At 41.1% G+C, this 144179-nt stretch overlaps 1 protein-coding gene and 1 non-coding gene across 2 annotated transcripts; both read left to right on the top strand.

Annotated features, from left to right (window-relative positions):
- Positions 1–30180: 30180 nt before the first annotated feature.
- LOC148036677 (uncharacterized) lies at positions 30181–99463 on the top strand. The gene is made up of 9 exons (XM_087679185.1): positions 30181–30661; positions 30771–30831; positions 30947–31057; positions 31183–31292; positions 31575–31659; positions 98524–98629; positions 98713–98758; positions 98840–98950; positions 99109–99463. Exons 1-9 carry the CDS (start codon positions 30617–30619, stop codon positions 99208–99210), a joined length of 777 nt encoding a protein of 258 aa, XP_087535311.1. The 5' UTR covers positions 30181–30616; the 3' UTR covers positions 99211–99463.
- Positions 92397–92470, top strand: TRNAV-AAC (transfer RNA valine (anticodon AAC)). The gene has a single exon. It is a non-coding gene; the product is annotated as a tRNA-Val (tRNA).
- Positions 99464–144179: the final 44716 nt, after the last annotated feature.

Here is a 144179-nt window from a genome sequence, read left to right as displayed (position 1 = left end):
TTGCTCGAATCCTTGGCTCCTCTCCTTCACTTTAGCCTTCAAAACCAGCCTCAATCAGTGGTGCAGCTCTTATACCATGTCAATAATTGCGTGGTGGGGGGACTTGCTTACAAGATGCTGTGCCGAACACACACAGAATGCACAAGGAGAAGCTCACTCAAGAGACAAGAAGAGAGATGGAGGACAAAACGTTTTCTTGCTGGTCTTTTCTTCTTCTTCCACACACTTTACAATGTACACAAAATATAGATAAGATACAACATAAGGAAAAGTGGCCTACTAAGTCAAACAATGCATAACTGACTACACTAGTCGACTGGCGCTCTAACTATGCCAGCTGTAAATAGGTGTAACAACCTGAATATAATAAGTAATGAGTCAGTGGCCATGTGAGAGTCATAATGACCACCGACGTGCTAAGTGTAGACGTGTGGACCCATCTAACCAGGCAGTCCATCATTAATGTCTGCATGTGTTGAGCTTGTCATCTCAGCATGGTATTTATGGAAGTTTGTGCTTGGTGTGAGGAGCATGAGGAGTGAAGCTTTGCCACAAAGGTCAAGAGGATTTGGGATTATTCTTCAACATTGATGCTTGTTGTCCACACATGGATAGAGGTATTATTCTCATTAATGGGATCTAAGTCTAAGTTAAGAAGGTTCTTGAACTTGAGGCTTGATTTGGAGTGGAAATAGCCCATCTTAGCATAGATTTGGATAGCCACTAGTGTTCGGGATTGAAGCAAAATGACTTGGCTTTGGATGCTTGCAAAGAGATCTCAGTATATGTTTTTGATGTATGCAAGCACATGGCCTACTTAAGTAGAGGATAGATTGTCTCTTGAAACCAAGGGGCCTAGTTGTTGTTGTGTAGCAGAGGGTTGAAGTAGAGGGATCAAGATGAGGCCTTAAGCAAAGGCTCTGCTTCAATCTAAAATGAAGGAGAGAATGATTAGATGATTTATTGAGATCATGACGCCTATGGATGGTGCTACTGATGAGACGCATGAAGATATTGTTTATGAGAAAAATATCCTGTATTAATGCATTTTGATGATTCTAGATTCTCCTGCTATTTTTCCATATTTTTCAATGTTTGGAAGCTACATGACATCTATTTTATCATCACAAAAACCTTTTTGTAAGGTTCAATGATAAATTGACAGTGACTAGTTTGCATTAGAGGCTCTTAGATTACCCTCAACTTTGAATAGCACACAAAATTTAACAAAAATTTCATCTTCAAGATTTTCTCATGTTGGTTTATGCTCATCTTGTAGTAATTATGCATGTTGAAATTGATTGTAAAGGTGGTTTTCATATACTAGGTTTTTGACGACTATCTTATGCTCTAAAGATAAGCAGAATGCTTGGAAAGCTTGCAGAAAATTCATGTGCCTTTGGTAGTGCTAAAATATCATCGTTACATTGCTTTTATGCTAGTTGATATTTGGACATTTGGCTTTGTAGGACACTCTATTTATAGTCCATTGGTCTATTGTGTGGGATACTCTATTGTTTGGCTTTGTCGGACACTCTATTTGTAATCCATTGCTCTATTTTGAGCTTTCAAATAGATATATCTTGTTTTTGGTATATATACATACTTTCGTTAGTATCACTTCTTCATCAAGTTTAGAGAATACATTGTTCAATATTGAAAAGCTTAATGGAGCGAACTTTTCATATTAAAAAGAGCAAATGTACAATGTACCGGTCAAGAAGAAGCAGGTAAGATTGATCAAAGGTAGTGGGATTAAGGTTGAGGCCATGGATGTAGATATATGGGAGGACTTGGATGAGCTAGAATGCTCAACTACTATGTTGACACTCTCAAAGTCCATGTATTTTAATGTGAAAGACAATGTATGTATATATGATGCATGAAAAAATCTTGGTGACATGTATGAAAAAGAAAGTGCAACTTGCAAGTTTATTGACTAAAAAAAACCCTTTGATCTTCCCAAGGAGGAGGGGGCTTCAATGTCTAATCACCTCATTGAATTTAACACTATTTCCAACCAAGTGACATCTTAGAACATTCGATGTGTCTATCTAACGGATGGCATGATTTCAATAGTCCATGCCTAGGCATGCCATCTGAAACTCCCTTAGAATATCTAGACTTTGTTGCCTAGGGTCTCTTGATTTGCCTCAAAGTGGAAGCTTTGCTCCATTCCCATGAGGATCAACGTATAATAAGATTCCTCAATTACCTCTAAGGTTGGATAATAGTTTTTCTAGCATTAGTTATAGGCAGCTACTTGTACAAGTCAACCCCCGAATCGAAGTAAACACTTGTCGCACCACTTGGTTTAAAAAGAGAGTGAGAAATAAAGGGAAGCAAATGCATCAACCCCTTTTCCCATAAGGTAAAGTCTCATAGCAATCCCCTAAAATGACATGAGGTTGGGATCTAACACAATGTTCTATGATGGTTAGCATTCAACTCTTCCTAAATTTTTCTAACTATCACTCTGAGGAAAACCTCTTGGCTAATTGAGAATGCCCTACCATTGGACTATTCCATTAGGGATCCACCCTTCCACTTTCCTTTTGTGATAGGTTTGCTTAGTTATCTAATTACCTATATTATTTTGTTTCATTCATGTAGCTTAGTCACAATACAGAAACAATTTAAGATCATCCTTTCAAAAAGAAATCCTTTATTTCAAGCTAGATAATCTTGTTTTATAGCTCAAATCAATTGTCCATGTGTAGGACTCCAAGTGTCATATATTGCCTACAACGGCACACTGAAGAGATTGTGGGGCTCTACGAAGTTCTGCAAGCTGAAATGGAGAAAATCACTAAAGCCACAGAAGAACTGGAGGAGTTGAGGGAGGAAAGAGCTCGCAGGTACGAAAGAGAGGTGAAAAAATTAACCCAAGAGGTTGCCTCAGCACAGGAAGAGTAGTAGAAGCTAAGGGAAGAAATGGAAGATCAAGAATGAAGGTTGACAGTGCTAGCTCATAGGCACGGGAAAAGCCTCCAAGACATGAAAAGGAGTAGAGGAATGGGCTAACCAGAATGAAAAAAGAGTTAAAGCCTTGGCATGTCGTCTAGCTCAAGTAGAAAAAGAAAAAATACTTGTTGAAAGCAGAGCAAAGGCTGCCCAAGTGAGCTTTCAAACACAGCAATGCACCTTCTTGCATACCCTATTGGACATCACCTAGGCGGAGGAGGGAGAGTCCATAGAGGCCATGAAAAAGAAACTGGGAATGGCTCGTAGAGCCCTGTAAGTAGGATTGCAGATGCCGCCACAACCTAGGGGAGTTAGCCAAGCCTGGTAAAGCAATGCCACTACCTCCTATTGGCAGGCCTAACCCTATAGAAAGTGGACACACTTGGACTCATCGAAGAAGAGCAACAGGATCCAAGGCAAGAAAGGGAGGAGATTATGAACTTTGAAAAGGGACCACATGAGGAAGAGCTTGTCCCACCGCCTCTTCCCTACAACCTGAAGAGCAGCAACATGCAAACACCTCTCTAGAAAGAAAGGCAGCACTAAGGGAAAGAAGAAAACAAATGGTGGATGAGACAAGGAGAAAATGGAAAGCCAAGGGAGTGAGGGCACCCCATGCACCTATCCCACCATGTGAGGATGATGCCCCAACAAGCTTCCACTTTGACCTTGTAATCTGGGAGAGGCAAGAAATGTCCAAGAGCCCCTTTGACTTTAACTTCTAGTTCCTCACCACCTTGAATAGGGTTTTGCCCATCAAGGGGTAAGGGCAAGAAGCGAGCTTTTCGAGCGAGCTTTTTTGGGCAACCTCCATTTCTTGTTCCACATATTCCACTTATTCCTCCTATTCTCTTGTGCACATATCAAGCACCACTACCGCCCCTACTGCCACCACCACCACCACCACTTCCACCACCACCACCACCACTGCCGTTATCATTACCACCTCCCCCGCTTTCACCACTACCATCCCCTCCCATGTTTCTCCCCCCATGTTAATTAAGGTCTCTCTCTCTCTCTCTCTATCCCCCATCTTCCACCAATTATTCTCTCTCTATTTTCTCTCCTCCCCATCTCCCTCTCTCATTCACACACACACACACACACACACACTCTCTCTCTCTCTCTCTCTCCAACTTCTCACTTCTCCCTCTCTTACACTCACCTTCTCTCTCGCTTGCTCTCTCTCTCTCTCTCTCTCTCTCTCTCTCTCTCCAACTTCTCGCTTCTCCCTCTCTTACACTCACCTTCTCTCTCTCTCTCTCTCTCTCTCTCTCTCTCCAACTTCTCGTTTCTCCCTCTCTTACACTCACCTTCTCTCTCACTTGCTCTCTCGCTTGCTCTCTCTCTCTCTCTCTCTCTCTCTCTCTCTCTCTCTCTCTCTCTCTCTCTCTCTCTCTCTCTCTCTCTCATACACACTCTAAATTAGTAAATTCTCTCTATCTCCCCCTCTTAATTTTGCAAGGGTCGTCCATCCTTTTTTCACAACCCTCTTATTATTACAAGGGCCAAGGGTTTGCATGAGGTAAATTATCTTAAACACTTTTAGCTATTAATATTAAGACGAAAATAATATCACATTGTTATCCCACATGCATATATACATTTACGTACCTCTCACTTTTATGTGCATGATTTGATATTATATCCTGATATATCACTTCCATTGTGCACACATAGGCAAAACTACATTGCATATGTTTTCGCTACTTTCAATCGAGCATTATTGTGTGGACTTACTACAAGAAGATAGGGTATCAAATAGTTTGTTACATTCACTGTAGTAACGTGAGATATCTATTATTTTTCACTTTGTTCGAATAGTTAATATCAAGACAACAATATTACCTCGTTGCTTCCCTAGATATTTTGCACATGCTTTGTTTACACATCTCGTAGTATTGCAATTGAGCAAATGCCTATACAGAATCTCCTTCACTTGCACATTCCTCTCTCTTTATTCTCTTCCCTCTCATCCTCATTTTATTGCGCTTATAAATAAAAAGAATCTAATAATTCTGAAAGTACATATTTATCATGCACATCAAATATCAATCGAGTTCCATTGTTGGGGGGTGGAATTGGTGATCCCTAACAAAGTCTAGGACTGAACCACGGAAGCATGCTAGCTTGGTCAAGTAGGGAAGCATGTGCTCCAGAAGGATTGTGTCCATGGGGTTTCCCTCAAATGGGGGTGGGCATATAAAGATGTTGTGTGGGTTCATCTGCATCTTATCCATGCTATCATCCACAAACAATGTTTTTGTTGGGCTGAAGTGTGGCCAATCAATATCGTCAAAACATTTCATGAAAAGGGGCTTTGTGTAACTCTTTCTAGCAAAAGTTGTTGTGGGAGTTGCTCTACACTTTCCTTGTCCATATTGGAATACAAAGGTTGGTGCTTGCTTTGACGACTTCCTACATTCACTTCTAACCAATTGGAGCAGCTTACTTAAGTTGTCTTCCTTCATGGAGCTCCAGATGGGAATGTCAAACAATGTAGATATTTCCTTCAAAAACTTGGTGATCCCTAGCTGCAAAATCACCCAGTACTTGCCCACTTCTAGGGGCTTCACTAGTAACCATCCCTTTTGCTTTGGCCACCTATGTAGAAGCACCCCATTCATATCGAACACGATTAATTTTCAGGTTGTGGGAGGTAGTTGTACATGCGCACGTGGAAGGGTGAGCACCCATGCATTGGTATGACGAAAAAGAACACTGCATTACAATTAGATATTATACAAGTTTACGTAAAAATGTTACCTTTTCTCTTAGATATCTTCCATCTTCAATGAAGTGATACAAACATGCAATTAGTCTATTGGAATTTAGCGCTACCGATGCAAAGTCACCACATCTTGCATTGCAATCTAAAATGGTGTCCCCTTCTTTTGTGTACATTTGCAAGAACGAGCTCCAAAAAGCCCTACGACATTGCATGCCACCTACAGTATTTGGTAGTCATATAACGTATTAGGAATCTACTAAATGTTTACAAAACATATCAACAATAGTTTAACAACATTGGATCTCATATTGACCTCTCATTGGGGATCCTGATGTATCTTACACCCACTCATTCGTAGTAATGTCATCTTTTGTGAACTCCGGAGGGATGATTCCATTGTAAGTGATATCTGAACGCATATACTCTAGAATATATAGCACATGTACTTGCATTTAAAGATTGAAATACTAATTTTAGTAATTATACTCACTAAATGAAGCCAACAAGTGTGATATATAAATAGTATCTAGCATAAGCATATCATGACTTTAAAACTCTCACCTCTCTACCTCTAATGACACATATAGGTGTCTCGCAATGAATAACCTGTGCCATGCATAAGGTCCAACACTTTTTCCCTAACTCCATCTGTCGATGTCCATCCTCCACAACCTGCTCGATAAGCTCTACCATCATGGAGTGTGTTGTGGCAAGGAACAGTAACATCTCTGCGTCCTTAACAACACAATCGGCCAAATACATGGCATCGACTGACTCTGCCTCAGTATGGGAGTTCCATGACGGAATTCCATCCCCCAATCCATGCATGGTACTATCTTCAGGGAGACAAACCACCATGATATTGCATGCTGTGTTTGTGGTTTCTTTGTCAACCTCGACCATCTTGTTTTGGTTGACCTCCTCCAATGCCTCTACCAATCGAGAGAATGCCTCACTTGGCTTATCATTTTGCAATGCATGTCCGATCTCGAATGGGTCACAAAGAACAGTATGCCACTCCACCTTTGCCATCATAGCGGCATGGGAGACAACGAATTGCAAGGGGTCTTCCATAGGGCTTTCAGTGTTGTGGACCTCTACACATTGACTCCTTGATTAGTAACATATTCTTCTTATATTGAATGTTAACGATAGATAATATTATTATTACATGTTTGTTTACCCGCATGTGTGGTTGGAACATCTTGCACCATTGTAGCTTCGTGGGAGACGATGTCTTGCAAGTGGAATTCCATGTGACTTTTAGTATAGCCTTCTGTATGATAAATTCATAATTAGCAACATATTTTTTGTTCAAAATGTTATTGTTGAAAGTATTATTGAGACACATTAGTTCACTAGTGTTTGTGGCTGGCACATCCTCCAACATTATAGGTTGAAAATCAAAAATTGTATCCCCCTCGGCAAAAATACAGACCATTCTTATTGGCATTGTATTGTGGGAAAGAAAACCACGAGTCATGCTTGTTTACTAATAGCTGCCACGTCCCCTAGCACAGCTAGTCCATGTTCTTGCATTCTTTTCTTCCCTACACAAGGACACACATCACTATTAACATCATATAATGATAGAATATTTTAAAGCTATGACATCATCCAATCATGACATGTGGGGAATTGAGGAGCATCGTTTCTTTACCACTACACACACGCCACGTTCGATGTGACCTCAAATCCAAGACACTCAATTCTTCTACCCTCTGCATGTTAAAAAATATTGTTGGTGTTACTTTGGTGATGAACAAGAATTGTGTGCCTTCACATCATGAGTTTTGTACAAAACCAAGCTTTCCATCTTGGTGCTCTATAATACGTGTGCCAGTTCCATGTGATGCCTCACTGCTTCTCGTCATTGTCGTGCATCTCTCTATAGCAGTGTGTAAGGTAACACTTTCCACTGCAAGATATGGAAGAACTTGTTGTATCCTTCTATCCATGCCAATGTCATGGACCTCCTCAATGATGCCTTCCATTGCAATCTGCTCTCCAGTGGTATCAATGAAGGGGCCTACATGGTTTGGTGGTTACGATTCATATTCAAGAAAATATTTTTACTAGAGGGACACAAGAGATGTCTTGGCTATAGTACTTCAAAACATAAAATCTTTTGGGTGTGGAGAAACCGAATTAATTGGTGATGAGGGCCGGTCTTTGCTTGCCTCTCTTCAATGATATTGGATGTGCACTTTCTCTTGTGTTTCCTTTTTATAGTAACCGCACTACTAGTATTAGTTTCCTGTGAACCCATCATAGTCTCTTCATTAGGAGACAACAAAGTGCAATATACCCCTAAGAATGTAACTTTTTTTACTTACCATGCCTCTAGATCCTTGTGTCTCTTGTGTTTATTTTTTCCTTGGGCATTTTTGGTACAAAATTTTTCCATTGGAGGGGTATTCACCTTCTAGATAGTTGAGGAAAATAGGGCTTCTTTGATATACCTCCTCATCCTATTGTTGCTCTATTTGGTAATCCTCATACATGCATTGATCCTCCTGCACGTTTGCCCAGTCCTCAAACTCTCTTGGCAGAGTTTATATAGCCCTCCTCTCCATCTGCCCGTACATGAACTTGACTTGCAAAGTCATCATTACAAATATTGAATGGATTGGCAAGCTAGCACTGCAAACATGCTACTAAAGAAGGATATTATGAACCACCTTTACAGAAGCCTCCATGCTGCCAACTTCGTTGACTTCTGTAACTCTATATCTTCTTCTAGCTTGAAATCATGGAAGACAGTGTGAAACATTTGCTCTCTATGCTTTCTCTTTATCTCTTGGGTGTATCGGAAGAACAAATCGTGTTCCACTCGAATGTTACAGTAGTCCTCCTAACTCAAAAGCAATCTCTTTCTGTTGTCTTGCAACATGGCCCAAAAGGTCTCTTATCTTACCCAACTTCGAAATGGTGCATTTCCACTACTCGAATCAAAGATATGTTGTTTAATACCAATTCATCAAACTTATGATGCACATAATTTAGATGAACAAGAATAATCTACATTCAGGCATGCCCATCAACATTTGAATTTTCCTATCAGCACTCTCCATGGCCTTCAATATCCTTACGTGATCTACCTCGTTTAGCTTTGAGGATACCAATGTGTATACTCTCTCCTCATTCAATACACCCCCTGTGTTGGAGCCCCACTCCAAGCATGAGACAGTTCTGCATTGACAAAAACATCGTTACTTTGGACAAATGTAGTATAAGTACATATAGATGGCAGGTACAAAGAGGTAGCAACTTACCGATACCACTTCTCTTCAAGACTGGGGTCTGTAACTCTTAGCAAACGTCGAGTTTTCTTAATAAGATTTTCATTGACACTATAGTATGCTCACCCCACTTCGTTCCAAACTCAAAGTTGGAGAGTTGTGTCCGTTTCTATTCGATCGATCGCACTACCATATCATACTCGTCCTGCACTTGGTAATTAGGGGCAACATAATTGCATTAGGAAAAAATGCATCATGAAAAACATTGTGAAGATAGCTTGAAGAACTACCTACCTTCCACATAACGTGGGCTAGTGCAATCAATGGTGCCTTGTACCATGCGAGAATGGGTGTTGGCTTTCTGTGCCCTTGCACCCATGCCTTTGCCTCATCAGTTAGCTTGTCAAAAATAGTTTCATGGTCAACCTGCCCTAGCATCCTTGCTCCACAAACAAGGTCTGGATACAAGGTATGGATAACCCCCTTTTGTGCTAGCCTGTGTACATTATATATTACGATCTCATGCATATTAGGATCTCATGAATATGGTCCATTGCATACCTGTTTGTACGAGAAATAGCTGACAAAATCTCCCCCTCTTCCACACTTGTCACTTTCACAAGGCAACATTCAACACGCACATGTTGCCTTGCATTATCTGGAAAGGTTGTTGCAAACAGTCAATTATGTTAAGGATGATGTAAGAAACAAACACATTGTAGAATTTTAAGGTCCTATGGTTTAGGGCCACTCACATGTGCATATCTCATTCATCCATGTTGTGAGACGATGGTTACCATCCCAAACATAAAATATGCAATTTGACAAAAAGGCCCAATCAATGCCGCTAATTTCTGCCTCAAAGTCCTCATGCTTCTTTAGTCAATGGGGATCCCACTCAGTTCTAATCATATCATCAACCTCCTTGCATTGGTGTCTTGGAGTCTCTAATGACACTATAAATATACCCATCTCTCTAACATACCCGTTGCTAAAAAATGTTTCCGAGAGTTGCTTGTATCTCAATGTGACTTGTCTAATTGTAGGCATGGAAACCAAATGACATAATGGAATGGGGGGCAAAGGGGTGGATGTTCGCATCTGAATGAGCTGATAGAGTTATTAATGTCCAATCAACGTAAATAAATAAAAACCATAATCTAAATCATGCTACCATCTCTTACAAGCACTCACCGTCAACGTTTCCAATTGATCTTCTATGCATACCTGTACAATACATTTATCTCAAGTGACTGTGAGAGCGGTCTCGCCAATCGTTTCACTGGCATCTGGCATGCACTTCTTTTCGGTTCTTTGTGTTCGATTCTTCTTGGGTTGCATATGGTCACGCCCTTGTTGTGCACTAAAGGATTCCATGCTTTGATGGTCATTGATTTCCTCGTTAGTATCATTCTTCGATAGTACAAGCTTTCTCTTACCCTTCCTTGCCTGCACCATCAAAGCATACCCACCTTCTCTCCTGATGTCACTCCTTCCCAACATGCAATTGCAACGGTTGCTTGTAGCTCAATAGAAGTCAATGATTGTGTTTTTGTTACTCTTTCTCTCGCTCTTAGAGGGCGACCTCCCCCTTGTGATTGCATGTTGCCGATGGCAATAACCTGTCATTCTATGTTGTAGATCGTGGAGGCAAGTCAGAGTCCTCAGAAGACTCGTCCGATCATCGCTCTCTTTCTTGCAAACAATGATGTGAAATAGGATAAGAGGGGGAGATAGAGCAATCGTAACAAAAATCAAGAGAGGATCTGCTCACTATCTGTTCCATTGGCCATTGTACAATTGCATTTTCCTCAACGTTAATCTCATTATTGCCTTTGCCATGGTCCTTCACACCACTTTGATGCACAATGGTGATAAGAACTCCCACTCATCTAGGAAGCTCGATGAGAGGAACGTTTGTTGGACTAAACCTTCTGCAATCCTTTCATCAGCCTTGTAAAGGGTGACATGATCTTGTCTATTGAAATCAGATTTGGTCATGACAGAGAAGCTTAGGGTTACTTCTTACATATATATTGCTTCCTTAATTTCCTACCAATGAAATACCAATTGAGAGAGAGAGAGAGAGAGAGAGAGAGAGAGAGAGAGAGAGAGAGAGAGAGAGAGAGAGAGAGAGAGAGAGAGAGAGAGAGAGAGAGAGGGAAGGAAGAGATGACATTGGGATAAGAGTGAGAAATAAAGAGAGAGTGAGAGTGAGAGGTAGATACAGGGAGAGAGAGCGAGAGTAGGAGCGAGAGCGAGGGAGAGGGAGAGGGAGAGAGACAGAGAGAGGGGGGAGGAAGGAGAAGATAGAGAGAGGGGGAAGGCGAGGATAGATTGAGATAGAGAGAGAGAGAGAGAGAGAGAGAGAGAGAGAGAGAGAGAGAGAGAGAGAGAGAGAGAGAGAGAGAGAGAGAGAGAGTGTGTGTGTGTGTGAATGAGTGAGTGAGAGAAAGAGAGTGGGAGGGGGAGAGAGAGGGGGGGATAGCCTGGGATAGAATGGTGAGATAGAGTATGTGTGACTATGTTAGAGAGAGAGGTGTGGAGAGAGAGAGAGAGAGAGAGAGAGAGAGAGAGGAAACCGTACTAAGGGTAGGGGATAGAAAACAAGAAGTTGAATTGCAAGGGGGAGGGGGTCCTTTTAAATACAAATGAGAGAGAGTGAGGGAGGGATAGAGAGAGAGAGAGAGAGAGTCACATACTGAGAGTGGAACGATTTGCAATGTGAAAAGGGAGGGGGGATGGGTCCTTTTATAGGTGAAGGAGAGAGAAAATAGGGTGAGAGAGAAAGAGTGATGAAAGAGAGGGGGAAAGAGGAAGAGCATGTGATATGTGTAAATTTTTCTCACCAGAAAGGGGTCACCGGCAACCCCTTGTCGGACGATTTATGTTTTCAATGGCCCATTCTTGAATAGTAAATTTTGGTCCAACAAGATTTGTGGTTTTTTTTTTGCCCATTAAGGGGCTGCTAGTAACCCCTTTTTGGCAAAAAAACAAACCATAGATCCAAGAATATACAGCATGGGGAGAATAGGGACCAATAGGATATGGGTTTTTTCCATTCTTGGGTGAAAAAAAAAAACATGTATCATATTGGTCCCTATTCTCCTCATGCAGTATATTCATATCCTATTGGTCCCTATTCTCCCCATATACTATATTCTCGGATCTGTGGTTTGTTTTTTTGCCAAAAAGGAGTCACCGGCAGCCCCTTATTAGACGAAGAAAACCCACAAATCTAGTTGGGTGAAAAGCTACTCTTGTAAGGAATGGGTCGCCAGAAATTTTTTTTGTTTGATAAGGGGCTGTGTCTGTGACCCCTTTTGGGCAAGAAAAATTTACACACATCACATGTAACTCTCATTATCCTTTCTCTCTCTTCCCCCATTTTCTCAACTAATTAACAAATATTTACTTAATTAACTTTACAAATGAAAGAGAGAGATATAATTTTCTAAATAGTAGATCTTTACACTCCCAGAAGCATAATATGAGATAGTCATACAAAGTAGAAGCTTATACACACTCGTTCAAACAGTGCTTTATTCATGTTGTCTCTCTCTCTCATCCTTCTCCCATCACTTTGTTACTCTCTTTTCCCTTGCCCAATTAGATTTGTGGTTTTTTTTTCGCCCATTAAGAGGCTGTTAGCAATCCCTTTTTGGCGAAAAAACAAACCACAAATCCGAGAATATACAACATGGGAAAAATAGAGACCAATAGGGTATGGGTTTTTTTTCCACTCTTGGGTGAAAAAAAAACATGTACCCTATTGGTCCATATTCTCGGATTTGTGGTTTGTTTTTTTTGCCAAAAAGGAATCGCCAGCAGCCCCTTTTTAGGCGAAGAAAACCCACAAATCCAATTGGGTGAAAAGTTACTCTCACAAGGAATGGATCGCCAAACACTTTTTCATTTAGTAAGGGACTACCGACGACCCCTTTCTGGCAAGAAAAAATTACACACATCACATACCATCTCTCTCATCACCCTTTTCTCTTCCCCAATTATCTCAACTAATTAATAAATATTCACCTAATTAACTTTACGAGTGAAAGAGAGAGATATATGTGAGATGAAAGAAGAGGATATAGGTGCACAAGATCTTTTTTGGACAAAGATGAATGAGGTGATGGAGAAGTGTGGACACCCAAGCACCGATTTTTGAGAATTCATGGCAAATGAGGCAGCTACCAATTGGAGGGCCATCTGCACAGTGTTCAATGGTGTTCTAGACAACGTAATGCAAGGAAGGGCGAGATCTTGCTTATTTCATTGGGAACAAAGTCTCCAAATACACACATCACAGTATCTGCACAAGAGTTTTCAAGATGAGCAAAAGCGCTTGTGCTGCATGTGGAGGTGTGCAATCACAGAAGATGATGCAACAATGCAATATCGATTCATTCAGGCTTGGTGGGCCTTACGAAAAGCTACGGATTGCAATATACCAGCAATGGATTGTTGGCTTAGTTGGTGGCATATCAGATATCCATGTTGGAGGTGGCACTTTGTCGGGGTAAGACTAGCTCGTAATAGTAGGATGTGATGTGCGGTGCATTTATTTTCTCACGCTCCATACCTTCTCGTGCTATATTTTTGTCCAAGGTGGTGGAGGACATTGCTCATATACCAACCACAAACTTGGCAAAGCCAATGCATGCAAGTTGGTTGGCATGGGAGGGATTCAAGGGATCTATCAGCTTGTACAGTGCATGTTGTTGAGATATCGAGCTCCACTCGTGATATGCCAGAGTAACCGTTGTGCATTTATGTCACCGACTTGTCAGTTGCAGATGCGGTTGGTACACCGCCCATGAATAATAGCTAGATGACAGCTATCCTTATCTACTCTAGTTCGTGGCTCAGTTAGTATGCCACCTTAGTTATTTGAGTTTGGTTTGAGACCCATACATAGGGTTCTTCTATTTCTTTGTATTTGAGTTCTTTTGGCTTACATAACTAAGAAGAGGAAAACTGTTTTCAGCCTCCACCTTTGTGTGTATTCCCCCATTGTGCAAGCGAGAAAGCTACAAGTGAGACTCCTTCCTTCTCTCCCACAATCTTGACATGGTATCAGAGCCTTGTTCGTGGTAAGGAGCTCAAGAAAGCAGACCAAGTTCGCGGTGTTCTGGTAAGAGGACTAGTGTTGCTTTCATTTTTCTGGTTTGGGAGCAAGTCTCTGCAGGTAGCAGAGCCGGAAAGTGCAGGAGTGCATTGTCTCAAATTGAGACGCCCTTCGCGGTGTGGCAAGAGGGCAGTATATGCTACGGGCACGGGCTTTAGCCCTCGGTATCCCTATTTTTTTGATTTGAGGCCATTTCGGGGCCTGTTTTGGAGGCGGAAGTTTTCTGCACGCACTCAGGAAAAGGCCCAGTTTTATGCTGTGCGACCACTATTCTACAGGCCGATGAAAAGTTACTATAGAAATTGCATCGTATGCCTGTGCGCAGAGACATTGGGAGTTACAGAATCATCCTTGTTGCTTGTTGATGCAAAATTGTCACTAGAAAGTGACTGTGTGGTCAAATACCACTTTCGTCAGTTTTGCAGATTTGCCCTTGTGAGGCTGAAGCTGTGTTCTTTGCAGTGACAGAATTTCTTGCAGTGTTCTGTAATGGCATCTGATTCTCTTTCACAGATTGTCACTGAAAAGCTTGACAAGAACAACTTCCAAGCATGGAAGTTTAGAATGACGAATTTCCTTATGGGAAAAGGATATTGGGAATTTGTTGCAGGAAATGAAAAAGAACCGGTTCTTCCTGATGTTCCCAATCAACAGCAAATGCAGGCATTTAAAGCATGGCATGAGAGAGCCAGAAAAGTTATGTACTGGCTGTCTATCAGTATTTCAGACTCTATGATTGTGCATATTCAGGATGAAAGTACGCCAAAGGAGGCATGGGATACTCTGTCAAAAATGTATAGTACAAATACGCAAGCCAGGAAAATGCAGCTCAAGCAAGAGTTGCACAATGTGCAAAGAGAAAGTATGAGCATCAATGACTACCACATGAAGGTGAAGAAGATCGCAGATGCACTTGCTTCCATTGGGTCGCTAGTGGAAGATGATGATTTAGTTTCCGTGACCTTGAATGGTCTAGGAAAGGATTATGCACAGTTTCGAACATGATTTTGAGGAGTTGATTGCTCTTCTAATTTCTGAGGAGCAGAGAAATGGTGGTGCATCTTCTTCAAGAGGAACTTCAAAAGAAGGTGTCTTCTACTAAAATGCTGGAAGAGGTAGAGGCAGAGGTAGAGAAGGCCAATCTGGAGGCCGTGGTAGAAATCAGAATATGCAGCAAACTCAAGAAAACCAGTCCTATGGAGGAGGACGTGGTAACTCTAGAGGCAGGGGGAGCCAAAGAGGTCGTGGTGGATGGCAAAGAGGCCAAAATGCAAACAGCAATGTTGAATGCTACTACTGTGGTAAAATGGGTCATATGGCTAAAGACTGCTATAAAAAGCAGAATGACATCATGAATGGAAAATTGCAACAAGGAAATTATGCATCTTCTAGTAGACAGGGTGATGACAGAAATGAGCATTTGTTTATGGTGCAGCATATGAACAATTCTGTAATAAGTGCAGAAGAAAGCAACGAAGTGTGGTATGTTGACTCAGGTGCATCAAACCACATGACAGGTCATGCAAAATGGATGCAGGATGCAAGAAAAATGGAAAAACCAAGATTTGTGGAGACTGGTGATGATACTGCACATCCTTTTGTGCAGATTGGAAAAATTCCTTTGTCTATGCAGGATGGGAAAAAGAAATACCTGTCAGATGTATTTCATGTCCCGAATATCACCAAGAATCTCGTTTCTGTTGGTCAGATGGTTGAGCAGGGCTTGCAGGTCAAATTTAATCCTCATGGATGCTTTGTTGAGGATATGAAAAATAAATGTTGCTTGATAGCAAAAGGAAAGAAGAAGGGCATAATGTTTACATTGGATGCAGACATGCCTGAATTGAGTGTAGCAATGTTTGCACATGGAACCGGTGTAGTTGCAGATATTGATATCTGGCATAAACGCATTGGTCATGTTAATGTACAACGACTTAAATCAATGCAGGCCCAAAATATTGTTGCAGGTTTGCTTAAATTCAAGGTTGCAAAAATGCATAAGGTATGTGAAGCCTATCAATTTGGAAAACAGGCAAGGAAACCATTTCCTAGACATGTTCAAGAGAGTAAGAAGCCATTAGAATTAATCCACTCTGATGTGTAGACTACTAAAGCTGCATCTCTTGGAGACTGTCATTATTTTATCACTTTTATTGATGACTATAGCAGAAAAGTTTGGGTGTATTTTATGAAAAAGAAAAGTGAAGTTTTTGGGCATTTCAAAACTCTTAAAGCTATGGTTGAAAAAGAAACAGGCCTGCAAATAAAATGCCTAAGGTCAGATGGAGGGGGAGAGTACCTCTCGAATGAGTTTGCAAGGTTCCTGCAGGAGCATGGCATAAAGCAGCAATATTCATGCAGTCATACCCCACAACAAAATGGAATTGCAGAAAGAAAAAACAGGTATATTGGAGAGGTATCTCGTGCTATGCTCAACGAAAAAGACTTGCCAGATTTTTACTGGGCTAAAGTAGTTGCTACATCAGTCTACATAATGAATAGGATTCCCACTGCAGCAATACATGGGATGAATCTAGAGGAGAGGTATAGTGGTAGGAAACTGGATATTTCTCATTTGAAAATTTTTGGTTGCATTGCCTATGTTCATGTGCCAGATGAGTTGAGATCCAAGTTGGATCCAAAAGCTGAGAAGTGCATCTTTATTGGTTACTCTCTGGCAGCAAAAAGGGTATAGATGCTGTAACCCTTCTACTCGTAAGTTTACAATGAGCAAAGATGTTGTTTTTGATGAGATGAGTAGCTAGTATAAACTAGTAAATGTGATTGATAATGTAGATGCACAAAATGGTAATGCTGCACAGAATTCACAGCAGCAGTCATCACAAGATATTAGTGGACCTGGAGCGTCCTCTAGCAGTGGTTCACATTCTTCGCCATGGACAGGCAGATTGAGATCAGGAGAATCTTCTCAAAGCAATGCAGATAGTGGTATGTAGGTATCACGAAAAGGAAAAGAGAAGGTAGATCAGCTCATGTTTGATGTGAATGTAGGCCACTCTTATGTGGATGGTGAATCCAGTGGCTCAGAACAGAGCATTGATGATGAGTTGGGTATTCCTTCTATTGTTACACCTAGAGTAAGGAAGACCAGGGATGTTTTGAGAGCACCTGGGAGTGAACCTAATTTGCGTAGGTCTACTAGAGTTAGGTATCCTGTGGATAGGCTGAAATATGATGGATTTACAGCCATTCACTATGCATATATGGTCAAAGTGATACAAGAACCAGAACCCACTTCTTTTGAGCAAGCCATGGGAAAAGAAAAATGGGAGAAAGCCACGGATGAAGAAATGGATGCCTTGGAAGCAAATGCTACATGGGAATTGGTACCTTTGCCTAAAGATAAGAATGCAATTGGTTGTAAGTGGGTTTATAAGATGAAGCACAATGCAGATGGTTCTGTGAACAGATACAAGGCAAGATTAGTAGTCAAGGGGTATGCACAAACATATGGCCTTGATTATGAAGAAACATTCAGTCCGATTGCAAGGATGGCAACCGTAAGAGCAGTCATTGCTATGGCTGCATCAAAGGGATGGTCTTTACATTAGATGGATGTAAAGAATGCCTTCTTGCATGGTGATTTGCAAGAAGAGGTCTATATGGAGCAGCCACCAGGTTATGTGCATACTGTTCATCCTGAGTTTGTTTGCAGGTTGAAGAAAGCCTTGTATGGCTTGAAGCAAGCACCTAAAGCATGGTCTGACAAGATAGGACAGTATCTTGTCACTATTGGCTTTCAGATTTCCAAGGCAGATTTCTCACTTTATGTGAGAAAAACAGAGAAACGTATTATGCTATTTGTAATTTATGTTGATGATTTGATTATGATAAGTGACCGTGATGAAGATATCCTTCATGTGAAAATGCTATTGAAGCATAAGTTTGAGATGAAGGATTTGGGAGAGCTGCGTTATTTCTTGGGCATTGAGGTGATTAGATCACCAAGTGGGATATGGCTCTTGCAGAGGCAGTATGGATTGGACATGCTGTCCAAATATGGGATGACAGGCTGTAAGCCTATTTCAGTTCCTTTGGAGCAGAATGTGAAGCTGAGCGCAGATATAGGTGAGCTTCTGGAAGACCCTACTATGTACGCATGCATAGTAGGAAGTTTGATTTATATGACTATTACCAGATTGGTAAGTCAGTTTATGCAGGCTCCAAGGAAACCACATTTAGATGCGGCTAGACGCATACTCAGGTATGTGAAGTCCACATTGCAGTATGGACTATTTTATGAGACTGGGGTTCAGATACAATTGCATGGATACACTGATGTTGATTGGGCTAGTAGTATTTCTGATAGATGATCTACCAGCGGATATGTGTTCTCTTTTGGGAGTGCTGCAGTCACTTGGAGCAGCAAGAAACAGCCTACAGTTGCCTTGTCGAGTACAGAGGCTGAGTACAGGGGTGCAGCAATGGCTGCATGTGAGGTAGCTTGGTTGCATAAGCTACTTTATGATATGCATCAGCCTACAGATGGGCCAGTTGTCATTTATTGTGACAACATGAGTAGTATGCACTTGGCAAATAACCAAGTCTATCATGCTAGAACAAAGCACATTGAGGTGCATTATCACTATGTGCGGGAGAGGGTTTTACTAGGTTTTATTGATCTAGTTTATGTCAGCACAGAGGATCAGGTAGCTGACATATTTACGAAGGCATTAGGCGCAGAGAAGCTACGCAAGTTCAGAGACCTGCTTGGTGTGCAGGAATTGGGATTGAGCTCGAGGGGAGTGTTGAGATATCGAGCTCCACTCGTGATATGCCAGGGTGACCGTTGTGCATTTATGTCACCGACTTGTCAGTTGCAGATGCGGTTGGTACACCGCCCATGAATAATAGCTAGATGACAGCTATCCTTATCTACTCTAGTTCGTGGCTCAGTTAGTATGCCACCTTAGTTATTTGAGTTTGGTTTGAGACCCATATATATGTTTCTTCTATTTCTTTGTATTTGAGTTCTTTTGGCTTACACAACTAAGAATAGGAAAACTGTTTTCAACTTCCGCCTTTGTGTGTATTCCCCCATTGTGCAAGCGAGAAAGCTACAAGTGAGACTCCTTCCTTCTCTCCCACAATCTTGACACATGTGCCAGTGATTTGGCCAATGCTCTACTACAGAGTACAAAACGACATGCATTTATTAGTGGAAAGTTCCATGGGGCAAGACCCAATGCAAGGAAGCTTTTGAGTCGACTACAACAAGCAATGGTAAGGATGGTTGGGGTGGTGGCAAGAGGAACTAAATTGCATAAACATCCCAATTTTGGAGGGGACAATGTGACTGTAGTAAGAAAATGCAAGGTTGATGGGAAAGTGGGGTCCAAGGAAGCCAATGCCTCTCCCACTCCTGAGTATGTGACCGAAAACATACCTAAAAGAAAGGGTACAAGAAAACTAAACTTTGAGGACCCTTTGCATTCTGACCAATCAAGGGCAGTATCACCAAATTGTTCGGAGGAAATGGTGGTGGAGACAATCCTTCATGACATCGTTTGGGCTATAAGAAGGGTTCCAGCTTGCAACCGTGTACAATGTCAAGGATGGTTGGGAGCTAGAGAGGGAAAATGCAAAAAACCTATAAAAAATAGGTCACATGGGGTGCTTGCACCTTCATTTTGGGGCATCATGGAGTGGTCTAGCTCAAGAGGAGAAGCTAGCAATCAACATGGAATGTGGCGCCAGTTCATGTGGTTTTGTAATGATAGTGTGGACCATACATGGAACATTTGTTCTTCCATTCAACGTGCACCGCCCAAGGTTCCACAATTATGGCCAGTGGCACGAGGCACTAATTTGACCATAGAAGAAATCCACATGTTGGAGAGTGGTGGATTTGTTTTACAAAAGGCAACACAAGAGGTGAGTATTAACGAGGATTCATGTAGATATCGACGAAGAGATGTTTCACAAGATGTAGGGAAAAGGATAGGCTCAACATTGGCTCTAGATGCAACTATGAAGGGACACACAATGGTGAAGGCCTTGAAGCATGAGGTTTTCAAACTAGAGACAGCTAACTCAAGTGTCATGCATGAGTGTTATGATGTGCACATTGCAAAGAATCCAACATGTAATTGCCGGGATTTCATGGATTGTGCCACAGAAGGGAAAGCATATTTGGCATGCAAGCACCTATACTATGCGTACCTCCGAGTGTTTGGGATGGATGCAAATGCCAACATGCTTATACACCAACCCACACTCACTGAAGAAAACTTGCACATTGTATTTGGAAGTAGAAGAACTTTTCCAACACCACCTATATAGTGACCGGCAATGCAATGCCACTACCTCTTAGCACAACCACATTTTATTTTGTTGAGAAGTCACCGTTATAGAATCCATTTGGATGGCAAGCCTTTGGTGAACTTGTCTCTCTTAATTTGACAAGCAAATTCATGTTTCCTAGAGTTAACACAATATAAATGTACATTTGGATTGCTTGTATGAATTGTCTTGTATGAATTGTCTTGTATCATATTTGTTGGGGAGAGCAGGGGAAGGGAGAGAGAGGGGGAGGGGAGGGAGCTATCAATGCATTGAAATTAAAGTTCTAAAAACACCGAGTGGCTACTCAAGCACTCACATTATGTGTGTGTGTGTGTGTGTGTGTGTGTGTGTGTGTGTGTGTGTGTGTGTGAGAGAGAGAGAGAGAGAGAGAGAGAGAGAGAGAGAGAGAGAGAGAGAGAGAGAGAGAGTGTGTGTGTGTGTGTGTGTGTGTGAGGTTTAGGATTTAAGAGAAGCATTTGTTACAACACATGCCATAATATGATGTGAGGCATTATGATACAATGCGGACTAATCGCATGCATGAGAGAGAGAAAGTGAGAGAGAGAGAGGGAGATAAACACGGAGAGTGAGTAAGTGACTAGGATTTATATACATATATATATGTACATGTGTGTGTGTATAGGTGAGAGGGAGAGAGAGAGAGAGAAAATATAGAGTGAGAGGGAGAAATTGCATGTACAACCCTAAACTGAGAGAGAGTAAAGACATGGGGTAATTTGTGAGAGACTAACAGAGGGGGAAGAGAGAGAGAGAGAGGTGTGGGTTGTGGTGTTCCATTCTTTCAAGGTGATTGCATGAATGAATCCACGTTATGTGTTAGAGAGAGAGAAATCATTTACATGAGATGGAGTGCTATTTGATCGAGTGTGCTAGAAGAGAAAAAGAGATTATACACGTAGAAGGAGAAACAAAGAGAGAGAGAGAGAGAGAGAGAGAGAGAGAGAGAGAGAGAGAGAGTGTGTGTGTGTGTGTGTGTGTGTGTGAAGGTAGTGGTGGCAATCGTGGAGGTGGTGGGGATAATGGTAGTGGTGGTAGAGATGGCAACAGTATTGACGGTGGCCACAGAGATGGTGGTAGTGGTGGTGGAGGTAGCATGGTGGCAGCAGTGGCGGCGGTGGCAGTGGTGGTGGAGGAAGTTGTTGTGGTAGTGGTGGTGGAGGTCAAAAAAATCAAGGGGGTGGAATAAGTAGACTATGTGGAACAAGAAATGGAGGTTTCCCAGAGAAGCTCACTCAAAAGCTCACTTCTCGCACACACTCCCCATCAAGGTGGTGGAGGATGTGATTAACATCGGAAGCAAGCTTGAACAAAAATGGCTAGAGGAGAGAGAGCAGAACCCCACATTATGGGCCACTAAAGATACCGAATTTTGGCAGAATAAGGTTTTTGAAGTGCCAAGGTCTGTGCCTGGCTATGAATGCCAACCTAAATGGAGAAGAAGGGTCTGTGACACCAACATGGACACTTAGATGGTCTTTTGCAACACTCAACCCTTTGAGCGGAATGACCCAACCTTTATGCCCTACCCTCAAAGAATGGGAGTGGATTTTGACTCTAGTGTCCACCACCACTATGATTTCCCAATAATTTATAATCCTCATTGTACTACATATGAAGATGCCCTTGTCTTCACATCAGAAAATTTGTATGATACCCTAATCCACTTCACCAATGAATTCGATTCATGCCTTGACCCCACCTTTATTAGTACTTGTAATTACATTAGATTGCTTAGGACACTCCTTAGGCAAGACCCAACTCTGCAGGAGGGTGGCCTCCCAGCTCTCCATTTTGATCCTAATGCTATAGATAGTTGTGCGATGGCTCGACTAATGATGCGAGCTGCTCTACTACCTTCATTTTGCTTAGCTCTTCTAGAGGATATGAATGATAGCTACTTCACCCACTGCAATCATCCATTCCTCTCCATCACCACCCTTCAAGTCCGTCTAAACCTCAAGGGGTACCTCCAAATCCACCAATTCCTTAACAAATATTTTAAGCCCCCTTCTCCACGTCACTCCAATGACAAAGACTAACTTCTGCCACGGCTATATTACTTGGACACCAAAAAAAAAGAGAGGAAAAAAGAAACAAAAATACAAGGGGGTACAAAGCAAAAAGGCCATCACAGAACATTGAAATGGAAAGAGATATCACAGTAGGATGCACATGCGTCACAGTCACTATACTTAGGGGTTCTCAAGTTAGGTGCGTCTGGTGGCCTCGGTCAGCTGGCTCCCCCTTGCCCTTTTGATTCCCCACAACACATGCTTAGGGCACATCAAGGGTAGGACATATTGAGGGAGGTAGCACTCACCTATGGTTAGACATGTCACCTGAGCTACACACACCGCACCTCTCTTATACACAAACTAAGTCCTTAAATGAGGGACAATGCCCAAGCTTGCTCCCAGTCCCACTAGCATGAGCACAATCCACCATATTGAGCACACCCCCAAGTAGTGCACCTTCTTTTCTTTTCAAGTGCAAACAAAGGCCCTAACCACCAACTCCAGAGGCCCCATCATCCATGCAATGAACCCCCCATCTTATGCGACAATGCCACCATGCAGGCACAACAAAGCAAGGGCAGATTGCAACAACCCCAGTCAAAAAGTGAATGGAGAAGCTCATTTAGCACATCGCAAGAAAAGGCAATTGCGGAGGGCTAGAAGAGGGATCCATCCAACACGATATTCAATTTCAAAGGCATAAATCCCCCCAACACATCCTCAACTAGGGCTTGCATACAAACTCAAAAAGCCACCTAGCTATCCCATCACCACTATCCAAATATCCACCCAATAGTGCCATGGGACTGGCACTTGGCTAGGAGGGGGGTATGTTTACTGCAAAGCAAAGGAAGCTAAAAAAGAGGCATCAAGAGGAAAAGCACAAGGCAGAAAAAAAGAAAAGGTGCCCTACAAGAGAGTGGGCCCGAAAAAAATCTAAGGGCATGGGAACAACCACTAGAAGTCCAAGACGCAACCATGGAAGCTGCAAAGAAGCCAAAAGCAAGAAGGTGCACCTCTAAATATAAAGGCACAGCCAAAGTCTTTGTAAAAGAGCACCAAGCTCCCTCCTGTGCAATTTGTAACCATGAACGTATGGTAGGACTAAGCTAGGAAGTTAAGGCAAAGGGAAAAAGGGCCTAGGCCACGGCTAGCCATGTAAAAAGGTGATGGATGCCCATGGGATTTTAGGGCATGTATATAAAGGTAAAAAAAGTGAATGAGAGCTCATTCTTTGGTGTGTGGCAAAGTGGACTCTTCTTCTTCTCTCATTCTCTTCTCTTGCTTGGTTGCTTGTGAGTGCTTGAGGGAGGGAGTGTGAGCGAGTGAGGGTGTGAGTGTGAGTGAGTGAGGGAGGGAGTGTTCTTTATTCTTGTTGGAATTCTAGTCATAAGAAGCTATCGTTATTCTTTTACTTAGGCAAAATTTGGCAGTGCTTAACCTATTATTCCTATCTTCAAGATAAACCAATATCCATTAAAATTGATATTATGAACCTAGTATATTTTTGGATCTAGTTGTTTTTAAAGGACCCCAACCTAGATTTGACTTAATATCCTATTTAATGAGATTTGATAATAAGTACAACCTAACATCCTATTGAACATAAGGAAAATAAAGGATTTTTAGAAATCTTTTGATCATAATACTTCGACTACCATTCTTTCCTTATTCGGTATTCATATATCATTATCTATGTGGAAGTTATGTCTAAATAACATAGAATTATCATGCCATAGTCTGATTGAATCCCATTAGGAAAGGGATACTCCTTTTCAAAACTCCCTCCTAGGGTGTCATCCTAGAATATGCCTACTGAAGTCACGAAACATCATAAGATTCTCAAACTCTAGCAATTGCATTACGAGTGTTTCCATCCACTCTAATTTAATAGTGATTATTATCTAATCCATTAAAAGTACACCCTAAGCATATCAGAGGCACTTGAACTTGACTTGATGCAATAGGGATGTTGCTTGCACATGCTACTTCTTGTTCTAATCCCGTGTTCTATCTTCTCCTCTCCTTTGATTTCCTCCTTCTTTCCTCTCTAGCCTCACCTCATCTCTGTGTGTGTGTGTGTGTGTGTGTGTGTGTGTGTGTGTGTGTGTGTGTGTGTGTGTGTGTGTGTGTGTGTGTGTGTGTGTGTGTGTGTGTGTGTGTGTGTGTGTGTGTGTGTGTGTGTGTGTGTGTGTGTGTGTGTGTGTGTGTGTGTGTGTGTGTGTGTGTGTGTGTGTGTGTGTGTGTGTGTGTGTGTGTGTAGCATGTCCATAATATAATGTTATCTCAACAATAACAATTGTAAAACCTTAATAGTCTTTCATTAAGGTTATGATATAGCCTTTATCCTTTATTACAATAATGTAGAGTAGTTGCATATTTTTTTGTTTGGAGGCTTTGTAGATTGTGCAATTGATGATATCAAGAATGTTGATGATGGCATTCAATTGAGTGGTAAAGGTGATTAGTTCCATAGTAATGACAACGATGATTAGACAGAAAAAAATGATTGCCGGTTCACTAAAAAGCTTTTCTCTTATTAATCTTAGTATTAATATTTTTTGTTCTAACCCCCATTCATGCATGAGAGGTAAAGGGATATCACATCCTCTCCCCCTTAGAGGAATTAGGATGTCCTTGTCTTGAAGAAACTAGGGGTATTATTTACATAAGATATTCATGACGATCCAAGTGGCATCCTCTTTGGGATATTCTTTCCACTAGACAAGGTAGGCGCCATTACAACTTCCTGATAATCAAGAACATGCTTACAGTTGGGTACATAGGCTTTCAACAAGCTAACATGGAATACATTATCAATGTTTAAGTGCTCAAGGAGTTGTAATTTGTATGCATTAGGCCCTAGGCACTTGGGGATCTTGTAGGATCCACAATATCTTAGACTTAGCTTCTTGAATTTACTTAATAATAGAGAGCTCTAATTTGGATAGACACAAAGAAAAACCATGTCTCCTTGAAGATCCACTCTTATTTGCCTAGATCAACACAGGAAATCTCTTTGTATGTAGCTCAATATAGACAATTGATGTATGAATATCTTTGATGTAGGATTTCTAAGATATAAAGTGATTAACCTTATAGGGCTTATCACCTTATCACATCAATAACTATTTCTACATTTAAGTAGATTAATATGATAAGATCATTAGCACTATACATAATTTTATCAAACGCTAAAGAATCTTATTTATAACCTTTCCTTATTAACCTTCTTTGACCTAACAAGTCATTACAACCTGAAGAAAACAAATTCATGTTAGCAAAGAGAGAAAGGAAAATGAATAATATGATTTGAATTGGAACTAGGATTGACTTATATTAATCAAATAAAACTCATTGAGCTTGAAATTCCTTGATCATGTACTTAATGGATGCAATGTAATTGGTACAAGTCCTATGGGTTTTGGATATGACATTAAGCAACTAGTGACTGGATGAGGATTTCACCTAAGTTCCTTATAAGACCACAGTGAGGCAACTTAGATGCCATGTGGGGATTGACAATACAATAGACTATCAATTTTCACCTCTTTTCTTGAGCATCAGATTTAAGCTCCTTTATTAGAGCTCAAAGAGGCTTTCATTAGCAAGGAGAGTGGTGGTTGCCAGCCAAGTTTTCCTTGCAACCATATGGTACATCACTTCTTGAAAATTCCCTAGATCATGCTTTGGGCACATGAAGTGCCTCATAAAGGAACTTCATTTATTCAAGGTGAGACATGAGACTAGCTAGGGTGTAGTTGGTTTGGGATGTCATTGTAGAGCCTAGATCTAAAGGAGGCTTGGGGATCATAGCCCAAACAATCAAACAAGGGGATCATAGACCCAAACAAGATCCTTATTGATTAAGCTCATTGTCAAGGTTCTTCTTCCAAGAGAGGGGCCCATAAGAAATTTTTGCTATGGTGGCTACAATCTATTACAATTTTAGTTGGAGAACCATGGCATTCTAACACTCATTGGATCTTTCAAGTCATAAAGACTAAAGACCTAGGAAGGGGTTTTGAGGTCAAATTTGTAGTTGCCATCATCAGAGCATGGATATCAATCTCATCCAACTTCCACTAGTTATCCCTAATCATAGTTGAAGAGAAGAGGAGACAACTCAATTTCTTCAATCACTATTTACAATCAAAGCTAGGCTACACTCTTGGACAAATGACATATCTATCATGGGGAAGTATCCCTATGCAAGTTTCTTTCTCAATGGGGAATTGATTTGCATTTCAAGAGTTAAGCATAAGAGACCTAGAGGTATAGACTATACGATCTCAGAGAGATACTATAGTTATGATAGAGGCCATGGCAAAGGGAGTCCCTCTATAGTGGAGCATAGATAGAACCACTTCTCAACTCTCCTTAGGGTCATTTAACTTTCACTTTCATAGTGGATGAGGTCAATCACCTTTGAAGAGAGGACTTGGACCATACTGAGATCACATGATGCTCTAGATAGAGGATGAGAGTAGTGGCACACTACAAGAAGTGGTGTTACATTCACCTAGACCTAGCCACCTGATTTGATAGGTTGATGGAGACAACAATCTTACAAAAGAAAACCTCTTTAGAGGTTACAATGGGACCAAAAGGAGTGGAATTGGAGGGATCCAGTCCCTAATAGGCCATGTATGTAGCCTTCTTTGGCTCCACTATCAAGCTAGGGAGGAGAATTTATAGCATAGTCAATTACCACTTCTCCTTTTGGCATGGATAGGGCATCTCAAATTGTTTCCAATCAAAATTTTGGAGGAGGCTAGGGGCAAGCCTAGGATGATATCCCTCTTTTGGCATAGATAGGGCATCTCAAATTGTTTCCAATCAAACTTTTGGAGGAGGCTAGGGGCAAGCCTAGGATGATATCCCTCTTTTTATGGCTATAAGCCCACTAGAGCTTAGCAATTGGGTTTGGCAAGGTCCTAGTAGCATGTGTGAGATGTGGTGAGCCACTAGAGGATACATAAAGACATTACCTATGGGATTGTGCCAAAGCTCAAGAGGTATGGAGGAGAGCCCTTGAGATGGGCTTTCATGACACAATCAGAACCATGGAGCTTGGGTCACATATAGAGGCCCAACATGTATACATGAATATTTTTAGGGGAGCTGGTCCTTTTCCATTATTGGCTAGAATTTAAGCAAGATCCCCACTCTCGATTACTTGCATCCATAATGGATAAAGGGACACTGAGATCCTTGCACTTTAGATACTTTCTTGAAGATTTGAAAAGAATCATCCATACTATCCACGAGAGATAGTAGGAGAGGTTGTAGGGTGGTCAAGGATGAGAAGGAGGAGAGATACCTTATTGCAAAACTAGGACTTCGCACTTTCTAAACTCTAGCCCCTTGGATGGTTTGGTATTATTAGCACACCAAATTGGTTGTTTAGACAACCATTGTTCTTTAGGATGTACTCAACCACTCTCTACATGGCTCTTTGTACTTTGTAATCTACCTCAAGGGGATTTTCTCCAAGGTGTTGCTCCTACTAGGTAGTATCCAGATGTTCTAGAGCATTATATCAACAAGATCTATTGTTATTTTGAGATTGTTTCATGTCCATTGGAGCATCATGTGCTAGTTTTGAACTACTGCACCAATTGGTCAATCTATATGGAAGTTTGTTGGGTGGCAAGCTCATTTGAAAAATAAAGCCACTCATTAGTGCATTACATAGCATTGTTTGCTCTCACTGAACATAATGGTGGTGTTTTGGTGAGCTATTCTTCAACTAAATGTATAAAGTATTTGCCATTGACAATGGTAAAAAGTTTAGCTTGTATTATTTGGAGTCTTGTTGGGACTTTGGAAAGGTTTTGCATGCAAGGAGAGATGCTAAATTTGAGACAACCGTTGCTTAACTTGCTGACAAGCAAGTTGTAAAGATTCAAGAACATCAATAAGTTAGTTGAAGGCAAGCTAGCCCCATAAGCTTTGATATCAAAATTGGGAATCTCAACCCTTCTATACTAATTTCCAACAAATGTACATGAGGGATAAACTTGTTCTCATCCAAGTTCAAGAAAGTGTCAGGTGTAAGGGTGTTGACTTTGTGAGTAGGGTTTTATCAAGAACCCCTACAACTTGACATGCCTTTTTTCGTAGGGCAGTTAAGGGTACATAAGCATGTGGCACCTAAATTTAATATCTAGAGCCCAATGCCTAGGTTTTTGATACAAATGTTGATAATTTTAAGGAAGAAATTGGCTTGCGTTTTATCAAAGTGGTGAATGATTAACAACTCCTTGTGATGCAATTTTCTAAGACGTTGCAGTACTAACCATTTGCTAGATGATGAGAAGGTTGACCTTACATGCCTTCCCTTGTAAGCTTCTGCAATGTAAAAGTATTTCACAAAGTTTTGGTTATCGATTGCAACACTCGTTTACTAGTCTCATTCATGCTTGATAGGATGGATTTATTGTGATTTGGCCTACTACATGGCATGTGTCGAGATCCAATTGAGTTTGAAAGATAAATAGATGGTTGAAAAACAAGCATGTCTATGGATAAACATCAGAAGGTTCTTGTCAATGGAAGCATGAACATGTCATGGTTCTCCTTAAGGGAGGTGTGAACAACTAAAGGTCCACTTCAAGGGAAGTATGCATCTCTAAAGGTTTTCCTAATGTTGGAGAGAGAAACACATGCAAGGCTAAACATCTAAAGGTTCTCTTTCAAAGTAGGTTCTCATTTAGTGCATTATGGTGTTAAATTCTCCACTTTTTGACAAGCTCACAGAGAGAAAGATAGCTAATGGATCATGCATTTTCGATAAATGCCTTTTGCTCGATTTTGCTTATCTTTATGGGCTTCTTTTTAAATGCAATTTGCATTTTGGCATATTTTTTATTTTGAGTAGTCAAGATTTGCCTTTTGGCATAATTTTTGTTGTGATGGGCCATTCCTACCTCTCTCACCCTCAAAGGGTAATAGCTCGTGGATTCAATGAAGAACCCCCCTTGAGCCACTAATTAGGTATTGAGCTTCGGACCTTCATACACAATATACCCAAACAATTGGGCTACCACATTGAGGTGCTTATGTTTATGGTGACAATGTGTGGAGAGTTTTACTTTCGGGGCGTGAGTGTTGTGTTTAAAACATCATTATTTGAACTCTAGACTTTTTCATATAAAAATCCTCCTACTTGGTACTTGTCACAAGGGTCTACCTTTCATGATAGAAAACAACATTTAACAATGCCATCAATGATTATAAAGTATTGGTTGAAAATTTTCACAACCTTAAAAATAAGCTTGTAATTTTGGTCTAAAATCTGGGGGGGGAAAAAAAACTAGTCATCATGAAGTTTGCCCTTATCGAAGAAGATATTTGTCAAACGAATAAGAACTAGGGTTGTTTCACATTCATTTGGACAGATGAGTGCAACGGGGCTATCACTTGAGGTGGCAGTTATCCATGGAGGGATATGTGTCCTAATGGTGCCACATTTGGCCAGTACAAGGTGAGCAGATACGATTTTCTATAATGCATAGAAAGAAGTTGCTACCCAATTCAGCACCCATTAGATGCGTGCAGGCATCTAGAATCAAGCAAGAGTGTCCAAATTATGCTCGATGTGCCTTTCTTGGGTTTCTTTTGATGCATTCTGAGGTGTCGATCCGGATGTTTGTGAAACCTGCCCTAGTAGGGCAATGGGCATAGTGCCTAGCATAGGATCACTTCACTAACAAAGATTCTCAGCTGATGGAGTTTCACGATTTTGTGTGAACACATATTCGAAAAGCGGTTTGGAGCGGTTAAAAGCCGCCCCCCACACGAAAGGGAAGGAAGTGGGGGGGGCCGGGGGGGAAATACCTGGCGTCCCCTTTCAAGCGAAAGGAAAAGGATCGATATCACCTCTGCAGCAGCTCCTCCATCGCCAGTGCATTTCCTCCATCACAGAAAAGATAGTCGCTAAATCGAATGCCGCAGCGTCAAGCTGGATTGAAACGATTACAGTTACACAGTGGAAGATGCTGCATCCATCAAGCAATCATACAGACCTGCCATCGGAAGTTTGTTATATGACCAGGAAACGACGGCATAGGTCCTTGTTTACACAGAAATCGCAGCCATTGCAAGCATGAGAAGCCTTCTCGTCATCAATAGGGAAGGAATCATAATAGGCTAGCCAGGGTGAATCGTCCATTTCCACGACTACCTTTGTTGTTCTACTACATGAATGATGGATGTCTCTACCGACGAGCTTCCAAGTCTGTACTCTTGGGTAGGCATGTTTGTTATGTCTCCTCTGGCAAGGTTTTGCTACCATACCGTATGCATGTGAGGCCTACTTTTCGATTGCATTGGTTTAATAGAGCCAGATTGCAATGCAGGTTGACAGCATACCTTTGTCAAGACCGAAGCGGAATATTGCAAGGGACTTCAGTGATGGAGGTACTATGGTCGTACTGCCTTTTGCAATCTGTAGATTGATAACTGTGAGAAAGTTTGCAGCATCTTATAGCCCTCAGACTGTTTGGTAACAATGCGTCATCATTTGTGGGTGCAGTTCTTGCAGCAGAGGTGGTTGCAAATTACTGTCCCAAACTGGTTGATATCCACAATTACAGTGCTGCAAACAGCTTGGCCCAAAAAATCTATAATTGGAGTACTTTGAACAGTATGTTTGTTCTTGTTGCAAAATAATCAAGCTAGCAAAATTTCTCAGAAAGGTACATGCATTACGTGATCTAGTAATGAAATTGTATACTAAGGCCGAGATTTTGCATGTTGGGTCATGGCCAGTCAAGGTATTCAGGCGTCTGAATTTCTCGTTGTCAAAGGAAGACATTGAAGCTGTTGCAAATGCTGAACATATGGCTATAGAAAGAGTTCTGAAACTAATGAAGTACAAGGTGATAGCTCATGCATACTTTAGAAAGCTTCAGTCAAAAATTTTCTCCCTGCAAGCTAATAATTTCAAGCATGCTCAGATTCAAAACTTATGGTCTGAAATCTATACATATGCCACTTGAGACAATAACAGAGGTGCATATCCATTTAAGGCCTGAGTTGCTAAAATGCTTCAAGGTTCTGTTTGCAACATAGAGGTTTATTGTAGTTGAACTATCAAGTTTTAAACTCAGAATGTTATTTTAGTATCTGTCCAAACATAAAACCATTAGATGGCTTTCCAGATTGCCAAACACAAACCCAACACAAATAAAGGATATAAAGAAATCGCTAAAGAAGAATTGAACAATTCACATGGCAGTCCCCCAGGTCATCTTCTGGCCTTTCGGTTTTCTTAGATGTTTCCCTTGCTACTTTATATAAATTTCCACAAGCTGTTAGTTATCTGATGCTTGTCTGATTATCATTCAGCATTTTGCTTTAGGTACATTTGCAAGCAACGTAAATGAAGCTAAATGTATTAAAGAGTTGCATTCTATCTTTAATTTTAATAAGCATACCTGTTGAAACTTTCAGTCGTGTGCAAATATTTTTGTTCAATGCAAAGATTGATCTGTATATATCAAAGCTCGCTAATGTATAGGACCCTTATTTGAAAGAACTACGGAAACCCATCAAGTTAAATCTATAAGAATCACCCAAACATTTTAACAAAAGGATGTAGTTACCAATTATACCCTACAACTTGTCTCTCAGTTTTGTCTTATACTTAAGGAAGGTCTTTATTTTGTATGAAGAGCAGAGGTGATTGTTCTATGGAACCACAAATTATTTCTTAGAGTTGTTGAACTTCTAAAGTTCTTAGAGACTTGCAAAATGAGTGAATGTGCTGAAGTACCAATAGAAGCCGAAACCGGCCTTTGGAAATAATCTAAAGGGCAGTAAAGTAACTTGTGCACATGAAATAAAATCAGCAAATAAACAAAAGACTCATTAAACAAGAGATCTACATTGCTATTGCATGGCAGATGACACACAATAGACCCCAATGGTTGGGACCTAATGTTTGGAATTTTTTGCCCAAATCACAAGTGATTTGTTGTCGCAAACCAACACACTCTCAATACTAGTGATTTCCTCATGTCTTCCTCTTGAATCAGCCCATGATTGTCCCTAGCGCAGTGTCCTCAGTTGCTCTCACCAACCTTCATTAAATACGTGACAAAATTTGTCCATTCACCATCTAACAAGTGTGATGTATATGATATATGTTGTCCTTAGTCCATTTGATATGCGTTAGTAACATTGAAGGTGCAAACTTGGTTTCATACTGATGCGCAATATAAACATTGCATGATACATGTTGACCTCAGTTTCAAAGTGATTTGGTTTGCTATATGAAGCCCTATTCATGCATTGATCCCAATGCTTTGCTTTTGACCTAGCTTATTGGTGTTGACGATGAGGCATTTGTAGCTTTAAAGAGGGGGTGACAGAAAGAAGAAAACGAGGGTCCAATGCTATTACGATGGAAAGAGGGATACCTACACAAGGGGTGCAAGGAGCTAGTGGCATCGAGAAAGGAGGAGAGGAAGTCATTCGAACTCTTCTGACGAGTCATCATCCCCATTCTCCGACTCTGATTTAGATCCTTTGGCAAGGACAAAGGTGAAGGCCAAGGTGTGGTATAGTTCATCTCTTCCAAGAAGGGAAAGGACGTGGCTACCCCTCCCTTTGCTACTTTAGTGTTGGTGATGTGGTCATCCCTCACGACTCTTCAATGCTAGAGAGAGGGTATGAGAGGTTGGTGAGGTGGAGTAGAGGGGTGACGGTAAGACAGTGATGGAGAATATCTAGCTTGCTGTCCATGCTAGAGATAGAGAAGATTGTAGAAACCAACAGAGCACCTGCCAAGAAACAAAAGAAGATGATTTGCCATCTAAAGGGGGGCATCTATATATAGCAAAAGGCCCCCAAAATTGACCAACCAGAAAAATGACTCTAAATTTGGCCGATCTACTGAATGATACCCTAGGGCTGCAATAAATATAGTCTGACTACACAAAAAAATCCAACAAATAGTGACGTGGCATTTTAAGCAAGCAGCATTGGTAGGGGCTGGAAACTAATTGGAAATGCAAGAAATACATACAAAACTTGATTGGGAGAAGAAATGCATGGTCTAGAATGAGCTGCCTTCTCTGTTAAAGCACATAATAGACATATCGGAGCTCCAAATGTCCCCGTCTGGCTCACATGCAAGAGATGATAGTGCATGATAAACATGACTACTAATACCCCCTCCTAAATCTTGGATGTGGCAGAAGGCCAAAGAAGATACTGATGAGAGGGTGACAGGAAATGTGCCAATACCGATGTAGTTCGTCGATGTAGACCACTAATGAAAAAGCTCCTCATGATCCTGGGAGTCCCCCTCTGGAACACTAGGGGTTAGGGAATTCATAGCCGCATCATTGAGATTGTCCCCCTTTGAAAGGGATGGGGGGTATGAGGGAACCACTCGAGGAGAGGGTGGGGGCTGGGAAAGAACTTGTGTAATAAATGGTGCACAAGTAGGAATAGGTGAAACAATAGACAACTGCCTTGGAGGACCCTGCATAAAAGAAGGGGAATGGAGCCTGTAGAGTGCGCTTTCCTGCCAACTTATTGCTAAAACAACTCCTAAAGAAGAGTCCTCAATAAACACAACTTGCTTGGTGAAGACAACCTGGGTACCAAGTCTAGTAAGGCCATAAACTAAGAGGAGTAGAAAGCCCAAGTGTGGAACATATAGGACTTCTGAAATGGAGCGAGAGGAATGATTTGGCAATAATGGCAAAGTGCCAACACCACCAATAGGCACCGAACAAATGTTGCCAATAGTGACTAAACCCTCAAATGGACGAAGATCTTGTAGTATATCTCCTCATGGAGTTACATGACTTGAAGCACTACTGTCAATGAACCAAGGGCTCATTGAAGATGAGTCAACCAACAGAAGAAGGTTTTCTCCAACCCATAGATATGAAGGAACATGGACTCATGGATAATAGCTGGTGTAGGGTTAGAGGAAGGCCCGGATGACGTAGCTTTCATTCTTCACTCCTAGATGAAGGTGAGGGTTTTGCTTCCAATACTTCTCCTTAGGATGTGTCCCCTTCCCACAATGTGGGCATCAAGGCTTCTTTGAATTTGTGTCAGAAAGAATGCTCCTATGTCTCCTTCTTGGGCTTGGTCTTTGTTGTCTCCTTCTTCTTCCCCCCTCACATACTTGCAGTAAAAGCTTTCTTGGAGCTGGATCCACTAGCCACCTCCTTTAGATACTTGTCATGCTCCAAGACAAGTGGGGAAAGCTCTTCCAATAGAAGAGTCTCATGGGTCCTCGATGTAAGAAGGATGGTGTAGAATACATCGTATTTTGGAGAGGGCAGCCGAGTCAAAAGAATCATAGCTATATCCTCTAAAGAGATGATCTTGTTGAGGGAAGAAAGCTCATCCCTCATGTCCTCCAATCTGTTGAGGTGATCCTTCATGGAAGTAGAGTTATTAATAGCAAGCATCTATAATTTCTTCTCAAGAGTAATCCGATGGGTAAATGTCTTCTGATGGCATAAAGAAGCAAGCTTTATTCACATTGCTGTTGCTTGTCACAACCTACACACATGCACTGGGATAGAATCCTGTAAGCTCATAAAGAGAAAAGACCGAGCTCTAGAATTGAGCAAGTCCCATAGGGCCACACGGTCCATTGTTGATCCCGCTCTAGGATCCTCCATGGGATGGGGAATAGGATGGGTAACAAACTCCCAAAGATCAAAGGTGTCAAGGATATGTTCCACCTTACATGACCAAAGTGAATAATTGATTCGTCCAAATAGTCTTCTTTGGGAAGAGAAGGAAGAACAGACACTTGCATTGACTGTGCCATCATAGGTATCCTAGGACCAGAAGAACAGGCCATGTGGGAGACACGGAGAGAGGGAGGAGAGGGTTGTTTCGATCTATGTGACATATTAGGAGAAGGTTCTTGTTCAAAACAAGACTGGGACCTTTGATCTTTATGATGATCATGCAATAAAAAACTCTTCGCTGTCCACATATCCGTGAATGTGCAACTGAAGCTTTTCAATGAGTAGTGTGATAGGTTCTGCATGGCCCTTACATGCCATTCCAACTTTCCCCATGGATCCCATCTTATCCTCTCTAATGCCTAGATGGGCTGTCATGTTTGTAGGGATGAAGTTGGCTCATGTGCCATTATCAAAGAAGATCAAAGCATGCTGATCTTTGATTTTGCCCCATGCTTTGCATAACTAAGTAGTATCATCATTGGACTGATCACTAACGACATTGGATACCAAGGCAACTGATGTTTTGGGCTTCTTTTCCTTGGGATCTCCCCGATTTTCTGATTTTCTAGCTTGTTGCCTATTGAGACAATCCTTAGCAATGTGACCCTTCTGTTCACAAATAAAACATTTATTTGCAGCCATTAATTCCCTATGTTGTGCCAATGATTTCCAATCCTTTCTTTGCTGTTTTGACCTCTTTTTAGGCTGATTTTCAGATCTCTTTTCTAAACCTTAGACAACTTTTTATTCAGCTTTTTCCCACTCTCTTAAAAGCTTCAATCCTTCCCACGCAACAAAACATCAGTTATAGTAACAGTCTCTATGAGCTCAAACATGCTAGAGATGGTGGATTTAATGTAAAAATACCTAATTTCTTTAGACAGCCCACATACATACTTTTTCACTTGCTCATGAAGGGGTATCGGATGATAATAAGTGATGGGCAGCAATGCATCCCAAAAATTCTTATTGTATTGCTGTAAATTCTTTAATTCCTTTGCATGAAGCTTATTCCAAGCTATCATAATATCCACCTCAAAAGCACTTGCCAACCAATTCAATGCAAACATTTGCTTTAATTGTATCCATGTTGATGGTGCTCTTTCTTGCATTAAGAGCATAGACCACCACTGCAATGCATTCCCCTTCGAGAAAGTGACTACCTTCCGAATTTTAGAGGATTAGGTGAAGTTTCCCCCTAAATAGGCTACATCAAATTGTTGAATGAAAGTCAAAGCTGTTAAGAAGAGTGCTAGGGTTTGCACTGAGGACACACAGAGTGTACGACCACGACAGAAACACAAAGACACAGACACAGACATAGAGGGCAAAACTCAAACCCTAAACGTAAAACTCAAAACTCAAAACCCTAAACGCAAAACTCAAAACTCAAACACAAATAGAAGAAGGAAGAGAGAGAACACAACTCTGAAGTGAATGAATGCTGTAAATGAATGTAAGAGTGTACAGTGTGCTCAAGGGCAGAGCAATGTCGGAGTGTGACGTCCACCGAAGACGGATCCCAAGTCTGTGACCACCAGTCGGAGTGTAGAAGTGCTGAATAGTGAATGGCAGCAGGCTGGTCACCAAAACGCAGCAGTCTGGAGGTTGAAAATTGGTAAACGCAGCAGTGTACCACCGATCGGGGGCTGGAAACTGTGCATAGTCTGCTGTCAACAGCAGGCTGAAACAGTGTCTGAGAGTGTTAGGGTCTGCAATGCTGAAAACACTATAGATTCATCTTCTGAACTTTCGGCCATAGGTCTCTTTCCTTTTGCAGCTTCTGCACTCCTTTGTGCATTTCTCAATCTACCACTCCATGGACTGTAGCTGCCACTGCTTTCCACATTCTCTTGAGGTCCTGAAGTATCTTCCACATGCTGATTTTCAACCTTGTTGTTTGCTGAGATTTTCCTTCCATAGCCATCATCATCATTGCTTTCATGGGAATCAACATCCATTGCAATTTTAGGCTTGTACCATGATTCATATTCACTAAATCTGACATCCTTGCTTATGTATACTTCCTTACTCACTGGATCATAGCATTTGTATCCCTTCTTCTCATCAAGATATCCAAGGAAAATGCATTTTGCAGCCTTTGGTTCCATCTTCTTTCTCAAATCATCCGGAACATGAACATAACAAACACATCCAAAGACTCTAAGGTATGCAACAGCAGGGGTCCTGTCATACATTCTCTGATATGGTGACATATTATGAGTCAAGGCTGTAGGTGTTCTATTCATAATGTGAACTGCAGTATGCACTGCTTCTGCCCAATATGACAATGGCATGTTCATTTGGTTCATCATTGCCCTTGCAACCTTTGCAATAATCTGATTCTTCCTTTCAGCCACACCATTTTGCTGAGGTGTGTATCTGCATGTCAATTGCCTTTTGATACCATGATCTCTCAGGAAGTCACAAAACTCATATGACATGTACTCTCCACCATCATCTGGCCTCAAACATTTTTTGTAGCATCCAAACTGGTTTTCAGCCATAGATTTAAATTCCAAGAACTTTTCAAATGCTTTACTTTTATGCTGCATAAAGTACACCCAAGTCATTCTGCTAAAATCATCAATGAAAGTGATATCGAATCTACATCTTCCGCTCATGGAAACATTCTGACATGGGCCCCAAATATCTGAGTGTATTATTTCCAAAGGATAGCTGCTTATTCTCCCCCTCTTTGGAAATGGCAATTTGGACTGCTTGCCAAATTGACAAGCCTCACATACATGATCAAAATTCACATATCCAAAATGCGGTAGACCACGGACTATCTGTCTCGATTGCATTTGCTTCAATCTTTGCAAATTGACATGACCAATCCTTCTATGCCATAATTCCACATCCTTATCTTGCCCATGTCCTCTCTCAACATACATAGAGTTTTGAATCACTGGAGTACCTGCATCCAAAGCAAATAATCTCCCTTTCTTTCTACCATGAGCAATCACCCTGCCAGTTCTCCCATTATGGAACTCTTCAATGAAGCATCTAAACTTATTGAATCTCACCTGCAATCCTTGATTTGTCATTTGACCAACCGATGCTAAGTTCTTAGTTATTGTGGGCACATAAAGTACATCACCAAGCTTGTTCTCAATCCCATCTTTAGTAACAAGTGGCACACTATCAATATGAGTAATTTTATGTAAAGTATCATCGCCAATGGCAACATATTCCTCATTCTGCATTTGCTCCTTGCTATCAAACCACTCAGTATAATGAGTCATGTGGTTTGTAGCTCCTGAATCCAAAAACTAGTCATTCTCACGAAGAGGGTGAGTCATGCTCCCAAGCACATGCTCCATAGCAAATAGGTGACCTCTAGGTGATCCACCTCTAGGCCCATAACTTGTACCACCATAAGTGCTTGCATAGTGGCCATATTGGGTCCTTCCACGACCCCTAAACATGGCCTTCTGTTTCTGATATGAGGAATCAATGTTTCTGAAATACATATGGAGATCCAATGCAAAACCTTCCTGTTCTTCCCTGTCCAATCCTTGTACGCTTTCTTTTGCTCTTCAGTTGGATGTTTAGGAACTTCTGGACATTCATCATCACCTGTTATGAGGTCCCATAGACCTCTACCCATAAAAAAATTCTCCATCCTGTAAGACCAAACACTATAATTGTCTTTGGTCAATTTGTCTCCCACAATCTGAGTGATCTGTGCTGTGTCAGACATTATGGCTGTTGCAAATTCAGAAAAAAAACAGCAATACAAACTGTCCACAAATGATATTCAGTAGTATGCCCCAATCCGGAACATCAATGGTCCAATCTGAGATCAAAAAGCATAAAAAATAGTCCAAAAATGCATGTAAAAATAGCTTCCAGCAATATGATTGTCATACATGTGTCCAAAATCTGTCATATACATCCATCCATGATGCCAACATGTCATACATTCAGTTCCCAACAAGAAACATCCAATTCGGATCCCAAACGATGTCCGTATGACCCAAAATGCATCATGGCATCACCAATGACAGTAGTCCCAAAGACTCAAGAAGGACAGCATTCTGCTACACCCACAATGAATGATTTACTTGTAATTGGACCTAGGGTCTTAGGAAGGCTATTTGTAGGATTGTGGATGAAAGAGTATCCCAGTTCTTTTGTTGTGGGTGAAACAATTATCACAGCACATCATCATGAGCTGTAGTCATTAGGAATATCCCTAGTTGTTAAAGGCAGCCTGTTTGGGGACCGCTTTCCTTATATAATATTTTATACACCTCCATTTGGAAGTTCAGACTATGCTCAGAGCTCAAGCTAGCTGGAGAGTGATGGAATCAAGAGGGTGTATTTTTGTTTACCTCCAGTAGTGATGTGTATGACTGTTAGGTCTCGATCCTCCTTTCATTGCATACTGGTTTCAGGTGTTCCGTGTATGTCATTGAGGCCAGAGGCGTTCTGCCGCAGGATTCTCACGAACTCAAGCACATTTCCTGTCCCGTCATCTTGTCTGTACTTGAGGGATCAACATGTCCTCTGCCGCTTCCCCTCTCCATCCAGCCTTGGCTCATTTCTGCTCTATTGCCATCGACATAGCCACTTTCTCAGCCGTTTTGTTCGTCTCTGTCGCTCCCCGCCATGGTGACCTCTGCCAAGCCCGAGAATGCGCTCAAGCGTGCCGAAGAACTTATGAATGTAGGGCAGAAGCAAGCAGCGTTGCAGGCATTGCATAATCTTATAACATCAAAGCGTTATCGAGCATGGAAATTTCCAATCTCTCCGATCTTCTTTCTTAGGAGAAGAGGGGAGACGAGCTGCGTAGTCTATTGACAGATCTGCGGCCTTTCTTTTTGCTGATTCCCAAGGCCAAAACTGCCAAAATTGTCAGGGGCATAATTGATGCAGTGGCCAAGATTCCTAACACGTCTGAACTTCAGCTGCTTTGGGGTAGATAGAAACCAGAAAACCCATCACATTGCGAATGGACACCAACCCTCCACCCCTGCTCGTAAGTAATGAGTGATCGAGAAGCAGGAGGCTATGTAAAGCCACTCAGATGAGCAACTGCAGCTGCTAAGGCATCAACACCCTGTTCTCTAAAGAGCATTTCTGCAGTTGAACGAAAAACAGCCTTCAAATCTGGGTGTACTTTGTTTAAGGCTTCACGAGCTTGATCACATGATGCTTTCAACACATCATCTGCAGTTGGAGCAGTAATGGGCTCAAACTTGCAGCTAACATCCCGCTCAATATTCTTCACTATCCTCCTCTGAGTGTCAGAGTGCATCAAAATAGTTATGCTCTGATACCAAATGAAAAACTGAAGTGGAGGGAGTCCATGAGATAGAGCAAATCAGAGGCCAGGAGCTCCATGTTATCTTCTCCTCTATTATTCTTCTTCCATTCTCTAAGTCAACTACAACAAGTGGTATCCTCAAAAGATAGATACTCCCAACTTAAGGATACTTTACATATGCTTCTATTTTAGATACATACATCCATAGGGTATGGCTTAGGATATGTCGTATTTATCAACATGCCTATGACACTTGGTCAACATTGGAGCCATCTCTCGAGATCAAGTACAGGCACATTCTGATTACCTTGGTGGTTGCCTTTTCCTTGCTCTTCTAGTTGGGGAAGGCTAGGTCTTCCTTCTTCATCCATTTGATCTATTTGCATGGTGGACTACTATCTTGGTGCTTCCTGACTAGCATGGAGCCCTCTCCGAAGCTTGAGATTCGGGCTTGCCTACACCACTTTAGTATTGGTGCCCCCTCTTGAGATTGAGTATGGGCATGTTCTGTATCTAGACGAATGATTCTCCTTTGGCTATTCTGGCTAAAGGATATCATGTCTACCTTCATCATCAGATTCATCATAGTTCTTAGCACCACACAAAGACTGACATCAAGTTTCTCTTTCTCCTTTGGCATCGACATCGATGGTTAAGTGGGGTTTCCTATTCTTTCTTGGTATTCTATAGGCTTCGGCATTTGTTTTCAACATTGGCCTCCCTTCCCTATTGTACCTCCCCTTTGCTTTGCATGATCATTATCATCTTTGCAAAAGGGCGCTTGGGCAAGTGAATAATTTTCCCACAAGGGACATTGTCCAAGTGGCACTTGCTGCATGCACATTCTCATTATGTAGCATTACTCTATGAATCTCATTGTGCAGAGCACCCTTGAGCAGATTCTAAGTTGTTTTCATCGGCAGTCCTTCTACCACCTTACCACCACATCTCCATACTTCTTCAACCTTCTACTTCGTCATTGACACCCTTGAGTGGTCGAGATATCTTGTCTATTTTATGATGTGGTGGATCTAGCCATTCCTTTTCATTCTCCCCATGCAGCACAATCACTTGATAGGCCGCAAACCATATTTTCTCCCAACAACGAAAAAAAGTTCAACGTGGTTCCGTTTGCCTTTGCAGGTCGTGGTAGGCCACTGGGTAGCCAACGAGCACCCTTCACCCAATGCCTTGGCCTCTTTGGGGTGATCACTCAAGGTCTCTTGGTAAGATAACCATTGCCTTTGTAGTCTTGGTAAGCCACTGGGCAGGTGACATGCACCCTTTGTTCGAGCCTTGGCTGCTTTGGGGTGGCACTCCTTGGTATAAAAATGGGCTTGAGCTTTTCTTCCAGCCCCAATTTTGGGCGTGAGAGGGGTTGTTGAGCTAAAAATGTATAACAAACTAATAAGCTCTTTAAAACAGCCCCAAAATATATAAATTACCCAAAATTTTATTAAATGGTGCATGATCTTGGAGAGTTTCTGTATCCCATAAGCAAAACCCTAATTTGGGAGGATCCCTCTGCAACTATAAATAGATAGAATGCCCACCATTCAATCCATCCTTGTCTTGTAAGTTTCAGCATCAGACCTCTTCCACTAGTTGTCGAGTCCCTAGTGATTGCTGCTATGTGGTCTCTAGCCTCCCATTGCAATCGGTGATCCGACTAGTGGTTACTGCATTCAAGATCCCTCCGTTGGATGATGCACATCAACACCTCCCTCACTTGCTCCCAAAAGAGTCACTAGTAGTTAGACAGCTCTGTTGTTGAGCATTTTGTACTTTCCTCTCATTCATTTACAACATTGATACATTTACTTCAGAGTTCTCTTTCTTCTTTGTTTGTGCTTGTGTTTTTGCGTTTTGCATTTAGGGTCTGTGTTTATTGCATTACTGTTTGAGTTATTGTGTTTCAGCTGTGTTCGTACATTCTATGTTTTCTTTGTGCAAACCCTAGCATATCTTCACAGACGGAACATGGTGCTAGAAGCAGATAGCACGTACGAATCTTCCATGATTTGAGAGGTCATGTGTGTTGTGGTATGGACATCAGTGGAGAGGTTGAGGAATGAAGAGGAGAATGATGGAATGAGTGTAGAATGAATGAAGTGTGTGCTCTCTTTATAGGCATTGATCAATCTAGGGTAGTGCCCCAAAATATGGCAGTCCAACCTTTTTGGGTCTATAAGTGAAAACTAAATGAGAAATAAAGAAAAGAAATACATTTAATGAATAGGATTTCTGAACACCCCCATCCCAAAAAGATGCCCTAGGAGAAGTGAGAGAGATGGTCCACCATGTAATCCAAGTACTCCATGTGAAAGGAGACTTGCAATGAAGAATAGTAGATGGGATGTGGTGATGATGCCTAAAACTCGACCTTGGGAGAGAAGCCACTAGCTCCATGTCTTCATGCTGGTAAGAATACAAAGGCCTAGTCACCAAGTCATGGCTGAAGGATCCAAGGGCTTGGCCTAGGTAGAACTTGTAGATCTTGGGTATCAATAGATGAGATGGCAGCTTGATGGCAAACACCCTATCCAAGGAAATATGAAGAAAGCAAAAGATTTTTGCTAGGGTGTGTAAAGGATGGCATAAAGATGAGGGATCCCTTTGAAATTGAAGGAATGGGATTCCCCTCTGATAGAGATAGGGAATCTCAAAACTCACGAATCTCTGAAGTCGGAAGCGTTTGATGATGAAGGAAGTACTATAGGTGGTACCGAAGAATGCATCTAGGATTGTAAGGGAATAGAGACTAGACAACTCCCAAGGATGGCCTCTCGAACTTGAGTAGAAGTGTAAAAATTACACGGCGCAGCGAAAAGAATCTGAGAAAGAGATAGAGATAGAGAGTACACAACATATAAGAGGAGAATTAGAAAATTTCTTTAGCTCCAAACAACTGATACAGAGATGGCTCTGTCCATCCATGCGCTTCCACAATGAAGCTTAGATGGCAATCTAGACAGAAGATAGGTGAAAAGCTTAAGGCTAGCTGGAACAACTCTGACTGGGTGAAAGATGGATGATCAATGGCTGTGAAGGGGTTTAGCTTTTATAGCCCGTGAAGGGTTAGGTCAGCATGACCAACCTACCATATGAGCCTCCACTGGTCGGCCATGGAATATTCCCTTTACCGTTGAGCCGAGGGCGCTGCCCCCGAATCCTTGCCAGGGGGGCCACTGACCCCCCTGGGACCCCCTAGCCAGGGGCTGCTTCCGCAGCCCTCGGATCCCAAAATAGGGGCCCCTTTTAACTCCCTTACCCCACAACTTGATGCAATGTGCCGCGAGTTGCTACTAGCTTAACTACTTAGTCCAACCCGAAGATTAGACCCACAATGGTCACCTTTTTGTCATCCCGTCACATAGACCTCATCTGATATACAAGTCAGGACTCAACCAATGTCCGGGCTCACATTTGGCTTCTCCTCATAATGGGGGCCTTACAACTTTGAGCACCATGGATCATTGGTGGCACCTTACGAGGGTGGGGCATTGAGCATATCTAACAAGAAGAGCAAGAGGTAAGGTATAGCTCATGTGGAGCCACAAGTGCGCAACAAGCTCTGTATCTTAGGGGGACGGATTGTGGAGCCAAAGAAGTTGAATAGCCTCTATCTCTTGGAGGAGTGGACTATCGAGGAGATGGTACCCAAGAGCCATTGTCTCTCGGTGGAGCGAATTGCAAAATTGTGGCCCGTGGAAGGCATTGCATCGGAAAATGGAGTTGAAAACCTCTGTTGCACATTGCGGTGGCCTCTAGGAGGGCTTATCGCCTTGTGAGATCTTAGAACCTCCTTTTGTTTGCAAGGTCTTAGCGGGAGTTGTATGTGTCTTATTGCCTTGAGCATAAAAATCTGATAGTTGATGCAAAATGATCTCTGTCACACAGAATGGTGAGGTGGCACAAGGAGTCCCCGAAGGGAGACGGATATACTCCAGTGGAGCAGGGAGCAAAGTTCGATGACAACAATCTTCAGTGGTATGATTGTTCTTGCCATGCCCACTTCTATCTATGGAGAAGCCATAACATTGGTATATTAAACGTGTAAAGGAAGGGTGGGAGAGAGAAGAAGATAAGGGTATCTCCCCATGATGCAATGGAAATAGGAGGGAATCTAAAAGTGTTGCCAATCCTACAACCTTTCTTTGCCTTCTTTGATGAAGAGGATCTTTAGCTCTCTAAGCACCTCTACTCTGATACCATGTCCAAAGACAGAACGATATGCTCTAACACCATGTCAAAATGATGTTAGGGTTTGTAAGAAGAAAACACAGAGTGTATGGTAAACACTCAGACAAGGAAACTTAGAAACATTGAAGAAGATGAATGAAGAATGATGAGCATTGAAGAAACATTGAATCATGTTGATACAATGGAGCAAAGCTTGAAGATAATTGCATTGTCTTGGCTGATTAGGCGATAACACTTGGATGGAATTTGCACTGTGAGGGAAGCAAAATGCAATCCTCTGGGCAGTAGGATATTGAAGTAATCACCGAAAGATGAAGGAAAACTGTAGAGGGAGAAAAACACAGTCCTTAGGTATTATTTTAGTGAAGAAGGTGATGATTAGTAGTCACCATGTGCTTCGGGAGAAATGCACTTAATGACTGGGGTTTCTCAGCATCTCTCACTCTGTGTTTGCTTTGCTTTCTACTGCGCACTCTCACATCTAGACCTTTCTTAGTTGGGCACGTAGCTAGAGACTTGGATGAGAGCATGTAAGAGACCGACTCCTTCAAGGAGGAGGCCATGAGGAGAAAGGGCCTTCTAGAGAGGGAGAGAATGTTAGAGCATCATTGGCCATGTTTCAAAGGGAGGAGAGATGACCAAGTTGTAGATGGGTAGCTGGGAGGATGTATATTGCTAGAGCATAGATTGATGCCCTTAAGGAAGCCAGATCAAGAGTATAGGTTGCATACAAGTGATTCCTTCTAGACACAGTTAGGAAACAGAGTTAATAACAATTTCTTCTACATCATGAGGTTAGAATAATTTAGATAGGGTGTATGGAGAGTTGGGAAAGTTAAAGGATCCATTGCATAGGGCAACGACATTGACACCTAGAGCTATGTGCTGGGGCTAACAAACGGTCATTGTATCATTTAGTCTTAGGTAGATTGTTCCTTCATTATCTGCATTCCTTCTATCTCTCTCCCCCCTGTGTGTGTGTGTGTGTCTCTCTCTCTCTCTCTCTCTCTCTCTCTCTCTCTCTCTCTCTCTCTCTCTCTCTCTCTCTCTAGAATTGAACCAATCAACAATTATCTTTTCGGAGAAGTCCTAGACGATTCCATCTAATCTAAAGGCTGTAGGGGGGGGGGGGGGGGTGGTGCAAAAAAGGAAGGAGTGGGGGAGGGTAGTGATTGGAGGGTTGAGCCTATAGACCAATGAGGAGAGTCACTGAAAGACAATGTGAAGTCTCATTTGGTATAGATACAATGACAAGAGACTATTTGAACAAGAGGAGGAGGAGATGGAGGAATCCTTATGTGCTGAGTCTCCGGTTGAAAATCTGGTTGGAGCCGGTAATGTTGATCCTATTGATGTTTTCCTCGGATCTAGGAATAGTCAGAATACCACTAATCATGTGGTTAATGCTCTTATGTTGGTTTCAGACAAGGTGGAGGAGCGAAGGGAGGAATTGGGAAATCTAGACGACAAGGAGATTTTTGGGATGACCGAAGAAGAAGACTGCACTACTAGGGAGTTCTTAGAAGGACACCCTGAGTTGGAAGTTTAGACCCCATAGAGTGGACGAAGAAAGAAATCACAACTGTGGTTATTTGGTTAGTTTCCATTAGAGCACCCATCCAAAGGGAAATACTCACCTTGTATGAGGAGTTTGAAAAAGCGGCAGCCTTGTTAGGCATGCTTGAAACCTTAGTTCCTTCTAGCACTATGGAAGGACGGGTGTATCCCTTGGCATATGATTTGTCGGGGTGTGTAGAATGGCTGAAACACCTCCCTCATCAATTTCAAGAGCTACTAAACCACCTTAACCGTGACTCTTCTAGTATAGCAAAAGCTAGCTATATGCTATTTCTCCTATTTAGGGGAGGAACTACCTGATACTTCCAGAGAAGGTGCCATGTACAATAGCTGTTTGCAACTTCTTGTAAGGATTTGGCTGGTTATCCTAGGTTGGCCCCCAAAAATTGAGGGGGGATCAACAACCATAGTAAACCTTAGGAGGGACCTCAAGGGGACCATGAAAGAGGTTTTAGGGAAGACTACCCTACCTCCAAAGCTGGTTCTCAAGGAATTAGATATGGTTGCATACCACACAGGTATCTATTTTGGACTTGTGGACAAGGCTCGGGCACCTAATACGTGGGAGGCTTACCACTCTTCCTTCTAGAAGTACATATCTTCCTTGTGGGGAGAGGATATTCCTAAGCCCTTATTAAAGATGTTTTCTTATCGGGTTTAAACGGAGCTAGCTTGATAGGGGAGGGTGTTAGCAGTCATGTTTGTCATGGCTTGTCATCTCCTGCCTGTGAGCCTCAGTCTGAGTCAGACGAGGACTTTAGGAGCTCTGACGTGTCTATCACTTGTTTTGACGGAGGAGGTAGCTCATTCTAGAGCACTCAGTTTATTGCATTTCAGTGCATTTTCTTCTCCAGTCGGGATTTTATGTGCATTTCCCGGGGCAGTTTCTGCATTCTTCAGCCTGCCTCACCTGCCGGACATTGTCCACCCTTTCCGGGATTTTCCTGAGCATTCCTGGCATTTTTACCAGCATTAAATACTGGTTGGATCAGCATTAAATGCTGGTCGGACATATTTATGGCCTCAAATTTCAGGTCGGCCAGTTTTTGGGTTTTTTGGCTATTTATAGCCATTTCCCACTTGGCAGTCAGTTGTATTATCATCTTCCCTCCTTCCTTGGCAGGTGCACACTCTGACTCCGTCATCTTACTCCGTCTTCGGTGCTGCCGTCATCATCAACCTGATCTGGTGCCCTCACTGACGCTTCGGGCTGCGTGCAGGGACTGATCAGTCCATTTCAGTGTATTCAGCATTCATTTCAGTCGGTGCAGATTTTCTTCCTTCATTCCCTGCTTTCTCTCTCTCCTCCTCTGTGTTCGTGTTCTTCTTCCGTTGCGCACTCTCACAGAGGGAACCCTGTGAGTTAAGGTCGAGGAAGCTTGTGGGCATTTGTTTGGGGTGGAGTTTGAGATATATGGGTATTGTGCCATCTTATTCTGCAAGAGCTATACCTTTTCCAAACTTCTATAGGGCAGAGAGACAAAATTTATTGGCCCACCCAAAAGCTCCCTTATTATGGAAAGGAGGAGGAGGCCTCAATCCCGGGTAGGAAATGGAGTAGGTATCATGAGGGTCTAATGACTCTTGAGCATTGGCTTCTCATGAGCTTGTCCTTCTTGTGTCTATAGTAGAAAAGCTACTCAACAATTGGTTTGGGATACCTATTAGTCTAGAAAATGATGGTTTGCTCTTTCTTGCATGATAAGAGACAAGAGAGGACACGCTCAACACCCTAAATTCTTTTTTGAGGATTCGGAGCTTGGAGTTCTTGGGATTGCCTATCTTATTGGAGAGGAAGAAATAGACCCAAAAAATGCAAGAAAAACACAAAAAGAAAACGAAAAACAAAAACAAAAAAAGCGAGATCAAAGGAAAACATCGATAGGATTGACATGGTCAGCTATAGTTCCACGAGAAAGAACACAAAAAAAAAAAACCCAAAAAAAGAGAGATCAAAGGAAAACATTGACAGGATCGACTGGATTGGTAGGATGAGCGTGGCTAGCTAGAGTCCCAAGATTCCTCGGTCTCTCTCTTTTTGACTCTTTATTCCCTACTCCTTGCATCGCGTACATGCTTTGAGGAGGATTTTTCTCACCTTTTTCTTCTTTTTTAAAACCTTTTTTTTCTTATTAACAGGACATATGGGACTCTTTGCTATTTTAATAGGTGGTTTGGTATATTCAAGCATTTCCTAGACCAGTCCGCTCTGGTCTCCCAATTTATCCACGGCAATGTCGAATCCTCCTCCTTTGCAACTACGAATTTTATGGAGAGTTTGATCCTGGCTTAGGATAAATGTTGGCAGCATGCCTAACACATGCAAGTCGGATGGGGAGCATCCTCGCGGTGGTCCCAGTGGTGGACAGATGAGTAACGGGTAAGAACTTGACCTTGGGAGGGGGACAACAGCTGGAATTAGTTGCTAATACCCCATAAGTTGAGGAGGAAAAGGGAGGAATCCACTCAAGGAGGGGCTTGCATTTGATTAGCTAACTGGTGGGGCAATGGCTCACTAAGGCGATGATTAATTAGTAGTAGCTAGTCTGAGAGGATGATCAGTCACGTTGGGATTGAGACATGACCCAAACTGCTATGGGAGGTAGCAATGGAGAATCTTCTAAAATGGCGAAAGCTTGACGGAGCAATGCTACGTGGACGTAGAAGGCTCACAGACCGTAAACTCCTTTTCTCGGAGAAGAAGCAATGACAGTATCTGAAGAATAAGCATTGGCTAACTTTGTGTCAACAGTCATCATGGTAAGATAGAGGATGCAAGCGTTATTTGGAATTATGACGTAGTTGACCAGTCTCACGAATAGACGAGTAGCAGTCCAACTCCTGATGACGGACAATCTGTTCGTGAATCAATGGCACGAGTGATTCCATTTCTCCTCCCAACCTCGCCTAGATAAGTGCTGGCTTCTCTCTCCCCGTTTCCTTTGCCAGTCGTCCGCTTCAGGTGAGTCCTACTATTCTTTGACTCTCTTACTCTCTAGGCTCCCCTTGACCCCGTTCGGGTGCCCAAGGCCCCCGGACGGTCATCCCTTGCGCCTGTCTCCCATAAATTACCTTATTAATGTAACATTTCCTTCCCCTTAAGAATCGGTTTCGTCCTCGAAAACGATACTTGGAAGGTCCAACTGTTGGGAAACCTTTTCCTTAGGGTACTTACTCGCTTCCATGTTGAGCTTTCTTCTGAACAATCTTTCCATTTGACCAAACATTCTTGATAAATAGTATTCCTTGTTTGTCTGTTACGAACATTTAATATTCTTTCTGGTTCATGTGGATTAGATTGGTCATCTAATAGCTCCTCAATGTTATCATTTAAGATCAAATTATCCAAATCACCCAGCTTCCTCCTTAGCTTACTTACATGGAAAACCGGATGTGTTTTACTACCAGCAGGTAGTTGGAGCTTGTAAGCCTGTTCTCCCACTCTTTTAAGTATTATGAAAGGACCACAATACCTGGGTGAAAGCTTTAGACATCGTCCCGTTTTCATGGTTTTAGTTTGTTCAGGCACCTTAAGATAGACTAGTTCTCCTTCTTCAAAGGAGATGTCTCTTCGGTGAGGATCTGCATAAGCTCTAGCTCGATTTTGAGTTTTCTTAATATTTTCTTGAGCAAATTTTAACATACTATTCATATCCTTCAAAAAATCCTTGGCTGCCTGAACCTTTTCCTTATGTAGTCCTACTGCATGAGGAGCTCTGGGCTGAAACCCATACATTAACATAAATGGACTATATCCAGTGGAAGAGTGCTTGGTACTATTATATGCAAACTCTGCTATTGGTAGATACTCTTCCCAATTAGTTTTCCTTTTACTTACATATACCCTGAGCATATCTTCAAGGATTTGGTTAATCCTTTCAGTTTGCCCATCAGTTTGCGGGTGCTCCGTTATACTCATGCTAAGTTTAGTATCCAATTTCCTAAATACAGCACGCCAAAATTGACTATCAAATTTTCTATCCCAATCAGAAACTATATTTGCCAGAAGGCTATACAATCGGTATATGTTCTCTATGAACAATCTAGCCAATTTTGGTGTTTTAACATCAGTTAAAGTTGGAATAAATCTAGCCATTTTGGTTAACCTATCCACAATCACCCACACAGAGTCGTGCCCCCTCTGTGTTCTGGGTAACTCAACAATAAAGTCCATGGAGATACTCTCCCAATGTCCCGAAGGAATCTCTAATGGGTGGAGAAGTCCTTCCATTTTCAATCTTTCAGCTTTATTAACTTGGCATTTATTACATTTGACCACATAGTCAAGGACGTCCTTATTCATTCCAGGCCAATAGAACTGCCTTTTAATAAGACTATAAGTCTTATTAACTCCTGGATGTCCCGCGCTAGGGATATCATGACACTCAAAGAGTATTTGGTGCCTTATTTCTTCATCTTTCGGGACACATACCCTACCCTTGTAGAGTAAATAACCATTATCAATGGTAAAATTCTTCCACTTGAATCCCATTTGAGCAACCCCTGATGCTCCATTTCCTTGTTGAACATCCTCATATATTTCTCCCTCAATGGAGGTCCTTCCATTTGGATCCCCATTTTCTATTGCTCCCATATGTTGGAATATGCCGGATCAACTTGGCATTTCCCTTTTAAGGATTCAAGCAAATCGGAAGTGAACTGAGTAAAACTCAATTCATTTATGATGGGCATTCTGCTGAGTGCATCAGCCACTATATTATACTTCCCTTTTGTATACCTTATCTCATAGTCGAACTCTTGGAGGAGTTCGGTCCATCTGGCTTTACGCCCTTGTAGATCCGGTTGGTCATTAAGCCATTTAATGCTTTCATGATCCGACAAGATCAAAAGTTTGGCACCGTACAAATAGTGCCTCCATTTCTTCATTGCATGTACTACTGCATATAGCTTCCTCTCATAAACAGAATAATTCCGTTTTGCACGGTCTAATTTCTTGCTTTCAAAAGCAACTGGTCGACCTTCTTATAATAAGACCGCGCCTATCGCCTTATCACTGGCATCGGCTTCAACCACAAATAGTTTATTGGGATCCACAATTAATAATACTGGAGTTGTAGCAATAGCTACCTTAAGTTTTTGAAAACTTTCATTTTGGTGTGTTCCCCAATTAAAGCTCTTTTCTTTTCCTTTAAGTTGGTTTGTCATTGGAACAACTATTTTGGCATAATCTCGAATGAATCTACGATAAAATCCAGATAATCCTAGGAAGATCTGCAGCTCTTCCAGGTTCCTTGGAGATGGCCATTCAATAATTGCCCTTACTTTTTTTGGATCCATCTTGATTCCCTCTTTTGAGATAATATGCCCCAAATATTTGACCTCTTGTGCGAAGAATTCACATTTAGTTTTCTTCGCATAAAGGGAATGTGTTCTTAACAATTGAAATACTAATCGTAAGTGTTCCAAATGTTCTTCTTTTGATCTACTAAAGATCAAGATATCATCCAAGAAGACTACTACAAAGTGTCCTAGATAGGGTCGTAACACACTATTCATCAGCTTCATAAAGGTAGTTGGTGCATTAGTGAGGCCAAAAGGCATCACCAAAAAATCATAATGCCCATATCTAGTACGAAATGCTGTCTTAGGAACATCCTGTGCCTTAATTCTTACTTGGTGATAGCCTGATCTTAAGTCTATCTTTGTGAAGAATTTTGCCCCTTGTAATTGATCAAAAAGATCTTCCATTCTGGGCATAGGAAATTTATTTTTCACTGTTATCTTATTAAGTGCTCTATAATCAACACAAAGTCGCATAGAACCATCTTTTTTCTTTACCAATAAAATTGGCAAAGCCCAAGGTGAATTGCTGGGTTGTATAAACCCTTTATCAAGGTAATCTTTAATTTGTCTTTCAACTTCATGGTGCTGTGTTTCACTTAACTTATAAGGTGGTTTAGAAATAGGGTGTGTATCCCTATCTATGTCAATTGGGTGATTTATATCACCCCTATCTGGTGGAAGGCCACTTGGTAAATCAGAAGGAAACACATCTTTAAATTGATCTAACAAACCACTTAATTCATTACTTACATTCAACTCACAAACATAAGAAAATTGTTGCTTTATATTACAGAAAGTAAAAGTGTTTTGCATAGGAAGAGACCATAACATATATACCTCACAAGCTTCCTTCTTTATCAGCTTCTGAACTTTAGTGGAACACAACAAAGGATTATCAGATACTTCATGTTCACCTTGAATCACAAAAGTCTTACCATCCCTTTCAAATTCTAGTGTATTATGATGATAACTACGTTTTAAGGATGGTTCCAATCCCCATAGCCACTCCCTCCCTAAAGCAATATCGGCTCTTTCCATATTCATAATTTGGAAATCAAGTTTATCTTTATATCCTTGCAATTTCTAAATTGGATACCATTGTATCCCATATTTTATTATCCTGACCTTGCATCATACGAACAACATATTGATGCCCACTCTTTTGTTGGGGAAGTTTCAATTTTTTGACAAGTGCATAATTTATGAAATTGTGGGTAGCAGAGTCATCAATCATGACTCTAACCCTCTTTCCAGCTATCAATCCATGCACTCTAACTAAATCATGTGGCCCAAAAGTAGGCTGCCACATAGAAGTTGACATACAACACCTGTGTTGTACATCCTTGTGCAAGACCTCTAAAGGTTTATACCTTTTATGCCCCTTTAATTCCAAGGTCTACACTACATGGATTTGTTTTTCTTTTCCCTTGCCCTTGTCCTTATCCTTTACTTTATCTTCCCCCTTTTTCCTTTGAGGGCAATTCCAGGCAGCATGGTTAGGGGATAGGCAATTGAAACACAGCCTTTCTTTTTTGGCCTTATCAAAGTCATCTTGACTTAACTTTGGCTTGTTTCTTTTCAAAGGGTTGTTTCTTGCCCTTAAGAAATGACATTTTCCTTTTAAATTTGCCTACAAATTTTGAGGTTTCCAATTCCTTAGTCTTGGGCTCTGTATTAATGAGACTAGTGAGTATACTTGGATGCGTACTATCTTCATTGATTAATGCAAATTTAATTGCCTCTTCGAGCGTTTTAGGTGAACTCCTTTTCAATTCCTTTTTACAGGCCTTATCTAGTCCCCTAATGAATCCTCTTGTCTTTTAAAATTCATCTATTCCTTCCAATTTGAGGATTATCTCACGATATTCCTCCAGATATGTCAGCAGGGGTCTTCCCTTTTGTCTGACATAATCCCAATCTTCCCAATTTCTTTCCATTTCATTTTCAAGAAGGAATTCTTTCAAAAAGACCGATTCAAATTGAGCCCAAGTTTCAGGTATTTTATTTGCCTCCTTTAAAGTTCGCCACCATTTATATGCCTTTGGCCCCAAAGTTAAACTGGCCTCCAGCGCTTGGAGATGTGGTGGAGTATTTTTAAGTTTGTGCAAATCCTCCCATTTTTGGAGAAAATTAAAGATAGTGTCTTTATTTCTATCTTTTTCCTCCCCGTGAAACTGAGGGGGTTTCATATCTTTTAACATTGGATTATCCCTTAGCTTTTGGTGGGGTTCCCTAGGATCTCGCATAGTCACATCTAAATCTTTTGATGAAGATGGAATATTCGAGGTTTCTAGCTTAATTTTATCTCTTTCTAGTAATAAGGTTAATTGAGATTTTATTTCGGTGAGTGTTTGAGTTAGAAATTCCATTTGAACCCCCTGTGCCTACACACGAGCAGTTAGATCATCAAATTGTTCTCGTGTGGCAAAAAATTCTTCCCATTGTTCTTCTTGTATCTCTGTTTCATGGGGATCTACCATAGGGTGGTCCCCAGAACTAGAGCCCTCGATTACTCCCTCTCTCCCTTTCCCGCTTTCCACTAGATTATGGCATTAGGGGATATGCTAGAGAGACTATCTGAGGGATTGATTCATCTCATTCCCAAGGGTAGTGGAGACAAATTGGAGATCACACATTACGAGGCTGATCACTTTGTTTGGAACTGCTACAAGATCCTTGTAAAGGCAATCAATTTCAGACTGGCCTATTGATGCTAAACACTATGCATCCCACTCAGATAGGCTATGAACGTGAGTGTAGCATCTTGGACAACTTCACTTTTTGGGAGTCCACTGCTCTTGCTTATTGTAGAAACTAGGATCCCATTGTATTGCTTCTCGTCTTTGAGAAGGCATATGATTGCATGAATGGGAGTTTTTGAAGGGCATTGCATTGAGGATGTGATTTCCAGAGTAGTGGATTAGTGGAATTGCTGCCCTTTATTCCCTGGCACATAGCCAGGTTCTTGTTGATGGGGCCAAAGGGGAGAGAATTAGCATCCAGAGATCAATGAGATAGGGTTGCCTGCTAGCTGCCTGTTTATTTTTATTTGTAACAGAGGCCATGAGCTCTTTCTTGGCAGACAAATCCACAGGTATCAGAGGCATCAGGCTGCCCATCCCTAAGCTTGAGGAGCTCCTTGATGTGGAGTTAGTTGATGATACAGTAGTTTATTTGGACCAGGATGACAACAAATTTCAAACATTTGTATCAAGCAGATGGATATTTTATAGACTATATACTACATGTCTCCTTGCTTTCATTGCTGCTCACTATTTTGACATGGTATCAGAGCTTGTTCCTATTGGTTCTGATGCTGCCTGTTGTGTTTGACTGTTATTTTTAGCTTTGATCGTGTGTATACTGCACCAACCAGCCTCGTTTGCTGCTGCTCCTTCTTTGGCTGGCCTACCAACTGCTGATGTGCAGGCTGGCAGTTTTCAGTCCCAAGCAACTACAATCCAGCCTTCCCTTGTGTTTTGCAATCCAAGCCTGTGTTTTGCTGTTCTGACACTGTTTTGATCAGTTTCTGCCACTATTTTTACCAGAACATATTGTGTCTTGCTGATCCAACTGCTGATTGTGCCTGATTTGCTGACAATTTTGTTGGTACAGCTGACATTTTGCTGTTTGTGCAGTGTTTTTCAACTTTTTTTCCCAGACACTCTCTCCAACAGTCTGCATTTTCAGCCAGTTTGTGTTTTTCAGCTTGATTTTGACACAGTTAGAGGAAAAATCACAGGTGTTAGTTGTGGTTTTGTCACTACACTCTCTTCACTTTTGTTCCTCCTGTGTTTTGAATTGTACTGCTTTCACTGTTGAACTTGCGGTTTTTGGGTTGAGTCCTGGCACACACCTATATTTCTCTAATCCTTTTCTTTACTTTATCTTTGCTGCATCCCCTCTCAAATGTCACCTCCATGTTGTGAAGAAATGCTCTAAATGCAAAAATCATGAAACCAATTGTACGACAAAGCACAGACTGATAAACTCAAAACACAGTTAGGGTTAGGGTTAAGGTAACTTAGAGACAGTGAACACAATGAATAATAAAGTGAATGAATAGTGAATATACAGTGCTCATGTAGCAAACGCACTATGCAGTGAATACTGAACCTCGAACTCTCATATCTTTAGGATCAAGGCAAAGGTTATGAGTTGTAGAGTGTGTCGTACTCCAAACGGATCCCGAATCGCAGCAAAGGTAGCCTCTAAGTGTTGAACACTAGCAAACGCAGCCAAGGAAGGTTGGATCTGATGTAGACGGTATTGCAAGAGAGAGAAAGACTAAAACGTAGGTACCTGAGGAGAGAGAAAATCTGCACAATAGCTGTTAGATGCAAATGCGGATGACAAAGGTGAGAGAATATCAAGCAACAGCCAAAAACTGCAAATGCAGTATTTAGAGGAGAGAGAAAATTCTATTGATAGTAGACAAGAGATGGTGACAGCATCCAACTGTAGGGCTACATCATCCAACTGTAGGCGACGCCTCCACAGGCTTGGCAACAGCAGCATACACATGCAGAAGGTTGGAATCAGGAGCCAAATGGTAGCAGGTGGTTGGTGGAAGCTCTGACCGTGATGTCCTTTGCGAATGGGGTGTGGGAAACAGAGTTATGTCTTGTGAAACTTGCAAAAAGGAGATTGAGGGAGAGTGGTGGGTGCATGCATATTTATAGAAAGTTTGGGGCAGCCAAATTAGGGTTTTGCATATGGGACATAGTAACATCTCTAAAATCGCGTTCTTTTTAAAATAAAATATTTTCTTCATTAATTAAGCATGTTTTGGGACTGTTTAAGTCAGGCTAATGCATTTTTAGCTCAACATTCTCTCTCAGGCCCAAAATAGAGCCATGAGAAACAAGCCCTTAACATATATATTCTTTTATTCCAAGGCATTCCGTCTCAAAGCAACCGGGCTAGCATGTAAGCATAGGAAAATATCACCTTTGGAGACTGCCATGTGCAATGCCACGATTATGGTGGAGCCATAGTTGACCACTCCAAGGGTGACTGAAAAGAGATAAATGCGCACAGATGCATGTTTACATGAACAGAATGCCAATGCATGGGATAATGCAAAGGAGGATGCAAATATTTGGGCTCATGTAGAATGCGATGCAACGGTGCCACTTGGACAATGCCCTTGCAGGGGAATTATTCACTTACCTAAGTGCCTTTTACAATCATGTCATCCTGACAGTGCTCCCTCTCAAATTGGAAGGAGAAGTAAGCGGGAAGCATCCTCTCTGCATCAATCTGAAAAAGTAGAGGAGGGTGTATCCAAGCCGATCCATGGTAGAAGATAGTGTAGAACTGGCCGGTTGACTACCTTGGTCAAAATATCTGCAAGATTGTCGCTTGATGGCACAAACTCTAGGTAAATGGTGCCTAGCTCAACCTGCTCTTTAGTGAAATCGTAGTGAATTGCCACGTGCCATGTCTGAGAGGAGATGATAGGATTGTCCACAAGGGCAATGGCACTCTAGTTGTTGCAATAGAAAACTGTAGGCGACTCGCAAGGAAATTGAAGCGCAACCAGCAAGTTCCTCAGATAGATGACCTCTGTAGTGTCATCGAAGAGAGCCCGATACTTTGCCTTAGCTGTGGAAGCTACTATCGTCTCTCCTGCTTGCGACTGGCCCAAGAGATGGGTGCCATGCCCAAGGTGTAGAGATAGCCTCCATGAGAACATCAAGTGTCAAGATCTCCTACCCAGTCAGAATTAGTGTACCCCTGCAAGCATAAACCATATAAGTTAGGCCAAAATTACAGGTACATCTTAAATATCTTAATACACAAAGACAAGCAATCCAATGAGACATTCTAGGTGCATTAAAATAATGATTAAGCAAACTAATTGAGAATGCAAGATCTGGCCTAGTATGAATTAACCAAAGTAATTTTCCTATAATAGAACGATAGGTATGAGCATAAAAAAGCGGACTCGAGGTATCCTTGTGCGGATGGATAGTGGGATCTAGAGGCGTGGTCATTGGCTGTGTTTGATCAGTGCAATACTGTTTTATCAGCTGTAGGGCGTAGTTTTGCTAGGACAGAAAGATATTTCCATCGGATCTAACAATCTCGATCCCCAAGAAATAAGATAACAATTCTAAGTCTGTCATCTCAAAGGTAGTGAAAAGCTGTGCCTTAATTTGTGCAAGAGCTGTAAAATTTGAGCCAATGAGTAGTATATCATCAACATAAAGTAGGATATAGCTGACCCCCACGCTAGTGGTGCGCACGTATAGATTTGGATCATAGGGGGTAGAATGGTATCCATAAGTGCGTAAGAACTCGTCCATCCTGTGGTATCAAGACCTCAACGCTTGCTTCAGCCCATAAAGAGCTTTCTGCAGGTGAAATATCTTATCGGTCCAGGTATTGAAAGAAATGCCGGGAGACTGCTTCACATAGAGTTCTTCCTTCAAATTAACTATTCAGAAAGGTACTTTTGATGTCCATCTGATAGATCGGCCAACTATGGTGAGTGGCAAGCGCAATCAACTGACAAAATGATGTTGACTGAGCAGTATAGTTGTGAAGGTTTCTTTATAGTCAATGTCATGCTTTTGCTTGAAACCTTGCACTATAAGGCGAGCCTTGTATTTGTCTAAAGTACCATCATCCTTTAGCTTAGTCTTAAAGATCCACTTTGTCCCGATGAACTTCTTATGACTAGGAAGATCCACCAGGTTCTAAGTCTCATTCTGGTTAATACTGTCTAGTTCCTTTTCCTTGACCTCACGCCATAGAGGGTCCAGGAGAGCCTCGTGCCAACTGTTTGGCTCAAAATGTGCAATCAGTTGTAAACAACGATGCATATGAAGCATGAGGGGCGAGCGGAACAGACCTTCAAAGGCCCTTTGGAGTGAGTTCCAGTGGAAGGATCCCCGAATCTCGTATGGTCTATTGGTACCAGCGAGGTAACGGGTCTCATGGAGGAGACCTAGGAGTTGGAGTATCTATAGGAAGGTTAGGAGTGGGTAGTAGACTCGGCTCAGTAAGCACGACCTCAAATGATGTGAGCAAAGGTGAGGACGAAGAGTCCAGTGCAGATGTCCCTCTCATCAAAGATGACATCTCTCCTAACGATCACCGTGTTCATCCAAGGATCGAACGGCTTTTGCTTCAGACGAAAAGCCCACAGAAATCAAGAGATTAGCTCGAGGGGTGAGCTTTCATATCTTGTCATCAGGAGTGTGCGTATAAGCACGACTACTGAAAACTCTAACGTGAGAAATAACAGGCCAAGATACAAAGAATGTCTCATACGAAGTCCTTTTAGAGACCATCGTTGTTGAGCATCGATTGAGGATGTGTACTGAAATGTTAACATCCTCGACCCAAAGGCACTTAGGGGGGTTTGCTACAAATAGCATAGAGTGTGCCATATTTGGGACAGTCCGATTCCTATGCTCTATGATTCCATTTTGTGCAGGGGAGTTGGTAGAGGTGAGCTAGCAAGAAATGCCCTACTCTTGTAGAAACTCAAAAAACTTGTGGGAGGTAAACTCGCCACCAAAATCACTCCTCATAGTATCCACACGACGATTAGTCTGGTTATGAACCAACAACACCCAAGTACTGAAATAGGTAAAGACATTGGACTTGTGCTTGAGGAAATACGCCCACATGTATATGGAGAAATCATCCACTATAAAAAAGAAGTACAATGCGTCGTTTAAGGCGGTAGTGGATGTGGGACCACAAAGGTCTACATGAATGAGCCTAAGGAGTTCAGCAGCTCGAGTGATAGACTACTGAGGAAAGGGTGTACAATGTTACTTACCTAGCTAATATGCTTTACAAACCTCACGAGATAGTTTTAGGTATGGAAGGCCCTTAACCATCCCCTGGCACGATAGCTCATAAAAAGAGTCGTAGCCAAGATGTCCTAAGCGAAAATCCCACAGATGCTTAGAGTCCATGGGCTTCCGTGTAGTGGCCAAAGCGTGGAAGTGATGGAACTCCGAATCATCAGCAATTGGCTCGGTAAGAAAGTGGGTCATGTGGTAAAGGCCATTAGGTTGTGCCTTGCTGCGAGCAATCACTAAACTAGTCTGAGAATCTAGGACCTCGACTATGTTGTGAAAAAAATTGCTTGCCCCAATTGACAAAGCTGTTGAACGAACAATAAGTTCACCCCAAACGAGGGGATATGATTGACATCATCTAGTGAAGCGAGAGGAACTTTAATTCTGGTACCCCTAGCTCTTGGCATAGTGACCATTGCTACACAAGTAGTGAAGGATTTGACTCTAGGCATGTAGTGGACAAGTGTATAAGCTATGTGGTACAAGAGGAAGGCAAAAGTAACAAGGCACAATGTGAAACTTCTATTAAATTGAAAGTTCGCCCCTTAGAATTGAGTTACATTGAAAGTTTTTACCTAGTAAGCAATTCACTTATGATTAATAACTAAATCATTAATTATTCCTTGATAAAAAATATTTTTTTTAAAAAGAAGCAAGTGGTTACTCATTTGGAAAGCTTATCTTTGCTATTTGGAGCTCCTTCTCTCATTTTTGAGTTGCCCAGGTTTAGAGACTATATTTTTTATTTTCTTTGTTGATGAAATTGCGAGTTTTAGCCATGGAATATGAGCTGATACCATGGATGGAGCATGGACAACAGCCAATCTTCTTATTTTGTTGCTGAAATTGCAAGTTTTAGCCATGGAATATGAGCTGATACCATGGATGGAGCGTGGATAACAAGCAATCTTCTTATTTTGTTATGGGAATCTATTGGGCATTTGTATAACTCCATTTATAGCAAGATATGCTGATGTTATTGAACTAAATATTAGAAAAATGGGTTATTACAATACTATGGACTGAGATCCTTTCTTCTTCTTTGAGATCTCAAGTCTAGTGCACTTTTTGGGAAATTTTATTTTGCAAAGAAAGTGATGTTCTCATAGTTTCATTGCAAAAAATTCCTTTGTTTGTGAGAGGAATAGCGTAGGATTTCGTGGGAACTATGTATGACAATTGTTTAGGTCAATGCTATGCAAAACTGGGTTCAAATGTTGGTTGCGACTTTTAGGGCTTGGTAGGCTGAAGTGTTCATTTGCATTTTTGAACACTTTGGTTGGAGGCCAACATTGCAGGTGACAAGATCATTGTGCACCTATGGATCAGTTGTGTTGTGAGAAATCATTGAAATACAACCATTTGAAACCAATTTCGAGCATACATTAAAAATCTAAAGAAATACCGAAAGGGGTGCCAAACTTTTGGGTCAACATATGTCATATGTGGTGTAGGAGCACTCTAGCTCTAGATGTGTGTAGATTTTATTTGCTGAATTTACTGTTAAGATGAATTAAGTGTTTCTAAAATGGGGTCTACTGCCCTTTGGGCTTCCGAAGACTGGTTTCAGGCATTCTTGTGCAGCTCTTTGGAGTTGGTTGGAGGCGGGTAGGTTGTAGGTGGTGCAGTCTGCAGCAAGACTAGTGAGAATAGGGTGACAACTAGTTGAGCTAGCGGGTGAGGCTGCTGCTGCTAAGTTGCACGGTGGCCGAGGTAACTCTCAAGTGGTTGAGGTGGTTGCTGAGTGGCCGAGCTCACTTTGATACTACTTGTTGGAGGAGAACATCAACAACTTAGCTTAGGAGAGTGTGCAGGACAATAGAGAGAGAGCGTGTGTAGTCACTGTTCAATACTTGATTGATTGCAAAAAGTAATAAAGTACAAAGTACAACCCTTAGACTTTAGGGTTGTGTAAGTGACTTAAAGTGCGTTCATACAACATATGCGTGTAATGTGCGGTAAGTGACCAATTTGTGTAACATAAATACACAAATGAAGAATAACGTGATTGGGATAAAAAACCTCTCTTACGGAGAGTAATAAGTGCCTGTGTCCCATGTGCGAATCACTGACACTCGTGTGAGTGTAGGTGTGAGTAAAACCCAACAACAGATCGTTCCTTGGATAAGCACAAAACTAGGCTTGTTGCCAAGGGTTTTGCCTCAAAGGACCAGTCTGGACTATTTTGAGACTTTTGCAGTTATGGCTCAAATGTCTACTATTTGGGCTATCTTGGCTCTTGTAGCCCACCACCGCTACCCTGTTTATTAGATGGACATAAAGTCTACCTTCTTGAATATTGTCCTTGAGGAGGAGATTTATGTTTCACAGCCTCTAGGTGTTCTTGTGCAGGGGAAGGAGGACCATGTCTACAGATTGCGGAAGGCCCTCTATGGCCTGAAGTAGACTCCTTGCATTTGGTATCAGAGGATTGATTGATTCTTTCTACAAAGTGTCTTCCATTGACTGACTCATGATTCCAACCTATACTCTAAGGTTGAGGGTGATAGGTGTGTTTTGCTTATCTTGTATAGCGATGATCTTATCATTATAGGGAGCTATACTCAGGAGGTTGATCGTACACAAGAGATTTTGTGATAGGAGTTTGACATGACGGATCTTGGGATCCTCCACTTCTTCCTTGGATTGGAGATCTATCAGATGGTACGGGGCATTTTTATTTCGTAGCACAGGTACATTTCCAAGCTTTTGTTGGAGTTTGTTATGGTCAATTGTTGGCCTATTTCTTGCCCCATGGACCCAAAGTCCAAGCTTTTGGTAACTGGATCTCCTGTTACATATGTCACCTATTATAGGTGTCTTGTTGGCTCCCTCATCTGGCTTATTCACACTCAATCGGATATTTCTTTTGTTGTAGCATTGTTGTCTTCTTTTATGAAAACTCCCACTCAAGAGCATTGAAGAGCAGCCTTGCGTGTTCTTTGTTATTTACAGGGGACTCGATCTTATGGGATCATGTATGGAGAGCAGGTTACTCTCTCTGGTTAGAGTGATTCTAGCTGGGCAAGTGATGTGGATTTGGGATAGTCCACTACAAGTTATGCATTCTCCCTTGGATCGAGAGTTATCTTGTGGAGCAACAAGAAGCAGCCTATTGTGGCCCTTTCTTCTACAGAGGCACAATATTGTGCCTTATGTTCTACAGCTATGGAGGTAGTTCGGCTTTGTTGCATGTTGGCGGAGATTGGCTTTCCTTAGTCTGGATCTACGAAGCTGCATGTGGACAACTAGAGTGCTCTAGCTTTGGAGAAGAACCCTGTGTTTCATGCTTGCACAAAGCACATTAAGGTTTAGTATCACTATGTTCAAGAGTGGATCATGGATTCCGAGTTAGTGGTGGACTATTGTCCCACAGTGGACAACACACTAGATCTCTTCATGAAGCCTTTGCCCAAGGCTTCTATGCTTGCGGTTGTTAGGTCTTTAGACACTCCCAAGACTTGAGAGGGGGTGTTTGTCTACCTATGTTAGTCATGTCAGTTAGTCATCTCCTGATTGTGAGCTCCTGTCAAAGTCTGACGGAGATATAGGAGCGCTAACAACTTAGGTACACTTTCTTTAGTTGTTAGCTTCTTCTGTGCATTCTTAGGCCAGTTTTTGCTTTCCATTGCCTACACTTGCTGGACATTGCCATTGTCATTTGGGATTTTTTACAGGGCCTTGCTATTTTTTTTTGACATTTTTCAAAGAGTGACTAGTATTTATTGCTAGTCAGCCAGCATTTATGGCCCCTACAAGTGTAGGTTGGTAAGTTCTTTGGTCGTTTGGCTATTTATAGCCACACCCCCACTTGGCAAATACACATAGTCTTCAGTCTTCACTCTTCTATTTGTAGGTACACACTTTGACACTCCGACACTCCGTGCTTGGTGCTAACATCGTCATCAACCTAATTTGGTGCCTTCATTGATGCCTTGGTTGTGTGCAGGGACTGATTAGTCCATCCTCGTGGTATTGATCAACATTCTTCTTCAGTTAGTGCAGCATTCTTCCTTAATCTTCTGCTTCCTCTCTTTCTCTCTCTTTGCTTCTCTCTGTGTTTGCATTTCTCTTGCGTTGTGCACTCTCACAAATGCAACCATAATAAAATGGTTGTGTTACAGAGAACACATGAGTCTACATAGACCACCAGCTGGCCAAGCAGATACATGTCAAATTGGTGGTGATAAGAGCTAGGTCACGAATTGTGTGAGTTCATAGAGGATAGTTTATGAACGTGTGGCCAGGCTGATTGACTTGATTTTCAGAAAAAGAGAAACTTTGGCGGGCTAGTTAACTAAGTATTCATTATGCTCAAACATATGGTCTGGATTATGAAGAAACATTTAGTTCAGTGGCTAAGATGACTATATTGAGATCAGTAATTGCATTAGATTCTATCTATGTCTAGAAATTATACCAAATGGATGTGAAGGATGCTTGATTGAATGGTACATTGGAAGAAGAGGTATATATGGATCAGCCAGAAGGGTATATACACCATAAATATGTGCATTATGTATGCAAGTTGAGAAATGCATTGTATGGATTGAAGCAACCACTAGGAGCTTGGTGTGAGAGGATCAATAGATCCTTATGTAGCATGGAATTTCAGCAAAGCATGGTTGGTTATTCACTTTATGTCATATATGCAAAAAATGGAATGGTTGCTATGGTCATCTATGTTGAAGGTACTAAGGTTTGCTCTTTTAACCTGTGGGGACCTATGCTAACGTATCAAATAGACATTGGCAGTTCGTCCTTTCACTCACCTGGAATGCATTCTCTTTTCTCCTACTATATTTTATTCCCCTTATACATGTTGTTAGGCTCATTGGTTGTGGAAGCCATTGTTGACTCCAGACTGTTGGGTGTAAAGGCCCCTTACACTCTCCCGTGTATATAAATATATTATGGCACACGACCAGGTCGACGGGACCAACACGCAGCGTCAGACGGCTGATGGGCAGCATGTGTCAGGCTGACGGGAGCCAGGGTAGGTCCACAAGCCTTGGAAATTTTGGGGATTTTCAAGTGTAAGTGAAAATTTTTCCTCGATTTAGCCAATTTCTTTGAAATTTGTGCACTCTTGGATCCCAAAATTTGGGGCTTTTGCAGAATTTGTAAAATTTCTGCAACATTTGCTCGCATTTGATGCTCGGGAAGATGGATTGATGCAATTGGGGCAGATTTATTGTAAAAATTTTGGGGCTTTTCACATTGTTGATGCATTTTGTGTTGATTTCAGGCTTGATACTGAAATTTGCACAGCAGATTCACTGCTGATTGGGAGAAATTTGAACTTTCGATGCTTCAAATGTTGTAAAAGGGCAGCTTCTCTTGGTGTATGTATTACTAAATGCTCATTATGCAGTAAAATAGTGGTATGTACAACATTCAGGTTATTGCATTTGGGCATTATGGTGATGTATTACTGAAGTGGGATCTGTCATTAATACAAATGTATCAGATTTGATTCGTATATATGCTGTAATCAGTACTTGAGACTGAAATTGCAGCAAAACATCTACTTCTTCGACACCTTGGAAGTACAAGTGTGTGTACTTGCTGTTACTTTTCAGCAACCTTGCTATTGGCTGAAAGCATTCAACACTTCATTGCAGTTTTCTATTGCTGAAGATGGCTGGTAGTGCATCTACATTTGACACAAAGAGTCTCTTTGAGATTCGTAAATTTGATGACAATGGCATTGATCTTTGGAAAGATCGTATGTAGGGTATACTCTTTCTTAAGGATTGTGATGATGCTTTGGCAGAACATAAGCTTGTTGCTTTGTCAGATAGGGATTGGGCTAAAAGGAATAAAAAGGCCATTACTTACATTAAAATGGTAGTCACAGATGATATCTTGGTTGATATAAAGGGGCTTGATACTGCCGATGCAGTTTGGGAGAAACTCACGACTACTTATGAGAATACAACTCTTGTCAATCAGCCACATCTCATGTGAAAGTTAGTCAACTTGAAGCTTGATGAGTCAAAGCCTGTCTCAAAGTATTTAAATGCTTTCATCGGTATTTTGAGTCAGTTATAGGATGTATGCTTGCAAGCTTTTGATCCTAAATTGAGGGCTATCTTCTTGCTCATGAATTTATCCGATTCATGGGAAGCATTGGTTGTGTCATTGAGCAATAACTCCAACTTGACATTTGATGGTGTGCATGGTTCTATTCTCAATGAAGAGATTAGATGCAAGGCAAGTGGGGAAAATATTGGATCAGCCTACAATGTAAGATGAAAAACTGAAAAAAGATCTAATGCTACAAATAAAAACAAAAATCGCAGCAAAAGCAAGGAAAAACAACAAGATGTAACTTGTTATCAATGTGGTCACAAAGGGCATGAAAAGCCCGATTGCAAGTACTTTAAAAGAGAACAAGAACGCAAGAAGCAAGCTAATGCAAAAGACAAAAAGAATGAAAAGGATGGCAACTCTACCCCCAAAGAGACAGAAAAAGCAAATGTGATATCTAGTGTTGTTATTGAGGAGAAGAAGAGGATAAAGATGCCAATTTGCTGGTTGCATTTTCAGATCCACATGCTATGATAATGGATGACATGTATATCACTAAAACAGATGTGATAGATGCTTTGTTGTCAAATCATGATGGTTTGTCACAATCGTGGATTGTTGACAATGGTGCTTCATTTCATGTAACTCCATCTTTGGAGTGTTTTTCTTCTTATGTAGAACGTAATCTTGGAAAAGTCTACCTTAGCAACAATCATGCACGTGATATTGAAAGAATGGAAACCATACACCTGGCTCTTGAAAATGGCTAGGGATTGATCCTTCATGATGTTAGGTATGTACCTGGCATCAAGAAGAGCTTGCTTTTTGTTGGGAATCTAAATAGCAAAGGTTATTGTACTACTTTTAGTGGTGGAATGTGGAAGATACAGAAAGTGTCTATACTAGTCACTAGAGGTGGTAAAAAGAGAACTATATTATCTCTACTGCAAGGCACTTCCTGGAAAGTTTATTGCAGTTGTTGAATGCAGTCACACATGGAGTTATGGTACAAGCGTCTTGGACACATGAGCCAAAAGGTTTTGCAAGCACTTTCTTCACTTGGAAGAGTTGATGTGAAAACTTCCAAGCTTGACTTCTGTGATGATTGTGTTGTGGGTAAACTTGTAAAGAGTCCACACTCTCATGGAGTCTCTAGAAGGCATGTATCTTGGATTTAGTTTATTTTGATGTATGCACCATACCAATAAAAACTCATAGTGGTTTTTGTTATTTTGTGTCTTTTATTGATGACCATTCTAGAAAGCTATGGGTTTACTTGCTTAAGCAGAAAAGTGAGGCATTGGATGCTTTTAAAAATTTTTATGCATTTGTTCGTACTCAAAAGGGTTTAAAGTTAAAATGCATAAGAATAGATAACGGGGGGATGTATGTATCTAAAGAATTCAATAAATTTTGTGATGCCAATGGGATTAAAAGGGAGCTTACATCTCCTTATAATGTGTCATCTAATGGTGTGGTTGAGCGAATGAATCGCACATTATGTGAGAAGATTCGATGCATGCTGTCCATAGCTAATCTCCCACAATTGTTTTGGGGAGAGGCACTTAAAACCGCGGTGCATATCTGCAACCGATCTCCACATTGTGCACTTGAAAGTGGCATTCTTGAAGAGGTTTGGTCTGGCAAACTTGCTTCATATACGACCACTTAAGAGTCTTTGACTGCGAATGCTTTATACACATACCCGTTGATAGCAAAACCAAACTTGATATGCAATCTCATAAGGCATCTTCATGGATTATGGAGATGATGGTGAAATGAGCTATAGAGTTTGGGTTCCAAGCATAAAAAAGGTGCTACGTAGCTAGGATGTGGTATTTAATGAGTCAAAGCTGTTGAAAAATGTCACATCTAATGATTCAGACAAAAAGAAAGTGAAATTTCAGCATGATCAGTCACTTGAACAGCAATCAACCATTGAAAATTCAGCTCCTTTTGATGATGATTATGATAATCGGCGCATCATCATTGAGCCAGATGAAAATGGGCAGCAAGGGGATGCTGAAAATCAGCTAGGGCAACAAAATCAGCATGCTGAAAATGAATTACAGCAACCTGAAATGGTATTACAGTAACCTAAACATGTAGTTTAACAGCCAAATAATGAGGTCATTGACATTCCTTTGGATATGGATCCATTATCTGATAACACAGATCATTGGGTAAGAAGGTCTATACGTGTTAGAAGACCCATACAAAGGTTTGATCCCTTTTTGGACTGCATTTTGCTCACAGATGAAGGTGAGCCTCTTATATATAAAGCGGCTTTATAATGTGAATTAAAGAAAAAGTGGGAGCTAGCTATGCAGGAAGAAATGAAGTCATTGTATCAGAATAATACTTGGGATTTGGTTACATTACCCAAGAATAGGAAGGCTATTCCTAACAAATGGGTCTATAAAATCAAATGTGTAAATGGAAAAACCAAATACAAAGCTAGACTTGTGGCTAAGGGCTATACACAAAAAGAGGGCATTGATTTTCAGGAAGTGTTTTCTTTTGTTGTCAAAATGACTACTCTTCAAGTATTATTTACCATTGTAGCATCTATGGATCTTGAACTTGATCAGAGGATGTTAGAACTGCATTCCTGCATGGTGATTTGGAAGAAGAGCTGTACATGAAACAACCTAAAGGTTTTGTTATACAAGGAAAGGAGCATTTTGTATGTAAGCTTCAGAGAAGCTTGTATGGTTTGAAATAGGCTCCTAGACAGTGGTATAAAAAGTTTGACGCCTTCATCCTCTCACATGAGTTTAAAAGAAGTAGTGTAGATCACTGCTTATATATGAAGAAGGCTGATGATGGAAGTCTTATTATACTTATGCTTTATGTGGATGATATGCTTATTGCTGGTAAGCATAAAAGCCAGATTAATGCATTGAAAAGATAGCTGAATTCAGTCCTTTTCATGAAGGATTTGGGTGCAACTGAACACAATGTGGGCATACGTGTAGCAAGAGATAGAGAGCAACAACTCTTATTTCTCTCACAAGAAAAGTATATTAGTAAAGTACTTGATCGTTTTTCTATGGCAGATGCTAAGCCTCTTGGTGTTCCTTTATCACTATATCTTAAGCTTAGTAAAGTAGATTGCCCAAAAGATGATAAGGCAGCCAGCTCTATGAAGGGTGTTCCTTATGCTTCAGCTTGTGGTTCACTCATGTATGCTATGGTTGCCACTAGACGTGACATTGCTCATGTAGTGGGAGTTGTGAGCAGGTTTATGCCAAATCCTAGCAAAGCACATTGGGAAGCAGTGAAATGCATCTTACAATACCTTAAGGGCATACAAAGAAAATGTATTTGCTATGGAAAGGGTACATTAGATCTGCAAGGGTATTGTGATGCAGACATGGTAGGTGACTTGGATACTCGCAAGTCTACTAGCGAGTACATATTTTCCTTGACTGGTGAGGCAGTTTCTTGGTGCTCTAGATTGCAAAAGATAGTAGCACTCTCTATCACTGAAGCTGAATATATTTTAGCTACTGAAGCTTCAAAAGAAGCTATTTGGCTTGGTTGTTTGGTCACTGATTTTGGGCTGTCCACCAAAACACTTGTACTCGGATGTGATAGCTAGAGTGTTGTATGGCTAGCTAAGAATGCCATTTTTCATACACGTACCAAACATATTGATGTTTGGTATCATTTTATCAGACATGTTTTGGATGATGGTCTAGTCACATTGACTAAGATCAAATCACAGGATAACCTTGCAGATATTCTCACTAAAAGTCTTGCAGAGGCTCAACATGAGCATTGCATTAGACTTGTGTGAGTTGGTTAAAGGTTCGCATAGGACCTTTAAGTGGGAGGTTGTTGGGAGTAAAGGTTCCTTACACTCTCCCATGTGTATATTACTTTATATATATGAACTCATCCTTGCAGGTGCGTTTGGTGGTCCATATGTACCAAGCAATAATGCTAGCTGTGAGCTCCCATTTGGACAATGCCTTTCGGTCCACGTTGTCTATGACAAATTTGGCATGCTTACAAGCTACCCCAAGACAAGATAAGCATGACACCCTATATCCTCATATCCACAAGCTAGGCCTCTATCCCTAAACCAAGAAACCACCCCTCGTGCAACAATCATAGACTCTACAATACCATGAAACACCATCCTAAGGGCTCTCCTCCAAACATTGTAAGTCCTAGGGTAATCCTCAATGTAGTGTCTTTGTGTCTCCTTTGGCTCATTGTATCTAACACAAGGGACAAGGTCTCTACCATAACCAAGCTGTGTGCCAACTACAAAAATCTCACAGCTTATTGACTTCTTTCAAATAGTGATTACACACATAGTATTGGCATGTGGGGGGGGGGGGGGGGGGGTGACAATCCAAAGAGCTAAGGAGATCAAATTAGCGCGTTGACCATGGAGACTAGGATATTAGACATAGAGGCCACACTAGAGAGAGATGAGGGAGATCTATTGAAGCAACAAGCAATACATATTGGAGATGGGAGATTAGACTAGATACTACCCTTATACCATCTCCTCAAAGATGTATGACATACTCTACCCCCCAATTTCCATATTGGATGGGGCTAGGAGATCTATAGATTTCCCCACTCTCTCTCTATTGTACTCACATTACCCTATATTGTATACCTTTATTGGCACTATATATCACCATCATCACATATCACATCTTGCCATCACAGATGACATCTTAGTATGTCACACTTTGATACTCAGTGTGACAATCATCATTGTACATGGTTATGTCTCATAGGCCGATTTTGGCCTCGGTGAAATATATATATATATATATACATATGTATGTATATATATACATATATACATATGTATGTATATATATATGTATATATATACATACATATGTATGTATATATATACATACATATGTATGTATATATGTATATACATACATATGTATATATGTACATATGTATATATATACATATATATGTATATATATATACATATCTATGTATATATATACATACATATGTATGTATATATATACATATATGTATATATATACATACATATGTATATATATATATATATACATGTATATATATATATAGCACCAGATTCTTGATCTTATCTAGACAAGGTAAGGTGAGTGTGTTTGCTTCTTCAATATTAATGCAGTACATGCTCTTGCTCCTTAACTAATATATTCATATCATGCAAAATCTCCTGTGTGCCAAAAGACTTACATTTTTATCAAATTCACCATTAATTTGACTCTTCCAGCCCTCCTCTTGGCATGAACCCTAGAGAGAAATGCTTTTGTTTAGGCATCTAACTGTCAACCACTAGATGTGGTCTTGTCTTTTTTTTTTTGCAAAGTAAAATGTGTCTAATTATATTACTCAAAAGACTGATTACAACGGAGTGCTCGTGCTCAACAAACTAGTTGGAGCTGATGCAAAGTCACAAATACATCATGTATACAAGCCTCTCAAGGTGGTTCGGGGGGGATGGGAGCAAGAAGCCATGGAGGGGGGTGTATCGCCATGTGGGGCTGTCTGCTTGCATCATGAAGAATAGGTCCTGGCCACCCCAGGTGTGCAGAAAGTGAAAACGGATCTCCTGACGAGCTCAAGACTTGCCGTGCGCCTGGTCCCACCGACCGCGGAGAAAGTGGATGATGGAAGTCCAAAGCTATGCCAAGGTCGCTTGTACTGAAAGGCACTCCCCACCAAAACCCTCCTGACAGTGTGCCTTCTAGATGTGCCATCCTGTAAGACTCCCTATGATCTCCCATTCCTTAGAGCGGTTTGTTGTAGGCTCCAATACTTGGCGGATGGGTAAAGCCTCCAAGCCGACCACTGCGCAAGACCCAACCTCAATGATGAAAATCGTGTCTTGCAGCCCGGCCTCATACAAAAGGTGATGGCCCTGGTTGGCTGCATATCAATAGACATCTTTCCACGAGATACATCCAAGGCTGGGTGCCACACGGCGGAGAATGTGGCATGCTTCTCTCCACATGAGCTGTGCCGCCTTGCAAGATCAAAGGCAATGCTTTGGAGTTTCCAAAAGCTGCTGTGGGTAGCGTTTATACCCTCCATCCTGTTGCATCTGGGCTAGCCAACTTCCAACCGCCAGACCTCCATGCGCCAAAGGCCATAGGAAATATGACACCCTTCTCACCCTCGAGCTGTCCCATAGGTGGCGCTAGAAAGTCCGACGGAAGGCATCTATGATGCTGTGCTCTGCCCAGTATATCTGCTATGCGAAGGCGCCTAATCTATGTCCTCTTGCATTAGTACATGTCTAACAATCCTGGTTGTGTACTCCAAGAACCTCAGCGGCTTCTTGGCGACCACAGTGGCCGGCCATAGCCACTCTCTAGTGTCCCACTCTAGCTCATCAAGTGGCCTGCTCTCCCATATCCAGAGGTGCCACTCTCGGAACTTCTCCCAAAACACATAAGGGTTTAGATGCTAGGTCTTCCCCTGGAGACCAACCACACGAATTCTCCTCCAAGGAAGGACAACGATCTCCTCATCCTGCTGCCCTTTGTCAACGATCTCCTCCAAGGAAGGACAACGATCTCCTCATCCTGCTGCCCTCTGTCAAGGACCAAACGCCCCCCATCTTGTACAATGAAGAAAATCCCACAGGGGGCGCTGCCCACTCTACCTCTCATCTGTAGGGGGATACCTGTCGGTGAGAATCTAGCAGCCTACACCTCGCCAGGCTCCACCGGCTCTCGGATCGGGGGGTCAAGCCACTCGCGAGGGATCGCTGCATCAATCTCCCTTCTCCTCAACTCAGCTCCTCGTTGATAACCTGATGCTTGTTGCAACACCTCCTGATCCACCATCCTTTACGCCTCCCGCCACGTCTCGAGAGTACGAGCAGGGCCAGCCTCCCATCCAATCCACTAGATGTGGGGGTGCTCGCCAATCTGTATTCTGTCCCGATCTTTAAGCTGGGGGTTCAAGACCACTGGCTGGCCATCTACCTCCTCTTGGGATCCTAGGGGGACTCTAAATTAGGGCCTTGCGGAGGCTTTGCCGGACACGAAGTAGGCTGCGGAGGAAGGAGGATTTGGGTGGCGTGATCTAGGCTGTAGTGAAGATTCATCTCAAGGATGGCCTTCAATCATCACCAAGCGTCGGTTTGCACTCTTGGAGACCCTCTTGCAGAAGGACCTTCCAAGTCTGCCCTCCTCGTGTGAGCCCACGTACTACTAGCTTGCCCAAAACGGCCAGGCTCTGGAACTCAGGGTCTATGATCCCAAGGCCTCCCTCAGGCCGATGTCGGATGATGGTCGCCTATGTCACCTTGGCCCGAGAATCCCTAGAACCGTCTAAGCTGGTCCAAAGAAAATTCCGCACTAGCTGGCAAAGCTAAATTACATAAGACGAGGAGAAGCACCAACACGAGGCAATGTACCAAGCCGTCGCGAGGAGGACCTAGTTGACCACCAGGGCTTGGCCCGCTAAGAAAAGGCGGGCAGTACTCCAGTAGGTCAGCTTTTGCTTGATAGAGTCGAGAACTGGAAGAAACTACTAGGCAGGAGTTATGTTGAGTCCCACCTGGAACCCTAGTTATTGGACGGTCTGCCCTTTGCACGCCCATTTGAATCCCAAGTGGATGCCCCACTCCGTGCTAGAGTTCGGCTCCGTAAGAAAACCAATCGGCTTTCGCTAGTTGATTTTCGCTTCAGCTGCAGTGCAAAATATCTCCAGAGCTAGTCTCACTCTCTTTAGCATCAATTCATTATCCTCTATACAAAGAGCGGTATCATTTGCATACTCTAAATCTAACAACTCCGTCTACTCCCTCACCGGATGTCGAAGGCCGCGTTGTTGTGCCACTACGTGCACACCGTGTAAAAAAATCTAGAGTGTGTCTTCCTTTTAGATTTAGAGAGCCAATGCACTTTAGGCATTAGTGTTAGTGTCCATGGTTCAAAATATTAGATTTTTTTGGACAAGTTTTTAGTTAATTTTTGATATTCTAGATATTATCTCTTGTAAAAATCCATAAAAACTATAGACAACTTCTAGATTAGGATGACATGTAAAAGAAAGCATGTAGCTTTCAGCCAATTTGAGTGGATTTTATGTAAAAAGAGAGATTGACGAAATCGCGCGACACGCGATCGCTTTTTTCAGGCAATGAACAACTCTTCGAAGTGGGAGATGAAGGAGTGATTTGGTTGAATTTTGGCTAGGTATCCTGGTATTTAACCCTCCTTTCGGAGCTAATGGAGGCATTAGATTGGTGATCTGAGGAGCATAGAGGAAGGTATTATTTTGTACACGTTTTTGTCTATTAAAGTTATATTTTCTCTTAATGTTGAAAGAAACTGAAAGGCTTCATCTCTATTAGTATTCTTCTTCATTTTCTATTTCTTTTTGGGAGTATTCTTCTATGTCTTCAATTTCTTCGAACCTCTTTTGTTTTGTCTACTCCTCTCCCTGAATCTACACCCTGCTGTCTCTTATCTTCAAGAACTTGGCTTGAAACCTTTAACCCTCCTCTTATCTCTACCATCTCTGGGGTAAAAGCTCTTGAACCCCCATACATTCTTCTCTTGCCAAACCCCTGTGGTGACCTTCAACCCTACGCGTTGGTGAACCCGATGTGAAGGTCAGTGTAAGAGAACTCCAAGATGGGGGATTCTTCAAGAGATACTCTATAACAATTGGTGCGCATACTGCAGCAAACTCAGCAACAACAAATCCAAATGTTACAACAACAACAACAAAGGCAAGATGAAGAGAAGATCGATTCCACAGCTATCAAGGCCCTAGAGGAAGTTGGGCGTGAATTAAAACAATTTAATGGTTAAAATGTCTCTGCTTTTATTCGCTTATATGTTGAAAAAATTCTCTTCTTTGGTGTACCACAACATGCATGGAGCCATTATTTCGCCAGACTAGCCAAGCATGGTCTTCAAGAAAGAATCCATGGTCTTTTTCAGCAAGATGTGGATTGGGATGCATTCAAAAAAGCCCTATGCGAAGAATTCTTCTTAGAAGACTCTGGCCTAATGACAAAGAAAAGTTTCACTGATTGGGTTGAGAAACCCAACAAAGGTTTAGCTGCAACCGCTTTATACCATGAGTTTGAAAGTAAATTTGGACAACTTGATGTTGAAGACCAACAAAGTATGGAAGGTTAGAAGATTGAATTATTTCTTAAGGCTACAGATCCCATTCTGCAAGAGAAGCTTGCTGATCGCCTAGAAGGTGCTACCTCCAAATCAGGAGTCAAGATTGCATGGATAGATGCTACTGATGTAGTTAACATGATTGCTCAAAGAGAGCAGATGCGACTAAGATTGGGCTCTACTTCAACTTCAACAACTCCATTGATGGAGCTTGTTCCACCTTCAAAATTCCCTATTTCTTTGACTAATTAACCAACTCTTTCTTCTTCTGTTCCTTCTAAAAATGATATCATGGATGAACTCATTAAAAGCATGCGTGACCTTCATCTGAATCTTACAGAAATTAGTTCCAAGGTGGAGAAGCTAGATGTCAAAGTTGAAGAACGAGGACATTCATAAACTCAAAGACCCATGAGAGAAGGCTTTAGGAGGCGTTGTATTTGGTGTGACAACCAACAACATGACAAGAGGGAGTGTTCTGCCTTCCGTGAGGTAGAAGCACAAAAGTTCGTCTTGGAAACAAAAGCTCTTGATGATGGTTCTTCCTATGCTTGAATCCGAAGCAAGGATAATGAACGAGCTGTCCAATTTCTTATTGTGTGTGTTAACCATTATCGAAATAGAGATCGACTGTGTGATTATCCTGTGCCTTCTAATGCCCGAGAATTCAAGGGTTTTCGGGCTGCACTGCTATAAAAGGAGGCTATGGTAGTGCGTCATGTAAAAAGATTGAACCTTCTTATGCTACAAAAACTGTGTCTCTAGCAAATCTGTATGTATGTACAACCAATAGTATGGGTTGTTATAAGTCTCTTCCAGCCATGACTAAAGCTGAAAGAAAATACTTATGTCATGTAAAAAGGGAGCTAAAAACTTATGACATGATGGCTGAAAATGAAGATATTTCGGGCATTTTTTGGACTGATTACTACTGACACATTGGCTGAAATATATGCAGTTGCTCATACAGAAAATCATGTTGAAAATCAATCCATAGAAGTATGTACATTGAATTTTTATCAAACAATTTAAGAATTTGTTGAGCAAGAAGACATTGGTTTACACAACAAGGTTGAAGCGCAAGTGGAGACAAAATAGAAGACAGTGGATAAGAAAGTCAATCTTGTGGCAGTCCCACTGTCTTCTGAAAGTGAAGGATTGGTTGATAGGGCAGCAAATCAGTCAAGTCTTCGTGATCCTTCTAATATTGGTCACAAGTTCACATCTGAAAGTATAAAAGAGCTCAAAATAGGTGAAAATTCTTTCCTTTTGCCAGTTGAAAAGCACTCTTTCATGCAAATGATAATGAAACATGCAAAAGCTTTTGGATTTCAATCAAGTGAAATAGGCTGTGTGGATCCAAATATTGTGGCTCCTATGGTCATTTTTATAGTTTCACATGTACCTTGGAACCTCAAACCTATTCCTATTCCAAGGGCACATTTGCCTAAATTACTGGAACTTCTAAATGAAAAGATTAGAATGAAGATTTTGGAATCTTCTTTAGTACCTTACTCAAACTGATGGTTTACTGTGCCTAAGAAAAATGGATCTTTACGATTCATTCAAGATCTACAACCTGTCAATCGTGTCACAATCCGAAATGTTAGTTTGGGTCCAATTGTTGATGAGTTTGCTGAAGCTTTTGCAGGTAGAGCAATTTATTCTATGGGCGACCTATATTTAGGATATGACCGATTTCAGCTTTCATTAGAAAACCGAGACATTACCACAATGAAGACACCTCTTGGATTGGTCCGCATGTGCACTCTAACACAAGGTGCAGCAAACTTTGTAGCCCATATGATGAATGCCATGCACAAAGTCTTAAGGGACTTTATTCCACAACTTACTCTTATTTATAATTGTGACAGGATTTTGACAAGGCATGAAGAGGTACATCTTACCCTTTCTAGAGCTAAGTCGATTTTTGGAGTAGAAGAAGTCCTAGTGGTTGGTCATCTATGTGGCCCCTATGGATGTAAACCTTTGCCAATCAAGATAGATGCCATTAGCAGAATGCAAGAAAAATGCACAAATGCTTCAGAAGTAAGAAGATTTCTTGGCGCATGCGTATTCTATCTCATATGGATACCACATTTTTCTCATATAGCCGAAAATCTTTATCAATTATTAAGAAAAGGCCAAAGATTCTCTTTGGGTAATGAGCATACTCTCACTATGCGTAAATTAAAGAAGCTATTAATTTCAGCCCCCACTCTCAAAAGGCTGATTATTCAAATGGTTAACCCATTATCCTTACTGTGGATACAAGTCCCATTGGGATAGGATAGACTGTTGGCCAAGAGGATCTTGAAGGTAACAGATATGCAATTCGTTTTGGAGCAAAAGTTCTCAATGAACGTCAAAGAAGGTATGCACAAATAAAAAGGGAATTGTGGGGAGTTGTAACAGCATTAAAGTGTGATCGTGAATACTTTATAGGTGGTTCCGTAGTGGTAGAAACTGATTGTCTTCCACTCTTGGGCATGATTGCCAACTGCTCTACACCCGACATTGCTATGCTAAGATAGATTGTATATATTAAATCTCTCAACCCCGAATTAAAGCATATTGCACGAAAGGCGAATTCAGTTGTTGACATGCTATCACGTGCAAGATATAACAATGAAGAAGAGCTGATGGAAGAAGATGAAGCTGAAGAATCTATACTTGCTGAATTTCATTCCATGGCTGCTGAAAATACCTTTTCAGTTATAGCATATATTGGTCCAAAGTTGAAAATAATAGGGTGGTCAACTAGAAGCCAGCATGCTCATTGCATTGCTCAAGTTCTAGTTCATTTCCTTGAAGAAGATTATAAAGAAGATTTCGGCCAATATTTGAGCACAATGAAGAAGAAGGAGACTTGGACTGATGAGGAGTTCAAGCATATCAAGAGGAAAGATTATGGTTTTTTTCTTAAAGAAGGACATCTATGGAAGCATGCAAAGAAGAAGAAAGGAGCACTTGTCCGAGTTATAGGTAACAAAAGGTTGCAACAACAGATAATGAAGGAATTTCATGAAAGCTTGTGGGCAGGACATAGAGGCATATGGGGAACCTTTATTAAAGTCAAAGAAAAATATTGGTGGCAAAACATGTATTGGGACATAGCACATTTTGTTGAAACATGTTATGTGTGTCAGATGTATTCTATGGTCAAGCATCGAGATGAGTTACAACCAACTTATCCCTTGTCTATACATTATAGATGGGTTATTGATCTTGTAACCATGCCTACAAGAATATGGAATATGCGATATTTAGTGCTCGCAAGAGAGGATCTAACCAATCAAGTTGAGGGCAAAGCCTTAACAACCAAATCCACTCAAGTTGTTTGTCATTTTTTGCTTGAAGAAGTGTTTTGTAAATATGGTTTTGTGGGTAAAGTAACTGCAGATAGAGGAGAGTTGGATGTTGATGAGGCATGCAACTTCTTTGCTCAATTGGGTATTAAGTTGGCTTTAACATCAACTTACAACCCTGAAGGCAATGGAAAAAGTGAGAGAGGGCACCAGCCTATTCTCAAAGCTCTAGTAAAGTCTTGTAGAGGAAATATCAAAGAATGGTCTAAAGGGCTGACCGGACTACTCACAATACAGTGACTGGCTATATGCCAGCTAAACTTATGTATGGACAACAACCAATTATGCCAATTGAAGAATCTATTCTCACATGCAGTCTTTTGTTGAGCTGAAATATGCATTAATTGCTAATTAGCCTCTTAAATAGCCCCAAAATACACTAAAAATGCTCTTTTAGAGTAAAACCCTAAAACGGGGAGCGGTTCGAGAGAGTTTAGTGGAAACCCTAAAATGGGGAGCGGTTCGAGAAAGTTTAGTGGAAACCCTAATTTTTGGGGCGCCCTTCCACATCTATAAATAGATAGGTTGCCCCCATTCAGCCATCATCCTTGTTTTGTAGGTTACACCAGCCCACACACCCTCTGTTGCTGTTGGCGCCCAGTTTCCAGCCTGCAGCCCCCCTCCATCTACTGTCCAGCCATCATTGTTTGCAGCCACATCATCTTCAGCCTATCCATTGCTGTAAGTAACAGCTCTCAGCTGCTGGCGACTGCTCCAAACTGTCCTAGATTGTTGTTCAGCCTGCTGTCCATCATCTCCAGGGTTAGCCAGCTTGCGTTTTCAGCATTGCAGACGCTGACACTCTCAGACACTGTTTCGGCCTACTGTTTACAGCAGACTGTGCACAGTTTCTAGCCCTCGATTGATGGTACACTACTGCGTTTACCAGTTTCCAGCCTCCAGACTGCTGCGTTTTGGTGACCAGCCTGCTGCCATTCACCATTCAGCACTCCTACACTCCAACTGGTGGTCACAGACTCGGGATCCGTCTTTGGTGGACGTCACACTCCGACATTGCTCTGCCCTTGAGCACACTGTACACTCTTACATTCATTTACAACATTCATTCACTTCAGAGTTGTGTTCTCTCTCTCTCTTCTTCTGTTTGTGTTTGAGTTTTGAGTTTTGCGTTTAGGGTTTGAGTTTTTCCCTCTATGTCTGTGTCTGTGTCTTTATGTTTCTGTCGTGGTCCTACACTGTGTGTGTCCTCAGTGCAAACCCTAGCACTCTTCTTAACATGGTATCAGAGCCGGTGCTCTTGTAAAGCGTATCTTGCGGATATTGTTGAGAGCTAGTCTTTGTGCAAGGCACACAATACGACTCGTAACCGAATCACAATGTCCCAGACACCTTCTTCTCCAGTTCCTATGATGTCTTATCAGGCTTCTCCATCATTGGAGGCCTTGAGACAGCATTGTGGACTCGGTGAGGAGGACGACACTCTATACCTTCACCAGATTTCACAACATGACAGAGGAGGACTTTGAGGAGTACTATCACAACAAGTACGGTGATGTTTACACCCCTCCTACCAGTTTTGCTACCACATTCGGACTGGTTGGTGAGGCTGGCCACCTCTCCGATCATGAAGGACATACGGCATTCGGAACGTCTGGCGATCCATCTTCATTATCTCCACCAGGTCCAATGTCAGGTTTATACAATTCTTTTGTGTTGCATGAATCAAAACCCTCGCCTGTTTCTTCTTTTGAGGTATAGGATCCGGATGGCTTTGCGTATGTGAACTTCAATAGAGGGGACTCACGAAGCAGAAAAAATTCAGCTACATCTACAGCTTCTGTTTCATTTGAGTATATTACACACACTTCTCACTTCCCTCCCATCCCACCCTCTTCTATATCACATCTTGATCATCTCTCATCATCTTTTCAAAATCTTGGATTATACTTCACATTTGCATCACACACCCTAGGGGTTGGATCTTCCGTCTTCGCTCCTAGGACCTTTTCCTTCTCCACCCCATTCTCTACCTCTTTGCACCATGGTACTTTGTTAGGGGGAATGCTACCCTTTAACATAGTGCCTCTCACCTTTCAGCACATGAGCACACCCATAACTCCTAGGACGATTGTGATGGGCATCCCCCTCATTATCCCTAGCTTCACATCTCCCATGACCACTCATACGCAGGGGTTTCCATCCTCAGCTTATGGTGCGTCTTCACACTCTCCTTGGGTTACACCTACACAGGGATTCCCATCTTCTGCTCACCGTGTTCCTGTCCCACCTCCTTGGGTTCCTCATGTGGCTACCATGCCCATGCCTAGTCAACCCATCCCTACCTATGGATCCACCTTGCACACTACACGCATGCCTGGTGGGCACTCTGGGGCCTATTCCCAAGTGTACTCCACTCCCCCATCCTACCCACACTACACTTTTTCACACTATCCATCTCTGAGCACTATCACTCCTATTGCAACAGCCAAGAATGCCTTCACAGATAAGACATGTTTTAACGGGTCAAATTTCACAACGTAGTCTAATTTCATGCAACAAGTACTTGAGTCTCGGGGTCTTTTGGGACCTCGTCATTGGTCTAGAGCCTATTCCGGACCCTCGACTAGCTCACCTTGATTACATCCGTCAATGGAGAGTCCCCAATGCCATAACCAATGTTGAGCTGATGCAGGGATTGCTTCCTGAGTTTCACTCTCAGTTGCAGCACTTCCCGCTCGCATTAGAGCATTGGAGTCGCCTTCTCGACTGCTATGTGGCTCGTGATCTTACTCGGCGCATCAATCTCGACTTTGAGCTTCAAGAGTTCTCTCTTAAGGAAGGGGATGATCTGAAAGTCAAGCTGGCTGACTATAGGCGGTTACTTGCGAGTTCGCCACTACTGGCTCTCCAAAGTCAGATGACGATCGGGTTACATATAAGCTGCCCGCAAAATACTTCAATTTCTTTCAACACATCATCTCCCAATCTCGATTGCCAACCTTCTACGAGTTTGAGTGCTAGTTCTTGCGTTACGCAAGGTTGCATGATCAAGTCCACAAGAAATCCTCATCATGGCCTTATTCAGAGCAGAGGGGGTTGGTTGCTTCTTCTTCGGGAGGGAAAACCACCAGTGGCAAGAATTTGCTCGATGCGAAGGCAAGCCAATCAAAGGGTGACTCCTCTTCCTCCGATGGAACCAAAGAATCAAGACCTATCTGGTAGTAACTCCCTAAGAAAAACCGATTTTGCACACATTGCCAGAGAGCAGGCCATGTGGACGAGGAGTGTCGCTCCAAGGCCCAAGGTCTTCCACCTAAAAAGCCTCAACAGACCGCTGGGACTTCACAATCCAGTGGGGCTACGCCTTCCGTTGCTGCCCTATGTGCTCCTCCAGCCCCCACAGTGACTGCTGGATATGTGGCACCTGGATAGCCTCAGCGGCCATCCTTCTCTACTCCTGAAGGATTGATTGATTGGTCTATAGGTTTCGATCTCGTTGCACTTCATGCATCTATCTCACCTTCCTCCCCACTTTGTCAGGCGTTCCCTTGGCAGAGCCCTACTACTGGACGTACGCGATGGTGGCCACCTTCTTAGACTAGCATGCCTCTAGGTCCTTTCGGATACCCTAGGTCAGTCTAGCATTCATTTTTCGCACTCTTAGAGTCGGGCCCATAGGATTTTTGTCTCTATATTTTAAGTCTTCAGTTGCATTTACTCACACACACATACACATTTGCATCTTTGCACTTGTTTCTTCAGTTAGCTTTTCATTTTAGTTTAGTTTTGTTTTTTGGAGCATCTCACTACTGATCTCTATGATTGCAGACTTTGATCTCCTTTGTAGGTTTTGTTTTCAGTGTAGGGCTAACATGCAGGTTTGCCCAGTTCTACCTGGGCTGGAGACTTGGGATGTGTGCCGTTTCTTCATGGTTTTATCATGCTTGGAGTTTTTCTCTTTTACCAGCATGGAGGCTTTCCCTCCCGAGGCGGATCGTGCAGCATCTCTCTTGATGCTATCATGGCGGTGACTTCTACCTAGCTCTTCCAGCTGGGATGCTTCCTCCTCCTCTTCACTCCTTATGGTTCTCGGCACCACACGAAGACCAACATCAGGCTCTTCCTTCTTCGGCATCTACATCCAGGTTGAGAGGGGGTTCCTACCCTTCTTGATATTCTACAGGCTTCAGCACTTTGTCTACGACATCGGCTTCTCCCCCTTGTTGTATCTTACCCTTTGCATTGCATGATTTCATCATCTTTGTACTAGGGCACTTGGGCAAGTTAACAATTTTCCCATGAGGGACACTGTCCAAGTGGCACTTGCTGCATGAGCATTCTTTAGCATGTAGCATACTTTGCATCTCATTGTGCAAAGCACCACTTGAGCGGATCCTAAGTTGTTTCCACTAGCGGCTGTTGTTACCACACCACCATCCTTCTTCATTACATGGATACCTCATCACCTACTTTTCCTCGTCATCAACACCCTGAGTGGATGGGTTAGCTTGTACTGTTTTGTGATGTGTTAGGTGTACCCTCTCTACTCCCGTCTTCTGGGTCACTATTCCTCAATCGGCTGCATCCCATAAAATTTACCACACTTATTCAAAAAAAAAAAAAACACATACACACAAAAGTTTCATGTAGTTCCATTCGCCTTTGTAGGGCTTGGTAGGCCACGGGAAAGCCGACGTGCACCCTTTGTCCGATGCCCTGTCCTCTCTGGGGTGACTACTTGGATTCCCTTGGTAAGATAACCATCACCTCTGTACTTGGTAGGCCATTGGGCAGCCGACGTGCACCCTTTGTCCGATGCCTTGGTTGCTTTGGGGTGGGACGCCTTGGGGTACATCAATATCACAATGGCTGGCCTAACCTTTCGGCTCAGTTTTGGTCCTGAGAGGGGGTGTTGAGCTAAAATATGCATTACTTGCTGATTAGTCTCTTAAACAGCTCTAAAACACACTAAAAATACTCTTTTAGAGTAAAATCCTAAAACGGGGAGTGGTTCGAGAAAGTTCAATGGAAACCCTGAAACGCGGAGCGGTTCGAGAAAGTTTAGTGGAAACCCTAATTTTTGGGGCGCCCTTCCACATCTATAAATAGATAGGCTGCCCCCATTCAGCCATCATCCTTGTTTTGCAGGTTACACCAGCCCACACACCGTCTGCTGCTGTTGGCATCTAGTTTCCAGCCTGCAGCCCGCCTCCATTTGCTGTCCAGCCATCATCGACTGCAGCCACATTATCTTCAGCCTGTCCATTGCTGTAGGCAACGGCTCTCAGTTGCTGGCGGCTGCTCCAAACTGTTCGAGACTGCTATTCAGCCTGCTGTCCATTATCTCTAGGGTCAACTAGCCTGCGTTTTCAGCATTGCAACCCCTGACACTCTCAGACACTGTTTCAGCCTCCTATTTACAGCAGACTGTGCACAGTTTCCAGCCCCTGATCGGTGGTACACTGTCGTCGCATTTACCAGTTTTCAGCCTCCAGACTGTTGCGTTTTGGTGACCAGCCTGCTGTCATTCACTATTCAGCACTCCTACACTCCGACTGGTGGTCACAGACTTGGGATCCGTCTTCGCTGGACGTCACACTCTGACATTGCTCTGCCCTTGAGCACACTGTACACTCTTACATTCATTTACAACATTCATTTACTTTAGAGTTGTGTTCTCTCTCTTCCTTCTTTTGTTTGTGTTTGAGTTTTGAGTTTTGCGTTTAGGGTTTGAGTTTTGAGTTTTGCGTTTAGGGTTTGAGTTTTGCCCTGTGTGTCTGTGTGTGTGTCTTTGTGTTTCTGTCGTGGTCGTACACTTTGTGTCTCCTCAGTGCAAACCCTAGCAGTCTTCTTAACATCTTCTACCTTGGGAGGAAGGCATCAATAGAGAAGAGTTGTTGACTTTGCGCATATGGCAGCTAGAAAGAAGGCCTGAAGATGTTCAAGCAACTATTGAAAAGCTAAAGACAACAAGACTAAAGAACAAAAGAAGATTTGATAAGCTACATCGACTTTGGCCAAGAGCAATTCAAGAAAATGACTGGGTGCTTGTCTATGACAGCAACCTAGACAATCAATACAGTGCTTCTTGGAAGATGGTTAAGTGTTGGTTTGACCCATATGTGGTAAAGGTCGTTCATGACAATGCCACATATTCATTGGTTGAATTGGATGAAACAAGCATAAAGATACCCATAGCTGGATAAAGAATCAAGCTCTTCAAACGAAGAGAAAGTTCAACATATGAGCTAGAAGACTTGAATATAATTCAAGAGCATGAAGACATAGAGGAAGAAGAAGAGGTAGAAGATGAAGACATTGACATGGTAGAAGATACTTCTTCTGACACTGCAAATCCGTAAGACTTTGCATATGCCAGAGGATGTGTAGGTTAGGAGGGGGTGGATGTTGTGCCGCTACGCGCACACCGTGTAAAAAAATCTAGAGTGTAGCTTCCTTTTAGATTTAGAGAGCCAATGCCACTTTAGGCATTAGTGTTAGTGTCCATGGTTCAAAATATTAGATTTTTTTGGACAAGTTTTTAGTCAATTTTTGATATTCTAGATATTATCTCTTGTAAAAATCCATAAAAACTATAGATAACTTCTAGATTAGGAAGCCATGTAAAAGAAAGCATGTAGCTTTTAGCCAATTTGAGAGGATTTTATGTAAAAAGAGAGATTGACGAAATCGTGCGACGCGCGATCGCTGTTTTCAGGTAGTGAACAACACTCCGAAGTGGGAGATAAATGAGTGATCTGGCTGAATTTTAGCCAGGTATCCTAGTATTTAACCCCCCTTTCGAAGCTAATGGAGGCATCAGATTGGCGATCTGAGCAGCATAGAGGAAGGTATTATTTTGTACACGTTTTTATCTATTAAAGTTATATTTTCTCTTAATGTTGAAAGAAACTGACAGGCTTCATCTCTGTTAGTATTCTTCTTCATTTTCTATTTCTTTTTGGGAGTATTCTTCTATGTCTTCAATTTCTTCGAACCCCTTCTCCTCCATCTACTCCTCTCCCTGAATCTACACCTTGCTATCTCTTATCTTCAAGAACTTGGCTTGAAACCTTTAACCCTTCTCTTATCTCTACCATCCTCGGAGTAAAAGCTCTTGAATCCCCATATATTCTTCTCTTGCCAAACCCTTGTGGTGACCTTCAACCCTACGCGTTGCGACAATGTACCCCGCTCACACGTGATCGGAGGAAGTAGGACATCACCTCTGTAAAGAGTAGAAACAGATATGGGGCAAGAGGATGGCCCTGCCAAACCGATCTCTCCAGCCGAAACTCCTCTCCCCTCTTGCCACCTATGAGAATCCTACCAGTAGCTGATCTGTAAAGTGCAGAAACCCTGTGGATCCATGCCTGGGGGAAGCCCAACCTCACCATGGTGCTTCTAAGAAGTCCTAGTCAACCCTGTCATAGGCTTTCTCGAAGTCCAGGAGAAGTAGTGCCAATCCCTGACCAGTGTGCTGGGCCCACTCAGTTGCCTCGAAGAAAGTGAAGATATTGTCTAGGATGCTCCTATCCTACACAAAACTTGCCTGTGTATCATGAATGATGTTTAGAAGCATGGGGCGGAGTCGCCTACCGATCATCTTGGCCAGTGCCTTATAAGCCACTGACAACAAGGTGATTGGTCTCCAGTGGGATAGCTCTAATCGGTCTCCCCCTTTGGAAAGGAGACTGATAAGACCTGCTGATAGACTCCTTGTATCCGTCCTAAGCTGAAGATCTCCTGAAAGGCCAACAGTAGGAGGTCCTTCACCACCTCCCACTAGGTAGTGAAGAAGGCCTTAGAAAGACCATCCTCTCCTGGGCATTTTTGCCCGTCCTATGCATGGAAAGCCTCCTCTAATTCCTTCTCTGTGAAGGGGTCTAGGAGGGAGCGTTCCATCTCCTCTATGACGAGGGATGAAATGTGGTCCCAGATCTATTGTCTACAACACTATCCTTTGGCTGAGACAGCCTTTTGCTGAAAAAGGTGTCAGTTGTGCTAGAGTGAATCCTCCCATACTGATCATGGAGGTTGCGAATTTGATCTCCTGAGGTGCGAGGTTGATGCACCTGGAAAAATTCTATGCACATCGTGTCCCCCTTCTGCGCCTAAAAGGCTGTTGAGGTACGTAAGGAGAACTCCAAGCGCTTGTCCTCGAGATTGATGAGGGCTACTTGTGCATGGAGAATGAGACCCCTGGTGCCTCTTGGAGTAGTCTCTGCGTGGCTGCTAGGTCTCGCCGGAGTACTCTCTCCTCCTCCCAGCTCTGCTGCCTGGCTTGTAGGGCTGCCTCCTAGCAGATCTTGCTCGACTTGGCTAGGACCTCTGCAACCTCGTCTCAATTCAGTCCCTCTTGTCCCACTCCCTAGTTCAGAGCTGCTCAATCTGCCTTCTCATCTCCTCCCTCATGTAGATCAAGTCAAGGATCCGACAGGATCCTTTTGGGCAGTGATTAGACAAATTGGTACCAGCCAACTACCCTACTTGGCCTCCGCGAGAGCGCCCATTGTCAAAAGACGATGTACCAGCGAGACAGTAGGGTTTGCGGGGAGGAACACAAAGACAACTTAGTAACACTGAGAAGAGAAGAGAAGATAGAAGAAACTCTGATGAATGGAATGATGAAGATTTGAATCATGGAGTGAATGTGATACAAGGGAACAAGGATGTTGTAGCACAAGGAAGATGATGAAGGCAACCACGAACCATGAACCACAATGTCCTCCTCAAGGGGTGTGAGGGCAATGGAGAGGTTGGAGAGAAGAGGTGACGGATTGAATGAATCAACCGTAAGGAATAAATGAGAGAGTGGCCTATAAATAGGCACAATCAGTCTAGGGTGGTTCCCCTTTTTTGGGGCTGCAAACCCTAAATGCAAAACGCAAAAATGCAAAAAACGCAAACTATGAGTGAAGGGTTTCTCAACACCCCCTCTCAGGCCCAAAAGGGGGAACAAGAGAAGAGTGAGGTGGAGATGCAATGTTACATGTTGAAGAATGCTCATGGAGTAGGTGCCACTTGGATAGTGTCCCGCGTGGGAAAATTGTTCACTTGCCCAAGTGTCCTAGTACAAAGATGATGAAAACATGCAATGCATAGGAGGAATGTTGGACTTTGTGTGGTGCCAAGAACCATAAGGATATGCTTGTACTCGATCTCAAGAGGTGGCTCCATGCTAACCAAGGGATGAAGAAGATCCATTCTATAATCTGAGAATACCACCTGAAAGGAGACCCTTTGAAGATAGTCAGGAGATTGGATGAGCTGTAGAACCCGAAACTCAACTTTGAGAGAGAAGACACTAGCACTGTGACTCCATGTTGGAAGGAATACGAAGGCCTAGCCACCAAGTTGTTGCTGAAGACCCAAGGGCCTCGATCTAGGTAGATCCTCTAGATCCTGGGTATGAGGAGAGGAAATGATTGCTCAAAGGAGAGCCACTCCTCAAAAGTGAAAGGTGGTGGTGGGTGAAGAACTTCATGGCACATAGGGTTCCTCTTTGAATCGGAAGGAGTAGAAGTTGGAGCCCCCTCTGAAGTCGAAGAAGAACTGGAAGCCCCCTCTGAGGGTGAGGTAACAAAATCCCCCTTTGAATCCCAGTTTGAGAGAGAAAGGGAATCCAACCACTCATGGCTCACAGACTACGAAGCGTTCGATGATGAAGAAAATGCTGCTGGTAGTTCCGAAGAAGGTATTTGGGGCTTGAAAGAAGCTGGAAAGCACCTAGAAGTGGCCTCTCGAACGTGATTGGAAGAGGGTGGGGAAGAAGGAGACTCAGGATTGAGCCAAGGGTGGGGAACAATCGTGGGCTCTTAGGAGAGTGGATTGTGGAGGAGACGTAGGCCATGGAAGCCACTCTATCAGGAAGTGGGTGGGGGAAACCTCCGCGCAGTGGGGTGGTCTCTAGGAGGGGTTATCACCTCGTAAGTTCTTAGAGCCTCCATGTGCTTGAAAGGACTTAGTGCGCGTCGGTTGCGGCTTATTGCCTTGAGCATAATACTTTGATAGCCGATGCAGAACGATCTTTGTGGCCCAGAAAGGAGAGGTGGCACAGGAAGTGCCAGGTGGGAGACGTATATACTCCCAGGGGGGTCGAAGTTGGCAAGCATCGGTGGTGTGTCTTGTGATGCCATAGTAGGAGCACCCAATAGTCTGGTCATCTGTTGGTAAAGAAGCCATGGGTACGAGTGTGCCTTGCTGAAGAAGGAAGAGGTTAACCACGAACCAAGAACTGCAATGTCTGTCTCAAGGGCTAGGAGGACAATGGAAGGACTGGAAGTGAGCAGCCAGTGGGAGGAGGATGCTACCAGTAGTAAGAAGTTGCAATAGTAGTATGGTAGAGCTATTGGGTTGTAGAGAATAGCCGCTAGTACCAAGGAGGAGTCACTAGTAGTAGAACGTCACAGTAAAACGTGGCAGTAAAATGCAGCAGTAGAACGCCGCAGTAAAACGTAGAAGTAAAACGCTGCAGTAAAATGCAACAGTAGAACACTGCAGTAAAACGTGGTAGTAAAAACACAGTAGTAAAACGCCGTAGTAGAACGTGGTAGTAAAACACAACAAAGGGCCTTGAGGTGGAGGCAGTAGTAGCAGCCCTGAACACAAGCTGGAAAACAGCAAACGCAGGAGCGAGCAGCCGTCAGTTAGAGTGTTGATGTAGTGGAAGAAGAAGAGAAGTGGATGCAGAACCCGCCATTGGTCTTCGCCTTCACTGGAGTGGAGGATCTTTGCCACTGTTTGAGCAATTCTATCTCTGATACCATGTTAAAAGACGACGTACCAGCGAGACAGAAGGGTTTGTGGGGAGGAACATAGAGCGAACTCGGTAAACACTGAGAAGAGAAGAGAAGAGAAGAAAGAAGAAACTCTGATGAATGGAATGATGAAGATCTGAATCATGGAGTGAATGTGATACAAGGGAACAAGAGTGTTGTAGCACAAGGAAGACGATGAAGGCAGCTGCGAACCACGAACCTCAATGTCCTCCTGAAGAGGTGTGAGGACAGTGGAGAGGCTGGAGAGAAGAGGTGACGGATTGATTCAAGGAATGAATGAGAGAGTGGCCTATAAATAGGCATAGTCAGTCTAGGGTGGTGTCCCTTTTTTGGGGCTGCAAACCCTAAACGCAAACGCTAAATGCAAAACGCAAAAATGCAAATTGTGGGTGAGGGTTTCTCAACACCCCCACTCTCCCACATAGAACCTGTTCAGCCGCTCTAGAAGAGCTCCGCCCAGCCGCGTATATCCCCAAGAGAAGTCCGGTGACCTCTCCCTCGTGTGGAAAGTTGGGTCCCGCCAAGCATCACGTGCTTCTACTGCGAGGAGAAAGACCTCCCGTGCCTCCTGCTCCTCCCTTGCCATACCCTGGTAATCTTTGCCTTTGCCTTGCTGGTCCTCTAAGGCCTCCAGGTTGTTAAAATCTCCTCCAACAATCCAGAGCCCACCTCTGGGAGTCTTGCTGCGATCTCCATCTAGAACCTGTTGCGTGCCCTAACCTCAAAAGGGGCATAAACATTGAGGACTCCAAGTCACGAGTCCCCAATATCCAATCTGATCCATAGGACCCTCCTTGTCACAATCGTCCCGTGGTTATGTACACAGGCAGTGAGGCTCAGGCCAATAGAGGTGCATATGCCTTCACTCCTATCGTGGGCACCGATGGAATATTCCTAGTAGGTGTGTGAACTGCTTGGGAGTACCTTTCCTACCCGATGGGCTTGGGTGGGAATGAGCTTGTGCTTCTGCAGAAGTAAGATGTCGATCCATTCGGCAAGGGCAGGCTACAACTCCTGCCGAACAATCAATTTCCTGGAACCATGTGCCCCATTGTAGTAGAGGCTATTCACATTCTAGCATGCTAGATGCAGACTCATAGGCAAGCTTGTGACTGTCCAAACAGGCATCTGTTCCGGTGTGGAAGTTGCTGATGAAGAAGAAGAGCTATGGGGCATGCGAATACGCTTTGCCGCAGGCCTAGACGGTGAACTCCATTCCCCCATGGTGACCCTCGGGTAGGGACCATGGGGGTTATAGATACTCCAAGCAGTACCACCAGGGCATCTATCAGCTAGGCTGAGAGGCGTGACACTGTACACTGGTAGAAACGGGCAGCCTGTGCCAGGGGCCACTTGATCACATCCATCGGTGCTCTCCACTGTGGAGGGGCTCAAAAAATAATGCTTAGATATGGGACCTTGGCTCCAGCCCACCAGTTAATGTCCATTATGCAACTTGGCCACTGCTGGGGAAAGAGTGCTAGTCCTCCTTCTCCCATCCATTGGGAGATGTGGTCTGCCACTTGGCCCTTCACCTCCTCCTCTATCTGTGTCATCGTCCACTCTCTTGAATGAGAGGTTTGAAGGAAGAAAGCATAGTTTGGTCCATCCAGTGGTGTTAGTAAATGGGACTTTCCGCTCCTTGACTTGCGGACCACGAAGATCCCCATCTCCAGAGATAGTGGAAACTCTCCATGCTCTGCAACTCTCAAGTAGGACCACGGATCATTGCACACGGGCGGCAGGGATAGATAAGATGGTGGCTGTGTGGAGAGGGGGGGGGACTAGGTTGCTGATGAGGGGAGGATATATGCTTATGAGGCTCGTCACCTCCTGTGGGAAGGGGGGGGAATGGGTGGAGGGGGTCACCTATACTGGGTGAGGATTAGGGGGATTGATCGGTAGGGAAGATGGTGGGAAGGAGGAAGATCGAGGGATGGTGGGGCGATCGGAGGTATGAGGTGGGTGTTGGGGAGGGAGGGTGGCGGTGGCCTTGGAAGGAGGAGGCTATGGACTAGGGTCGGGGGGGGGGTGTGTGGGCGTGGGGACTGTGGGATCTCAAGTGAGGTAGCCTGTGAGGCCTTCGTGGTGGGTGGTGGGTGTGGAGGTCTGTGATCCTATTGGGTGGGACGAGCTGGGGTGGTTGTGGGGTGCCTTGCTGGGGTTCTTGTCGGGGGTCCGTCGCTCGCTCTCCTCCTCTTTGTTGCCATGGCTGTGTCTGAGGGGTTGACTGAGGGCCCCCTTGCCATCTCCCTCTCTGTCGTCGATGGATCCATGTAAAGCCATTAGCGTCCACCTGTGGGCCTGTCGGTGGAGCCGCCTTGGCTCCGAAGCATGTGCAATCTATTGCATGATGCCCAAAGTCATGGCATCGCAGGCACTGTCTTGGCTGCCCAGTCACAGTAACCTGCTGTTACTTGAAGGAGTGTCCGCCTGTCTCAATCTCCAGAAACTTTGGTATGTTCTCTGTATTTTCACATCCACTCGTACCTTTGGGACTTATGCGGCTGTCACTGCATCTGCGAAGGAGGCAAGAAGAACTGTGCCAAAGAGCCGTTCAAAGTCCACTAATTGACGATACTCTACTGCTAGTTTGGGGAATAGTAAGGTAACCGGATGTCTAAGAAACCTGTCATGGAGTGTGAATTCCTCCACTGTGAAGCCATTGTATCAAGGAACCAGTAGATGACCCTCTTCGTGGAGACACAAGGTGAGTTATTCACTAGCTCACGAGCTATGTCCTCAGAGGTGAGTCGCGAACCATGAAGATCCCTTGACCCATGAGAACTGTATCCGCGATCTGCGTTGTGTTAATGTGCAGCGTGGAGTGAAGCCAATCCCAAAGCTGGTTCCTAGATGGGGAGTGCCCTACGACCTTCTGATCAAAGATCACTGTTTCTTTTAGCTCTAGCTCTGTGGCACGGACAACTAAGAGCTGTTCCTTAGAGAGGATGATGCGCAAGGTGTTTGACTGTGAGCACTCACAGAATGCACCGGCATCTGACTAGAGGTTTTCATTGTGCGTCCTTAGTGAGAACCTACCAATCACGTTGTTGTGCTATCGGAGGGGGAGAATGTTGCTGCAGATGGAGGGAGCAACTCGTGGGGGAGGGGGGGGGGCTTGGACGCTACAAATGACTACTTACGATGGGAACAGCATGGGCCGGGGGACCTGCTGGATGGGGCCACATGGCGAAGGAGACGGGGGCAGTGTGGGGGAGGTAATAGTGGGGAAGTGGCACATGAGAATTGCCTGGCAGGGGGGCAACAGGGCGGGTGGGGATAAGGTGGGGGCAACGCGGGGGGGGGGGGGAGCGCAAGGGAGAGGATTGCCTAGCGGGAGTGGGAGGCACAGCGTGCCATGGGGGGTAACAGGGCGGGGGAACGGGGGGAAAGCTAGGGCATGATGGCAGGGCAACAATGTGACGAGTAGGGACCAATGCACAACAGATGTAGTCTTGTCTTGGGCACTTGGTGCATGAACCTTAAAACTTAGCCTTTTGACTTTTGAAGGCTTGAGATGGCTAGGCTTTGATTAATCATAGCCTCACTTTGATGCTACATGTGTTCCTATCTATGCATGGATACGTGTTTGCTTTTCATGACAAACGACCCAAAATTGACTTCTACACACGATCCTTGGGATCGAGTGACTCCTTAGTTGAGGGCTTAGAATTATCTCCATGTTTTCATCCTTAGTATTAGTTTGTATTGATCTATGTTTGTCTCCTTTTTTGGTCTAGCTCATCATATTTAGTTGTTTAAATACTATTATTTGATCGGGAGTTCATATCCGGTTTCGTGGTGTAGTTGGTTATCACGTCAGTCTAACACACTGAAGGTCTCCGGTTCGAGTCCGGGCGAAGCCAGCTTTTATCATCCTGATCGGTGCAAGCGTAAGCGAGAAGAAAGGCGGAGGTTTGCGCGCCTTGCTTGTTGCTGCCCGCCCTGGAAACGGAATTTCCAACCCGAGGAGTTTTGGTTGGTTATTGTACACCCTACGTCCTTCGCACAAAATGAGAGATTGTTGTTCCTTTTAATTCTAGGAACATGAAAATGCAAAAGTTTACAATCTCATCAAGTCCCTAGTTGAAGATCCTAGAGGTGACAGGCTAGAGCAAAAGGTTTGAAGATCCTAGAGGTGAGAGGCTAGAGCAAAAGGTTAGGGGTGTTAGTTTCAAACCTTCACAAGCATCTTATTTAATTTTTGTAATGGAGAATGAAGATAGGAGTGACTTGCCTAAGGAGATACTAGGACATCTCTCCCACTAAAGAGCTTGCCTTGGACATAGTAATGTTGAAGATGATAATGGAGAAAAGGAGACTCACATTTACATATGTAATCAATCATCATCACTTGTAGTTTGAGAAGTAACTAGGAGAGGTGATAAAGTGATTTAGATTGCATGACCGAAAGACAAGAGGTCTTCTCACATATTTGAGAGTTTGTTGGCACCTTAAGGATTCCACAAATGGTGTGGCATTATAGACTATTAGGTTGGTTGTTCTACTCCCCTAGGCAATGGGGAGCTAAGCATGATACCATCCCTTTCTATGCTTTTTATTGGTTTTCTACTTTGTATTTTGTAATTTACCTTAGTAGTGAGTTTGGATGATATTGCTAGAACTCTCTTTTGGGGCAAAAATTTTACTTTAGTCCTTTTCTCTAACACCCCCTCAACATTTTCTAAAGATGGGTAATAAGAAACTCTCTTAACACAAATCTTAATGTATTTAATGATAAGAAGTTGGATGCTTAGTTTACCTTCAAGATTAGGCTAGATTTTGTCACTTTGACAAGCACTTTCGAGCCTTAATATACAATATTCTCAAAGCTCTTATTGGGCAAGGCTAGATATCATGTATATGCACCTCATTAGGCTTAATGATTCTTCAAACATTTTTGGTAAGATCGAAGGTCATCCCTCTCTTTTGGTTAACCATTTGAATAATCTTCATTCTAATGATAACATAAGGTACCCTCAAGATGTGCTAGATAGTTCCTTCTTTAGGATCTATCAATGTTGCTTTTCTATAATAGGAACTTATGAAGCCCTAAAAAGAAGTAAGCCCAAGTCTTGTTGGTTTATGTAAGGGGAATTCAAATCTAATAGTTTGGAGTAGGATATTTGCTCTTTCCACTATGGGAGACCACCTTAGGACATGGTTCCATTTGATGTAGCTCCTACAAAGGCACTCCAAAAGGCCATGAAAATCATTAGGATAAGTGGCCAATCTTATAACACCCAATAAAAATGTGGTAATTCTTTCTTGGGTGGATTACACATTTAAATGTCAACTAAAAATCTGAATATATTCATGAGATCAAGATGCATGGAATGGGCCTAATTTTTATATTTTTAATTTGGTTTGTTGGGTTTTATGTAGGGTGTTTTGCAAATCTTAGAATTATTTTGCATTGTAGAGCCATTGATATGGCCTTGTTTTTTAGTAATGTGGGATGTAATTATAGATTTGCATTATGCTCCAAAAGGGAGGGTCTCACATGCCAAGAAAACATACATCTAGGCTTTCTCAACAAGTTTGTAACCACCTAACTTGAAAACATATTTCTTTCTCAAAATTTAAAGTAGCTTTGTTCTAGGGCGCTTAAAAATGTGATGCACCCATTCATGTTCTTGTCAATAGCTCACGGAAGTGGTTCAATGACTAAGGATAACCCTATCTTATAGACCTCTTCAATTCAAACACAATAATATGGATCTATAGAGTGGAAATTGATATTGCCTTACACCTCTTATGGTTTGAAAGTTAAGATCTCAATCTTTATCTCTATCATATTGAGTATCCTAAAGACATTCACCTCAAGAGTGAGTTAGAGAACTAGCAAGGTTCTATTGCATGAGACTCAGTTACCTTAGTTAGACCATTTTATTACATGGGATGTTCACCTTAAGTAAGTTGGAGGGTGGTTCTTTGAGGCTTAATTAGTAAGGTTTTGTTGCATGAGACACCATTGCCTTAGTTAGACCTCATGCTCACCCTTCACAAAGGCTTCTTCCTTTGATTCCATCAACTTAAGTACATAAGGGTTCACCTCTTTGGGTTCAAAGGAGTAGATGGTGACTTCATTGCTAAACCACACTTGTTTTGTTCCTTGATTCAATTTGGTTGAGATTACCTCCTTGGGGTCAAAGGAGCAACTTGTACTTTGTGCTAGAAGTACTTCCAACTTCTTCATTTATCCAATTTGGTGGTGGATGATCCAAAAGCAACAAGGTGAAAATGAGTAGAAACCATCATGTAGAGTTGTGACCAAAGCCCATCCATTTCAAAACCTGCTACTAACTCAATCATGACCATTGTCAAAATCCATGTTCACCGAAGTGCACTTGCCCCATTAACTAAAGCAAGATCTAATTCCAATATGATATTTAAAATGGAAACATGGATTTCTACCATGAATGAAGCTATATAGTTGATAAACCAATTATTTAGAAAGCATGAATTTAACTTTAAAAGCAAGGGCTTGGACAGTTACCTAATATGCCACATTGATCATTGTTAGAGGCCTCTAGTGGTTAGGTAGCCTTCTTCAGAATGCTCTTGGAAATCAACATGGCTATCCCTTCATTGACTAAGAGAGGCTTAGTAGCACTCCTAAAGCTTCATTGATTAAAAAAAAAGTTAACAACCACACATAGACCCAAACTCTTGAAAGAATTTCACAAATAGGTCATCATGACCCGAGTATTTACCCTCCTTCACTTTGGAGATCATGAATTCAAGAGAAAAAATACGTATCAAGAAAGAGGACCCTTTCCTTGGAAAGACAAAAATCCATTGTACTCTCAAGAATTCAACAAGTTTGTCATAATAATTAGCAACCAACACATATTCTTGGCCCATAATAGAAGATAGGTGACTTCTAAATACTTTAGCAATTTCCTTGCTCACATCATGCAATACTTTGTTGGAGTCTTACATAGAGATTATAATTTGCCATTTCTACATGGTCCTTTTAGAGCTTGAAAATCGATTTTGTGGTGAGGATCTCTCAGGATGTGCCATGTAGCCCTTAATTGGACCTTGAAGCCTTGGCATATATAAGCCTCTTGGTTTTGGATGAAATCTTTTGCTTCTTGCAAGATGTGCCATGTAGCCCTTAATTGAACCTTGAAGCCTTGACATATAAAAGCCTCTTGGTTTTGAATGGAATCTTTTGTTGCTTGCAAGAGCCAAAAAAGAATATCGTCAAAATGATAAGAGCCAAGACAAAACACAATTGTTGATCTAAAATTTGTTGCTCAATTGGAAACACTTATTCTTTGCATAGCCCTTTTGTTGTCATAGACTTTGAAGTTTTCAATAACCTTCTCAATGGTTTTTTTCCATTCCAGGAACTCAGTCTTTGGTACTCATGGGTGACTTCGCCTTGAGCTAGCCTAATTTTCCTGACATACTTTTTCTCCTTTGAATGGGAGACATTTTGTCTAAAAGGAGGATGGCTTTCACTGCTTCTTTGTATTCGAAAAATTATAATAGAAAAATCAATGTAAGATTGGTCAAGAGGAAGTACATCACCCAAGACATAGATGCAACTACCTAGAACTATCCAACATCCATAGTGAGATAAATAGTTATGTTCTTATCTAGCCACTTTCTAAGTAAATGCCTTATGTTGATTGTGCTATGTGAAATTTCTGTCCAAGTAGATTTAGAGATGGTCTAGTTGAGTTGCTCTTGATGTAGTTGTGCTAGTTGAAACCACTCTCAATTAGATACACATACCTTGCAATCTAGTGGCTCCTCAATTGGAGCCCTTATGCCAATTATGCCAAGTGAAACCACATGTGTGAGCCCTTGCCAAGCCATAAGACACATCATCCAAGTTGTGCTTTATCATTAAGTTATCACATGAAAGTGTTTCATCGTAAACCAATCATCCTACATCATCTCCCATTTCTTAGCATAAAGGCCTAATGTATTCTAAGCATATACTCAAAGGAAATGTCCCATCTTTTCAAAGCAATCAAGGTTTCAGGTCTTCCCTTGCAATGCTAGGAAAGCTCCATGTTGGTTGTGATCTTAGCTCCTCAAAACTTTGCAAATCCCAAGATGTGACTCACGTTGAGGTGATCTTCATCCTCTCAATGTCATACAATCCAATACTACTAGGCTTGCATATTTTTGAGAGCCCTAAAGCAAGTTTCTTGGTTTTTCTAAGAACATGTGCCCCTAACATCCAACTCAATGTTTTAATCCTTTGTGAGTGGCCCATTCTATTTGTCCAAATGAATACATACAATGGAACATTGACATTGTGGCCTGGTATTTACTCATGACCACCTCAATACCATTTTTTGTCGAGAGGCCTCAAGAATCTCTAGCATGTCATTTTTCTTGTCCCAGACAATCAACATAGGACTTGTTCTCCACCCTAAAAATACATGTAGAGTGTGTAGGCACATAGAGGACATGGACAGAGCTTTAGTTAACATCCTACCTTCATCATTCAATTAGTTAGGCCAAGTAGGGAATATAGCAAAAATCAGACATTTCACATTGAAGCCTCTTGAAGGGGAGAAATTTTTAGACCTTGAGACCATGTATAATGAATTTCCCTTATGGTAGAGGATGGGACAAGGAATTTAGTCACATGACCTCCTTCCCTCCCTTCCTCACTCCACCTATGCCAATAAGGAGGGAAAACCTATTTGAGTTTAGAGAGAGCCATATAAAGAAGAGACAAAGAGGTGAGCTAGAGATAGGAAAGGGTTTTGAGGAGAGAGAGCATGATTCTTACCAATCAATGATTGCCACGTCTTTGGAGTTAAACAAGCTCATGGAGTACCACCATATTTAGAGGGTACTCCATGAACTCCCTAAAGTTTTGACTCAAAGTAAGAGAGTGATCAAATAAACCAGCCACACATTATTTAACTTGACTATGCAAACTTGTGCAAGTAAAATTTACTTACGCATGACCTAACTCTTAGCAAATAACAAACGACACATATGCACGATTGTAGAAATATGTATCTTTTATCTTGATATAGGGATGCACATGTTGGATCCCACCTTGTTTTATCAGCACCCTTAAACCTAAGTTCACTCTAGTTTCTACAAGCTTTAGACTATAGTGAATAGTTAAAGGATTATTTTATTCTTCTTAGTTCCTTTAGCCTTGAAGATACATTCAAAGGATGGTATTGAGAATCCTTCCTAGACTTGATTTTGAAGAGAAACTTCCTCTAGAATTAGACCAAAACTTGAGAGGATTGTCTTTACTTACTATATAAGAAGTCACTCAATTGTCCTTCTTACTCAACTCCTCTTGAAGTCAATTGGCCTCTAGATCCCAACAAGCCAAGAAAGTGCTTGCATAGGCTTAAGATCTCTTGTTGAAGACCCCACACATACTTCCATGTTTAGATGGTTTTAGTGGCACTTCAAAAGCTTGCAGTGCTCAAGTTTTGTATTGAAAGTCATAGGCTTAAAAGTAATTATCATGATCAATTATGTAAAATAGATTAGATTTTTTATTTCTTTTGAAAAATGTATTTATCTTGTATAGAATAAAGGAAAATAAAAGAAAAGACAAATGAGAGAGATGATGTTTTTGCACGCGCGCGCGCGCGCACACACACACACACACACACACACACACACTCTCTCTCTCTCTCTCCATTTTGGCTTGATATTTAGAGTCATTACCTTTTTTAACCAGGCTGATTTCATAAACGTTTAGATTTTTAAGGTGGATTTTTGCATAACATGTGTCAGTTGTTAATTGGCCTTTGCAAATTTAGGAACAACGTATGAATGTGTTGTGAAAAGGGGCATGGTAATGTTAAATAACACCTCTTTATAGTTGCAAAATTCACAAGTTGTTTAAATGAGAAACTATTCCCCCCCTTCTCCGCGCCCAAAGATAACACATGATTGTTTTATGTGCCAGGTCTTCTTCAAAGGTCTCAAATGAAAATTAATCCCCCACCCATGCAATTTCAAAGTGCTAGTTATTTGAGAGGTTCTCCTCCAAGACATGCTTCTCCTAATAAAAAGTGAGATACTTATATTTCATTATGAGCAATCAATTTACATTTGCAAGTATTTTCTATAGCTAATTCTACTGTTGCTTATGTAGTACATTTCCCCAGGATCGACCACAACAAGCTTGTCTCAACTCTGAAGTGAGTTCTAATGTGTATATCTAGCATAATAAAAAGAAGAAAAAGTATTAGTATTTTAATTGATACTTTTAAAAAAATTAGAGTCCTTGCCAAAACTCTCAAGAGCCCACCATGGATAACATGCAAGAGAAGGACATGCAAAGAGAGATGCAAAAGGATGCCCAAATACGAGAACTTACAGAAACTGTTGAAGTAAGCTCTAGTACTAAAACATTAGTATATTCTCAGTATTGATGCCTCATGAAATTTCAATATAATTACTTCAAAGATGTAAACTTTGGGTGTTTGTCAAAGTTTCAGAATTGTATACTAAGGATAGTTGCAAAAATTTTGCCATGTTCATTCTGCAGTTGCTTGAAGCCAAAGTAATGAAGCTTGAACAACTTGTGAGGTTGAAGGATCATAAAATTCAAGTGTTAAGTGGAAGAGGCACAAAAAGTGGAAACGTGTGAAGACACTTCCACAGATGATGATCTCTTCAAGTCTTGCCAATAGCTTTCATGGCAATATGTGATAGAGACGAAGTCTAGACATTTGTATACTTCATTTTACAAGGTTGCAATAGAAGTGCATGCCTTTGCTTTGGTCATTAGAATTTAACAATATTTGCACATAACATTAGTATGCCATAGTGTAGATGCTTTTGTAGATTGGACTTCCTTATTTGTTTGATATGTTTTCATAGAAGTGCCATTTTAAATGGGAAATTAGTTGATCTAGTACCCAAATACATATTTGGATGGTAGATGCACCCTCAAAAGTTAATTGGCAATCCTTGAATTAAAACCCCACATTGGAAATCTAGATGGAATTTCGGGATTTTCTTTATGAGTGAAATATTTAAAAGATCTATGACAATGCTCAATCCATTTCCTCAATCAATAGGGCATGAAGAATATTGAGTATAATCGACTTTGTTTTCTACTAACAAACCCCTAATGCCCAAGTAGTCACATTTACATGCCGGCTCACATAAGGGTAAATAATGAAACATGAAAAATAGTGCAATAGGGTGAAATCAATTGATGCAAACCCCATTATTTATGGGGAATGCTAGACGTAGGGATGTGAAAATTTCATTGTATCTTGGGCTCTAGTTTCTAAGATGAGGGCAAGTTTAATTGCAATTAGGTTAGGAATTCCTATTTGTTTGGGACCCTCTAATTATTTTTTATTTTTGTGGAAAGTTTTCCCTTTGCTTTAATCTTCTAAGCCTTGCTCTTGCTTGCAAGTACTATGTATCTAGACATTATGTTCTTGTTTTTGGGGCTTTGCAAACTCCTCTTGGTTTTTCAAAGGTAAATCATTCAAAATTATGTTCTTTAAAGTTCCTCTTATGTTTCTTAGCTTTGACTACATATCTTACATGGCTTTTGCATCCACATGGGATTTAGAAGCTCATTAGAGCCATATGATAGAAGGTTAATCTTTTCAAACTTTTTATGTGTATAGATATTCTACTAATTGTGTATATTGGTACTTGCATGATAGGCTTGTTGTCAAGGGGGATCCGAAATTTGGTCCTTACAATAATGTCCACCCTAGTTAGGAGGACCTATAAACATAGATCTCTTACATAATTCACTTTCCTCCTTCCAAAGATGCCTCATCCCTACATAAGAAGACTAAATATGTGACCTACAATTCCTCACACATTCCACCACTAGAGTCATGTAGATATTGGCCAATCTTAATCTTTTTCTTCTTTTAGGTCTTGACCATACAAAGCATATGCAATTGTCCACATTATTGGTGCTCAAGGTGACATTTGATAAATAAAAACCATCCATAATCTCGAATGTTTCTTTGCAACCATTCTTGAATATTGTCCCATCCCTTCCCATGATCTCCCACCCAAACATGTGGCTTTCAAACTATTAGGCTTAAGGAGCAAAAATCAATGTGTAAAAATTGAGAATTGGTCAATTGTGCTAGAAAATTGACCTTCAACAATGTAAAACTTTGAAGATCTCATTTTATTATTTTAGGTACCATCCATTTATGAGGTGTAATTGTAATACCTTCTATCTATCAATTGCAGATGAGAACCACTTTACCTTTTGAATCAAGTGAGAGTTGGGTTCACTCCCATGCAAATTGTAATATCACTTAGAGTTACATTAAAACACCCATAATTAGATGTGAGGGATGCGGGAAACCTCTATTCTCTTTTACTTAAACTAGGTCCAATTAAGCTAAATTATATGTACGATTTGAGAGAAGGACAATCGAGAACCATAAAAAGGGGTGGGCTATCCAACTTTAAGTGGGAAACCCTAACCCCTGAACCTAATGTATAAAATGTGTAAAAGTAAATAAATGAATTATTTTTGTGTGTGTATATTTCGAGTCTTCTTCTTGTCTATCATCTTGTTGCACCATTGGTTGAGAGTGAGGGAAAGATAGAGAGAGCGATAGTGTGAGAGACTAATGAGAGTGAGGGTGAAGCTCATCGTCACCTCTTACTTCCCATCCCCATCTTCCCCTCTAGCTTCCATAGCTGCTAAGTAAGAGTTTGAGTTGAAGTGTGAAGTGTGGGGAGAGAGAGAGAGAGAGAGAGAGAGAGAGAGAGAGAGAGAGAGAGAGAGAGAGAGAGAGAGAGAGAGAGAGAGAGAGAGAGAGAGAGAGAGAGAGAGAGAGAGAGAGAGAGAGAGAGAGAGAGAGAGAGAGAGAGAGAGAGAGAGAGAGAGAGAGAGTGTGTGTGTGTGTGTGTGTGTAAGTGAGTGAGACTATCATGTAGTAAATAGACAAAGAAAAATCGCAAAAATAAATAAATATAAAATCATCTTATTTTTGTAACTTTTTTTGGGGTTGAAAAGAAATTTTCCTCGATTGATAAAACAAGCGAAAGTGCATGGATGGCCAACCATATCCTAGTGTTGCTTCATGCAGCTAATAATTTGCTCACCATAACACAAAATGCATTAGTTCCTTGTAATCTATCTACTAGGCAATGTGACCGGTGCTACACGTGAGACCACATATAGCAAGCCACTATCATGTAGCAAATAAACAAAGAAAATTCACAAAAATAGATAAATATAAAATCATCTTATTTTAATAGCAATTTTTATAACATTTTTTGGGGATTAAAAGGCAAGTGTCCTCCATTAATGAAATAAATAAAATTGCATGGGTGGCCATACTATATTCTAGTTTTGCCTCATGTGTCAAAATTGTAGTAGATCACCAAGGTAATCCAAAATATCAGTGTACTGCCTCATGTGACAAATGTAGACATACCCTATGAAAATAAGGCAGCCATGGATTTTCTTAGAATACTATCTCATGCAAAGAATTAGTGTATATTGGAAACTAATGTGACTATGAAAAGGTATGCACTTATTAGATAATGGAGTTAGCAATGAGTTTTGAATCCATTGGGATTCTTCAACAAAATGGTTTTTATATTTAACTAGATACCTATGGTATTGCTTATTGATTCTAGTGATGGTCCAATGATAATTTTAAAAATTAGAATTTCAGTGACTTCTTCTAACAATGATGGATCTTCTACAATTGAAATTACATGTGGGGTTCCCTTGAATGGTTTCAAAGAACTAATGTGAGAAGAATTCCGAATTTTCCAAATGAGGAGGACTTGAGAAGGAATGCCCAATCTAAATGTAAATCTAAATGCATTACCATTCAATTTATAAATTGTATGGAATGGCCCATAATATATTGGGGCTAGTTTGATTATGGGATGCCTTTAAATGGATTTCAACATCTTCTTTTCAAAACAAAGCCAAACTAAATCATTTTATTTGAATGTAATAGCCTTGTGTTTCTTATTGGCTTGAGATACATATCTTAATTGCAATTGTTTTATATTATTAGCAAATTTTCCTAAAATTTTTCTATGATTACTAGCTAAGGTATCAACAATTAGAAGATTGGTAGCTATGGTGGTCATAGGAACATGTAATTTCTTGCCTAGGCAACTTCGAAAGGTGCTCTATTGGTAGTATAATGTGGGATGGTGTTGTAAACAAACTAGAGGATGGGGTAATTGTTGGTCCCTAGTGTTTGGTTGGTTAACTGTGTGGGATCTATGAAGATCAATGATAGTACTATTGGTTGCTTCGATTTGAGCATTGCTTTTCACGTGAAAAGATGAAATGAAGTGCATCTTAGAACCTAGATTTTTAAATAATGCTACCTTTCCTTCCTTTATTGGTAGGTGCAATAGCTTCTCTTTTCCATCATCTATTTTGATAAATGATCTAGGAGATGATAGATAAACCTCACCAAATAACCCCCAAGGAACCAAATATCTAGTTCTACGGCTTGGGATACCTCACACTCTCAATGTCGGGTCATCACTTATACAAACAGGTGTTATGCATCTAGGTTACAATACCATGTGGTGCATCAATGCAAGTGTGAACATGACCATCGTGCTCAAACAAATTTCATTGAAAATTAGTAATGTGAAAGTGCAAAGACAAAATTTTTCATGATTTTTCTTTTCTACGTAAGTGCTTCGTTGCTTAGGGCTAGCACTAAGCTTCCTCTTGCTACTAGTCCCTTTTAATTTTTAATAACCATGAACTCTATATGATATGCACCATGAAACATCAGAATTTAATGTACTTCAACTGCTCAACAGTCCCCTACTCCCTACTGTTTAAAATTTTACATGCGTTGATGTTTATTCCTAGGTTTTACTATTAGTCTCTCATCTCTTGGTATCTTAAACTTATTTGTCCTCTCTTCATATTTTCAAATTTCTCTCATTTTCAATTGCTATTCTTGCTACTTATTTGAAAGTGTCGGGTTTCTCCACTTCTAGTTTTATCCTTCTTGAAGCTTGTCCATAAAATATTTGACTTTGAGTATGATCGATGCTTTCCCTCCATCTTCTAAGGAACTATTCCAATGGTCCTACAATCTCTCAAAGTCTAGGGAAAAATAGTCAATGGTTTGACCTTGTTTCCTATATCATAGCTCTATCCTTTTCCAAAGTTCTTATGGGGTTTCAGTCTTGTGAAAGCGATCTAGAAAAGCTTGTTTTGTTGCTTCATACTCCAACTTGACTTGAGGGTTTCTTTAATTCACTTTTCTATGATAAGTTTTTACCCAATTTCTACCCTCATCCAAAAGTTGAAACTTCAAGATATGAAGTATAATGACAAGTTCTATAAGTCTTTGAATGATACAACTCAATCCCATCTTTTCTAGGTACCTTTGATAATTCCCCCCCAGACAACATGTTCTTGGCTACTAGGGAAAACCTACATAAGCACCCATGGTTGAGAGATACTAAGGAGTGTTGGTGGGGTTTATTGATTTAGTATATAGGGTTTGTGTGGTCTATGCTCAAATAAAACAAGACCAGCTACAAGAACAGCAGGCTCAAAGAGTCAATATTCTTCTCATCATATTACAAAGTAGGAAACTTATATATGCCTCTTATGCCTTTCTCAGTGGTATTTTGTTTATTATCTTGTATAACTCTTCTTTCCATGGATTTTTCTTAAAGTTGTCAAGTTCTATATTTTTTCATGAACTTACCACAATTTCATTCTTTTGAGCTTGTTCCAACAACCAAGCCAAAAGAGAATGTATGCATAGAGGTCTTAAAGAAATCATGAATCATATGTTGCCAACATCATGTGGCTAGAGTTTAAGGATAATGTACACATTAGAAGTCTCAATCAATTTGTAGAGTAAAATTCCCAAACATAGGGTACTACGATCATGGTTTTTGAGCATCTCCCATGTTGTTATTGGAAGCTTCATGTGGCTAGAAACTAATTTTACCTTAGCCTAGTGCAATAACATATTTTCTCCTCAAAATGAGTTGAAAAGATTTTGAACCCTTTCTCTCTCTTTCGTTCACAACTCAAGGTTCACACACACACACACACACACACGATTCGCTAAAGGGATCTTGAACTTGGCATCTTGCAATTTCAATAGACAATGTAACCTAAAGGGACAATCCCTACTCTGTCTCTGAACCACCCATCCCAATGCAACATCTAAATCGATAACCAATGTAGCATCCAATGCACTTTTTTATGTTAGTACCACAATCACATATACACAACCCAACCATGGGGAGCCAAGAACACTACCATAAATCTTACCCTTCCATGTCTTACATTTAAATCCATGAAACAATGAAACTTTAAAGCACTTTTTAGTTTCTCTCATTGATTGAGTATCTAAGTATACACTCTTCGAATTGGTATGCAACAATGAAAAGCTTCAATGCCTTAGCTTCTTAAGCAAGGTCTTCCCAAGAAAACAATTTTAGCTTACAAAATAATAGACATAAGCATAAAATTTAGGAGATATAGTTTTTTTACTTTTAGAGTGGAATGAATTTGTTATAATTTGCACACAAAAAACTTAGGTTCATGGGTATCTAAAGATGGTGCCAAGGATGAAGACTAATTGTTGCATTTGCCCAAATCAAAGCTCTCTTCTTGAGCACAAAAATAATTGTCCTCAAATGAATCCCCCATGTTAATGCCTTTTGAGTGCTTGTTGCGAGCTAGCCTTGTTCTTTTTGGAGTAAGTGCATGTAAGTTATATTAAAGAGAAAAGTTAATTGCCTCGCAAAAGAGGCACTTCCCATAAGCAAGATAGTATGTCCTTGGCAAGTGGGAGTACCCAACATGGCTTCTAGTTATTTCTTACACCATATATTGGAGGTTGAGGGGTATCTATGGACATAATCAAGTCTCCATGTAGAGAGTGATTCACTTGCTTGAAAAATAATGGACCAATAGGCTTCACATTGTTAAAGTTGTAGATTCCTTTCATGGTGGACAACCATTTTCTTGATTTCCATTGGCACTTCTTCTTTTCCCTTCCTTTTGGTTTCTTCTAGCTAGCTCCCTAGCTCATGATCAATTGTATTAGAAGGCAATCCACTGAAAACTAGACTTTTCAATTATGAAAGAACCGTGGCTATTTCACAGACTTTTTGGTGGAGTATGGCTTCTCTCTCATCCTTGTTGAGCTTTACCAATGAGCATGTGATCTCCATTTTGGCTTTCATCCTAATGATCAATCCAACATAAAGGAATACTTATGATAAAAAATCAAAAGCTAGATTGACTTGGTTACATTTAAATTCACCCCTAGACACATTGGAATTCCTTTGTATAGCTAGAGGTTTCAAAAAACAACAAATCCCCTTATACAAGTCTAGACTATTTAGGGTATCCCATTGGCTTTTCCCAATAGGATCTCTTTCCAAGTGGTATCAAAGGACAACCCCCCTTATACAAGTCCAGACTATTGAGGGTATCCCATTGGCTTCCCCCAAGAGGATCTCTCATTAGGAAAAAAATTGAACTAAAAAATGGGCCTTTTACACCCCCCATTAAAACAAGGAAAACAAGAAAGAAGAAGAACAAAATAATCCTCCTCTAGCTCCACGTTTGTAATCTCATTTTGCCTTTTTAATATTATCCATAAAGAATTTGCTCAGATCCCTTCTCTCTCCTCATTCAAGAACCCTTTTTGACCAAATTTTTATATTAAAAAATGAGCTAGTTTATGGGAGACTGGTGCTTGATTTTCAATACAAAATGATTAGTACAAGTAATTTATATTTTAATAAAAAATAAGAAAAATAAAATTTAAAAGTTTCTTTTAAGATATTTTGGGATTTTTAAAAATATTCTTGTTTTTGGTGAAAAAATTGTTGGCCAATTTTTCATTTTTTGGAAATGTTTTTGGAGGTAAAAATGAAATTTCTAAAATAAGAAAACTCTTGGAGAACCCTAGTCTCTAAGCTATTTTCCCACATTTCTTTACTACTTCAAGCTCTAATGTGACCTCTTCCTTGTGATTATGCAACCTTCATTAACATAGAGAACTACTTACACCTTTCTTGCTCATAATCACTCATCCACAACCACTTTATGCAATATATCTATGTCTGTCTATCTATCCTCCCTTATTGCACTAAGCTACCTACTTTCCCTTGATACCTTTGACCAACTATTTTCATTAACCTCTTTATGTGTCTCTCTTAGTGTCTCATGTGCCTCTCTAGTTTATCACTATAAACTCAATATCTCTATTCCTATTAATGTATAAGTGTGTCATTTGGCTTCTCTCTAGTCTAATTCCCTAAACACTAAACCTCATATTCTCATAAGCATCTTTGTGTAATCAATTTATATACTTGCAAAATTGGGGCACAAGCAATAAGTAAAATGAAACGGGAAAGAAGAAGATGCATGCATTTGTTGCTTTCTATCAAACCATTATGCATGATATGTCATGGTTTTTAGCTACTAAAATTTGAAACCAGTCATTCTCTCTAGGGAGATGCATCATATTGCCAATAACATTCTCCATAGCAAAGAGATGACCTCTAGGTGATGAACCACCTCTAGAACCATAGCCAACACCATTATATCCACTTGTGTAGTGCCCAAATTGGATCCTTTCTCCATCCTTAGACATAACATTCTACTTATGATAGCATTTTCTCTCAAAGTGACCAAGTTTCCCACTCTCAAAGTGACCAAGTTGCCCACTCTCATGACATGCACCATCTCTTTATGGACTGGAATATCCTCTACCTCTAGAGTAGGATCTTCACCTACCTCTAAGTATAAGCTTAATTCCCACTCACGACCCATGTAGCAAGCTACACCAAGTAGGAACTGAAGAACAATCAGTTCGTAAGGACCACCATTGTATAGCCATTCATCAACGGAAGCTGCTTCCCAAATGGGGTAGAAGTGTAAACCTATAGTTGTAGAAGTAGGGATGATAGCATCGGAGATAATGTTGTTCCCGTATAGCAAAGATCTGAAAACAGACTGAAATCACCACGTCCAAAAGAGTTGCAACCATGCACAAATCTATCTGCATGACCATATGAAGATCCTCTAGCTCTAGATGAGCTACCATGGCCTCTCTGATAAAATACATTAGCCTAACTTGCATTTTTCCTATTGCTAAACATATTTAGGTCCAATTTGATTCTTTTGTAAGCAGCAAAGCAATCAACTCCTCAAATTTAGGTACAAAGGCGTATCTCATAGAAATGGAGGTGTCAAGGGACTTGTATGTAGGTCCAAGTCCATTCCAAGTACTAGATATAGCAAATCATCATCATCAATTTGTGCATTGATTGAAGTAAGATCTTCTACAATCTCCTTTATCTCTGCTACACATAGGCACTAATGCTTTGATTCCCATACCATCCACCACAAAATTTTTGCTTTAGTTGTATCTTCCTTAACTCTATGTAAGTGCTATACATTTTCTCAATGATCTCCCAAGCATCTTTGTATGTACTAGCCTTTTTAATGTGCAGAATCAATGTATCTGAAATGCATATAGATATCTAGTGCAAGACCTTCCTATTTTTATATATCTAGTCATTATATACCTTGTTTTGTTCCTCCATAGGTTCATCAAGAAGTATAGGGTATGCATTTTCACTTATAATGAGGTCCCATAGACCTCTCCCCATCAAAAAATTCTCCATGTGGTAGGACCATACACCATAGTTGTCCTTGGTCAATTTATCAACAACAATTTGAGTAATTTGTGCAGTTTTCAACATTATAAGCCTTAATTTCATAAAAATAGTGTGCAATGTCCAAAAACACTATCTAAGTGTGTGAACAAGTCTGAGCACCAATCGCTCAAATTGGAGACCAAAAAGCATTCATAATGCCCAAGAAAATACACATAAATTGAGTTTCATTGCTACTATGGCTATCATATGTGTGTCCAATTGCTATCACATATACCCATACATCATGTCCATATGTCAAATATTAGCTTTTCAACAGGAAACAATGAAGATAGGCTCAAATAGTGCATGTATAGCCCAAAATGCATCAAATTGTGGGTAAAATTGACAATTTTCCCTTTTATTTTTCTACTATTTTTTGTGCCAACAATGAGGTACTAGCCAAGCTTACTTCAGAATAATTTCGTGGAACTTTTTTGACATTTTTTCCCTTCAAATTTGCACCCAAAGATGACATAAAAACCAACCTTTTAGCCTTGAAACAACTAGTTGAAACACGATTGCAATGTAAACACAAAACAATGAACTAATTCACAAAATAGCTAAGCTAGTTTAGACTTCTCCTGCTGTGAAAATAGAGTTGCAAATTAACTAGTTCTTTTGATCTTAGTATGAACACTCCAAAATAATTAGTTCATGAAGTTGCATTGTGAAGAAAGTTTGATTTGGGGGGGACTTGAGCTTAAACTTTAAAAAGCTAATCCCATGAAATCAACCTAGTGGTCATCATTGAACATTGCCACAAATAAGTTGAGTCTTTTACATGTAGTCAACATGACGATTCTGATGATGCCATCCTTACACAACACAAACTAAAGTTAAAGCTTTGGGCTCTATCACACATAAGCAATCAAGGGAAAAAACTGTTCTATTTCTTTTCTCTGTCTTTGACATTGGAAAGCCCTTGCTTGCATACATAAGTACACCCTCTGCTCTAGTAAGATGGTCCTATGCTTGTCGTAAGCAGGCCCCAAGATTAAGCGGTCCCCGTGCTTCTGATGATTGATACATGAATTGAGCCAAAACAAAAACCAATCAAAACCTTGATTCCATATGCCATTTTGAGGCTCCTTTGGCTTCTCAAAATGCATTCAAAGTGAGACCAATAGCTCCAAAATTTGAGCCACAATAGGGCTTGAATCCATGTACATGCTTTCGGGTGGATTAGATGAGTATTTTTACGTGATTTAAAGCTTTCAATTCGATGTAGACCTCGATTTGTCATGCTGCTTGATATGATTCTTTGCTCCTACAATCCTTCTTTGATACCAACTAAAAAGAATTGATATGGATGCGTAATGGAAGGGAGAATGGTAGAATATATGGAGGCTCAAGCAATCTTTTTCTTCTTTGTCTTCATTCTTCTCTTTCTTTTCATTCAATAGTCTACAACAAAGTATCTTACTAAAGTGATATACACCTTTTGACCCTTGAGTCTCTTTACACACAGTCTCTCCTTTATTTAGTGTATATATAGGATATGACTTAGCCTATGTTATATTTCTCAACAATTATTACCATTCATATGAGTCCTATGTTGGAAGAGAGGGAGAGAGACAGAGTGGAGCGAAAGATGAGCCTTAGCTAATTGTTGTTCTTCTTCCATTATTCTTCCATCATACTAACTGAAAGAGACTTACACACATAGGTATGACTAACCAAGACTAACTGTGGTTAAGTCAGTGACTACATTGACTTATTGAATGTCACACACATGTACATCTGTATCTAGCTAATGTCGGTCACACACATAAAGATAGACTGATTGAAGAGTAGCGGGAGCTTGATATTCTAACACTCCCCCTCAAGCTCAAACCATATGATAAACTCCAAGTAGTTGTTTGAAGTATATGAACTTTTCTTTACCAAGAGACTTGGTAAATATATTTGCTACTTGGTCTTCTGTCTTCACATGAATCAAGCCAATTTGCCTTGTAAGAACCATTTCTATGATGAAATGGTAGTGAACCTCAATATGTTTGGACCTAGCATGGTAGGTAGGATTGCTAGCCAACATAACACTGTTGAGGTTATCACAATGCAATCTCACTCTACTTTCCAATTGTATTCCCAAGTCTTTCAGCAGTTTCATCAACCAAACTGCTTCACAAGCCACTAAGGCAACTCCTTTGTACTCAGCTATTGTACTAGACAATGCAACAATAGGCTGTTTCTTACTCTTCCAATTGATCATACTGCTACCCAATCAAAATGCATAACCATTGGTTGACCTCCTGTCATAGGCACAACCAGCCCAATCAGCATCAATAAACCCTGTTAAGTCAAGGGATTTTCCATATGCATAAAACAACCCATAATCTATAGTACCTTTTATATATCTCATGATCCTCTTGACTGCATCTAAATGTGGGTTGCGAGGCTTCTGCAGAAGTGACTAATCATCCCCACTGCATAACATAAGTTAGGACTGGTAATAGTCAAGTATATCAAGTTGCTCACCATCTGTCGGTACATGGTCACATTCTCTATGTCATTCCCAACATCAATTTGCAGCTTGACATTCTGATCAAGAGGTGTCTCCATAGGCTTGCATTCAGCCATACCATACTTCTGTAATATGTCATGAGCATACTGAGTCTTGAAGTGTAGAGACTACCTCAATCCCAAGAAAATACTTTAGTTCACCAAGGTCTTTGACTCTGAATTCAGCCTGCAAACATGATTTAATTTCAGCAATGCCCTCTTCATCATCTCCAGTGATGATAAGATCATCTACATAAACCACTAGAAACACATATCCATGATCTATCTGTCTTCTTCATGAATAGATTACGATCTGCATCACCCAATCTAAATCCATGTTGCTGTAAATAACTGCTAATCTGAGCATTCCATGCTTTAGATGCCTATTTCAATCCATATAAAGCCTTTTTCAGCTTACATACATGTGTAGGAAAGTCTGGGTGAACATAGCCTTTAGGATGCTCCATATATACTTCCTCAACCAAATCACCGTTCAAGAAAGCATTCTTGATGTCCATTTGCCATAATTTCCAGCCTTTGCATGTTGCGAAACCAATGATAGTTTTGACTGTTGCCATTTTAGCCACCAGACTGAAAGTCTCCTCATAGTCAAGGCCATATTGTTGTGCATACCGTTTTGCAACCAGCTTGGCCTTATAGCATTCTAATGAACCATCCGACTTGCACTTAACCTTGTACACCCATTTGCAGCGAATGGGGACTTTGCCTTCAGGCAACTCAACCAATTCCCATATCTCATTTTCAGCCAGGGTTGCATACTCCTCATCCATGGAAGCACACTAGTTATCATTTTAACTGCATCATCAAACTTTAAAGGTTCTTTGTAACATGTCACACTAGCCATACATGTATAATGGTGGGCTGAATAACAAGTGTATGTAAACCTGTCAACTGGTTTTCTGACTCTCTCAGATCTCCGTAGCTGTGGCTCACTTTGAGCTTGCCTCTCATGAGGCAGTACATATTGACTCTGCCTTGCTCCAGGTGTCATAATAGGCAGAATGCCTAACTCACTATCCAAACTGTCACTGTTGGATGACTTATAGCCTACTGTAAGTGGACCTGCACATCCTCAAGCATATTTTCTTTTCCATTATCCAATCTCCCCCTCACTGACATATCCGTGTCAATGGACGTAGGAGTATGACTCTGCAAGCATCCTGACCAAGGACTTAATGTAGGTGACCCATCACCTATAGGACCACTCATAGATGTACTCCATGTAGGTGTATTTTTAGTATTACTAGTGCTGGCTGATCCATTAGTAGCCACTACAATCGGATTACCATACCACGATGCCAGCTCATCAAAAACAACATCTCTGCTAATCAATGTCTCATGTGTAGATGGTACATAACACTTGTAAGCTTTCCGGTCTTGTGCATAACCAAGGAACACACTCTTGACAGCTTTAGGATCCAATTTATTTCTCTTTTCATTAGGAATATACACATATGCAATGCTGCCAAATACCTTCCAGTGTGAAATGTCAAGCTTATGACCATACAACCTCTCATATGGAGTTACATCATGAATCCTTGCTGTAGGAGTTCTATATAGCACATAGACAGCAGTCACTACTGCTTCAGCCCAATAACCATTTGGCAAACTCTTCTCATTCAGCATAGCTCTTGCCGATTCTATCAGTACCCTATTTTTTTTCCTTTCTGCTACACCATTTTGCTGCGGTGTATAGTTGCAAGTTAAATGTCTTCTAATCCCATATTTAGCAAGGTACCTGCCAAAGTAATTAGAGACGTATTCTCCACCTCCATCTGATCTAAGACATGAAATTTTACAGCTCAACTCATTTTTAGCATGCTTCTTGAAGTCCTTGAATGCATCAAACACATCATCCTTATGTTTCAGTATGTAAAGCCAAGTATACCTGTTGAAGTCATCAATGAAGGATACATAGTAACGAGCACCACCAAACGAAGTATTATGAGATGGACCCCATACATCTGAATGTACCAACTGCAAGGGTTGTGAGCTATTCCGTACATGTCTCATAAATGGCAACCGTGCTTGCTTTCCAAATTGACATGCATCACATACATGTCCAAAGTCATGATACTTGAACTTAGGTAATCCAAGAACAATCTCCTTCTGCTACATAGATTTCAGCTTTTGTACATTCACATGGCCAATCTGCTTATGCCATATCTCAACATCCCGTATAGCACCATCATCATGTGTAAACATGGTTGCTTTCAATTCTGGAATTGATGCATCAAGAGTAAACATTCTGCCATCTCTTCGGCCTCTAGAAATCAATTTGCAGCCATTACCATATTCTTCAACAAAGCATCCATCTCTATTAAATCTCACCTGCAGATTTTGTTCTGCCATCTGTCCAATTGACAAAAGATTCTTGGTTATTGTAGGTACATGTAGTACATCATGCAGGCTCTTTTTCTTGCCATCAAGAATCAACAACGGAACAATTCATGTGTGCTGAATGTCATGTTGGGTGTCATTCCCAGTATACACATAACCATGTGAACTTACAACCATCTCATCAAACCATTCTTCATGGGGTATCATATGATTTGAAGCTGTTTGCCCTTTGCCTTCATATCTCCCTTCTTCTAGTAACAATCCTTTGCAATGTGTCCATATTTGCCGTAGTAATGATAGCCCTTATCTCTGTTTGACTGATCATTTACCTGCCATGAACTAGATCCACCACCTCTACCATGGGGTAATCTTCCCCTGCCTCTAAAGCCACCAGGGGCCATATGCACAAGCATCCTGCTGATGTTGTCCATAAGCATTTTGAGTGTCTCCTCAGCCTCGAAAAGAGGCACAGCCTCTGCCGCCTTTGCCATGTTGGCTAGAGTAAAGAACAATGTCTCTACTTTGAGATGTACTAGAACTTGTATTCATCCCAAGCTTAACTTTCTCATGCAACAGCAAAACAATCAGCTCATCCCAATCACGGGATTCAGCTTTCACAGAAATAGACGTATCAAATGCTTTATACTCTTTGCCATGTCCATTCAATGTCACTGCAATCATATAATCCTCAGACATGAAGGTCCAATGGTGACAAGCTGATCCGCTATGTTCTTTATCTCTATAATGTAGGGCTGAATGCTTCTACCATTCCTAGACATGTTATTGAACTGTTGCTTTAGCTGAATCTTTCTTCCATGTGTTATATTTCCATAATTCTTCCTGAGTATGCCCCATGCATCCTTTGGAGAACTGCATCCAGTAATCTGTATAACCATAGCATCTGATATACATAAGGAAAACCAATTTAACACCTTGCATGCTCTCTTAGTTCATAGCTTATGAGCCCTTTTTTGATCATTTGTCGGACTCATTTCATGTCAGGTTCAATCTCATCACATGTACATAAGTCCCAATGACCTCTGCCACCAAAAAATTCTTCAAAATTTTTGTTGTCCAACTTTTCTCCCACAATTTGAGTGATATTATTAGTGCCTTGAGCATTTGCCATAGTTGCAGCTTAGGTATTCAGTGATGTATATAACCTGTAAGTATCTGATTCCTTTTCCTACAGTTCAGGACCAGTTTCCTGCTATTCAGAACAATTTCCTGCAATTTAGGACATTTTTCTTGATAATCTGCTTGCAGTAAACTGTATTCCAACAATGAAAAAACACAGTCAATTGAGCATAAACCAAGCTCAAATAAGTTCAAAACATTCTATGGTAGTGGCAAAACATCCCATCAACAAACTATGTCCATACAAGTATCAATGTTTATACTGTATGCAAGTAGTAGTACCAAATATAGCCAGCCCACTGCTATAATCAATAGTATTTCCTCTATTAAAACAAGAGTATTCAGACCTCAAAACAGCCCCAAAGCATCTCATTTAATTTCCACTCTATGCAGGAGTTGATACATGTCCAATTGGTCAGAATATATTGCATGTATGTTAAGTGAAGATGAGAGGTATCCTTTCTACAGACAATAACCAGTCAATACCCTAGTATAACCAGCAACAAATCAGTCCAAACTTTGGACTCTCAGCACTCACAATATCCCAAAAAGCATCTACCACTCAAGTGGTATGATTCAAGCATTTTTCAGTAGCAAATAAGTATCACAAATACTTCAACCCTGTAGGTATATTGTCTCCAAATTCAGGACAACAACCAATTCATTGTTTCCAACCTGCAAATAAGCTCCAAAACTAAGCATTTAACACTCCAATATCATGCTCAAATGCATGATAATAAGGGCATATACATTGTTAGGATGAAAGCCACTAGTGCCTTGGAATCACCTGTTGTTTACTGCAGTAAACAAGTCTGCACAGGTCTATGATGAATATCTCAAAATTTGTGAGGAATTTGAAAAAACTTTCTGAAAAGTTGTAGACCACATTGAAACGGTCAGGACTCGAGAGCCATTTCTCCAAAAACCATTTCTATAGCAATATATGGCTTCTGCAAAAAAAAACGGGCTGTAGGCACAGTCTCCTTTGATGATGTTTTCTTCAGATCTGATGTCTTGATGTCAAATGGCCACTACCAAGCCTTTAGGCTTTAGGAGTTCAAGCTCTGATACCATGTTGGAAGAGAGGGAGAGAGAAAGAGTGGAGCGGAAGATGAGCCTCATCTCATTGTTGTTCTTCTTCCATTATTCTTCCATCATACTAATTGAAAGAGACTTACACACATAGGTATGACTAACCAAGGCTAACTATGGTTAAGTCACTGACTACACCGACTTATTGAATGTCATACATATGTATAGCTGTATCCAGCTAATGTTGGTCACATACATTAAGATAGCCTGATTGAAGAGTAGCGGGAGCTTGATATTGTAATATCCTATAGGGATTGGTTGGGCCATTGGATATGATGATAAAGAGGGAAGCATGTATACTGTAAGGTTTGGGCCTAAATTATTGAATGAATAAAAAAGAAGGCATCCATAGACCCAAAGAGAATTGTGAGGAGTGGTTATAGTCTTGAAGTGTAATAGGAATTTGTTGTTGGAGCTCTAGTTATTGTATATACAAATTTCTTATTGGTTCTTGGTATGATCACTGGTATGATCACTAGTTGTTCCACTCTTGACATTGCTATGTTGCGATGGATTGCCTACATTAAGTTTATGAATCCAGAGTTTCGACACATAATAGGGAAGGATAATCTAGTGATTGGTATGCTTTTAAGGGAAAGATAGGGGATGAAAAAGATATGATCGCAGATGATAAAGAGGTTGAAAGTATAGGGATAATACTTGACCATGTATGTTTTGTCTCTTCAATTGAGACTATTTCAAAGGAGTTATATGAGGGTAAGTTGCTATAGTTTGGTTGGACAAGATGAGAAGGGTGGAAAATACTTGAGCACTTTAGCAAGAAGAGAAGGGTGGATAGATTTGGAATTCAAAAGGATTAGAAGAAAGACATATGACTATTTCTTGAAGAATGTTTTTTAATGGAAGCATTCAATGCATAGAAGAGATACCCCATTGTGAATAGTATGTGACATATATAACTCTAGATTACAAAGGAGTTTCATGAGAACTTATGAATTGGTCATTAAGGAGTCTAGCTATGTTTGAATTGATAAAAGAGAGATATTAGTGGAAGGGTATGTACAAGGATGACTTGTAGTTCATAGAGAATTACACTACTTGTCTTTTTTTTTTTTTGTAAGACCCCATAATGGTTTACATCCTACTTACCCAATTTCAATGCATTATAAGTCGTTGTGCAATGTGAATGTACTGACCATGCTTATGGGTCTATGGTAGATGAGGTATATTGTACTTGCATGAGAGGATCTCACAAACCAAGTAGAAGGTGTCGGGCTTTGAGAAGAAAGTCGACTAGTGTTATATACAAGTTCTTCTTTAGAAGATATGATATGCCAATATGGATGTGTGGGAAAGATTACAACTAATAAAGGAGATCTTGATGAAGCTAGAGATTTCTTCTCTAGGATGCAGATTGAGTTTGCACTCACATTTGCATACAATCTTGAAGGAAATAGGAAGAGTGAAAGAGATTACCCACCAATTATTAAGGTTGAAAGCATATAGAGGGAAATAGGAAGAGTGAAAGAGATTACCCACCAATTATTAAGGTTGAAAGCATATAGAGGGAAGATAAAGGAGAGGCCAAGGTTACTTCCTTATGCTTTGTACACACATCACAATACTCATAGTGCTACTACAAGTTATATGCACAAAGAGTTGATGTATAGACAAATGCCTATCATGCCAATCAAGAAGTTGCACCTACATGGAATATCCTACCAAAGAAGGCATTAGCAAATAAGTTTCCTTATGGATTTGATAGTTGGAGAGAAGACTTGAGGATATACAACTTACAATGAAAAGACTAAAAGAAGCCAGGATAAGAATGAATATGGTTTGATAAGAAGCATAGACTTCGACTGACAATTATGGAAGAAGGAGATTGGGTGCTTATGATAGTAGTCTAGATAATCACCATATCTCCATCAAGAAGGCCTCAAAGAGATGGTTTGGTTCATATATTGTGAGTCATGCATATGATAATGCTGTCTATTCTCTCTACAATCTTGATGGGATGATGGAGTTGAAGATTCCTATATCTAGAAAAATGATCAAGCTATTAAAAGAAGGGACTCTACTACTTGAAGAAGATGAGCATGGCATTGAGAGTACTCATGACAACATAGAAGAAGATGATGAGGATGACAATGAAGATGAAGAAGATGAACTTGAACTTGCTAATGATTAAGAGATGTGGCACATACAAGACGATGTGTAGGTTTAGAGGAGGTGGATGTGTGTGGATGAAATCTTAGTGATTAAAAACTCTTAAGGAAGACCATCAATGAAAGTATTTGAGTTGTATACCTATGAGACTAGATTGGCTTGTGTATATGTTGAATCCATACCATTAGTGATAATTTATCATGAAGTTCAAGATGAATTAACACCTAAAACTAGAGAGAAGCAACAATTGCCTTTAGTGGACATTAGGATGGAGAGTTTGGGGGCCCCAAATCACAATTTGGAGTATGACTTACGTGGAGATATAGCACAGGGATCATCCCTCTTTTTGTAGTGCTAGAAAGTGGGTAGAATAGGGTGTCAATAAAGGTTTCATAAATATTATTAGTATTGTGAACTAATCTAAAACATGGATTTATGTAGTCTATTGCTATTCATAGAGATGTCTCACTATTCTATGTTTGAAGATTGCTTCTCGACTATCTCAAATCAAGGGTCTTTTGTAGAGTGTTTTGATGCATCTTTCTCTCCTATTATTATTGAATGTAAGATTGATGTTTGAATTTCAAAGAAAAGTATTTTTGTGTCTAGAATAGGGTTATTCATAGTTGTATAGGTTGCATAGATCTGGTGCTATTCTCATGAATGTACAAGACTATTTTTAAGCCACACACACATTGTCTAATGTCTAAACTTGTGTATGGTGATTCAAATGAGCATAGGCTGAATATATTTGGGTTTATATTGATCCATAGACTTAGATATTAGTCTATAAGATGATGTACATGCTAAATATGATTTGGGTCAAGCTTTTATGTCATAGTCATTATCTACATTTGGATCTCAATACAATTTGGTTTCCTATTGTTTCCTCTTATTTTGTTCTATGAAAATTCTTCTCTTTGTGCTAGGGGCTCTTCTTACTTGAGCCTCTGTGAATTTTGGAAATACACATTGAATACTCAAAAAATGCACAATAGCACAATGGAGTAAATTATGCTTTGAAGATCATGTTATTGGTGCTTGGTCTTGTCAAAGACTTTTGAAGGTAGATGTTTCATGATGTGAGGAACAATCTCCTTCATCTTGTATCTCAAGATGATGGCTGATTCAACTTTCTAAGTTGGTTGTGCTCTTTTTTTTGCTTGTTGTAATATAGCCTTGATATTAAGCAATCTATGTTAAATCTAGATTTTGCAACACTACCTTTCAAAAGCTTACTGTCTAAATAGATAGTCATGTTTCACTTTTACAATTACATACACATGACTTTCATTAAAATTTGATGTTATTCAAGAACTTGCAATCTTTAATATATGGGAGAAGTAGCTGGGACACATGATTCTAGTACACTTCTCTTACATGCTAACCTTTTGTTTCATTGATGTGCTTCCACTCATAAGACATATTTCATCTTAGCAAAGCACAAAGGCTCGAAAGACACAAAATGTTTCATTTCGTTTAACGAAACAAGGACATGAAACAAAAAAAAGATTTGCAAAATGAAGTTTTTGAAAAGGCAATTTGCATTTTTTACGTCATTGCATTCCTAATCACCTCCTTTGTCCTCTTCCTACTTCGTTTTGTTTTGCAAAATAGGGTTGCAAAATGAAAAAGCTTTTTAAAGAGTTTCTTTTATTGAAAAGAACATGCAAGGTGTTTTCCAATTATAGCCCAAATATTTTTCTATGCCCTCCTTGCACACCCCATCATGCCCCCTCCTCCTCTATCTCTTCTATTTGCACCTCTTTCTCCTCTATCTCCACCTCATCTCTTCCTCCTCTTCATCCTCCACGCCTTCCTCCCTCTCTTCCTACTCCACCTTGTCCTCCTATCTCCACCTCATCTCTTCCTTCTCTTTGTCCTCCACCTCTTCCATAGACTCCCCCTCTAGCTTCCCCTTTAGCTTGGGCCTCCATCTCAAGTAAAAATGGATCCCCACAAGGTTTTCACTCATGAATGTTAGTTTCAACTTTCATTTTACATTAGGTATTATATGTATTTGTAGCCTATACATTTTGATTTGTGAGTCATGAATGCTAATTTCTAAATTAATAGATGAAATCAATGTTTTGGTTTTAGACATTTGACTTCTAACTCTAGGATCCAAGTGGAATGAACATTTTCATTTTATGATATATTTTCTTCCTCTAATATGAATACATGGATCTATTTTTCTTTCCTTAATAATACTAATGTATAGTCATTTCAATTATTATAAACAATATTTTGGAAACCGCAAGGTATCTAATGAAAGGAATGTAAAATGAAACCTCAAAATGCAAAACAAGAGGAAATGTTTCTAGTGACCATGACTTCACTACACATTACCAAGGGGAGATAGAAAAGTAAAAGTGAAAATGTATTCTCCTTTCTCATCATTGACTCTCTTGCTCACTCCCTTACTCTCTTTCATCTCCAAGGATGGACATGGATGCAATAAATATCCATGTGTTATATAAGTGGCCCGAGAAGAAGAGAAGGAGACAAATAGAGGCAAGAGAGAGATTCACTCCCCAAGTTCCACACACACGCACATGCACACGTGCGCACGCATGCACGCATGCGCACACGCACGCATGCACACACACACATGCACGCGCACGCGTGCGCGCGCGCACACACACACATGCACGCACACACCCACGCACACATGCACGCACGCACGCACACACACACACGCACGCACGCACGCATGCACGCACGCACACGCGCACACACACACACACACACACACACACACACACACACACACACACACACACACACACACACACACACACACACACACACACACACACACACACAAAGTTATGGTTGAAGTAAGAAGGTGAAGGGAGAGCTTGAACAATTGAGATATATACATAAGAATGAGACTCTCTATTCATTTGGCATGTATGTGTGTGTGTCTGTGTGCATGTAAATAAAGTGTTTTTTTCTTTTTCCAAGCAAGTAGACTAAGCCTTTATTTCTTATTTTGGTCTAGTCACCTCATTTTTATATGCCTTTGTCTCATTTGATGAATTAACGTATGCATATATCTTCATTTTACTCTTGTGGACCTTGCACATATGTAGGCTAAAAATGAAGACACAAAATATAACTTTGGAAGATACTACAACTTACATGAGAGTGAGCTTGGCTCTCACTTTTTGATAAAATCCATGCCATCAATTTTAAATGAATACTACAAATGGGGTTTAATATTTTTGTTACCTTTGGAGTTTTTGTGTTTGCATTGTACCTTTATTGTTTTTGAAAATATTATATGTGCATGTTTGGTAGTCCTTTCTATGTGCATTACTTTTACTATTTTTGTTCATTATCTCAATTCATTGACTAGTATACTTTGACTTCTTTGACCAAGCATTTACCACTTCAACTAATATTATGTGCTTCTTCTTCTTATTCTTATTATTATTATTCTTCCTTCCTCTCTCTCTCTCTCTCTCTCTCTCTCTCTCTCTCTCTCTCTCTCTCTCTCTCTCTCTCTCTCTCTCTCTCTCTCTCTCTCTCTCTCTCTCTCTCGCACTAAAGCTTTGGATCTACACTCTATTGTTGCTTTCCTCTGGACTAGTATTAGGGTTGTGCTTGTGAAAGCTCATAGTTGGAATGAGGAATGCGAGGAGTCAAGCTTTCTCCCTATTATAACATGTCAGAGGTAGGGTTATCCCTTAGCTACATCATGCTTCACTATCTCACCTCCAAAGACCTTGAGGTGAAGCTTCTCCATAACCTCATTTGCAATACTCCTAGAACGCTAGGCTATGATGGAACCCATAAGGAAGTTTTGATATACCTCCTTAGATGAGAGGCTCACAAGGAGAGGTTGCCCAATTAAATGGCTTAGAGACTGCACTTAGGGGATGTAATGGTGGTCATTGCGTTCCTCGATGAAGCTATATCGCAATACTCCTCAAAATTACATAGCTCATAACTTCCAATCCTCTTAGAAGATTATGATAATACCCTAATGGTGTGACTCGAATGTGTCGAACAACTTAGTTCTTGCATTAGGGGAGATTTGGACTCACTTTTAGGCCATGCAAGAATTGTCATGTTATTGTCCTATTAAAAAAAGGTGGCACATGGATAACTATGTCTATTCTACCTCAAAACTATATCATGTAATATATAATTGGAAATGTATTGATGAGAGGATTCTAACATATCAACCTTTGGCGAGCTTCGAGTTTATATGCTCAAGTTATGGCCTTTAGACAAAAAAGTAACCTCAAAAGTTTCGTAACGATAGCCTTACCCTCATTCATGCTTATGGAATATTTCAAATCTGTAATGTCCCCATTACTTAGTTTATTTTAATGTGCATATACATGGTGTTGCACGTCTACACATAGAAAAACTGCAGAATCTCTACATGATTTATAGGAAGTAGGACTGGTTTACTAAAATAGTTTGAAATCTCTAGTATCATGTTTGGATGACTTAATTCTCACTTTAGATGGATCCAAACATATACTATAACTTATTTTGAAGGCAATGTCGTCCAAGACAAAAGATGGAGAAAAATGATGCTATTTACAAAAATTATATTTTTGCCCATTTTTTAAATGGAAATTTGTAATTTTATTCATGCAAACTTGTCCATCAGATGTGTTTCGATCATTTTGAGTACTTGGATGACTATATTCGGAGTTCATATGATGAAGTAAAACAAGTTGCAGACAAGCACAGGGGAGAAAAAACGAAAATAATGAAAAAAGCATAAGCTTTAAAGCTAAATGCCTTAAGTTTTTATAAAAAAGCAAAGAAAAAACACACGTGAGAGGAAGTGGAGAAAAACTATAAAAGGGAGGACAAGGAGGGGAGAAGGGCCATCAAAATCACAAGTGTGTGTAAGGCTTGAGGTTGAGATTTTATCCCTTGACTTCTTCGAGCTTGCCATCAAATTTTGGAGAGAAGGTTTGAGGACGTGCTTTAACCCCCTCACCTACATTGAAGTTACAGCATCACAAGTTGCTATGAGATTGTTGGCTTGAGTTGAGCTTAAAGCTTCTCGCCTATTTTTGAAGATTGACAACAAATTTCTGTCCCTGCCATGAGTGATTTCATGAACCCTTGCACGAATTCCATGCGACATCTAGCTCCATACCAAGGGACGGGGACAAGAGCAATCTTGACGAGGACAAGACGCTAATCGAGGAGGAGACTCTATTCTGCGAGACAAAGAGACATCATTCCATTCAACCCAAGGAAGGGGATACAATGAAGGTCTCTCATCCTCTTCTACTCTAATCCGAGGAGAGGAGACACTGAAGAACTCTATCCTATTCTATCAATCCGGTTAGAAGTTATACCTCTACTCTCGTCCCTATTCCATCTACTATAGAGACAAAGATCATACGTATTTCTCGCTCTTGCTCTATACTAGAGAAAGAGCTACCCTTGCTTACCAAGGTAAGAGAGTGAGAAGTATTGCTCTCCACGAAGCAAGAAGAACCATCTGCGAGACCTACATTATCGAATCCCACAATAACCATCATCATCATTTTGCGTCTTACACCTTTGCTAGCTGGTATTATTGTCGTGTTCTTCTTCTTCTACAAATTATATTTCCGTCATGGTCCCAAAGAAAAAGAATTTAAAAGCGAAAATCCCAAATGACCCTACTAACATGGAAGGAAGAGTTGGAGTTGCGAGCACAGGAGTCATGGGCGTGGATAACAACCCTTTACCAATCGCGATACCACTGGTTTTTTTTAAAACAAAATCTATTCAAATTTCAATAGAAATAAAATAAGAACATCTTATAGGCTAGAAATTGTTATGGGAACTATGAAAACCTAGAACTCAAGAGAAATCATGAGGAATTTTAAGGTTAACCCCATAGAAAAGAAGACTAGTGAATTCAAGACGAATTTACTAAGAATGAAACCTTGAAGAAATTAGCCAAGGATATAGTTTTAATCTAAAAGCTTTGATAAAGGATTTTAAAGACCGGAAATATCTCTAAGTTGAAGAAACAGACTTAAGACCAAGAAACTTGGTTACAAGAATTGGGAAGTTAGAGACCCCAAAATCTAGATATCCTTAGTTAAACAAGGGGAAGAATTCATTATGTGAAACTCAAGTGTTGATTGCTACTAGAAAAATCATCACTTGAAAGTTGCATGATTGGTTGAAGTCATAATTGTTTGAAGACATCTATCTTGTTTGCGATTTTCTAGATTAGATCGTCATTGAATTAAGTATTGGCTAGAGTACGGAAGGTAAACTTTGGGCAACTAGTAAAACATAACTCGTCAAGTAATCAAGGTGGGTATGTTATAGAATCCCAAAAAACTTAAAAGGCCCAAAAATGAGTCCAAATCTCCCCTAATGTGGCATCACCAAATGGATAGCTTGACTAGAATAAGATACCACTAGTCTAAGGGTGTAACGAAAGCTTATAGGGACAAATAACTCCTATGGGTTGATGTTTAAGATGGGCATGCCACTATTTATATAAAAATCTATCAAGATAAGACATTTTACTAGGTAAGGGTTAGGGTTAGGGTTTTTTGAGATGGCAAGCTTAATATGTGCGGACATTGATGATGGACCACTTGGCTAGATGGGTCCGCACATCTACACTTAGCATGTTGGTGGTCATTATGATACTCACAAGGCCACTAACTTATCACTTATTATATTTAGTTTGCTACACCTACCAATAGCTGGCAAAGATATAGTGCTAGTCGATCAATGTAGTTTGTTATGCACTGTTTGACTTAGTAGGCCACTTTTCTTTATGTTGTATCTTATCCATACTTTGTGTACATTGTATAGTGTGTGGAAGAAGAAGAAAAAATCAGCAAGAAAATGTTTTGGCCTCCATCTCTCTTCTTGTGTTCTTGAGTGAGCTTCCTCTTGTGTATACAATGTGTGTTTGGCACAACAGCTTAAGCAAGTCCCCCCACCATGAGATTCTTGACATGATTATCCTTTCTCAAGTCTCGAGTTACTTGGGCCCCTATATGGGATGCTATTAAAAGTGGGTGCAAGGATGGGAGCATAGAAGACTAATGTAATAGACTGCACAACACAAGAGAGAAAAAAGAGAGATTGCAAGAAAAGAGAAATAGAGGAACATTGCAAAGAGAGGACTTCGAGATATGATCGAGAAATGGAATCCATATACCAAGGCATGAGATAGCCTTGGACAATAGTGAGTCACCACTTGTGTGGGCACTTGCATCGGCTTCCATTGTCCAACACGACATACTTTGGAAACTGACAAGTGATGAATGATTGGAGAAGAGAGCCCATGCTAATCAATAGGCTAAGAATCATGAAAAGCTGGTGAGAAAAAAATATAATTTAATGGATGATTGACTAGTTAGCCTTAATGAGACTATTCTGAAACTTAAAGATAATAAATTAAATACTAGTCAACCACACAATAGGGGATAAAAAATAACACCTATTGCACAACCCACATAGAAAATGACTAGCCAACAGTACATGCAAATGCTCACTCATGAGCTAACTAATCTACTAGCGTAACTCTCTGAAATACTTGGAGATTCAATACAATACAATGATACAATAATAACGACTCATAGTACAGACAACAATGGTCAATCTAGTTAAGCAAGTCCCACTCTAGATCTTTTACACTTGTATACCTCTATAAATGAGGATCACCCACCCCATATCAACACCCTCTCATATTCCTACTTTGATATTGGAGAGTTATGAGGGTTAAGTGTATTAGCATAGCACTAGGAAGTAGTGGAGGAAGGAGCTAGTTAGCCCTTCCCCTTCTCTAAAGAAGATGGCATTTTTTGTACCTTTGTCTTCATTTTGGCTAGAGGATTTTATTTGGAGTCTGAAGATGATGACTCATTAGGAAGAGTTTGTCTACTTCTCCTCCTCCTTCCTCAAAGCTACTTACTCCTTGTAGTCCTTGCATAGGTGTCTCTTTTTTCTGTAGTGGTGGCAATGAGCCTTCTTCTTTTTCTTTGTGTCACCCCTCTTTGAAGCTACAAATGCCTCATCCTAGCCACTATGTCAAATATGGAAACCTCCCCTACATTTGCAAGGGTGCCTCATAATCAAGTAGCATCAAGGAGATATGGGTGAAGCTCATTGGTGTGAAAGATGTGTGGGCTTGCAAAGCATTAAATACTCCATCAAACTTTGAAGGGATCTTATAGAGCACAATCCCCACAAGATGTGCCTCTAGAAGAGTGGATTTCATATCTTGAAGTGGATCCTATACCAGTGTCACATGAATCTGATCATGTATCTATGTTACATGAAATAAGAAGGATTGGATAGTATTCATTGGCTTAAATTTCATTTGATAGAGTTATCCATAAAGGGTCACTACACGCATGGTTGATGGAGCCTCATATATCATCTACAAATTCTTCTACGCTTCAAAACATTCTCTATAGGAGAGCTATATGTCAAAAGAACATCTTTGGATGCACATTAGAGAAGAGCTAAGCATGCACAAGTATTAGTTGAATCCCATGTAAGTTTATTTTTCTTGCACTTGTCATAGTCCCAATTAGTTTGAATTGGATTTGGAATGTGGGGATGGACAATAGATTTGCACACCATGTATCATAGGTGCTTCTACACAAATCATGCTTTCACAACACGAGTCCATGTTAACAAATGAGGGTCATGAAAGATAGTCAATTGGAAAATCGGCATGTGATACCTTCACATGAGAAGGCAATGGACAACCAATAGGCTTCACATCCTACATATAGAAGCACTCAAAGACTTAATGGATATACTTCTTCTATGACAGATAGAGTAGTCCATGAGACCTGTCATGCATAATGCGCATACCAAGTATATGAGAGGCTTGTCCCAAATCTTTCATCTCAAAGATTGTCTTGAGTTGAGCCTTAAGAGCATCTAACTCATCATGAGCTTTCCCTGCTAAAAGCATGTCATCCACATAAAGTACCAAAATCAGTAATGAACCATCACATGCTTTCTTCATGTACAAGCATGGATCCATAGCACTATGGCTGTAGCCCTGTCATTGCATGAATGCATCAAATTTGTGATACCATTCCCTAGGTGCCTGCTTCAAGCCATAAAGACTCTTCCTCAATCTGCACACTAGGTATTCCCTGCTAGGCTTTGTAAAGCCCTTAGGCTGCTCCATGTATATCTCATCATGCAAGATCCCATGTAAGAAAGTTGTCTTGACATCCAACTTATACAAATCCAAGTTAAGTTGTGTAGCTACAAATCCAAGACTAAGCATAGGGCAGTCATCTTAGCCACAGGAGAGAAGACCTCATCAAAGTCAACACCGTGCTCCTGCTTAAAACCCTTTGCTACCAATTTGGTATTGTATGCCAACTTGGGGTGTCTATGGGTACTTTTCAACTTGTACACCAACTTGCAAGGCAAAGCCCTCTTGCCACTAGGCAAGGAAACCAAATCCCATGTACAATTCTTATGCAACAAATCAATCTCAGATTGCATAGCCCTCTCCTAGGGAGTGACTATCACCCCTGTGCATAGCCTCATCATAGGTGAGAGGCTCTCTTGTATCTGTAACCAAGACATAATTTATGGAGGGCTCATAGTGGTCATGAGGTCATCTATCTCTAGTAAAATGCCTCAATGCAAGATATACTACCTATCCAACAACTTGTATAACATCATGTCTAACATCCCAGCCATGAAGATCGGTTGCTAGCATAGGCTGTCTGGCAGGTTGTGTGGGAGTAGGGGCTCCTCTCTTGAAAGATAACCCTGCATATCTCAACAACTTTCTTAGGTTGCATATGAATCTTGTCCTTATGGAACACAACATCACGGGTGTGGATCACTTTTCACGCATACAGATCCCCATGATGATATCCCATCTCACCTACATCTCCATAGCCAAGGAAAATGCATTTCACACTTTTAGGATCCAGCTTATTGTGTTTGTTCTTAGGCATATCGCAGAAGGTCTCACATCCAAAGACACACAAATGAGCATATGAGGGAGGCTTTCCTATCCATACCTCCTCTGCAACCTGTAAGTTAATACCACTGCAAGGTGACCTGTTAATGAGATGCATGGTAGTAGATATTGCCTCAGCCCAAAAATGATGTGGTAAGTTTGCTTGGCTAAGCATACTACGGACCCTCTCCTGAATAGTCCTATTCATATGCTCATCCATACCATTCTAGGGAGGGGTGTAAGGGGCACTCAATTGATGCTTAATACCCCACTTTGTCACAAAACTTCTCAAAAGCACATGAGATGTACTCACCCTTGTTATCGGTCCTTAGGCATTTTAGCCTATGCCCAAAAAGATACTCTGCTAAAGCAAACCAAAGCTGAAAGATGGCCAAGAAATCAGATTTCTGCTTTATGGGATAAGCCCAAACTTTACATGAATAATCGTCAATAAATGTAATAAAGTACTTTGCACCCCCTAATGAGACTAATAGGGCATGGGTCCACATATATTTGAATGCACAAGAGCCAAAGGCTCACCCGTGCGTGGAATACCAGACTTTTTATGTGAATTCCTAGTCTAGCTGCCATATAAACAATGATCACATGACTCAAAATGCAAGTAATCAAAAGGTGGAAGATATTGCAAAGCACCAAGAATTTTCATTCCCTTAAGTGACATATGCCCAAGATGAGCATGCCAGAGAGATACATGTGGGATAAAATCCATTGACAAAACTTGGCACCTCTTTCAAGAACAAGCCTACCATGAGTTATCTTCCATGCAAAATCACCAAAGAATATATGATAACCCAAGCTGCCCAATAGACATAAGGCTTTCAATCAAAGAAGGTACATGACATACATTATATAGAAAAAAAGTGCTACCAGAGGGAAATTGTAGAGTGACATCACCAATGCCAACAATAGCAAGAGACCAATCATCACCTAAGCACACAGTACAAGATACACTATGATAGGTATGAAACCACTCATGGTAGGTGGTCACATGAAAAGACACACTTGAATCCAAGAGCCAACATTGTTCATGAATAAACTCAGCCTCAGTCAGTTGAGAGGCATCACATGAAGAGGCTACTAAGGTGTAGTCACCATCGAACTCCTCAAGCTGTAGACATTTATCTCGTGAATCTTAACATTGGACTTTGTAGGGAGAGAGTTGGTACAAGCGCATGTTGAATAGAGAGAACCAGTGAGTGGGGCCATGCTTCAAACAATAAGGTTAGGAGACAATGCCAAGGATAGGCTTTGGACTTATAAATATCGTAGAAGACCACAAAAGAAGCCCAAGCCTTATAGACAAAGGTATTGATGGAGAGCCAGCACAACGCCGTGATGGATATCCAAAGCATTGCTATGTGCTCAAGGGTATTACGCAGGTAACCAATGGATTTGGGTACCAAAGCCCCCTGCTAAACCACCTTTGTCAACTGAAGACCAAGACGTATCAAGAGCAAAGAAGCGCAGGAGGAAATCTAAACAAAAGAGCAAGTCTCGAGTCAAAAACATTGGAGTGACCAAGCCCCTCATGATTGAAAATCAAGAAGCCAAACAGGACGATTCAAAGGGTAGATCCTTAGCCTAGCGTGCTTAATAGGCAAATATCATATGTAATCATTGAGTGTGCACAAAAGCCATTAGCTCCCAAGGAGCCTTTGATTTTCCAAGGGGATAATGAGCATCATAGGTGGAACATTACTCATGATTTGCACATGGCTTGAGGAGAAATATCTTGAAGATTTGGCCAAGGAGATGGTGCATTTGACCAATGCATCAAAGATGAAGTGCCTAATGAAGCTTGATCACAAGCTGACAACCTTCACACATGTGTACATCCATGTGGACATGGGAAGGCCAACACTAGAGCGCACAAAGCTAATAGCCGAGCCCCTGACTTGGGTGAGCAACAACATGTTTGCTCCCTCTATGAAGCTATTTTCGAGGAAGTCATAAAGGACATCCCAAAGGCCATAGCTCTAGAATTGCATTTGATACCCTTACTCTATACTACCCGATGTGAGATAAACAAGGAAAAGCTTGAAGCAATCAAGCGAAAAGGGAAATGACAAGGCAACTTTGCATAGAAATGGTACCCTAATTAGAGTTTGGTAGCCAAAATTGGCCATCGACTAATGACACTCGCTAAAAAAAAGATCCCTTTGGACATCAATACATGACCCCACGTACGTTGCCCCAACCTCATTACGAGTGTTGGTAGTGGTCCATCAGGTCCAGCTTTCTGCCACTATCCAAAAACATCCATTGTACAATAAACTTCTTCTAGAAGAAGATCTACACGTGGCTAGCAAGCTAGGAGTAGGGAGCATGGTTTTTGATGTTGCCGCATATGTCTTCTGCCTCACTCAAAACCCTGCAATCCTAGATCTATGCTTCCCATCAATACAACCCTGACTTCTTCAACTAGTTTCATCCAAGCCTACATGATAGGAACCCTAAACCGTCTCTTGATTCTACACTAGAGTCACCTGAACCTCCTGAGCAAGAGAAAAATGGCTCTAAACACAACACTTGCTCTTATAAGAAGAAATAGGGGCATGTTCCAACAATGGGTAAGGACAAGAGCCTAGAGCAAACGCTCGACCAAGAGCAACTTCCAATGCAATAAGATAAGGAGCTAAACGGAGGGGAATTAGTTGAAGAGCTAGACTTTCCAAAAAGAGAGGTGGTTGTACCCTCACAGCCTAGCGAGGTTGTTCAACAGGCCACAACTACGTCCCATGAGGACACATTAGAGGAAAAGAGGGATGAGACCAAACCAAGCCCATCAATGGCTGACTTATTTTAGGGTCCAAAATCTTTAAAGGATACACCTCAATTGCCCAAGAAAAAGAGGAGAAAACAATGAAAACAATGGGAGTTACAAGTGATTGTAGATGCCAAGAAGATTGAGATCAAGAGTGCTGAAGAGCTGAGGAATAAAGCATCAAGTCCACCCATGAATGAACCCATTTCCATCTCTCCTAACAGTGGTGAAACCTCAGACACATCCATGTGTTTTGATAAGTCAAAGAAACCATTACCATCAATGATTTCTTGTAACACTCAATCCATCGACAACAACAGAACTTGCATTGACCAATCAAGAGTGGATACAACACTGTCACAACAGGTCGACAAAAGTATACCAATCACATCCGAGGAGAACCATGACACAATAGTAGCAAAGCTAAAGGAGAAACATGAAAACCCCAAGGACATAAGCAATCCTAGCGTTGACCAATCTTGCTCATCCAGGCTTGAGCGCCCAGCTATGCTAAAGCCTAGTGAAACTCCCAGAACCTTGCATGAGATAGCAACCGAGCAAGCCCTCATTGAACATAGAAGTGTCATGGAATGCTTACTTGAGTTAGATGCTAAACTCAAATTATTTGCACGTGTCTACGTCCTTGCAAACATGGGCACATTCCCTAAGGAGAAGCTTGAGGAATACGTGCCATATCCTCTATCCTGGGAAGAGTAGGAATATCTTAACGACCACTGCATGAATGCATGTAGTTCATCTTTGACGAGGAGGCCGACAAAATAAACCTAATTGTGACATTCAAAGAAGCGATTTGCAAACCAAATCTCTTAGAGATTGAGCAACTAAAGCGACAAACAAAGGGTCCAAGTCAATGTTGGTTTGAAAATTGCACTGCAATGGCCAAACTTGGAGCCGTGATTATGATAGTCTCAGAGGAGCGATTGGCCAAATGGCGGTCTCAAAGAGACCCAACCTATGTGGCGCCAACTTCCTTTTGAGTATTGACTGCCATTCGGAGTACGGACTTAGCCGGAACTAGCCAAGAGAACTCTTTGGTTGATAAAATTCTCATTGAGGAGGAGCTATATTGGTAGTAAACTCGGACAAGGTACCATGCTACTCAATGTTGCAAAATATTTGTTGTTATTGAGTAGGCTACCACGAGTACGAGATGAGTGTGCCACATTCTAGTACAATCTTGAGTTCTACAATTGGTTTTTATCCTCATGAAGTGACATGGATTTGTAAAGGTGTATATAAATAAACAATGTGTTTTGTGACTGTGTATAGATAATACCAAAATTTTTTAAGTAAATCCAACACACACACAAGTAATGATAATCAGGCGCAGGTGATATGCATCCAAGTCAACACTATGGGATTCAGATAAGTGATGTATTTTTGAGTTGCACTTGCTCATTATGATTGAAGAATATGCCTTGTATGTACTCTCACGAGTTGTTAAGTGGATGCAGGATGGCACAAGTCTTTGTACGAAAGCATTCAATGTCTAAGTCACCACAAGACCACCAACCCCACAAAGAGCCATTACAGAAAAAGCAACAAAAATACCAAGAACAAAGAGCCATGACGGAACTCATTTGTTGAAAGAGAAAATCACCCCTACAAATAAAGCACACATTACATTTAAGTATGGCCCAAAGCATAGTCATTGGGTACTCTCTCTTTCTTGACCAAACTCTACATCTGGCTCACTGCAGTTGCCACCTCAATTGTACCAATGTCTCACATGTTACAAAGAGGTTTGCAAAATCTCAAGTGTATCTCTCCATCTCAATGGATGTTTCTCTAGCAGCGAGGCTAGTAACACAATCATCCTTGTAATATCCATTTTTCATAGCCTTTGGATCTCGACATTTCACAGTCCAAATGAAAGGTTGATTGTCTCAATCTATTGCATTGGTTGTATTCATTTTATTAAAAAAAATGGAGAGAGAAAAAAAGAGAAAAGGAAAAAAAAGGGAGAAAACAAAAAGAAAAGAAAAGAAAAAATCACTCACGATCACATCACATCACCTAGGGGTTCTCAAATTAGGTACGACCAGTGACCTTGGTCGGCTGGCTCCGTCCCTAATCCCCTAGCTCTTTTACACATCTCCCACAATTGTTCAGGGCACATCAAGGATAGGACATACCTAGGGAGCTTGTCTTGCCTATGGTTAGACCTGTCACCCTGAACCATTTGCACAATTCTTTTTCGTACTCCATATCAGTGCCATTGCAATCAACAATGGTAAGCAAGACATGGAAGACCATGGAAAGTACATTATACTCTTCAAACACTACAAGTAGCCACTAGCTACCAAAGCTAAGGCATCAATGAGCTCAATTATGCTACATCGTGTTGTCAAAATAAAAAATGATGTCTCAAGAAGCCTTCAAGTGTACTTCTCCTCAACATCGACAAATTTTCCCACCCCATTAAACCCTTGCTTCATCAACCCATTGCTATGAGGAACCAGACCAATGGTCTTCTAACTACGTAATATCTAAGTATGCACGTGCTCTCACATAATTTATGCACCATAATATATACACAGTTTGGGTACTCAAGTGTGCAGGACAATACTCTCATCTTGCTTAGAGTTTGACCTGTCTCCCAAACTAATCAAACTACATCTTGTCACGATAAGAAGACTAGCACTACCCCCAGGGAGAGACCACATATAAAAGTTTTCAATTGCACGTATTGAAGACTCCAACGAAAGTATCATCATCTCTTCATCAACCCTCAATTTTAAATTCTTATCATTTATCATCCTACAAGCCCACCAAAGAATTGTCACCTGCCCCAGCATCCCCAGAACATCAACACCTATGTCAACCCATGAGTGCAACTCCCAACAAAAACCGGCCCTATCATCAACTTCAACAACCCTATCACCAACCAATCAGGCCAACAAAGTGCCACGAACCACCTTCATTTGCACCACCACTAAAACTCCAAAGTTGCAACCCTAGCAATCCCTTTTAACCACGTCTTTGGTGCATGCCAAAGCCAGATACCTATGACAGAGAGTGCCATGGGATTGGCACTCGTCTAGGAGGGGGATAATGTTAACCCTCAGACTAAAAAGATGAAAAATCTGAAAAATCCAAAGAAGAAGACAAAACCAAGGCAAAAGTGAAACGGAAGATGAAGGCGCACCAAGAAAAATATAGAAATAGAAGAAGTGCAGAAAAGTCCTAAATCAAGGAGAAAGATGCACAAGAAAAAGTGCAAGTCAATACTCTGGTAAAAGAGCACAAGGCGCACCATGATTTATTTTAAGAACGCAGTGCTCTCACTTGTGCAAATTGTAAAGGTAGATGGATGGTAGGAAGGAAGCTACGAAGATAGGAGGACAATGGGAAAAAGGGCCTAGCCGACCATGTAAAAAAGGGGATAAGGGGATGTCCACCCAAAAAGGGATTTAGGGTTTTGTATATAAAGTTGAAAAGTGAATGAGAAGCTCATTCTTGTGTGTGGCCAAAAGTAGCTCTCCTCCTCTTCTTCTTCTTCTTCTTCTTCTTCTTCTTCTTGCTTGCTTGAGCTTGTGCTTGAGAGAGGGAGTGGAGAGTGTGAGGGAGTGAGTGTATGAGGGTGAGGGACCGTGGTGGAGAAGCTCTCCATCTTCTCCTCTCTTCTTCTCTTCTCTTCTCTTGTCTTGTCTTGTCTTGCTTGTGGCAATGGAGCTAGGAGTGTGGAGCTTGAGGATGGAGCTTTCTTGAAACTTGCACTTGGATCGTGGAGCTACTGGACTGCTCAAGAGAGGAGGCAACTTGATCGGGCATGGAGGTAAGCGCACTACCTTCGTAGAGAATGATAGCTTGTCATCTATGTGAGAGGTAGCCATTAGTTCTTAGCTTGGAATGCTTGAACAATAAGCGGTCCATGGGTCTTGCCGATTGAGATCTTGTGATCTCCTTTACATAGGCCTTGACTTTAGTGTCGTAACAACCTCTCTATCTTCAACTATCATGATCATCTTTGAGTCACCATTATTATTTTATATGTACTTTGTCTTTTAATCAAATCTTCTCTCTTCTTTGTAGTTTGGTGCCTTGGTTGATGTGGGCTTAACCACACATACCTAGGCTAGTGTATTCAAATTATCTTTTATTTTATTCTTTCAAAGTTTTCTTTTGTTCATTATCATTTGTATTCTCTCTCTCTCTCTCTCTCTCTCTCTCTCTCTCTCTCTCTCTCTCTCTCTCTCTCTCTCTCTCTCTCTCTCTCTCTCTCTCTCTCTATGCTTTCTTGCTTCCATACTACTCACACAAATGTATGCTCAAACAAATGAATTGAAACGATAATGAATGAATATATGGCTAAGATGAGAGACATAATGGATGATCAAGGAGTAGAGGAACAAATGATAATATATCTTGAGTGAAAGCAAAGGCCTGAAGGAGGGGCTAGAAGAGGCCGCATACAACTTCTTGATCAAGTGTCAACAAGTCAAGTGTGTTTTTTGTTCAATCCTAAAAAGAGAAACCAACAAAGCTTAGAGGGGCATGATGAAAGGAACAACAAACTTGCATTTTTAGGGGCAAGATGATGCAACATGGATATTTGTAGTAGTCCATGAAGAAGTGGTAGAGTGTTGAATACTACTGCATTTTTCAAAAAGAAATAATAAGGTTTTAACAAGACTTGTCCATGATGTTTCAATTATAGCCAGGGGCAATAGAGATTTGTGCATTGAAAAACAATAGGATTGTGATGAGCAAAATGCTATGTTTGAGGTAGTTGTAGCAAGTGCTCATGTTTTGGATGGCAATATGCAAACTTTGGAAATGCTCCAAGATAGTCCTATAGAGCCCATCGCTTGATGAGAAAATATAAATGGGCAAATCATGTGGCATGTGTAAAATTTGCCAATTGGACCACTTAATCGGATTTTGAACCCACCGATTACTCGAATAATACAATATACACTACAATAAAGGAATACGAAAGTAAGATACTTGTGTAGTGGATTCTCACTAGATCCTCTCTGCTTCAAGTGATGTACAAGGAGTAGAAGTAAGGAGAACACTCTCTATGAGCTGGAGAGTGTGTCATACATAGACATATCCTAAATCCTAGTGCATAGCATCTAGGGATGTATGGTAGTAGCAAATGCAGCTTTGTGAGGCTAGATTAGTGTTAGGTAGGGGCAAGTAGTAATTGAATTAGCAAAATGTAGGTAGGATGCTAACAAGGTAGTGCTAGGATAGCAAATTCACGGCGTGCTAATGACATTAATAGATTTGAAGTAAAAACATGTCAAATTTGATTTGTAGAGTAGTAAATGTACTTGTACACATGATGATAGCATGCTAGAAATAATTTCCAATAGGTGAAAGAGATTGGACATAAGGAACTAGGTGTAGAATAGCAATGGATGGCATCAAATAGTGTATAGATAGCAAAGACAAGTGCTAGCAATATTCAAAACACAGATGGGCTAAGGGCGTGGGCAACCTATTTATTTATAGATGGATGATTCCTCTCAAATTGGGAGTTTGACTTATGGGACATAAACATTCTCTAAGAACACATTTCTTTCTTAATGAAAGTTACTACTTTGAGTTTTGGGACTATACTGGAGAGTTAACTAGTTTATAATGTAGTTATAAGTTGAGAATTTAGCTCCAATGAGTGGCCTCATTAACACCTCAAGATAATGTATGGATCATTTCACTGATTTCACTAATAGACCCTGGATTTATGAGACGTGATCAATAAACAATAAGAAATCCAAAGATCCAAGCAAATAGGAAGATTGGGTAGCCCCACAAGGATGTGCAAGATCCAAAATACTATGATGACCACTAAACTCCCATGTCTCAAGGATCGGGCAAAGAGTATGAGCTAGAGGGTATGTCTTACTCTAATTGATCCAAGTCACAAAGTAGACAATCTCTAGAGATGTCTAGCAGGTAGCAAACACAAGTGTGGGAGGTTGGCAGATGGGGGCAAGTAGTAGTGGAATCAAGAAAAGACAAGTAGGATGCTAGATGGTAGTGCTAAGAGAGCAAACACAAGGTCTTCTTGCTCATGATATCAATGGTAGCTAGCAACATCATATCTAATGTGAATGCATGTTGTAATGTGATTTGTAGAGTAGTAAATGCATTACACAAGTGAAGACAACATGCTAGAAACAATTGGGTCAATAAGTGGAAGAGGTTGGATAGGCACCAGAGGTGTAGATAACAATGGACAATACCTCAAATTGAGATATACCCCATGAATAGGATGTGGACAATAGAGACAAGTACCAAAAATCTACAAAAAAAATATGGGCTAAGTGGTTGGTAGCTTGTCCATTTATAGATTAATGGAAAAACTAGGGTTTGGGTTAGAGACACAAACACTCTCTAGGAACACATTTTTAAAAAAAATGAAACTTCGCTAATTTGAATTTTGAGGCTATAAGTAAAAGCTTATCAATTTCCCTTTTAATGTAGTTTATAACAAAGAATTTGGCTCCCACAAGTGGTCTCATTAGAACTTCAAGATAACTGTGTACTATTTTTCCACTTTCATTGATAGACCACCCCACAATTATGAGGTACATCATCAACCAACAAGAAGAAATCTAAAGATTCAAGCAAAAAGGTGGACTAGGTAGGCACAATGATGCACAAGATCCAAAATACCCAATAAACAATGTGAGGTCTTTCTAAGAAAAGCATCTCTATGTTGAATGCCCTCAAAGCAATTTTCTCATGGGCCCTTATGATAATTGAAAAATCTTGAAGCAATAGAATGACGGTAAAGGAAACTCAATCTATTGAATGAAAGGTGCAAATAACTTTGATACTAACACATATGAACATTGGATGGAGTTACCATGGGACTCGATGATCTGTAGAAAGTTGAATCCTCTATAACAAGGTGTAAAGAAATGGAAATAGAGGATCATGAACTAGAGATAAAAACCATGAGAGATAGTGAACGTTTGGAGATTGTGAACACATGAATTAATGAATGAGCAACCATGGAATCCAAAGCATAGGACATAGAAAATAAAATAGTGGGAACCTTACTACTTGAGCACTCTCCCTTGGCCCTCTATCTAGTTTTATGCTAACAACACAACTGACTATGAGGGAGGAGTGCTATTGTTACTGTGTTTCCCGCAGCACAGAGGAGTGGAAAACGGAAAAAAGGAAATAGCAAAAAAGGCACCTTGACCGGTAACCAGACCCTGAAAAATTTAAAGGTTCGGGCACGACCCTCAAAAAGTCTCAGTGTCGCCTCGAGGCGACAAAAGAGTAAAAGGCGCACCATTAAATATGGAAGCGCTCCTGAATCCTTGTAAAAGAGCGTCAGGCTCGCTTGTGTGCAAATTGTACACATTAGTTGGGAATAGGATGAAATTAGAGTGGTGGGAAATGGGAAAAAGGGCCTAGGCTACGGTCGGCCATGTAAAAAAGGGAAAAAGGGGATGATCGCCCAAAAGGGATTTAGGGTTTTGTATATAAAGTTGAAAAGTGAATGGGATGCTCATTCTTTTGGTGTGTGGCAAAAACAGTCTTCTTCTTCCTCTCTTCTTCTCTCCTTCTTGCTTGTGTGTGAGGAGTGTGAGAGTGTGAGGGAGTGAGTGTGTGTGGGAGTGAGGGATCAAGAGGGTGAAGCTCTTCACCATCTCCTCTCCTCTTCTTCTCTCCTCTTCTCTTCTCTTCTCTTGTGCGCGCGGCTATGGAGGATGGAGCTTGGAGATGGAGGAGGCTTGAGGATGCTTGAGTTAGCATCAAGAATCGTGGAGCTACCGGAGTGCAAGAGAGAGAAGGGTACTCGATCACGTATCAAGGTAAGCTCACTACACTCGTAGGATCGACGGCACGTAAGCTAGGTGAGAGATAGACATTAGAGCTCACTTGGAACGCTTGAACAATAAGCGGTCCGTGGGTCTTGGCGGTTGAGCGAAAGCTCCCACATTTTGGTTCCGTTGCCGGGAACAACGGATTCAAGATAGGTAGGAAGTTTGGGTGTTTGTAATCTTCAAAACAAGTCAGTATTTTGGGATATTTTGGTTGTTTGATGATTGGAAAGCATGGAGAATCTGTTTCAGTTTTTTGCCTTCGATCTTTGTTGCATTTAGAGTAGGTTAGAGTTAGGAAATCGAACCGGAAAAGGGTAGGGTTTACTATTTCAAAACATGGCAAAACATGCAAAAAATTATACAAAATGTGTAAAATGCTCGCTAATGATGCCTAAGATCGGCAAGTGAGTGATTGGGGGCGTCAACGCCACATTTGGGAAGGCATATAAAAGCCAGGAGGCCAAAAGAGAGCTTATTTGTGCCACTTTAGTGAGAGAGAGAGAGTGAGAGAGAGAGATAGAGAGCTCCAGCCCGTGTCGATTCGATCACATCACCGATGCACTTACCAGCCCGTGTCGATTCGATCGCATCACCAATGCACTTACCAACCCGTTTAGTATACGAACCTCTCCCTCTACTTCCCTAGATAGGATATGGAAGTGCATGACCATGGTGCCGGTCTACATTTGGTGAAATGATCGAAATCGCATTCGCGCGGGTTACGTGCGCTGCATTTGGCCCGTCCGAGTGGCCTCTCCTGGGCCGAGTCCCAGAATCGGCCCTCGGCCCTTGTCACTCGGCCCACTCGGCCAAGTCGGCCACAATCCCTAGTCGGCCCTCAGCCTGTCCAAGGCAACTGTCCGAGTCAACCCACTCGGCCATCTGAGTCAAAGCTTTTTGCCATGTGGCACATTCGCCCAGGCCCGTCCGAGCTACCCGTCCGAGTGTCAAATTCGGCCCTCGACCACGCCTGAGATTCGGCCCTCGGCCAAGCGCTGTTCGGCCTGTTCGAATCACCCTGTCTGAATCCGCCATTCGGCTCGTCCAAATCAAAATCGTCCGAGTCAAATCCAGAAATTCTGCCCTTGACCCCGTGCCTTGGCCCGACCGTCCGAGTGACCTACTCGGACCCTGCAATTCGGACCAGTTGGTCCGAGTGCAACTTTTTGTCAAATCTGTCAGAAATTTGACATGACCCGGCAAACACACATGAGCGCAAACTGTCGAAACCCTTCAGGTGCTTAGAACTTGATTTTGGCACACATGACAAGAGAAACTGTAGTGCACAGTCGCTTAGCAGCTAAGAGTGGATAGTTGCGAGACCCAAGGACTTAGATGCGAGCCGCTGAACCGTAAAACCTGATCCACCGAAAGCGAACAAGGCAACATACAAGGAAACCCTAAACCTTGACAAAACGGCCAGAAAATGGACCTACAAGCCTATCAGGTGACTGGCCAAAGACCAAGCCACTTTTACCCAGGTTAACAAGCCAACTCCTAAGAGTTGTTGCACTAAACAAGTGATTATTTGCACTAATTGTTTTAATTCAACTTAACCTTCCCTAATATCTACAACATTGTTTGTAGTAGTCCAACTGCAAAGATTCTAAACTTCAGTAAATTATACTGGGCACTAAATTGCTAAACCTAAGATAACTATGGTTTCTCCCCATCTCTCAGAGGCAGCTCCTCATAATGTTCTCCTGCCATGCTAGTGGCGGTTTATCCAGGAAATGTTTTTAATGTTTGACTTTGGAAAGGTTGTTTCAGGGATATAGATCTCCTAGATCTATTTGTATATCTCCGTTTAAAATTCCTTTTTATGTTTTTCTCCACCTGATTAAAATTAATTCTTTTTATTTGTTTAATTTTAAACAAACATTCAAATCAAATTTTCTGACATACCATAAACCCCTAAATTTTAATCTCCCTTGGTAGACGTTTCCCACTCCGTATATAAATTTCGTCGTTGCTTTTAATTTTTAAATAAATTTTTCGTTCTGCGAAAATCACGTCCTTTCTTTTCCTCTTCTATAACCAGTATCAGCATGATAAAACAAATTCTTTCCACACTCTTATGGTTCACATACAACGTTCATTTTAAATCCCGTATATCCCCTTAGTTTTCTTAAATTATCCTAGTGGCCCTCCACTCCATGTATTTAAGAAGTTGATTGTAAAATGAATAACATGTAAAAACTTAATATAGATGCTGAGGCTTTTCCTCATGCCATCCAATCATCAAATTGTTTGATTTTATTTTGGTTTTAATTTAAACTAAATTTTATAACTGCAACCTAACATTATTAATCATTATAAAGTGTTGTTAAGTTTTTTAATTTATTTGTAACTTCCCATGTTTCCTAAATGTTCACACCGTGTATAATCTCTCCTTTCAAAACCAAAACACCATATCTTTATACAAGCATTTTTTAGTAAAATATTATTAAATCATTATTTCTTTTCTTTAACCCTTACAACAAAAATGCACTAACAAATCAAAGATTTTGTTTCCAATATTTCATAAGAATCCATAGTTTATATCAATAAATAACACATTTTACGTAAAGGAAAACTATGTCTTTTCCCTAAATATAACTCTTTTCTAATTTTTAAATATAACAAAACATCTTTAAAAATCTTGATAGAAATTCAGTAAATTCCCTGACTCATAAGCTTTATAGTAAAAATATCAGAACGTATAAATTTTCAGTCAGTAATTTTATAAAATTTTATTTATGATAATTTTGAGTCATTTTTTAATGTTTTCGACTGTTTTTGATTTTTAATAAATAAAAACCAGTTCAGATAAATACAAACAACCATGTACCATGAGAAAACAGGTTTAAAGACATATTTAAAAATATTAAACTAAAGAAATTATCATGCCATATCATTTATTTTAGATAAATCAGTTAGACACTTACTTGTAAAACCGCGGGTCGTCGTCACGTCCTTGGAGACCGTGTCCTCTTGCAGTCCAGCCACTATCCAGCCATTGTGCATCGCAAGCTCAACATTTCTCATCTCCATGCAACTTTGTTGTTGGAATGAACACCATCTTCATGAGGGAAAAATAAGGAGATTGCACCACTTAGGGTTTTGAGGTTTTGATACAAGTAAGGATTATCGTATCCTTCTTTTTGGTTATTGCCTTGTGCAGATGCCGCTTGTGGACGAGGGCATGAAAAAAAATGAACGGACTGCCACCATGAATTGGGTTCGCTATTTTCTTGCACGATCTTCACTCGACATTGAGGAGGGCGCCTGCAATTCCTGACGTTGTTGCCACTTATTCTTTTCTTGCATCCACCCTCTTCTTACTCCCTCTATTTCTCAAGCTCTATGGTCCGTTGAATTTGCTGATTGATGGATGATTGACTATTAGGGAAGAATTGCGCCAGTGGAGGAGAGTGTGCAAAAAAAAGAAGTCAAGCTATCGAGGATCAGGCACAAGTGTGAGAACAGGCCGTTGCTTATTTTTTTCTTCTTCTTGACTACTCCATGGGGCATTGATAGGGTGGACAAGATTGCCATGGAGGTTCACCGTGTGGCTGCAAATTTTCCTTTCTCCCTTGTAACCTTCATTTTTCACTTTTTTGGTCCATCTTCCTTCCCTTTAAAAAAAAACACAAAGAATATGATCGAGAAGGTGAAATTGTTGCAGCGACCTCCTTTCGTCTTCTTCTACTTCTCCTTCTCTTGGCTGAGTCAAGTTTGCGAGCAGCAGAAAGAGTCCCAGAGAATGAATTCCCAAGCTTCTTTAATTCTGGTTATGAAGGGCCTAGTGGGAGCAGAGAGGAGACGGGAAAGGTGGTCGTTGGGGCTGCTCAGAAGGTGGTGCCGCATGTTTTGTAGAACCGAATAGTGCATTTTCTGCCTCTTCACCCTCATCTCCCTCCTCCTCTCTCTCTCTCACACACACACACACACACAGAGATGCCAATCCAATCTTGCATGCATGCACTCAGCTTCTTAAACCGCTCGATTTCTCTCTGTCAAAATGAGACGTAAGGGAAAGAGTGCAAATCCCCCGCCGCTTCCAAGGGATGAGAAATGTGAGCGGAAGGCACGTTTGGTTGGAAACGGGGTAGGAAGGATGGGATTAAGGTCGCCGCGGACGGCCAGAAGTCCAGACATCTCTCTCTCTCTCACGCTCGCTGCCTCTCCTCTAAACTCCTCTACTCAGCGCTTGATGGCACACAGCGGGATCTCCTTCTCTCTCTATCTCTCGCTCTCCTTCTTCAGCCGGAGCTGACGGCGGGCTTCCACAAGCACTCGGACATCGGCGCCCTGACGGTGCTCCTGCAGGAGGAGGGATGGTGGGACTGCACGTGAGGCACTATCAATCCGGCTGCTGGATCCCCGTCGAGGCTCTCAAGCACTCCTTCGTCTGCAACGTCGCTGACCAGATCGAGGTCTCTCTCCCTCTCACGGTCGTTCACATCCCCCCTTATCATGACAGTTTTTTTCCTCTAACTGCTCTCTCACACGACATTCTTTTTCTCCCCCCTCTCACTACAATTTTTTTAAAAGAATAATGATGCTCCCCTAATAATTTCTTCCTCAACTCTCTATGAGTTGGAAACTTCCTTCTTCTTCATGTTCTTTTCGGATAATCTCTACATTGTCATGGCCAAATCCTCCTTTCCTCTTTGGAAAACTTCCTTCAAAGACTCTTGGATGGCTCTATAGTGCCTACTTTTTGGAAATTTCCTTTCTTACTCCCTTGTTGGCTTATTTTCTTGAGTGACTTCTCAATATTGGGCTTTTGTTCCACCCTTGGTCATTTGTCCTTCATTTATCCCACTTTTTTACTACTAGTGCTACTTGGAATGGTTTTGACAATCCCAAGGCTGTAGTAATGAGCTTATGAGAGCACTACCATAGGTGATCACATAACTTGGCCTTAGTAGTGATAAGCTTTTCATAAGGATTTTTGAGAAGATCCATATGTGCCTTGGCAACTGATGAAGACCCTCAATGCAAGAGATATTCTGCTACACTAATGATAGGGATACGAACCAAAAGTCCCCTGATACTCTTGGCCTTGACAATTTGACTGTCTCATTGAAAAAATCTTATGTTGATTGCGAAAAAATTTCCAGCTTTCCAATTACCTGATATTCAACACCTCCCCAAAGGAATCTCCATAATAATCATCAATGATCTAATGATCACCCCTTGATCATCACTACAATATTACTGTAGACAATAATCACAATCATAATGCTATGTATTTTTCATAAAGAATTTCATCATTAGGAGGTAGGAGGTAGCATAACTAATGAAATCCTCCATCCCTGAGATTAATACTAAGATATCCTATCAACTTGTCAAGACCTTGTCAAGTCTAAAATTCCCCCGAAGACTCCTAATTTATAACAAGGTCTTATCTCCTCTAAGTGATAATAATCCCTACAGGAAAATTTTAAATAGTCATAGCTGAGATTCACTAAGTAAACCTATCAAATTTTGTCTAAAACTCCACCTTCCTCTCGTATAAGAACTTCCTTGTACCACATCTCCTAGCTAGACTGCAAGGACACGGCCTCCAAAGACAGCAACAACGAACACCGCATCTGCATTGAATTCATGTAAAAATTTAGTAATAAGGTGTCAATTGTATACAGTTTTGCCAAAAAATTGTTGCAATAAATGGCATGTTTTTAGATGTTGTCATCAGGCCCGAAACAAGCGAGAGTGTGTAGGATGCTGAGGAATTGGTTGCTGCACTCACATGGAATTTTCACACTTGAAGTACACTTAAGAAAGCTGAAAGCCTGATTGGTCACAAGTGCACGAGGAACGTCGCACTCACCGAGTGACCCTAAATTGAGGTCTGTATTCAATAACCAAAGGGACTCACTCAGATAAAACACTCAAGGAACCCACCAATAGGAGAGGACCTAAGATATAGACAAACCATCAAGCACAGAGTAGGACCAAGCAAGGAACGCCAACGACGAAGATCTGTCAAGACTATTCAACCTGATCGACAGCGTAGTGGAGCGCAAGAATTCGACCATGACGGAAGAAAGCTCAGACCATCGATCTAATGAGGAGCTCGATTTGAGTGTATTCCGAGATGCTATTCAGCAGCTGGTGAGCAGTTATGACGCGCATGCCCGGTACGAGCACCG

This window comes from Lygodium microphyllum, chromosome 5 (genome assembly GCF_053477565.2).
Source record: "Lygodium microphyllum isolate KBCC chromosome 5, Lygodium_microphyllum_v1.1.10, whole genome shotgun sequence".
Taxonomy (NCBI): domain Eukaryota; kingdom Viridiplantae; phylum Streptophyta; class Polypodiopsida; order Schizaeales; family Lygodiaceae; genus Lygodium; species Lygodium microphyllum.
The sequence above is the reverse complement of the archived record's forward strand: the minus strand, read 5'-3'. Positions and strand labels throughout refer to the sequence as shown.

What these genes read in the sequence shown, in the direction of transcription:
- LOC148036677 (XM_087679185.1), top strand. Translation starts at nt 30,617, where the DNA reads ATGATGGATGTCTCTACCGACGAGCTTCCAAGTCTGTACTCTTGG. An exon ending in TTCACATGGCAGTCCCCCAG is followed by an intron (nt 31,660 to 98,523) that starts GTCATCTTCTGG and finishes TTTATGTGCCAG; the next exon opens with GTCTTCTTCAAAGGTCTCAA. An exon ending in AAGCTTGTCTCAACTCTGAA is followed by an intron (nt 98,759 to 98,839) that starts GTGAGTTCTAAT and finishes TAAAAAAATTAG; the next exon opens with AGTCCTTGCCAAAACTCTCA.